General features: G+C 44.1%; 1 protein-coding gene across 4 annotated transcripts; it reads right to left on the bottom strand.

Annotated features, from left to right (window-relative positions):
• Positions 1-35,415: 35,415 nt before the first annotated feature.
• Positions 35,416-96,514, bottom strand: UBXN7 (UBX domain protein 7). 4 transcript variants are annotated; one of them, XR_007358364.2, is made up of 12 exons: positions 96,361-96,514; positions 92,693-92,840; positions 87,395-87,462; positions 83,331-83,396; positions 79,496-79,608; positions 73,183-73,329; positions 72,726-72,816; positions 70,646-70,773; positions 68,382-68,775; positions 67,463-67,542; positions 53,261-53,572; positions 45,676-45,758 (listed from the first exon to the last, which is right to left on the bottom strand). XR_007358364.2 is itself a non-coding variant. In XM_075132299.1 (11 exons), exons 1-11 carry the CDS (start codon positions 96,431-96,433, stop codon positions 35,587-35,589), a joined length of 1,317 nt encoding a protein of 438 aa, XP_074988400.1. In that variant the 5' UTR covers positions 96,434-96,514; the 3' UTR covers positions 35,416-35,586. The 4 variants fall into 4 exon arrangements, 3 of the variants coding, with proteins under 3 accessions (XP_074988400.1, XP_048719388.1, XP_048719390.1); XM_075132299.1 differs by lacking the exons at positions 45,676-45,758; positions 53,261-53,572 and adding an exon at positions 35,416-35,595; XM_048863431.2 differs by lacking the exon at positions 53,261-53,572 and having other exon boundaries at positions 37,744-45,758.
• Positions 96,515-114,412: the final 17,898 nt, after the last annotated feature.

Raw genomic sequence — 114,412 nt, 5'->3', positions numbered from 1 at the left:
TGGAAGCGGACAGATAGCCACGCTATCAGAACGGGTTATGCACTTAGGCAGGTGTGTAACCCTACTCACATGTAGTGCCACTGAAATAAATTGAAGCACTCAGATGCATACTTATATGCATAGAATCATAGAATCATAGAATATAAGGGTTGGAAGGGACCCCAGAAGGTCATCTAGTCCAACCCCCTGCTCGAAGCAGGACCAATTCCCAGTTAAATCATCCCAGCCAGGGCTTTGTCAAGCCTGACCTTAAAAACCTCTAAGGAAGGAGATTCTACCACCTCCCTAGGTAACGCATTCCAGTGTTTCACCACCCTCTTAGTGAAAAAGTTTTTCCTAATATCCAATCTAAACCTCCCCCACTGCAACTTGAGACCATTACTCCTCGTTCTGTCATCTGCTACCATTGAGAACAGTCTAGAGCCATCCTCTTTGGAACCCCCTTTCAGGTAGTTGAAAGCAGCTATCAAATCCCCCCTCATTCTTCTCTTCTGCAGGCTAAACAATCCCAGCTCCCTCAGCCTCTCCTCATAACTCATGTGTTCCAGACCCCTAATCATTTTTGTTGCCCTTCGCTGGACTCTCTCCAATTTATCCACATCCTTCTTGAAGTGTGGGGCCCAAAACTGGACACAGTACTCCAGATGAGGCCTCACCAATGTCGAATAGAGGGGAACGATCACATCCCTCGATCTGCTCGCTATGCCCCTACTTATACATCCCAAAATGCCATTGGCCTTCTTGGCAACAAGGGCACACTGCTGACTCATATCCAGCTTCTCGTCCACTGTCACCCCTAGGTCCTTTTCTGCAGAACTGCTGCCTAGCCATTCGGTCCCTAGTCTGTAGCTGTGCATTGGGTTCTTCCGTCCTAAGTGCAGGACCCTGCACTTATCCTTATTGAACCTCATCAGATTTCTTTTGGCCCAATCCTCCAATTTGTCTAGGTCCTTCTGTATCCTATCCCTCCCCTCCAGCGTATCTACCACTCCTCCCAGTTTAGTATCATCCGCAAATTTGCTGAGAGTGCAATCCACACCATCCTCCAGATCATTTATGAAGATATTGAACAAAACTGGCCCCAGGACCGACCCTTGGGGCACTCCACTTGATACCGGCTGCCAACTAGACATGGAGCCATTGATAACTACCCGTTGAGCCCGACAATCTAGCCAGCTTTCTACCCACCTTGTAGTGCATTCATCCAGCCCATACTTCCTTAACTTGTTGACAAGAATACTGTGGGAGACCGTGTCAAAAGCTTTGCTAAAGTCAAGAAACAATACATCCACTGCTTTCCCTTCATCCACAGAACCAGTAATCTCATCATAGAAGGCGATTAGATTAGTCAGGCATGACCTTCCCTTGGTGAATCCATGCTGGCTGTTCCTGATCACTTTCCTCTCATGCAAGTGCTTCAGGATTGATTCTTTGAGGACCTGCTCCATGATTTTTCCAGGGACTGAAGTGAGGCTGACTGGCCTGTAGTTCCCAGGATCCTCCTTCTTCCCTTTTTTAAAGATTGGCACTACATTAGCCTTTTTCCAGTCATCCGGGACTTCCCCGGTTCGCCACGAGTTTTCAAAGATAATGGCCAATGGCTCTGCAATCACAGCCGCCAGTTCCTTCAGCACTCTCGGATGCAACTCGTCCGGCCCCATGGACTTGTGCACGTCCAGCTTTTCTAAATAGTCCCTAACCACCTCTATCTCCACAGAGGGCTGTCCATCTCTTCCCCATTTTGTGATGCCCAGCGTAGCAGTCTGGGAGCTGACCTTGTTAGTGAAAACAGAGGCAAAAAAAGCATTGAGTACATTAGCTTTTTCCACATCCTCTGTCACTAGGTTGCCTCCCTCATTCAGTAAGGGGCCCACACATTCCTTGGCTTTCTTCTTGTTGCCAACATACCTGAAGAAACCCTTCTTGTTGCTCTTGACATCTCTGGCTAGCTGCAGCTCCAGGTGCGATTTGGCCCTCCTGATAACATTCCTACATGCCCGAGCAATATTTTTATACTCTTCCCTGGTCATATGTCCAACCTTCCACTTCTTGTAAGCTTCTTTTTTATGTTTAAGATCCGCTAAGATTTCACCATTAAGCCAAGCTGGTCGCCTGCCATATTTACTATTCTTTCGACTCATTGGGATGGTTTGTCCCTGTGACCTCAACAGGGATTCCTTGAAATAATGATAGGGTCTGATCTTGCTAACACTTAAGGAAGCACAGAAAGATTGTTCTACAGAGACAACGGATACACACACTTCTGTCAACACATCATCAAATGCAAAAATGGTGTGCAAGAGGTTCATTGCATTTAAGAATGTCCCAAGTTACTGTAATGACAAAATGTCAAGATAAGAATATTAAACTTTACAAGTATCAACTCAACATTTATCAGGTACTTGTCACTAAAGAAAAATGCATTCATCAAGTTATGTTTATTCCAGTAATGCCTGGTGATCTACTGAGAGCAGGGCCCCACTGTGCTATGTGCTATATGTACACACATGAAGAGACAGGCTCTGCCCCGAAGAGCTTACACTACAAATAGCCTACACATCCAAAGGGCAGGAGAAAGGGATATAACATCCAAAATTCTTGGGAAAGCTCTATGGACATCTTAAGGAGAAATCTATTCCTCATAAGATAATGACAATTTTTTTAAACAGAGCTGTTTCAAGTCAGTATTTCACGACATGGAAAAAACTTTCCGTCATACTTGGTAGCAAGATTCCACATATGAGTTAATAAATTATTATTAGATGTTAGAAGCATGTTAGAGAAATTAATGGCATGTATTGTAGCAGGTTATCAGCACATCAGCAGAGATTGTTAGAAGTATGTCTAGAAGTCTGTCTACTGTCTAGATCCATCCCCTTTGGAACCCCCTTTCAGGTAGTTAAAAGCAGTTATCAAATCCCCCCTCATTCTTCTCTTCTGCAGACTAAACAATCCCAGTTCACTCAGCCTCTCCTCATAAGTCATGTGTTCCAGTCCCCTAATCATTTTTGTTGCCCTCCGCTGGACTCTTTCCAATTTTTCCACATCCTTCTTGTAGTGTGGGGCCCAGAACTGGACACAGTACTCCAGTTGAGGCCTCACCAACGTCGAATAGAGGGTAACGATTATGTCCCTCAATCTGCTGGCAATGCCCCTACTTATACAGCCCAAAATGCTGTTAGCCTTCTTGGCAACAAGGGCACACTGTTGACTCATATCCAGCTTCTCGTCCCTAGGTCCTTTTCTGCAGAACTGCTGCCTAGCCATTCGGTCCCTAGTCTGTAGTCGTGCATGGGATTCTTTCATCCTAAGTGCAGAACTCTGCACTTGTCCTTGTTGAACCTCATCAGATTTCTTTTGGGCCAATCCTCCAATTTGTCTAGGTCCCTCTGGACCCTATCCCTACCCTCCATCGTTTCTATCTCTCCCCCCAGCTTAGTGTCGCCTGCGAACTTGCTGAGGGTGCAATTAATCTCTTCATCCAGATAATTTTAAATGTACTGTTTGTTAAATGTACTATTTGTAAATGTAATGTTAATGGAGACCAGACTTTTAAATCTATTGAGACACATCTTGGGTGTTTTAGGATTTTTTTTCTTGGATTGACAAGTAAATACCTTAATAGGAGAGACTTCTGGTATTCAAATGCTGCATTTGCATGTCTCAAACTAAATCTGCAGCCTGGAATGCCTGATGAGCGACATCTATTAAAAGACACCACAATTCAGAAGTAGAGATAGTGAACACTAAAAACATGCTGGAAAATACACATTTGTTGAAATTCTGCAGATTTGCATTCCAATATGTATACTCACACTTTAAATATTTGTGACGCTATCCTCAGTTATGATAGCTCATCACTGCAACTTTAGTTTCCTGACTACTATCCCAAATTATGTATAGGCCCTTCCTTCCATCAGTGTTTCCCCAACCCCTCCCCATTACCAACCCCAAGCATTTAAAAAGCATGACATTTTAAAATAAGTTTTGGATTCTTTTTGTTTGCATTCTGGTTTTTGAGCCATTGGGATTCACATTTTCCATTTTTCCTCCACAACCATGAGGACTAGAAACTTTGTTTTTCAATGAAAGCTGGGATCTTCATGTGACTCCAGGCACTGGGGCTTTGAGGAAAACATCCAGTATTGGGAGACCGGGCAACCCTGATGCTACTTAAAAAAATAAAAAAAAACCCAAACCCCCAAAACCAACCCTTTTGAAACTAGAAAAAATCTAAAATGAAACCAATAAGTAGTGTCTGTTCATGCCGCTTTGGTTTGGTTTTTTGCTGTAAATAGATATTCATGATTTTAAAAGTTCCTTTGCATGAATTTGTGATGCATTCAAATGCTGAGCAGTATTACTTTCCTGCATGTTCACTCATTGAATGTAACAACTATCTGATGGATTTTAGTTGAAATCTTTAAAACATAACTATTCTTTAAAAAAAAAAAAGGGAGATGTACACTTTGGCATAAATTAGATGAAAGGAATACAACCCCTTTATTACACTGTACTTTACATTTAAAAATATAGATGCTTATCTCACATCCTGGTGATTAAATGGAAAATATTGTGGTAATTTTAAATTAGGGACCCAACAGCTCTAGGTTTCCTACCTCTATGTTTAATTGTATTAAGGAGGATAGGTCATAGAATATCAGGGTTGGAAGGGACCTCATCTAGTCCAACCCCCTGCTTAAAGCAGGACCAATCCCCAATTTTTGCCCCAGATCCCTAAATGGCCCCCTCAAGGATGGAACTCATAGCCCTTGGTTTAGCAGTCCAATGCTCAAACCACTGAGCTATCCCTCCCCGGATAAAAATGGACTAGTGACAAACTAGATTTCCTAGCCAACTTTCAATTGGCCACTGTTGATAAGGGAGTACACCGAACAGTCTACATGGTAATCATTGTACTAACAGTTTATGAACCAATATTAGACTGTTAGCTAAGGAAACATTACTCACCCTGCGCCGTAACTGTAGTTCTGCGAGATGTGTCCCTATTTGTGCTCCACATCAGGGCCATGTGCACCTCTCAAGCCCTTGATTGGAGATTTCTAGCTAGAAGTGCCCATTCAGCCCGCGCATGTTCCCTATGCCTCCTAGTGGCAGACACTGAGGATATATAGGCATAGGCGCCGACTTCCCCGCTTTCACATGGGTGCTTGACCCCCCCTCTGCCCCTGGCCCCACCTCCACTCCATCTCTTCCATGAGGCCCCACCCCTGCCCTGCCTCTTCCCCCCACCCCGGAGCGTGCTAATGCTGCCAAACAGCTGTTTGGCAGTGGCCAGGCAGGAAATGCTGGGAGGTAGGTGGAGGACCTTGGCTGCCGGTGGTGCAGAGCACCCACTAATTTTTCCCTGTAGGTGCTCCAGCCCCGGAGCACCCACAGAGTCGGCGCCTATCTATATAGGGGTACTCTGGCAACCTGTCCTCAGTTCCTCCTCTACTCAGTCATCCCCTAAGAAACAACCGAAGCGGAGGGGAAGGAGAGAGGGGAATGGAGCACTCCTAGGGATACACATCTCAAAGAACTCCAGTTACTGCTCAGGGTGAGTAACATTTCCTTCTTCTTTGAGTTGTGTCCCTATGTGTGCCCCACTTCAGAGCAGTATCCAATGAAGGGGCAGAAGCTTCAGAACAGAATCCAGAACTGAAGACTGCACTGCAGAGCCAAGTGCTGCATCAGATCTGAGGCCATGGAGCAGGGTGGAACACTTCGAAAACACATAGATTGGAGACTAGCTATCTACATAGCTCAGGTACTGGGACATTCTTCAAAAATGCAGTAGTTATTGCTTGTGATATGGTTGAATGCGCTCTCAGACCTGGGGGTTCTGAGGACCTGCAACGTCATACCAGGTGTAGATACTACAAATTATCCATTTTGAAAGTCTTTGTGCAGAAATGGAAGCCCTCTTAGATCTGTCTGTGAAGGCTATGAAGAGTATAGGCAATCTCCTAAACTGCTTAGTCCTATCAAGGTAGAAGGCCAAGGGCCTTCTAAAGTCCAGAGTCTGGAAAGAAGATTCCCAAATTGTGAGGTTTTGGAAAAAATTCTGGTAGATGGATAGATTGGTTATGATGAAAATCCGATGTAACCTTGGTTAGGAACCTAGGATGTGGATGTAAAGAGACCTTATCACAAAAGAACATGGTAAAGGAGGAATCTCTCATAAAGGCTCCAATCTCCCTGACCCTATGGGCTGACACAATGGCGACTAGGAAGGCTGTCTTCACAGATACATGAAGTAGGGAACAGGTTCAAATGGAGGTCTTGTGAGGTGGTGGAAAATCAGGTTGAGGTCCCAAGATGGGGTGGGATGTCTAGTGTGGGGGTAAGAGATTACCCAGACCCTTAATAACTCTGGAAGACACCAGGTGAGCAAAAATGGAGAATCCTTTGACTGCAGCATATCTAATGCACTTGGTGGTGGCAGCAATAAAGTCCAGGGACAACAGGAAAAAATAGTTTGTACCTTGGGGAAGTTTTAACCTAAGCTGGTAAAAATAAGCTTAGGGGGTTTTAATGCAGGTCCCCACATCTGTACCCTAGAGTTCAGAGTGAGGAAGGAACCTTGACAGGGCCAAAGACAGGCTGAAGGGAAGCACTTGGTACTAGAAATTATCTTGGTCTATGGTTAAATGTAGATATTTCCTTTGTGATGGATGTATACTTATACGGAAATAGGTGTCTTGTAGGTCGAGGGATGAAAACCAATCACCTTCCTCTGAAGAATAAATTATAGGTGCTAAAGTCACCATCCTGAACTTCTGAGGCCTCAGAAACGTGTTCAGCTGTCTTAGATCTAAGATTGGCCTCAAACCTCTGTCCGTCTTTGGTATTGGGGAGTATTTTGAGTAGAACTCCCTGCCCCTGTAAGGGACTGCTTCTGTTGCTACTAGCCAGAGGAGATAGTCCACTTTTTGCCTTAATAGCAGTTTGTTAGAGGGTCTCCTGAAGGAGGGTGGAAGGGAGAGAATGCCCAAAACTGGATGGTATAGCCCAATATTATGACCTCCAAGACCCATTGGTCTGTAGTGATCCATTCCCAAGCCTGGTGGAGATGGACAAGGCCATCTCCAGAGTACGGGAAATGGGCTAAAGGACACAACTGTAAAATCAGAGGAGTGGGAGGATTGAGACCTTTGGCCAACCCATCAGAACGGCTGTTTTGATGTCACCTGGGTGGCTGTGGAGAATGCATGGGCAGACCTCTTCCTCTGAAACCTGCCTCTTTCTGGAGGATTCTGGGGGTCTTAGGTACCTCAAGAACTGAGCAAGGCATGAGCTCTGGGCACTCTGTGGCCTACTGAAACATTTCTTGCTTGTAGATGTGTAAAAGCCCAAAGAACGTAGGGTAGCCCTGGAGTCCTTGAGCATGTGCCAGGAGTCATTCTTGGCCTTGAGAAGAGCTTATTACCATCAAAGGCAAGGTCTTCTACAGAAATCCCAAAAGCTGGAGCCAGAACACCCTGTGCATAACTACTGCAATGGAGGTAGATCTGGCAGCAGTGTCCACAGTGTCTAGAGTGTTTCTCAAATGCAGCCACTGTGGCCACGTGCGGCCACCAGGGGCTTTTCTTGCTGCCACAGCCTCCTGGGCTGTGATTGAGGGAAGCAGTGGCCCATCTCCCAGGGCCACCAGCGGGAGTTGGGCCCTGCCCCCCTCCAGAGACACAAACATTGGAGGTGCAGGCAGCTGGTGAATTCCCTCCTCTTCCAGGGGCGGAGGGACAGGCTTCATCCAAATGGTAGCAGGCTCTGGTCCCAGGCTTATCATCCACGCCATCATCCCTGGGCCCGGCAGCCTCCCTGCCCACCTCCCCATCCAGGGCTTAATTTGTCCCCGGACTTGCTGGGGCTGAGTAAGTCTGCTGTGAAAAGTGATAGTAACAAACATACAAATAGAAAAGGAGTACTAGTGGCACCTTAGAGACGAACCAATTTATTTCAGCATAAGCTTTGCATCCGATGAAGTGAGCTGTAGCTCACGAAAGCTCATGCTCAAATAAATTGGTTAGTCTCTAAGGTGCCACAAGTACTCCTTTTCTTTTTGCGAATACAGACTAACACGGCTGCTACTCTGAAACCAAACATACAAATATCACTTTTCACAGCAGTAGACTTACTATCTAGCAAGTTTTTTTAAAAAAGCAACCAAAAAAAGCAAAAGAAACAATAACAAAAAGACAAGAACATGCAAAGCACCTTATTTGTGTTTCTATTCTGTTTAGGTCCAGTATAGAGACCACTCTACATTTTTTTTATTACTGAGTGGGGGAGGTTTAGGTTGGATATTAGGAAAAACTTTTTCACTAGGAGGGTGGTGAAACGCTGGAATGCGTTACCTAGGGAGGTGGTAGAATCTCCTTCCTTAGAAGTTTTTAAGGTCAGGCTTGACAAAGCCCTGGCTGGGATGATTTAATTGGGGATTGGTCCTGCTTTGAGCAGGGGGTTGGACTAGAAGACCTCCTGAGGTCCCTTCCAACCCTGATATTCTATGATTCTATGAGTCTAAAAAAACCCTACATCAATAAATTACAATGATTTGGACATGTATATGTGCATATTTATTTGTTTTTCCTAAAGTTAATTAAGTATTTTAGGAAAAATTGTCAGTGTGGCCACCAACAAGAGTTGGTGGCTGCACTCTGAAGTCACCAAAAAATTTGCTGTGAAAACCCCTGGTCACTTGGAGAGCTGTTCTGACCATCAGCTGACCCTTTGCAACAATACAGCGGAATTGCTCCCTGCAGTGGTGTAGCAGTTGTTCAGTAGAGGCTGTGAGCTTGTTATAATTAGTAAAGTTATAGTTGGCCACAACTGCCTGGTAGTTTGGAATGAGAAACTGAAGGATTGTGGACAAGTAAGACTTTAATTCAAAGAGATCCATTCACTTTTGGTCCTTATCATAGGGGTTAGCCCTCAAAAAGTGCTGCCTACCCCACTCATTCACAGCATCCACCACAGGGAAGCTAGGTGAGACATGGGAAAATAAGAAGTCACAGTCCTTAGTGGGTACATAATACTTCGTGTCCACCCATTTGCATGTTGGTGGAATAGTGGCCGGCATCTGCCATACTGTCTGAGTCGGATCCAGGGCGGCGTCCCTGGCAGGTAGCGCCACTCCGGAGGGTATTGCCTGTGCTGCTGATCTTTGACCTTCTCCAGAGGGACCTGCAGAGTTTCCACTACCCTTCTCATGCGGTCATGGGACTGTCTGAAATGGTTGGCAACGGAAGGAAGGGGAGGCATAAGCGGCTCATCTGGCAACGTCAACGAAATGAGAGTCTCAGGGGTGAATAGCCTTCAACTCCTCAAACATCTCCTCCTGCCTTGGCAGGGTAGAGGGAGGGAGTGAAATCCCAGTTTACCTAAGGCACAATACCTGTGGTCTATTGAATTGCTGATAGGCAGTCCAGGGTCCAGTATGGCCATTTCGGGGGCCCATAAAGGAGTAGGGTGGCATACAGGGTTGGTTCCACCATGCTTGATGAACTGCAAGGCCCTCTCTGTATAAGGATGGGTTCAAAGGGGTTGTAGGAGAACCTCAACAGCAACAGGGACTCTGATTCATCTGACACAAGAGGTCCCTCGAGTATCAGAACTCCTGTGGTACCAGAAAGGACCCTGGTACCGATACCATAGCCAAATTTGCCGTGGCTGGAGCCAAAGGTACCAATGATGATCTGTGTACTGCAGGCTTTGTAGATGTCAGAGACTGATGCTTGCTCAGCACTGCGGGTATGGCTTGTACAGGTACCCACAGCTGAGCTAAGTGCATTGGTACTGATGGTTGGGCTAAGGTGCATGATGACACCAACACTGAGTGGGATGTTCAGTGCTGATGTAGGGGCTGAGCTCGATGGTACCCTGTGCCCACTCTCCTTGCTAGTGGAGGATACAGGAGCCTCTCCTTGGAGCTTCAGGGCTTCACGGGCCTGCTGGAACCGGAGCATGAATCCTTGGCCTCCGGTACCCTTGGAGACGAGGGACCACAACAGGGACCTGGGTTTTTTTGGAACTGGCTCATTAGGTATGGAGTCTGGGCTCCTCTTTTTGGCAGTCTTCCCAGCATGCTCCAAAGGATTCTCTTTCTTAGGGGAAGTATGCCCTAAGGCTGGATCCAGGATGCCGGAGCTATACAAGCACAGACGTACAGGAGGGGGATGTCTCCTGACCTGGCTCAGAGGGTAGCTGTAGGGACCATTCCATTGCCAGCAATCTGAGCTTTATCTCCCTGTGCTTCCTAGCCCTGGACTTAAGGGCTAAACAAAAAGCAGCACTTCTGGGAGATGTGGGACTTCCCCAGGCAACTGTCACCCACTGGCAATAGCCTCCCGGCAAGAGAATCAGCATTTGAAGCCCAGTGAACCAGGCTTCTGCTAGGAAGACAAGTCTCCTGGGAAAAAAAGAGGGAAATGGTCCTCTCACCTAAAACTAACTAACTAGATATAACACTAACAACAACTCTAACTCACTTTGATAGAAAAAAGAGTGAAAGAGAGCCAAGTACACTCTAGGCAGACATGCTAGTGTTCCGTCTTGGGCCAAGGAACTGAGGGTGGTTCACCTGCACACCTCTTCATAGCCTTGAGGAGGCTGCCATGAGGAGGCACAGTGCATGTGTGTGGGCTGAACGGGCACCGCTAACTAGAACTCTCCAATCAAGGGCTCAAGCAGTACATGCACACCTGATGCACAGCACCCATAGGGACAATACTGGAAGAAGAACTACACTGATGGCCCTTGAAGTATCAGAAACAAAGCCCAGAAATTCACCTACTGGCCTGCCTAATAAGGCTGGTGGTAAAAAGGTGAGAGAGCAAGAGGATTCTCTCTGTGTCCCAGAAGTGAGTGTCTGAACCAGGACAGCCCAATGAGTTGTAGGAGAGCAGATATTTGCAGTACGGAGAAGGTTAGAGACAATGCTCCTTTCTGGTTTAAACACATGCAGCTGTGGAACAATGCCGGCCAATGGAAATGACAGCATTAACCTGTCAGAAAAGCCCTGGATTGAATGAGCTACTCCTGGGGGAATTCTGTACCACTGTGCAATGCAGAATTTTGCAGAAATTAACATTGTGTATGAAAAATTTCCTTCCCCCCCCGACCCTCACCTGAAATGGGCTACAGTGCTGCTAGCCACCACTAGGGGACATGGGACTCGGTGGAGCCCAGCTCATACATAGAAGACACTGCTTGGAGGAGGGAGAAGGAGCTAGAGCAGGGCAGGCAAACTTTTTGGCCCGAGTGGACACATCTGGGTATGGAAATTGTATGGGGAGCCATGAATGCTCACAAAACTGGGGGTTGGGGTGCGGTAGGGGGTGAGGGCTCCGGCTGGGAGTGTGAGCTCTGGGGTGGGGCCAGAAATGAGGAGTCCAGGGTGCACGAAAGGGCTCCGGGCTGGGGCAGGGGTGCGTGTGTGTGTATGTGTGTGTTTGTGAGGGCTCCAGCTGAGGGTGCAGGAGGGTGCTCCAGGCTGAGACCGAGGGATTCGGAGGGCAGGAGGGGGATCAGGGCTGGGGCAGGGGGTTGGGGCGTGAGAGGGGGTCAGGGGTGCAGGCTCCGGGTGGTGCTTACCTCAAGCAGAACCTGGAAGCAGCGGTATGTCCCCGCTCCGTCTCCTATGTGGAGGTGCAGCCAGGCGGCTCTGCGCGCTGCCCCATCCATAGACACCACCCTTGCAGCTCCCATTGACCACGGTTCCTGACCAATGGCAGCTGCAGAGCCGGCGCTTGGGGAGGGAGCATGAGGAGACCCCTGGCTGCCCCATGTGTAGGAACTGGAGGGGGGACATGCCGCTGCTTCTGGGAGCCATGCGGAGCCATGGCACATGCAGAGTGGGGGCAAGCCCCTAACCCCACTCTCCAGCTGCAGCCCCAGAGCCCGCTCCCTCGTGGGAGCTCGATGGCCAGATTAAAATGTCTGAAGGGCTGGATGTGGCCCCCTCAGGCCATAGTTTGTCCGCTCCTGAGCTAGAGGGTTTCTGGCAGCTGCTGTTCCCAGCATGCCCTGAGGGGAGAAGAGGGCAGTATTCAGAAAACTCTGTGCAAGCCTGGGACCAAGCATCAGGCTGTTTTTCCATCTGGATCCCTGGGCTCTGGGGAAAAGGGAGACGGGTGTCTGGGCTTGGGGGAGTAGGGGGAGAGACAGGGTGCGGGTATCTGGGCTGTGGGGGGCCTGCGGTTGGACTCTGGGGAGGAGAGGGTTTGGGTGTATTGGCTGGGGGAAGGCCCTACAGGTGGGCTCTGGGAGGGAGGTGTTGTGGGTGTCTCGACTCCTGGCTGGCTTCTGGGGGAGGGGGGAAGAGAACAAGAAACAAGAACTGGGTTGTCATGGGTGTTTCTTTAACTCTCTACTTCCGGGGGATTTTTTGTCTGTGTCTGTATTGTTACAGATATACTTGCTGACAGGTATTTGGAAATAAATTACCAAAATAATTGAAACTAGCATGATTATGTAGTGTTTATTTTGACAAATAAAATTAGCAGAATTTTAAAATATTGTGTGCAGAATGTTTCAATTTTTGACACAGAATGCCCCCAGGATTAATGAGCACAAGGAGATGATTTTCCTCTTCCCTCAAGGATGAGCCCTCTGGTGGCATGAGAAGGAATGCTGAGATCCAAGGACTAGAGTCAGTCAGGAGGAAAATTGGGTTTCTGAATCAAACCTGTTATTTGCCATCATGGCTGTTCTTAGAGAGACGATTGCACCCAGGGATGAATGCACCCTGGATAGTAGCTCAATCTCCAGAAAGTAGTGTCCCTGGGCCCAGTTGCCCTTTGCCCCCTCATACAGGGCTCTCTGGGATTTGAGGTACATTTCCCCCACTCTTCCCAGCACCTGAGGGAACATCAGGGGTGCCAGAGCGAAGGGAGCAGATGCTGAGGTATCACCGACACTACTCCCCCTCAGTGCTGAAGCAGACAGAGAGTGCTGCATTTCTCTGCCTTGGACAACACAGAGAGGTGACCTGAGAGAACCGAGCCTCTACTCTTTTTCCCTTCAGCCAGGCAAAGAAGGATCCCAAGCCATGCCCCTGCCCCATGCAAAACTGGGGTCCTGATCCATTCAGCACCTGCACCCACCTTCGTGCTCCTGGTCAGCTGAGGCAGGACTTTGATGCCCCTTTAGCTGGAGTTAAAAGCCTGTTCACTTGGGGCGAACAGGCTGGAGTGGAGATGCTCAGTGTCAGCGATACCTCATGTTTGATACTGGATGAGACTAGGGACTCTGCCACTTTGTGCAGGACAGAAGAGGACTTTGGCAAATAGGTCTTTGGAATAGATATGCCTCGGGGCATTGCTGACGAACACTCTGTATCGGACTCAGTCACTCAGGCCTGGAGAGTCTTCCCGTTCAGCAGGGGTTTGAAACGACTTTCTGATTTTCATGGGTTGAGAGATGAGGCAGATGGGCTACCTCTCTGACTTGTGACCTTCTGTCAGGCACCAGACACTGAATGTGGGCTCTGAAACAGGCATCATGCTGAAGCATGAAGCACAAGACCTAAAGCCAGCTTAGCTATGTCTATGAGGCCATCTGTTAGGGAGCTGACTGCAGCCAGGGAGGACACTTACAAAGAAAAGCTGGCTGAACAAGACTGACATTAGGAAACAGGACCTAATGAATGGCCTCCAAGTCACAGGGTCCCGGACAATATAGGCAATGGGCAAGCCTAGAGTTGACCATAATAGCTGAGAATTTTAAACACTGCTTGGCCTTATCTATACTAGATTCAAAGTAGTATTTAAAACAGTGTTTACTAACATGTTTCAAAACATAATCTATTTTCCCAGTCTAGATGTGACCACCAGTGGAAGCAGAGAGAATACAAAACATGCTCTAAGCACCTTCAGTTGTCAGCAGGAACTGAAGAGCAGTTTGTGCCAGGCTCCTTATTTACACCTTTGCAGGAAAGGCCCAGTGTTAGCAAGTGCTCTCAGTGGACCTTGCTTTGCTTTCTAGAAGACCCTATGGTCTGGGGGATGTGCTTATCCTGAGTGTGCAAGTCCACACGGGCAGTTCTTCACAGAGAGTCAATTGTCTTCCTCCAGGAGAAAATCTGAATTTGCCCTAACATGGAAATACCCGTTTATTCTTGGATAGCATGACTTACTCAGCTCAACTTAGTGATTGCTTAACCTTGAGAAGGCAGGTCACAGCACCAAAGAAACATTCCCTTAAGAAATTCATGGTATTGAAACAGCTGACAAAAGAGAGTAACTCAAGGAGTTTCTTTTTACAGACGGAAGAGGAAGTGTTTTTTCCACTGGAAAAGTGTTGCAACTTCATCTTGTGTCCTTGATACGTCAAACCAGCGTGAGCAGCCTGCATTGCTACACCGATGGTCTGATCAGCTGTGGCTCAAAGCAAACCACACAGTATGAAACATCAGAAATAGTTTTTCTTCTCAAGTTTGTAGCATTCTTACCCTCCCTCATTTAGGGACACAGCAAAGTATTTTTAGAACTATATGGGAGGGCAACACCTTTCTGAATAAGAGGTGAAACGTTCACGTTTCACATCAATTCCAGTTGTGAAAGCAACAATATAATCAGGTCTGGATGAAGAGCTCAATATTCAGTCACCAGTGATGAGGATCATAACGATGACCCTGTACAAATGACTCAGATCTGGCAAGATGCTTTCATTCATTTTTTCTCTCCACTATTAACATAGCTTGAGTGTTGTATAATAGCTGCTGAAAAGCTGGTGGTCACTTAATCTAGGAAATCTGCATGCCTTTTGGCAGAGGTTAATATATCACCGGCATGGGGATGGAAGTCAGAGGCCATGGCCACTTATTTGTATCAAGACACTTCAGTTTAGCTTTGTGACAGCACAACCTAAATGCTGTGCTCCACAGAGTTGAAATGATTTACACTTAGCAAGGGACATAGGTCAATAGAAAGAGTTTCTTTATAGGAGCAAGAGAAAGCCAAAAGAAAGTGTAGGTCCTCTACTTAGTGAGGAAGGAGAGGTAATAATGGATGACCCCAAGAAGACTGGTTTCAGAGTAGCAGCTGTGTTAGTCTGTATTCGCAAAAGGAGTACTTATGGCACCTTAGAGACTAACCAATTTATCTGAGCATAAGCTTTCGTGAGCTACAGCTCACTTCATCGGATGCATTCAGTGGAAAATACTGTGGCATTTAATGATTATTTTGCTTCAGTCTTCACAAAAAAGGTAGTGTGGCTAAATACTTAATACAATATTCAAAACAAGAGAGAAGGAACACAAGCCAAAACAGGGAAAGGATAGGTTAAAGAATAATTAGATGGATTCAAGTTGGTAGGGCCTGACAAAATTCACCCTAGGGTACTCAAGGAACTAGCTTAAGCAATCTTGGAACCATTAGCGATTATCTTCAAGAACTCATGGAGGATAGGTGAGGGAGTCCCAGAGGACTGGATAAGGGCAAACACAGAAGCAGCCTTTTAAAAGGGGTGGGGTGAGGGGAGGAGGGAACTGGAGACAGACAGCCTAATTTTGATAAGTGCAAAGATACTGGAATAAAGTATTAATTTGTAAGCACCTAGAGGGTAAAAGGTTACAAGGAATAACTGACATGGATTTGTCAAGAACAAATCACGTCAAACCAACCAAATTTCTTTCTTTGACCAAGTTACTACCATGGTGGCTGGGTGGAATCTGTAGACATGATATATTTTGATTTTAATAAGGTTTTTGACACAGACCCACATGACATTCCCATATGCAAATCAGGGGAAAGTGGTCTAGATTAAATCACTATAAAATGAGTGCACAACTGGTTGAAAATTTGGACTCAAAAAGAAGTTACCGATGGTTTGCTTTCAAACTGGGAGCGCGGCTCTAGTGGGATATCACAGGGGTCTGGTATGATTCAATAGTCTCATTAATGACATGGATAATGAAGTGGACAGTATGCTTACACCAAGATGACACCAAGCTGGGAGGTTTTACAAGTGTTTGAAGGACAGGATTAGAATTTAAAATGAGCTTGACACATTGGAGAACTGGTCTGAAATCAACAAAATGAAATTCAATAAAGACAGGTACGAAGTACTTCACTTAGGAAGGAAAAATCAAAATGTACAACTACAAAATGGGGAATAATTGGCTATGCAGCAGCCCTGCCTAAAAGGATCTGGGGTTATAGTGGATCACAAATTGAATACAAGTCAAAAAGTGATGCAGTTGCAAAAAAAGACATCATTCTTGGGTCTATTAACAGAAGTGTAATTGTCACTAATTGTCCTGCTCTATGTGGCACTGATGAGGCCTTAGCTAAAGTGCTATGTCCGATTCTGGGCACCTCACTTTAGGAAACACAGATAAACTGGAGAGAGTCAAGGAGAGCAACAAAAGTGATCAAAGGTTTTGAAAACCTGACCTGTGAGGAAAGGTTAAAAAAACTGGGCAGGTTCAGTCTTGAGAAAAGACGACTTAGGAGGGACTTAACAACAGTCTTCAAATGTGTTACAGGCCATTATAAAGAAGACAAGTATCAGGGGGTAGCTGTGTTAGTCTGTATCCACAAAAACAACAAGGAGTCTGGTGGCACCTTAAAGACTAACAGATTTATTTGGGCATAAGCTTTCGTGGGTAAAAACCCCACTTCTTCAGATGCATGGAGTGAAAATTACAGATGCAGGCATGAATATACTGACACATGAAGCATAGGCGCCAACGTCTCCTGGTGCCAGTGGGGGGTTGACCCCCCACCCCCGCCCCCCTTCCAACCCCTTCCCCAAAGTCCCCGCCCCAACTCTGTCCCCTCCCTGCCCCTATTGGACTCCTTCCCCAAATCCCCGCTCTGGCCCCATCTCTTCCCTGCCTCCTCCCCTGAGCACGCTGCATTCCCTCTCCTCCTCCCTCCCTCCCACAGCTTCTTACACCACAAAACAGCTGTTTTGCAGCAGCAAGCACTGGGAGGAGAAGCGGGGACGCGGCTTGCTCAGGGGAGGAGGCGGAGGCGAGCTGGGGCGGGGGGGGAACGGGGGGGGGAGCTTGGCTACCAGTGGGTGCAGAGCACCCACCAATTTTTCCCCGTGGGTGCTCCAGCCATGGAGCACCCAAGCAGTCGGCGCCTATGACATGAAGAGAAGGGAGTTACCTTATAAGTGGAGAACCAGTGTTGATAGGGCCAATTCAATCAGGGTGGATGTAATTCCCCAATAATTGATGAGGAGGTGTCAATACCAAGAGAGAGAAAATTGCTTTTGTAGTGAGCTAGCCACTCCCAGTCCCTGATTCAAGCCCAAATTAATGGTGTTAAATTTGCTAATGAATTGTAGCTCTGCAGTTTCTCTTTGAAGTCTGTTTTTGATGTTATTTGTTGTTGAAGGATGGCTACTTTTAAATCTATTGTTGAATGTCCAGGGAGATTGAAGTGTTCTCCTACTGGCTTTTGTAAGTTATCATTCATTCCTGATGTCTGATTTATGTCCATTTATTCTTTTACATAGAGAATAGTGATCAGCTGATCTTCATGTCCTTTGAAGGTAGGACAAGCAGTAATGGGCTTAATCTGCTGTAAGGGAACCTAACTACCAGACTGTGTCAGATCAATGGTCCATCTAGCCCAGTATCCTGTCTTCTGACAGTGCTCAGTGCCAGGAACTTCAGAAGACATGAGCAGAACAGGGCAACTGAGTGACCCATTCCATGTCATACAGTCCCAGCTTCTCGTAGTCAGAGGCTTAGGGACACCCAGAGCATGGGATTGTGTCCCTGACCATCTTGGCTGGTAGCCATTAAAGTTCATGGAGGATAGGTCTGTATCTAACTCTTTTTTGAACCCAGTTATAGTTTTGGCCATCACAACATCCCCTGGCACCAAGTTTTACAGGTTGACTGTGCATTGTATGAAGAAATACTTCCTTTTGTTTATTTTAAACCTGTTGCCTATTAATTTGATAGGGTGTCCTGGGGTTCTTGTGTTATGAGAAAGGGTAAATAACACTTCCTTATTCACTGCTCCACTCCATTCATGATTTTATAGACCTCTATTATATCCCTCCTCCTCCTCCCCATCATTTCTTTTCTAAGATGAACTGTCCCTGTCTTTTTAATCTCCCCTCATATGGAAGTTGTTCTAGCCCCTTAATCATTTTTGTTGCCCTTTTCTGTACCTTTTTTGTTTCTAGTTTCTTTTTTGAGACAGGGTAACCAGCTCTGCTCACCGTGGTCTAGGTGTGGGCATGCCATGGCCTGTGCTATGTGGGTCAGGCTAGATGATCATAATCATCCCTTGTGGCCTTTAGAAACCCTCTGTCCTTCTTTGGCAGGAGACAGAACTTTCCATGGGCCTGTTATAGCGAGAGCTAGTGAGAACATTGTAACTGAAATGAGAGTTTGGTAAGAAATGCAGTTTTGAACAAGAGCCAAAATGTTTTGTGGAGATGTCGTGGGTTCCACAAAGCTTTTGTCACATAGGTGTTTGGGTCGGAGATAGACACGCTATAGGATGTAAGAAATCTAGGTTCAAGTCCTGCTCTGCCCAATTTGGCGTGATCTGGGATGAAAAGTGCTGCGCTGAATCAGGCACAGCACAGCAGGGAGTTGAATCTTGGTCTTCCTCACCCCAGGCCAGCACCCTAACCACCAATCTACAGACCACATGACAGACACTCACACAAAAACAAATTTCAAAATCTCAGAAGTTGCTGTGAAATGGAACTGTCATCCTCCAGTCAGCTCTAATTATAACCGCTGCTTTTGGGTTTCACTCAACAATTCTGCTGGGACTGGCTTTCCCACACACACTAGGTTTTGATGAAGTTGCATGGTGAGTTAGAATTTAGGAAGGGAATGGATGGACAGCTAAAGGATGGGTAACATACAATGGAGTCTTTCATTACTAGGTCACCAGTTCAACTCCAGTCAGCCCTAAATCATTAAAAGAAGGTTGTTCAAAGTGAAGTGATTTAGAGGTTTGTGTCCACTTCCTGGAGGAGAGGCATCCCCTTTAAAAAAACAACAACACAGCATCATAACTGCCACTCTTGTTAACAGGCTCAGTAGAAAGATCATAAAGACAAATATGTGATCCCATGATAGCTGGTCCCGCCAGGCAGAGGGACACTGATGGGGTTGCAGGGAGAAAACTGCATAGGCAATAGCCCCGCTGGAGACACAGGTAGGATTTTGTTTTCCAGAGCTCTCAGCATGGTATCTTTCATGAAGTACTAACCATGCTTAACTTTTGATACTCGGATTTAGCTTATCGAGAACAGTGAACTTTAACCTAATTTTAGGGCTAAGGGAGTCGGGTCAGATGAACACACACAAAACAAGAACCCACCTTCGAAAACATTAGTAATTTCTAAAGAGGTCCTCACATGACTGTACTTCTTGTTTTTTTGACCTAGATAGCGGGAGGGAAAAAAAAACCCACCATAAATCAAGAGGTATTTTTGACTCAGTCAGTACTTAAGATTTTGAAAGCTAGACAAGAAATATTGCAGATTCATGCTGTTTTCCATTTCAGAGAGGTGGAGATGAACATTCCAATTTCTGAGATGGATTGTCTTTAGTAGTGTTTCCTTTAGTGTAGCTAGAAGACTGATCTATGTGGTGAAGTTATAGGACAGGTAAACTGGGTAGGCAAGGGAATGCTGATTTTAAGATAGCACTAGGAATTAAGCCTTGGAGACAGCAGAAGTTGCCTCTCTCAGGCTTCTTTGGCAAATCTCCATGGCTTCTATAGTGAAATACTAGTGCAAAACGGGGGAACCTTCCTGAACAAGCTTTTGCTTTGGTTGGGCCAGGCCTGGTGCAGATGTTATCTGTCACTTTCCCTGATTCTATGCTGACACATTGTATTACTGACACCCAGCTGAATGACACTTTAAGGAGAGCATAGCAGAGTTGTTGCCTGGCAGGTAGTCAACTCCATGACCTGTCAACACTCAAGAGAACAAAAAGCTGGTGGAAGAAGCTGTGATTTTTTTTAACACTGCCTGTAATGTACATGTCAATCAACTACAATGATGAATATATTTGTCCCTGTTTATTGAAGGGATGTAAGTAAGTGTAAGAAGAGTCTGAATGAGCTCTCCCCTGCCATCTAGTGATGAGCTTTGGAAGAGGACTTCAGGAGCTGATCTCATTTGCATGGGCACACCCACCCTGCCTATGTGGTCAGCATGAGGGGATTGCTTCCCCAATTGATTACTTTGCTTTATATTCTAGTTGAGTCTTTCCTGATTTGGAGAAGAATGTTCTGAACTTCAGCTGACCAGCTTCTTCTGATGGATGTCATCCAGCCAGCATCCAAGGCTGTCAACTGTAATTACCTATGCTGAGCCTGGATGTATGATGTGACCATTGTACTGCGAGGCTGTCAGACAGCCAGTAAGGTTCTGGGGGAGGTGCACTAAGAGTTTCACCAGATCTGAATACTAGAAGTGCCCACACCAAGCAAGGGCTTTTGCAAGATTTATTAATGGATCTTGCCTCCATTTTCTCAGGACCCTCTATCATGGGGAAGGCATACCCCAGTCCTGATGCCTAGGGGATGAGAAAGCCTTCAACAGGGAGTCTGGACTGGAACCCCCCTGGAACAGAACACTGGGTATTTGTTGTTCTGGTCTGTGGCAAATAGGTCTATGGATGGATAAACCCCTTGCAAAAGATGCCCTACAACACTAGGTCCTTAATTGACCCCTTCTGGTTGTCTGAGAACTGCCTGCTGAGATGAGCCACTAGTGAGTTCTAAATGCCTGGAAGATGCAGGGCCAGCAGCGTGATCTTGGTGATGGATGCCAAGTGCAGAGGCAAATGGCCTCCTGATAGCAGTGAGATAACCTGCCTCTTCCTTGTCTGCTTTCATAAGACATAGCTGTGGTGTTATCCAGCAGCACTTGGATTGTGGATCCCTGGAGACAAAGCAGCAATGTTTTGTATGCCAGGCAGATGGCTCTGAGCTCTAAGAAGTTTATGAGCAGTTGAGCTTCTTAAGGAGACCATAGGCCCGGAGTTTGAAGGTGATCTTGGTAGGCAGTAGTGCAGAGAAGCTCGGCCCACATGAACTGCGGCTTTACCAGTTTAATCAGCAGAGGACTTCTTGAGGGACCATGACCAACATGTGCATGTGGTGACTGCTGGCTAGATACACTCATTTCAATCTAGGCAAAGTCTGGCAAACTGCAGGACACAGGAGCATGAAGCCATATATCCCAGAAGTCTGAAGCATATGCTTACTGATATATTTGGGTGAGCTTGGAGTTGGTTGATGAGGTTCAGTTTGGAATTTCTTGGGGAAGGTAAGGTCTTGCTGACCTGGAATGCAAGACCTGCTCCTATTAACTCTGCTTTGAATCAGAATAAGGTGAATTTTTCTCTGGTGATTTTGAGGCCTGGTGAGGCAAAGAGCACTAAGGTTACTCACCTATTGGTGTGATCTTCATTAAGTCAGCCAGTTATCAGCAAGGGTACACCTGAATTCCTTGTTTCTTTAGATGAGCTACCACTACCGTCAAGCACTTGGCAAACACCGTCAGTGCTGTGGGAAGGCCGAAGGCTAGAGCCCAGAACTGGCAGCGAGATGTTTCTGCTAGGAACATAAAGTATTTCCTATGGGCTGAATGAATGGATGCCTGAAAACAGGCATCTTGAAGGTCAAGAGCCACAAAGTAGTCTTGTGGATCTAATGAGGGAATAATGGAGGCTAGAGTCACTATTTTGAACTTGAAACAATGGATTAATCTGTTGAGACACTGAAGGTCCAGAATGGGACACCAATCCACTTCCTTCTTGGAGATCAGAGGATAATGGGAATAACTCCACTGCCCCTGAACTCTAAGGGCATCTGCTCCACTTCTGCTGCATCTCAGAGCAAGTCCACTTCTGGCTTCAATCATATCTTGTAAGATGGGTCCCTGAAGAGCGCATGGGAAGGTGATTGTGGTGGAGATAGGAGTGGAATTGTATGCAATATTTTTTTGCTGACACTCTGTCAGACCCACTACCATATGGTGATCCCAGTCCAGGTTTTCCAAAAATATGCATATTTGGAGACCGGCACAGGAATGTATTTTTCTGCCAAGCAGATCCAGTCTCTTAGAGTCATTTTCCCTTGAAGTTGTTTTAAGGGGCCCTTGCTGCTTGGATCTTTCCTGAACAACCGCTACAACGAATGAGCCTGGAACCAGACGCAAATGAAAGTACTAGAAGCCATTGAGGAAAACTTTGTACGATCTGCCCTTTTAGAAGTGGTACATATAGATGCTGGAGTCTGCCACAAGTCCTTTACAGGCTCTAACAATCCCTTGTCAATGGACATAGTGAGTCTAGTAGGCATGGAAGGATGCACAGCATGTCTAGTAGCTGGGGTGACTTTCTCTTCCAGTGCTTCCAGCAGGAGGTCAAGGGCTTTGGCCACATATTTCATCAGGTCTTGGAACACCTTAAAGTTATCTATTGGACGAGATAGAGATTGACTGCCTGATCAGGAGAGGATGACAAAATTGCCACCAGGATCAATTGTTTCTCTACTTCTGCCCATTGCAGCTCTCCTCACTCTCCTTCTGTCTCTCTTTTATTTGTGATTGCATTAACTCACCTGTATTCTACCTCTTAGGGGAAGGGAATCAAACTCTAGAAGGCAGGGGGGAGGGGGCAAGAGGATGTTGGCTAGTAAGCATATGACTGCATACCCCAGGGTGACCACTGGAGCCATGACTGATCAGCATAAGGAGACGAGGGGGCCTGTTCCCTGCAAGACCCATGCCTTCTCCTGCCCAAAGAATGGCCTCTAGGCTACTCTTTCCCGTGTGCTAAGGTGCGCCTGCTCCCCTTCTACGTGAGTAAAGGAAGTCACCAGTACCAACATCTCTACCACTGTATGAGGGGTACCATGCTTTTGGTGACCAAAGTTATAGTTAGCACTACAGTAGATGATTTAAATCATCACATGGAAAGCCTCAATTTAACTCAGGAATTTTAATTGTTTTCTAAAGGCAGGTGCACTCCCATTGGTGATATCATTAAAGCATGTTGATTTACAACTAAATAGAGCCTTTACACTAGATTTGGTATATCTTTTTGCTACTTAGGAAGGTATATAGTTGTAGTGTACATTTATTTAGGCAATTACATAGTTCAATATTTTCAGATTAATTCTACATTTCTAGTATGTTAGAAAATGGTGAATATGCTGCCTATTTTCTATTGACTTTTTGCTCATGCTTTGTGTCAAGCTGCATTAGGATAATAACTACAATTTAATTAAACATACAAAATTGCATATATGATTTCTTTTTTATTAAATGATACAAGCCCTTAATATAGCACATGATCTATTGTGCGATGCTGATAAAGTTTGACCTTGAAAGGTAGATGGTTTTCCTGATTCTTTCTTTATATAGAAAAGCAGCCTTTAAACTCAAAAGTTTCTGAGAGAGGCTCCTACGTACAGCAGGCTTATATTTTATTTAAATGTTCTAAGAGATTATAAATTTAGGCCTTAACATATTTTATATTAAATTCAGATTTAAATTTTAAAGAGTTTTATTTTATAAAGAAAAAATATAATTTAAATTTAAATAAGTTCAATTTTTTTCTTCACAAAGGTCATCAATTTTTATTCACACTGGTTAGCACTGTTGCATCAGGCCCACACTCAGGCCACTTGGTGCCATATGGGCTGTAGGCACCAAAAGAGACAGCAGAGAAGTGTTAGGAGCTGAGGCAGAGTGCTGGAGGAAAAGTGGGCCGAGCTGGTACTGCAGGCAGTCTGTTCATAACTGGCACAGATGCCGAGGGCCCATCTTTGGCCATTGGCTGCAGAGCTTGAGACAAGCCTGACACGTGTGGCCTCTTGTAGCTCAGGTCTGAGGGCTTTGGAGAGGGGATCCATGTCTCTTCTCTGGAGTGATGCTCCTGCCTATTTCTTCTGGAAGAGGTTAACAAGTGGATCAAAGTTGACAACTCTGGAGCTGTGGAGTTCGGTGCGGAAACATGGCTAGCTAGGGCCCTAGTTGATACAGAATGGAGAGAGGACTGAGAGAAGTTTACTCAGCCTGTGAAGTACCTGAGGTTCTTTGAGATGTGTGTCCCTGTGGGTGCTCCACTTCAGATGTTGGATGCTGCGCTTTTGATTGGAAAATTTCAGCAGCAGTGCCTGTCCAGGTTGCCCATGCCTGGGCCCTGTCTCATGGCGCCATTGGCTCCTCATCTAGCGCACACACGACCCAATCTCCTCAGTTCCTTCTCTACCAGAGAGTCCAGAAATTGAACTCCGAAGTAGCGGGAAGGAGAGTGGGTAGTGGAGCACCCACAGGGACACACATCTCAAAGAACCTCAATTATTGCACAGGGAGTAACCTTCTCTTCTTCAAGTGCTGTCCCTATGGATGCTCCGCTTCAGGTGACTATAAATCACTGCCCCACTTTGGAGGGAAGGGGCTTTGGCATTTCATGAGTAAGTGAAGATAACGCTGCTAGACCTAGTGGTGAATCTGAGCCAGAGCTCTGGGGTATTGCATAGTGTTTTGTGAATGTATGTTCAGAGACCAGGTGGCATCTCTACATATGTCTGTAAGTGGTACATTGTTCAGAAATGCTACTGAAGTTGCTATAGACCTGGTAGAATGAATTCTGATGGCTGATGGGGGTTGTAGGTTCTTTTGTTGGTAACAGAGATGAATGCACCCTCATATCCATTTCGATAAGTCTCTGTGTTGAGATAGTCTCTACTACAGAACATTCTAAAGTCTTGCAGATCTTCTGAATGGCTTAATTCTGTTGAGGTAGAATGCTAGTGCATGTCGGATGTCCAGTGTATGTAGTATAGAGTCCCGCGTGCGCCATGCGGTTTGGGAAAGAATGCAGGGAGATGGAGTGGCTGATTTATGTGGAAGGAAGAGGCTATCTTGGGTTTAAATTCTGGATGTGGACTTAAGGCAGAGGTCCCCAAACTGTAGGGCATGCTCCCCTAGGGGGCATGGTGGGGCCCAGGCCAGCCCCTACGGGGGGTGGGGAGGCATCCCCACCCAGCTCCCAGCTCTGCTCTGGTCACAATCCCAGCTATGGTTCTATGCCAGGCCCCATCCCCAGCAACAGCTCCACACCCAGCTGCAGCTTTGTTTCCGGTCCCAGACCAACGCCCTGCCTCGGTCTCCTTACCCCTGTCCATGTTTCCCCCACCCCCATGGGAGCCATAGCCCCACTCCTGGCTCTGGAGTGTGGGGGGGGGACTCCACCCTGCAAAGTTTGGGGACCACTGTCTTAACATGACCTTGTCTTTGGGGGGAAAAATGGTACAAGGTAGGTGTGCCATGAGGGCCCCTAACTCACCCATGTGGAGGGCTGATATAATGAACACTAAGAATGTTACCTTCATTGAAAGGTGTATCAGGGAGCATGTCGCTCAGGGTTCAAATGGGGCCTGAATGAAGCACTGTAATACCAGGTTCAAGTCCAATGGCCACGTAGGTACACGTATTTTGGGGTTAACATGCTGAACGCTCGTAAGGAAGTGTTTGTTAATTGGGTGCGCGAATATTGATGCGCTGTCAATCTTATGGTGGAAGAGGGTAATAGCTGCTAGACGTACTTTGAGAGAACTAATGGATAATCTAGACTCTTAGCTCCAAGATGTAATCCAATATCAAGGGCAAAGGTGCCAAAACTGCAGGAATGTGTTTGTTTTGGCACCATAAATAGAACCTCTTCCATTTCTGGAGGTAGGTATTACGAATGGTTGACCTTTTGCTGTTCAGTAATACGTGTTTAACTTGTTCTGAACAAGCTAGCTCATCACGATGGAACTATGTAGGAGCCACGCTTTCAGGTGGAGTCTTTCCAGGGTGGGGTAGTGAACATAGCCATTGTTCTGAGCCCATACTTCTTTAACTTGCTGACAAGAATACTGTGGGAGACTGTGTCAAAAGCTTTGCTAAAGTCAAGAAACAATACATCCACTGCTTTCCCTTCATCCATAGAACCAGTAATCTCATCATAGAAGGCGATTAGATTAGTCAGGTATGACCTTCCCTTGGTGAATCCATGCTGACTGTTCCTGATCACTTTCCTCTCATGTAAGTGCTTCAGGATTGATTCTTTGAGGACCTGCTCCATGATTTTTCCGGGGACTGAGGTGAGGCTGACTGGCCTGTGTATCTTCTCTTCTGTCCCACAGTGTAGATTCCTAAGGAGTGTAACGTGGTCCGAGAATTGTTCAGGATTTGGAGAGAAAATCTGTCTTCTCTGCATAGAGTTTGGCCCTTCAAACTGGAAGTCCGTAGTTCTTGGGGCAATCTAGAGGTGTAGCCCAAAAAACAAAAACAACACAACCCACCTCAGTACCACTGTCATGGAGACTGGGTGGGCAGCTCTAACAGCTATATCCAGTGCTGTCTCTAGGACCAGTCTGGCTATTAACTGACCATCTCTAAGAATGGCCTGAATCTGTTCTTTTCGTGTTTCCAGTAATGTTCCAGAAACATACTGGGTTTCCCATAATTAATAAATTGTATTTGGCCATGACAGTTTGGTAATTTATGATTCTAAACAGTAATGATTGATTGGTTGTTTGTTTGAAAAGTGTGAATTGGGAGTACTTTGTTCCAGGTGAGCCTTGAGTGGGCCTGTTATAAAAAGCCAGTCAGCTGTGAACCAGCTAAGTGTCGAACAGCAGAGAGGCTAACAGAGAGAGTTTGCCTGGGAGTTCGTCTGGGGAGAGCCCACTGAGGCTTACATCTTGACGGCCTCTCTGAGTAGTTATTACAACTCCTGAGGAAGCTCGGAGAAGGAAGGTAATATGGATGGGGAGCTGTTGTGACCTGCACTGGATGTGCCATGTTTGTCTTTCTTCCACAGGACAGAAGCGACTTTGTCTGTACAAAGTGCAAGCTGGCCTCCATATTGGAAGAGAAGGTTCAAGGTCTGGAGAAACAAGTATCGACCCTGTGTTGCATAAGAGAAACTGAAGATTTCCTGAATAGACGTCAGGATATGCTTCTACGGGCACAATGTTCTGAAGATTCAGAGCAGGCTGCGCAGCAGGGACAGGAGGACGGTGAAGAAATTTGGCAGCATGTGACCTACAGAAGAAGAAAGGGGAGCGTCCATGTACCCGCAGCGCAGATACAGGTAAGCAACCATTTTCATGTTCTCTCCACAGGTACTAATGCGGAGAGTGGACTAGATGATACATCTGAGGGAAGGGAACAGAAGGAGACTCCGCCGAGTGGAAGGCATGAGATGCACTGTCCTAGGGATGGGGGTTCCACGACCACCGCTCCCAAGAGGAGGCGGCAGGTGGTGGTGGTCAGGGACTCTCTCCTCAGGGGGACTGAGTCATCTATCTGCTGCCCCGACTGGGAAAACCGAGAAGTCTGCTGCTTGCCAGGAGCTATATGATTCACAATGTGATGGAGAAACTGCTGAGACTCATCAAGCCCTCAAATCGCTACCCCTTCCTGCTTCTCCACGTGGGCACCAATGATACTGCCAAGAATAACCTTGAGCAGATCACTGCGGACTATGTGGCTCTGGGAAGAAGGATAAAGGAGTTTGAGGTGCAAGTGGTGTTTTCATCCATCCTCCCTGTGGAAGGAAAAGGCCTGGGTAGAGACCGTTGAATCGTGGAAGTCAATGAATGGCTACGCAGGTGGTGTCAGAGAGAAGGCTTTGGATTCTTTGACCATGGGATGGTGTTCCAAGAAGGAGGAGTGCTAGGCAGAGATGGGCTCCACCTAACGAAGAGAGGGAAGAGCATCTTCGCAAGAGGCTGGCTAACCTAGTGAGGAGGGCTTTAAACTAGGTTCACCGGGGGAAGGAGACCAAAGCCCTAAGGTAAGTGGGGATGTGGGATACCGGGAGGAAGCACGAGCAGGAGAATGCGAAAGGGAAGGGCTCCTGCCTCATACTAAGAAAGCAGGACAAACAGCAAGTTATCTCAAGTGCCTATACACAAATGCAAGAAGCCTGGGAAACAAGCAGGGAGAACTGGAAGTCCTGGCACAGTCAAGGAATTGTGATGTGATTGGAATAACAGAGACTTAGTGGGATAACTCACATGACTGGAGTACTGTCATGGATGGATATAAACTGTTCAGGAAGGACAGGCAGGGCAGAAAAGGTGGGGGAGTTGCATTGTATGTAAGAGAGCAGTTTGACTGCTCAGAGCTCCAGTATGGAACGGCAGAAAAACTTGAGTGTCTCTGGATTAAGTTTAGAAGCATGAGCAACAAGGATGATGTCGTGGTGGGAGTCTGCTATAGACCACAGGATCAGGGGGATGAGGTGGACGAGGCTTTCTTCCGGCAACTAACGGAAGTTACTAGATCACAGGCTCTGGTTCTTATGGGAGACTTCAATCACCCTGATATCTGCTGGGAGAGCAATACAGCGGTGCACAGACAATCCAGGAAGTTTTTGGAAAGTCTAAGGGACAATTTCCTGGTGCAAGTGCTGGAGGAACCAACTAGGGGCAGAGCTCTTCTTGACCTGCTGCTCACAAACTGGGAAGAATTAGTAGGGAAAGCTAAAGTGGATGGGAACCTGGGAGGCAGTGACCATGAGATGGTCGAGTTCAGGATCCTGAGACAGGGAAGAAAGGAGAGCAGCAGAATACGTACTCTGGACTTCAGAAAAGCAGACTTTGACAACCTCAGGAAACTGGTGGTCAGGATCCCCTGGGAGAATAACATGAGGGGGAAAGGAGTCCAGGAGAGCTGGCTGTATTTTAAATAATCCTTACTGAGGTTATAGGGACAAACCATCCCGATGTGTAGAAAGAATAGTAAATATGGCAGGCGACCAGCTTGGCTTAACAGTGAAATCCTTGCTGATCTTACACACAAAAAAGAAGCTTACAAGAAGTGGAAGATTGGACAAATGACCAGGGAAGAGTATAAAAATATTGCTCAGACATGCAGGAGTGAAATCAGGAAGGCCAAATCACACCTGGAGTTGCAGCTAGCAAGAGATGTTAAGAGTAACAAGAAGGGTTTTCTTCTGGTTGCTAACATACCTGAAGAAGTCAAGGAAAGTGTGGGCCCCTTACTGAATGAGGGAGGCAACCTAGTGACAGAGGATGTGGAAAAAGCTAATGAACTCAATGCTTTTTTTGCCTCTGTCTTCACGAACAAGGTCAACTCCCAGACTGCTGCACTGGGCAGCACAGCATGGGGAGGAGGTGACTAGCCCTCTGTGAAGAAAGAATTGGTTCGGGACTATTTAGACAAGCTGGACGAACACAAGTCCATAGGGCCGGATGCGCTGCATCCGAGAGTGCTATAGGAGTTGGCAGTTGTGATTGCAGAGCCATTGGCCATTATCTTTGAAAACTCATGGCGATCGGGAGAGGTCCCGGATGACTGGAAAAAGGCTAATGAAGTGCCTATCTTTAAAAAAGGGAAGGAGGATCCTGGGAACTACAGGCCAGTCAGCCTCACCTCAGTCCTCGGAAAAATCATGGAGCAGGTCCTCAAGGAATCAATTTTGAAGCACTTAGAGGAGAGGAAAGTGATCAGGAACAGTCAGCATGGATTCACCAAGGGAAAGTCATGCCTGACTAATCTAATTGCCTTCTATGACGAGATAACTGGCTCTGTGGATGAGGGGAAAGCAGTGGATGTGTTGTTCCTTGACTTTAGCAAAGCTTTTGACACGGTCTCCCACAGTATTCTTGCCAGTAAGTTAAAGAAATATGGGCTGGATGAATGGATGATAAGGTGGATAGAAAGTTGTCTAGATTGTCGGGCTCAGTGGGTTGTGATCAATGGCTCCATGTCTAGTTGGCAGCCGGTATTAAGTGGAGTGCCCTAAGGGTCGGTCCTGGGGCCGGTTTTGTTCAATATCTTCATAAATGATCTGGAGGATGGTGTGGATTGCACCCTCAGCAAGTTTGCAGATGACACTAAACTGGGAGGAGAGGTAGATACGTTGGAGGGTAGGGATAGGATACAGAGGGCCCTAGACAAATCAGAAGATTGGGCCAAAAGAAATCTGATGAGGTTCAACAAGGTCAAGCGCATAGTCCTGCACTTAGGACGGAAGAATCCCATGCACCGCTACAGACTAGGGACCGAATGGCTCGGCAGTAGTTCTGCAGAAAAGGACCTAGGGGTTACAGTAGACAAGAAGCTGGATATGAGTCAACAGTGTGCCCTTGTTGCCAAGAAGGCCAATGGCATTTTGGGATGTATAAGTAAGGGCATTGCCAGCAGATCGAGGGACGTGATCGTTCCCCTCTATTTGACATAGAGTAGAATTAGTGGGGGAAGCAAAAGTGGATGGGAATCTGGGAGGCAGTGACCATGAGTTGGTTGAGTTCAGGATCCTGACGCAGGGAAGAAAGGTAAGCAGCAGGATACGAACCCTGGACTTCAGGAAAGCAGACTTCGACTCCCTCAGGGAACGGATGGCCAGGATCCCCTGGGGGACTAACTTGAAGGGGAAAGGAGTCCAGGAGAGCTGGCTGTATTTCAAGGAATCCCTGTTGAGGTTACAGGGACAAACCATCCCGATGAGTCGAAAGAATAGTAAATATGGCAGGCGACCAGCTTGGCTTAATGGTGAAATCCTAGCGGATCTTAAACATAAAAAAGAGGCTTACAAGAAGTGGAAGATTGGACATATGACCAGGGAAGAGTATAAAAATATTGCTCGGGCATGTAGGAATGATATCAGGAGGGCCAAATCGCACCTGGAGCTGCAGCTAGCCAGAGATGTCAAGAGTAACAAGAAGGGTTTCTTCAGGTATGTTGGCAACAAGAAGAAAGCCAAGGAAAGTGTGGGTCCCTTACTGAATGAGGGAGGCAACCTAGTGACAGAGGATGTGGAAAAAGCTAATGTACTCAATGCTTTTTTTGCCTCTGTTTTCACTAACAAGGTCAGCTCCCAGACTGCTGCGCTGGGCATCGCAAAATGGGGAAGAGATGGCCAGCCCTCTGTGGAGATAGAGGTGGTTAGGGACTATTTAGAAAAGCTGGACGTGCACAAGTCCATGGGGCCGGACGAGTTGCATCCGAGAGTGCTGAAGGAATTGGCGGCTGTGATTGCAGAGCCATTGGCCATTATCTTTGAAAACTCGTGGCGAACGGGGGAAGTCCCGGATGACTGGAAAAAGGCTAATGTAGTGCCAATCTTTAAAAAAGGGAAGAAGGAGGATCCTGGGAACTACAGGCCAGTCAGCCTCACCTCAGTCCCTGGAAAAATCATGGAGCAGGTCCTCAAAGTATCAATCCTGAAGCACTTGCATGAGAGGAAAGTGATCAGGAACAGCCAGCATGGATTCACCAAGGGAAGGTCATGCCTGACTAATCTAATCGCCTTTTATGATGAGATTACTGGTTCTGTGGATGAAGGGAAAGCAGTGGATGTATTGTTTCTTGACTTTAGCAAAGCTTTTGACACGGTCTCCCACAGTATTCTTGTCAGCAAGTTAAGGAAGTATGGGCTGGAAGAATGCACTATAAGGTGGGTAGAAAGCTGGCTAGATTGTCGGGCTCAACGGGTAGTTATCAATGGCTCCATGTCTAGTTGGCAGCCGGTATTAAGTGGAGTGCCCTAAGGGTCGGTCCTGGGGCCGGTTTTGTTCAATATCTTCATAAATGATCTGGAGGATGGTGTGGATTGCACTCTCAGCAAATTTGCGGATGATACTAAACTGGGAGGAGTGGTAGATACGCTGGAGGGGAGGGATAGGATACAGAAGGACCTAGACAAATTGGAGGATTGGGCCAAAAGAAATCTGATGAAGTTCAATAAGGATAAGTGCAGGGTCCTGCACTTAGGACGGAAGAACCCAATGCACAGCTACAGACTAGGGACCGAATGGCTAGGCAGCAGTTCTGCGGAAAAGGACCTAGGGGTGACAGTGGACGAGAAGCTGGATATGAGTCAGCAGTGTGCCCTTGTTGCCAAGAAGGCCAATGGCATTTTGGGATGTATAAGTAGGGGCATAGCGAGCAGATCGAGGGATGTGATCGTTCCCCTCTATTCGACATTGGTGAGGCCTCATCTGGAGTACTGTGTCCAGTTTTGGGCCCCACACTTCAAGAAGGATGTGGATAAATTGGAGAGAGTCCAGCGAAGGGCAATAAAAATGATTAGGGGTCTGGAACACATGACTTATGAGGAGAGGCTGAGGGAGCTGGGATTGTTTAGCCTGCAGAAGAGAAGAATGAGGGGGGATTTGATAGCTGCTTTCAACTACCTGAAAGGGGGTTCCAAAGAGGATGGCTCTAGACTGTTCTCAATGGTAGCAGATGACAGAACGAGGAGTAATGGTCTCAGGTTGCAGTGGGGGAGGTTTAGATTGGATATTAGGAAAAACTTTTTCACTAAGAGGGTGGTGAAACACTGGAATGCGTTACCTAGGGAGGTGGTAGAATCTCCTTCCTTAGAGGTTTTTAAGGTCAGGCTTGACAAAGCCCTGGCTGGGATGATTTAACTGGGAATTGGTCCTGCTTCGAGCAGGGGGTTGGACTAGATGACCTTCTGGGGTCCCTTCCAACCCTTATATTCTATGAGTCTATGACATTGGTGAGGCCTCATCTGGAGTACTCTGTCCAGTTTTGGGCCCCACACTACAAGAAGGATGCGAAAAGTTGGAAAACGTCCAGCGGAGGGCAACAAAAATTATTAGGGGACTGGAATACATGACTTACGAGAAGAGTCTGAGGGAACTGGGATTGTTTAGTCTGCGGAAGAGAAGAATGAGGGGGGATTTGATAGCTGCTTTCAACTACCTGAAAGAGGGTTCCAAAGAGGATGGATCTAGACTGTTCTCCGTGGTAGCAGATGACAGAACGAGGACTAGTGGTCTCAAGTTGCAGTGGGGGAGGTTTAGGTTGGATATTAGGAAAAACTTTTTCACCAGGAGGGTGGTGAAACACTGGAATGCGTTTCCTAGGGAGGTGGTGGAATCTCCTTCCTTAGAAGTTTTTAAGGTCGGGGGGGGGGGGATGCGAGGGAGGAAGGCAGGCATGGGTGGTGGACTTACCTCAGGGGGCCCGTACCACAACTGTAGGTTGGCTTGATGGAACTGGGGAGGACCCTTGCAGTGTGAAGGTGGGCCATGATGAGGGCCAGGGAAATGATCTCTTCCTGGCCAGTGTCAGATTCTTCAGTGCCTAAGGGTGGCACTGACTGGGGTATTGGACATATGATGCGAACCTGCCACACTGATAAGGTTGATACCCATGTTGTTTTCTCTTGGTTTCAGGCGTATATAGTCCCAGAGTGCAGAAAGTCACTTGGGAGTCTGTCACTGTGTGGAGAACTTTATCTGTCTTTGCAGCAAACAGTTTCTGTCGGTTGAAGGAGAGGTCCTCCACCATGGATTGAATCTCCCTGGAAAAACCCGAAGAGTGGAGCCAAGATGCATGGTGCATGACAACCACGGTGGCTGTAGATCTCCCCCTTGTGTCTGCCACATCAAAGGATGTTTGCAGAGCTACAAGCTGACCTTCTGTCACGATAGATTTAAATTGATCTCGTCTTCTGGGATGTCGTTAATAAAGTCCATAAGCTTGGAGTTGTTGCTGTGGTTGTATTTAGCTAGTAATGCTGCATAGTTGGCCACCCAAAATCGCAGTGTTGCTGATAAGTAAACCTTGCATCCAAAAAGATCCAATTCCTTCCACTCTTTATCATGGGGAGTGGATCTGTACTGAGTTTGTCTACCACATTGGTTGATGGCCTCCACAACAAGGGAGTTTTGTGTAGGATACGAAAATAGGAAGTCCATGCCGTTGGAGGGCATTTTTTTTTTAAATCAGCCCTCTTGCAGTTGGGTGGTATTGTCGCCAGGGTTTGCCAAATGTTCTTGGCTGGTTCCATTAGTGCGTCATTGATTGGAAGCACTATTTTTGTGGCTGAGGAGGTTTGCAGGGTGTTCAATAGTTTGTATTGGGATTCTGGTACCTCCTCAAGAAGGATCTCTAGGCCTTCAACCACACATTTAAAGAGTTCTTTAAATTGCATCAAGTCATCAGCGGCAATGTTCCCTCTAATTTTTTACATCCATGTGCGGAATGAATTTTGTTATGTGCACCAATATGGAGGTGATTTGTGGTGGGGGTGGGGCAGAGGAGTTCAGAGTGTGGGAGGGGGTTCAGGGTTGGGCATAGGGTTGGGGTGTGTGGGGGGGTGAGGGCTCTGGGGTGGGGCTGGGGATGATGGGTTTGGGTTGCAGGCTGCCCGAGGGCTGGGACAGGTGAGAGGAAGATAGAGAATGAACTCCCCCCAGCCCTCTCTCACTGCAACAGTCCGGGGCTAGGGGAGAGGCACCTCTACTCACCTGCTTGGCCCTTGATAGCCTGCTGCATGGTGTAGAGGGAACTTAGGTGGTGTGGTGTCTTGTTTTAGTCTCTCCTCCCTTTGCTCAACTGTTTCCTTAGGGGACTCTGACGTTACAAGCACTGAAGGTGGTGGTGGTGGCGGCAATCTAATCCCCTCCCTCTTGGGGTAGAGTGGCCTGCTGTAATGCCTTCTCTAGGCGGCCCAGGGATCCCAATAGGGCCACTGTGTGGGGAACAGCATGGGTGAGGACATCCTTGGGTGACCACACCACAGATGTATGTCCTGTATGACCTTGATCGTAGAGGTCCAGATGGTGGTGCCAGCTGGACAGGAGAGGAGTGGTGTGAAGAAGAGAGACCCTCTTTCTGATCCTCTTCCTCCTCGCTGGAAATTGGAAGAGGTAGTGGTGATATGGGTTGTTCTGATACTGCGTGCACTGGAGAGATGTTGGTGCCGAAAAGTGATGAGTCCAGCGTTGATGATACTAATATGAAGGAACTGGCACGCTGGTTTCGGCACTGACTTCTTCGGTGCCAATAGTTGCGGCATCGCAGTGGACAATGCCAATGATTTTGTCCATAAAGTTTTTGGTGCCAATGGCATCGAGGCTGGCGGAGCCGGCAGTGGTGCTGTAGCCTGTGTTGGAGATCTCAATGCCACTGCCTTAAGCAGTGTCGACAGTGTCACGGCAGAGGAGGTAGGCTTGCCTTTGCCTCTTGAGTCAGCACCGGAGTGCTGGGGATTGGCAGAGGCCACAATGCGGGTGGTGCTGGAGGATCCCGGTGCCTCATAGGTACTCAGCCATGGTGCGATCATTACTGAGGCAGGAGACTAAGCTGGAGATTATTTTTGGTCAGTTCTCTCTGAGAAGTTGCTGCTTGTTTCCTTGTTGATTTTTAGAGGAATGAGTCTTCCTCTGGGAAGGGATCTTCCTCCAGGGATCTTTGATGATTTAGTTGGGGATTGGTCCTGCTTTGAGCACGGGGTTGGACTAGATGACCTCCTGAGGTCCCTTCTAACCCTGATATTCTATGATTCTATTTGTCCAGTGGGAGTCTGCTGGCTGGGGTCTGAAGCTGGTTGCAGAGACTTCTCCATTAAAATGAGATTGAGGCACAGATCCCTGTACCTCCTATCTCAAGCCTTTAGGTTGCTGCAGTGAGTGAATTTTTGCGGGATGTGCGACTCACCCAAGCAGTGGACGCATCGGAAGTGTCTGTCCAACACCAGCATGGAATCCTGGCACGAAAGGTATTGCTTAAAGCCCAGTGAACCAGGCATAACTGGAAAGATGTCTGTTTACTCCAGGGGTGAGCTTAACTAGTCTATGGAAAGAAAAAAAAAATTTTAAAAACTAAGGAAAATAGGGAAAAGGAGGTGAATAACTGAACTAAGCTAAAACTATTTTAATGCTAAATGAGCTAATTTTGTGACACTGCTGGGAGCTCCATCTCATGCAGAGGATGGTTGAGAAGGAACGGAGGGAGTCAGGTTGTGCATGCGCTAGATGAGGTGCCAACGATGCTGTAAGACAGGGACCATGCATACACACTGCTGCTGAAATTCTCTGATCAAAGGTGCAGGGATGCATCAACACCTGAAGTGGAGCACCCACAGGGACACCACTCGAAGAAGCTGCGTGAGCTATATCATCCTTCCCCATGTGGGATGAGTCCTTCCTTCTCTGCTCCAGACAAACTAACTTTAGGAGAAAAGGAGTACTTGTGGCACCTTAGAGACTAACCAATTTATTTGAGCATGAGCTTTCGTGAGCTACAGCTCACGAAAGCTCATGCTCAAATAAATTGGTTAGTCTCTAAGGTGCCACAAGTACTCCTTTTCTTTTTGCGAATACAGACTAACACGGCTGTTCCTCTGAAACCTAACTTTAGGAGGGCATTCCTAGCCTTCTGAGTGCACTTGGGAAAAAAGAGTGGCCAAAAGAGCAGTGGCCAGGGAGGCAGTGAAAAAGTCACACATGTGAGCACCATCGCTATGCCGACCTAATGCCCAACATAGATGCAGCTAGGTTGATGGACGAATGCTTTCGTCTACCTAGCTACTGTTGCTCAGTGAGATGGAGTTCCCATAGCGATGGGAAAAACCCCTTCTGTCACTGTACAAAGTGACTATACTACAGTGTTAAAGCAGCATAGCTACAGTGCCATCACTGTAGTGCCTGTAGCGTAGACATGCCCTTGGAATGCCCATTATTGAGTGGCAAGATCACTGGAGGGGCATGTCTTAAACCTCAGATTTAGCTTCATCCATAACAGCTTGGAGTCGCAGTATGGGGGTGGGGCAACTATCTATGAAAAAAACCAGTAAAAAATTCCCTTGGTTTAAATCAACAGGCAAATTAACAAGACTAACTAATCACTAACACTACTGCAACTGCTGAGAGGTTGTTGAGTCCATTCTGCCCTTATTCCCTCAGATGGGGGTTGCAAAGACATCTGGGGCCTTGGTGTGCTCACAATGGACACTGCTAGCCAAAAGAATCCATTCTTGGATGCATGGAGCATGTGTACTCAAAAATGGGATCCCTGTGAACAAATATGCATAGAACCTGGTATTAAAGCTACTGCACTCCGTCTTTAAAGGGCAACAGTATTATTCCTATTGCAGAAAAAAGTGACCCCTTTTAATACAGCATCTTAAACAGGGTGCCCACAGGTCTTGTACAGTAAATTAATTTAGCTTTTGATCATATACAATAAATAACCCACAGGGGCAGGAATTTAGCTATCACACCTTGAATTACTCTGCTAAATCATCTAACACTCAGAGGCAATTAGCAAAAGAAAGATTGAACACAGGGTCTAACTCCCCATATGAGCTCTGGCAATTCCACCACCTTGTAAGATCACACATGAACAAAAAATTGACTCTCAATGGGTACATCTACACAGCAATAAAAAATCCAAAGCAGAGTCTCAAAGCCAGCGTCAGCTGACTCAGGTGCATGGGGCTTGGACTGTAAGGCTAAAGAGTTGCAGTGTTGACCAGTGGTTCTCAACCGGTTTACCATTGTGGGTTGGATATGCAGCTCTGACTTTGTTATGTGGGCCACATCCACACAATATATATACTACCTGTATGGCCCTGAGGATGTCATTTGGAGCCGCAGCTGTGTGCTGACTGGCCGCAAGCAGTCCACAAGTTGAGAACCACTGGTGTAGCCAATTGGGCTCGGGCTGGAGGCCAGGTACTGAGAGCTTCCCCCTTTTGGGGTGTCAGAGCCTAGGCTCCAGCCCAAGCCTGAATGTCTACACTGCTTCTTTTAGCCCTGTTGCCCAAGCCCTGCAAGCCCGTGTCGTCTGACCTTGGCTCCAAGACTGGATGCTGCAGGTCTTTTATTGCTGCGTACATGTACCCAATGAGATAAAATTCTGTCAACTGATGAAAATGCAGGAGCTCCATACATAGCCTAGGGTCATGACCATTCCCACTAAAAAAACAAAAGATGAAGCTACTGAAAACAGTTTGTTTTATTTCCAGGATCAAATATTACAATAGGACATTTACATATATTTATAAAAAAATGCAGCAGTTGTTTATATCGATTAGAGAGGTTTCCTTGAGTTTGCTCCCTCCCAGCACAGTGAGCTGAAATCTTCCGAAGACTTCTCCTCCTCCCACTTAGTTGCATCATAATTAAAGAAAATTGCTGCTGTACAAAATGACAGGCAAAGTCACAATTTTGCACAGTTAAAAACTACGTTTATCAACTGGAGGACCCAACCCCATAAACAAACAACGTATTGTATCAGAGTGCACGATGTGCCTGGTTAGACACTACACTTCTTAGACTCAATTGAGTTTGACTCAGATTTTTGTCAATTAAAGCTGTTCTATAAGATAGCACCTCATCCCCCTCCTTCATCTACGTTTATATTGTATCCTCTTACGACTCAAAAGTTCCTATACCTTTAAACAATTATAAGATACAGGATTATTACTCTCTTCCGTACTGAAGGTGTATTGGTGGAAATAATGACAACTGACAGTGACCAAGACCAGAATTTCTATAATTATTAATGTATTTTTGCATAATGGTAGATGATAAAAGTGAGGCAATTTAAGGCATAAGACAGTGACACTAAGCGCTGCATTCTTCAATAAAAAGCCAGTATGGCCATTTTTATTGGGACTGGATAGACACTGCAAGTTATCTCACAGCTAACTATTAAGAGATTCAAATAAAATTCTCCTGTATTACCCAAGGCTGCGTCTATTAATCTCACATGCTCAAAAAGCAAACAGCAGATCATAACTGAGCTGGAATAAAATTGAGCACTTTTCTGGCATACAAGGGAAAAATCCTTGTAAAATAATTATTTTAGAATGCCTGTAGCAGTAATGTGCACAGATTTCAACAGCAGTTGTCAAAATCTGTTCTGATTAATTTGCAGAGGAACTAGTTAGAATCTGGAGATTAATGAAAATTCCAACTCAGGTAGGTGTCTGGCACATTTATATGGGTCAATACTTTACCCAGTTTTGAGTTGATTAAAAAAGAACATCCTAGCCTTTATATAACAGGGGAAGATTGCTTTTTAAAAAAATAGCATAATCAGAAATGTTAACACAGCATGACAAAGGCATGCCTATCTATACTTCATGTGACTGACGGCTGTCAGTATTTATACTTAATATAGCCAAAGCATGTCCATACACCTCCATGCCCTGGACTGCGTCACTGTGTTAACTACTAGCTTGGTAAAAGAAAGGGTGAAAAATCTAAGAAATGATGCAAACTGATTCAGCAGAGCTGCTGAATTAGGCAAGAAGAGTGGGGGGAAAAACAGTTAGTATATAGTCCACAAAGCCACTACAAGGATAACTGCTAAAGGGACGTCTCAAAGGATACATCCAGTTTCACCCCAAAAAGTCTCTGTAACAAATCCTCAGCTAACCTCAATACATGAATAGCATTAATCACTTGTCTATTTGTATTCATCTTTACACTGTTTGGCATCTGGAATAAGGATAGAAGACCAATGAGTTCTCTCACATGGTGCCTTATTTCCCTCCTAGAAAAGTGATGATTTGTAGATCAAACTTTCATGGTCTTTCAGTGCTAGTGGACCCAGCACTCCAGTTGGGAAGAGCAAACACAACAAATAGAGAAACAGACTTCTTACTCCAAAGGTTACATTCTAATAATCACTGTCACTAACTAGTCATGCACAGTACTGATTGCAAAGGTCATACACCACTCAACTGGGAATCCACTAGGCTGTACCACATAGCTACATATGCAGTTCTGTTTGAGCACTACAGATCAAACACTCAGAACAGAAAAGGTGAAAGGTAGTTATTGTTAGTTATACTCTACTGGTACCCAACTGTTGGTATATTTAATCTGTTTGGTTTGATAACAAAAATGAGTTCTCACTACAGTAGTATCAGACATACAAGGCCAATATTGCTATTGAAGGGCAATCTGGGGGTTTTTTTAAAATTTTTTTTAGAATTTCAGGATCTTTGTCAATTATACTCTTAAAACAAAGCTGTATTCTGAGCAGACTGAGGACTTAGTGCTGTCAGTTATGTAGCTCATTCAAACTTCTGTAAAATGCATAAATATTATGGGGAAGTAACAATGAGAATATGGAACATTGCAATGAGCTATTTCTTTCAGTCTATAAATCCCATTTTAACTGCAGTCTGCACAACTATGTGGGTAAGTCTACTGAAACAGAAAGACGGAGAGGGTTTTGTTAAATCTGCTAGTTTTTAAAATGTGCACCAGTGTGAGGCAAGAATGTATTTCATCAGATGGTTTCTAGCAACTGCATAAACCGTGATAGCAGAAATAGAGGTTTGTATGCATTACTGTGTCTCAGATGAAAAATGCAGAATTATATGCACTTGAGTGTATTTACAACACTAATACTAACAAATTACAGGCACCTAAATTTCTATTCAACTATCCACACTGGTTAGGAATGGATTGCACCTCCCACCCCCCAAAGTTTTTCATTCTAGTGTACTAACAGACTAGCAGATTTGGTTCTTTCTGAAAAGCTTTGATGTACCACAGCTAAGGAAATGCTGTTTAAACAACTCCTGATAACTCTGACACCCTTTGTAACACTATATTGTGTTACTATAGTTTAATAACACTTTAAAGACTGTAAAAGCCTGTAATTACAAGGCTATTAGACATAATTTCAAAAAGAGAGTACAAGCACGTTTGCTGATTTACAAGGGAGTGCAATGTGCTTCCAGAAGTAAAGCTTAGGATGTGAGTGTACAATACCAATCTTTTAGGTCCTAATTCAAAGTTCACTGAAGTCAGTGAAAAGACTCCCAGTGGCTTTTGCTCAGGCCCTCACTGTCTTCTCTGGACAGAGCATGTTGCAAGGTTGAAGCTTTCGGTCAGCTTGCTTTACTATATGCTGTGTCTGAAAACCTAGCATAGTGGTGATCGCTCGCTCCACAGGGGAGTGGAGGAGATGACTATAAGACGGCCAAGGCTCCCAGTATCCTGGGAGTCTCACATCTCAAATTCCTCCACGGTAGGGATGAGCTAGTATCATAATCCTTTAAACCGATGCTCTCTTGATCTGATGTTTATGAAGCTACTATACACGTCCTACTCCTAGTCATGATTAACTGTTATACTCGTGATTAATTTTCAAGGAATTAACGAGTCGGAGAGCAAAACAAGACAAATGGAACACGTGGGACAAACTGCTCCTTTTAAAAGAAAGGAGCTACAAATCAAAACGTAAGAGTTTGAAATACTATTAATCTGAGAGGATGGAGATGGCTATTCCCTCCCGTATCTGCCAAGGATACGGACTCCCATTCTATAAACACATCTCTACTCCCTAGTACTCTTCATGACAGATCCACAAAGTAGCACCCATTAGTAAGACCAAACTACGCAGTCATTTAGGTTAAGGGTCTTGCATGAAGCTACACAGCATGTCCACTTCCAAACATTTGTTTTGCTAGCCCTTAGATCACCACTTTTCCTTGCAACTAACATGAGACCTTTCCCCAGCCCACTCCAAAGTAATGCGCATCACAGCCTCAGTGTCATGAAACAATTTGACAAAGTTGTTGTTTACAGGGCGCCTTCTGTGTCAATACAAAAAACCTCTGACCAGGCTAGCTTACATTCCTGCCAGCCAAAGCTCTGTTCTATGTAAATCCCAGGTTAGATTCCCAGTCTCACTCCTCCAGCCTTTTAAGACTAGGTCTGTCAGAGGCAATGCATGAAGGTTCAGACTGAGGAGAGAAGATTTCTCTTAACAGGAGCCTCTCTGGCCACTTACTGACTCTTGGAAGTCCGAACTACAATGCTTTAGCCATACTGCATAGTTGATGTTTGCAGTGGGGGTCTTAAAAAGACAGATGTGCATAAGGGGGAACTTGGGACTTTGGCAGAGATGCAGAGAACTGAAAGATAAAGGACCCAACCAGAACAAGCACTAACCACTTCTTGGGAAGGGAAGAGACAAGCTACCAGGGCCTGGCACAAAGATCACGTTTTAGTCCATGACCAGTCAGCCATTCACCCCCCAATTGCCAGGACCTACTCATAGTGTTAAATGAAGTCACTGGAAATAGCCATAGTGCAGGAAGTATTTCATATCTTTGAACCTTCTGTGTATCTAAGTCAGGTAGCTAGCTTGCTTTTCTAAGAGGAAAAATTCTCAATGGGTGTGCACTGGTACAATAAGTGATCACCACCTCAGCTTCAGATACTTAAAATTAAGGACCCATGCCACTCTGAACGTCTCAAAAAAAGCCAAATCAAAAAACATTAGAAGCCAGTTTCTTTGGGGAATGGGGTTTAATCCACCAAATACCTTTCCACTATTGTTCACAGCACAAGAGAAAGTACTATGTTATGGATATATTTATTGTTGTATTTTCCTCCCTTTCAGGTTCCCTGGAGTTTTGACATCTTGTCTCTTCAGATCTCCAACCCAGTGAGCTGAGCTGCCTTTCTTCATCAGTTTCTCGCCAATGGCTACTTTCAACTTCTTAAAATCATGAAAATAAGTTTGGGAGATTAGTGATCACTGGAGGAATATGAAAATGTATAGAAATTCATTATCCAGTAGTTAAAGTACAGTTGGGGAAGGAGATGGAGTAGAAGGAAATGGCAGTGGACAACTGAAATCCCTCACCTTCCTCCTTGTCCAACAGCTAGGCTCTTTTGAAAAATGTCATTTGCTTAAAAATGAACTGGGAGCAAGCTGCAGGCTCCCAATTCAGCTTACATTATGCTAAAAATCTAGTGCTAAGCACCACTGCCAGACTGGGTAAGAGGCAGATTTTCTTTTCATACCTCCACCACTAAAAAGCATAAGTGGCTTCTTCTCAAAGTATAATTATTGCTTCCCTGCCAGACCAGACTGCTTGAGAGGTGGGTGGGCAAGCTTTTAACATAACAAAGCTGACTTAAAAGCTGGTTCAGGACTCTAAATTCAGCTTTTTAATGCAAGATGGCCAATATAAGAGAGTCTAGCTCCTTGCAACTAAGCAGGAAGAGAAAATAAAAAGGAGCTTTTATGGCTTTTGGCTGCCTTGCAGCTAAAGTCAAAATGTAATTAAGAATGGGGTTTCGGAAGAGAAGTTCCCCTCCATCCATTCAATGTAAAGTGTGTACAGAATTATTTAGGGAGATCATAGCTGAGAGTGTATGATGTCAAAAAGGACCAACTACCCAATCAGAATATTGCTTTGAACAATCAGCGTCCCCCCACCAAACAGAAATAATTTAACACAAGAGTTAGTGGAACTGCCAAGGCCCCCACTCCCATGTACATAAAGGGGCATCATGGGAGAGCCACAGAAACTTGCAGCCTTAAATCAATCAATTTAGTGCACAAGGAAAAGCCCATGGATAAATGCTAGATACTAAATCTTGGTGCTCTTAAACCTCAAATTCTTCAGATATTCACCAGTTGGGAAGGTGCAAACAGATTCATGCACACAAGTGTCAGAGTTAATCATTTCAATTAGCCCTTGGGAGCCCAGGAAAGCATTTAGAACTAAATGATACAGGCTACCACTACACCGCTCCCTATGCGGCCAAGTCTGAATTGGGTATTTTGTGGTTCAGAGGATCCTCCATTCTAGAAGCACCATTTTTCCTTCTCCCACAACCACCAGTGCCCTCCCTTTCTCTTTGATTGTTGCAGTTCTCTTTCTCGGGTCAGTATAGCGGAGGAATAGTTCCCTTTGAGAACAATGCTGATAATAACCAGTTATCACTTTAGAGTCTCAACACGTCACCTTTGATGTGACTCAACAACTAGACAGGGAATGGAGATCAGAACTGGCTTTTGTATCCTGGAACAGAACTCAAAAAGTGGTATCAATGTGAATGCTTTTAGTCAAATCATCCATTTGTAAAGCATTGTATAAATATACTTATAAATTATATATAAGAATTCACAGTTTTAAGGGCAAAGGACAGTTAGCTTGCAAAGACCCACAAGGAATAAACTGGGTAATCACCATGATTTCCCAATGTAACATCTTCTAATGCAGGAATGCAGCCTGGAGTGAAATTAAAGGCAAAGTATCTTGAAAAGTTTTATCCCACATAATATTCCTAGCCATCCACTCAGAGGGTTCTTTTCTGGCTTGGAAATAGTTATTGCCAGCATTAATTCTTTTCTTTGACACTGATGCCAGGAGATAAGATTTCCTGACAAACACAATGAAGCAAAATTGGCCGGGGGGGGCACACTAATCTTTCACCCTATAAAAACTGCCAGTTTTGTCTGATTCTCAAGTTAACCCTACCTGTATTTTTATGTCCAACGTGAAGCAGCTTGTTTTCCTCCACAAATACAGAATACGCGAACACAAACTATCAGTTACAAAAGAGCACCCTGGATCAGTACCAGTTTCTGTAAAAGGATGAGTTAGCAATGAAATGGTTGTGTCTCACTGCAGTCTTCTGTAAATCTTTGAACACGATTGTGCTCAGACTCAGGGTAAAGTATCTGAGGACAAAGGAGAGTACATGGTGCAAAAAGCCATTTGGATGCACTGTACGTTGCATTATATGTTTGGTTAACTGATTCCTTAGTCATAATGTACGTATGGCTTACACTGACAGTTTTTATAGCTTTGAACGATGTAAAGCCCGAATCATACTGACATGAGTTAGTTACCGTTGCTTTACACAACTCAAAACTTTTGTTACAGATACAATTCTATATATTTCACTGCAGTTCCAATTAGGAAGTGGGATAACAGAGAGTTCAAGTCACCCTGATGATGTGACCCAATAAATGATCATTCTAAATTAGTGGGATGTCTATCAATGACAGTTTTTTACAATTTATAATAAAAAGGAACCTCAGCACTAGAGCCTACTTATCTTATAGCCTGACTGCTTTGTGAATGCCCTATTGCCCCAAGAAAGTGAATTACCTAGGAAACAGAGAATCAAATTAGTTTTTAAATTGTACGATGGCAAAAGTTTTTGTTTGAGATTCTTACAATATCCCACCACCAATGAAGTCCTGACAACAAAGAGGCCACGTTTTGGAATAAGAGAATAGATTCCGGAGGGGTAAGTTCTAACTATGAAAACAGCAGGTTTCAGCTCCAGATCAAGCATCCAATTCCCATATCAGGCATGCTAAATATCTGCCAAATCCACTGGCAGGTCAACCCTCACTTAAACAAGATGCCACCTCGTCAGCAGGAAGAGAGAGAAAAATATGCTTGTGTAATCTACCAAGCTGCCCCAACCTGAATTGTTAAACACAGCTCACACCACATCCTTCCAGCAAATCAGTATTCTGCAGAGGACATGACAAGGGATCCTCACAAGACTGTAAGGTTAATGGAGACCTTTTGTGTAGAAAACCAAAACGAAGAAAAATTCTACTGCAAATTACAATTTCTCTGTGCAGAGAGACAACTCAGTGCCTAGCTGCATGGTATTTCTCAATAAAAATAAAATATATTAACAAAATAGATTTTTCTTTTAGGGGTAGCGGTGAGAAATATTTGTTTTTTATGGCCATCCCGAACCCCAGCATGTTGGATGCACAGACTACCCTCTTATTCTGAGAAAGGGATGTGCAGTTGTAGGAGGCATGTTCCTCCACAATTAGCGCATGATTTTTCCAAGGCCAAAGCTGGGAAAGCTCATATCTTAGCATTTTCATTTGGTCACAAAACTAGGAGAAAGGAGGAAGAGGGAGATGTGGCAAATGCCTGCCTGTCTGATTTCAGCTCGATGATCCCATGAGCCCAGCTGCATACTTAGTGCATTGGTATCACAGGCAAAGAAGAGGAGGGGAGGGAGGCTGGGAGAGCTCAGGCCTTGGTGCTAATTCCTTTCCTGCACAAAGACAGTCTCTTGAGGGCACAGGCCAGCCTCCTGCAATGTGATGTCATAGTCCAGATGAGAAAGCTTCCTTCGAGGGAAATTGGTGAGAAGTTCAAAACGTTCATTAGGGTATCCTTTTGACTGGACATGCTTCACGAGAGCCTGCAGAAAAAGGCAGAAAAGTATTGATTCACATCAGAATCAAGTACAGACAACTGTTTCTTTGAAATATTAAAGTTTGCCATCATGGACAAAAGGGCATTGAATGAGAAGTTAGGTAATAAAGGAGTTGTATTATATACACATTTCTATAGCTCCCATGACTACAATACTGGACACTATTAAACCAAATGGTCCCTAGCTAACGAATACTTTAACAGAAGAGAAATAGATATTAGAATATTAATGCAAACAAGCTGGATTTTGGACTACACATTAAGACAGTAAAATGGCACCTGCAAGAGGATCCTAAAATATCCAAAGGTGGAAGCCCCTTAGTTGTTTATTCGTAGTCACCACTAGAAAGAGTTAAAAATGATCCTCTGTGAAACAAGTGACTTTTCTAGGTTACTTGAACAGGACCATATTGAGTTCATCATATTTTACCTACAATTTAATCTTTTTCTTATTCTCAAAATATATATTTCTTTGTAAACTGCCCTCATTAGCTCCTTTGCTTCTCTCCCTAGAATGGCAATATTGGTTTTTTTTGTTTTTGTTTTTTTTTCCTCAGAGTAGCAGCCGTGTTAGTCTGTATCCGCAAAAAGAAAAGGAGGACTTGTGGCACCTTAGAGACTAACCAATTTATTTGAGCATAAGCTTTCGTGAGCTACAGCTATTCAGCCTTCAATTTTTACCAGTCTGGATATTGCTTCATTGCACACCAATGTTCACAGAATATGCTTGCACTCTCAATACTGCCCTATTCCCTAGATAGTTTGGGGGGGTGGGAGGGAGCAGAAGCATATGTTGTGTTGGCTCCACTTAAAGGATTGACTCACACTTGTCTTCCCATTTTCCATGTCTTTCCTTCTTTCACTCTTTTGGGTTCAAACAGGCAAAGAAAACAGTGTTAATGTTCTTTTATAGTAGCATTTCCTGTGGATGCCTGTTTCGAGGGCAGTGATGTACAGTAAAAGCTCAGTTTCACTCTTTGCAGGTAACATTGTTCTATGCAGGAACACAGTACTGCTTTTCATCTCTGGCTGTCAGATTTTGTTGTCTAGAAAATGTCTGTTGCCTACCAAGTGGTTTGAGGTGTATGGACAGGGTGGGCTTTAAAATGTTCAGGGAGGTGTGAGCAGCAAACTTAACTGATTGAATTTTAAATAAAAGAGCATGTAGGAGAATTTCCTTTTTCTCTCTTGTTCTTGAAAAGTGGCATTTGCTTTCCTATTATCCTTTAGCCCCTGCCCCATTTCTGTTTGCTATGTTGTTTCTTCCCTCTTGCACCCCTTTTAACTATTTCCTGTATTCTTTTCTCTCCACAGTCCACTTTTCCACACATGGTGGTTCCTTTCCCCTCCTCTCCTGACATGGGCATTCACCCACACTTCCTGACACATTGCTGTTGGACAGGTTGGATATCTCTTCTTCCTCTCACGTTTTTCCCCCCTTCCTCCTCAAAAACAAACGAACAAACAAAAACAATAAAAAGAAAAGGAGTACTTGTGGCACCTTAGAGACTAACACACTTATTTGAGCATAAGCATTCATGAGCTACAGCTCACTTCATCGGATGCATTCAGTGGAAAATACAGTGGGGAGATTTATATACATAGAGAACATGAAACAATGGGTGTTACCATATACACTGTAACGAGAGTGATCAGGTAAGGTGAGCTATTACCAGCAGCAGAGCAGGGTGGGACGGCAGGGGGGGAACCTTTTGTAGTGATGATCAAGGTGGGCCATTTCCAGCAGTTGACAAGAACGTCTGAGGAACTGGGGGGGGGGGGGGGGGGAGGGTGAGGAATAAACATGGGGAAATAGTTTTCCTTTGTGTAATGACCCATCCACTCCCAGTCTTTATTCAAGCCTAAGTTAATTGTTTCCCGTTTGCAAATTAATTCCAATTCAGCAGTCTCTCGTTGGGAGTCTGTTTTTGAATTTTTTTTGTTGAAGAATTGCCACTTTTAGGTCTGTAATCAAGTGACCAAAGAGATTGAAGTGTTCTCTGACTGGTTTTTGAATGTTATAATTCTTGACGTCTGATTTGTGTCCATTTATTCTTTTACATAGAGACTGTCCAGTTTGACCAATGTACATGGCAGAGGGGCATTGCTGGCACATGGCCCATCACTCTCACAGATCTTGAGAGACAGGCCAGTCCTTGCTTACAGACAGCCCCCCAACCTGAAGCAAATACTCACCAGCAACCACACACCACACAACAAAAACACTAACCCAGGAACCTATCCTTGCAACAAAGCCCGTTACCAACTATGTCCACATATCTATTCAGGGGACACCATCATAGGACCTAATCACATCAGCCACCCTATCAGGCTCGTTCACCTCACATCTACCAATGTGATATATGCTATCATGTGCCCCCCCCTCCCCCCCAGTTCCTCAGACGTTCTTGTCAACTGCTGGAAATAGGAAAGCAAATGCCACTTTTCAAGAACAGAAGAGAAAAAGGAAATTCTCCTACATGCTCTTTTATTTAAAATTCAATCAGTTAAGTTTGCTGCTCACACCTCCCTGAACATTTTAAAGCCCACCCTGTCCATACACCTCAAACCACTTGGTAGGCAACAGACATTTTCTAGACAACAAAATCTGACAGCCAGAGATGAAAAGCAGTACTGTGTTCCTGCATAGAACAATGTTACCTGCAAAGAGTGAAACTGAGCTTTTACTGTACATCACTGCCCTCGAAACAGGCATCCACAGGAAATGCTACTATAAAAGAACATTAACACTGTTTTCTTTGCCTGTTTGAACCCAAAAGAGTGAAAGAAGGAAAGACATGGAAAATGGGAAGACAAGTGTGAGTCAATCCTTTAAGTGGAGCCAACACAACATATGCTTCTGCTCCCTCCCACCCCCCCAAACTATCTAGGGAATAGGGCAGTATTGAGAGTGCAAGCATATTCTGTGAACATTGGTGTGCAATGAAGCAATATCCAGACTGGTAAAAATTGAAGGCTGAATAGCTGTAGCTCACGAAAGCTTATGCTCAAATAAATTGGTTAGTCTCTAAGGTGCCACAAGTCCTCCTTTTCTTTTTGTGAATAGTCTGAGTTTTCAACAAATTCAATGTTAGAGTAATGGCAACTGCCATTAATTAAAGTCTCAGTTTTAACTTCAAAATGCAATTTTTCCTCATTATAAACAATTCTTATGACTGTTTTGGACAACACTAACTGAAACCATGGAGGGTAAAAAACAATTCAGCATGGAAATAGCCATCATGAAGAACTGTCTTTGAAACTTGGCTCTGATTTGACTGAAAGCACTTGACAACTGCATAAGAATCAGCACATTTGCAGTACACATTAAGTGTGCCACTAAATAAGGCTGCCCATGTGCACAGCCAACTGTAAAGTAAAATGTATTGAGAGGGCATACTGGTTGAGTATGACATTCTTGGCAGATGTGTAGTTGTAGCCATGTCAGTCCCAGGATATTAGGGACAAGGTGGGTAAGGTAATATCTTTTATTGGACCAACTTTTGGTGGAGAGAGAGAGAGAGAGAAGCTTTTGAACTACAAAGAGCTCTGGTGAAAGTATGTCTCTCTCACCATCAGAAGTTGGTCCAATAAAAGATATTACTTCATCTTCCTTGTCTCTCTAATATCCCTAGAAGGTGGTGTGACACCATGCCCCATATTTCATAGTAATGTTATTGTGATATGAGTATGGCATAATTACAATGTATTTTATACAAGATAGGTCATGTGAGATATCACTGAAAAGGTTATGATTTACTGAATATGACTATCATACTTGCATGCAAGTATGATTTTGGTATCTGAAGTTAGGAATATTGTCTATGTATCTATTACCAATGTGTTTACACCTGGGAAATGCCCACTAGGCAAAAGACTGTCAGTCTAGATGGCTGGCTGGGAAGGGCCCATTCAACTCAAATGGACCATTAAGCAGAACAACTGGTCTAAGAAAATGCTAATCTCCCACCATGGAGCCTTCCTGAGGATGCTACAAATAGCCTCCGAGTCATGGCTGCTATGACACTACAGGGGCATGTGACCAGATCACCTGGTACTGGTCTCCTTGGAATACCAGCATTTTTCCACTGAAAGGTGTGGGAAGCAAGCTGGGAGACAAAGGGTTCCTGCCATATGCAAAAGCTGTTTGAGGCTGGGGAGTGACATCATCAGGGTTCTTCACTGACTCCTTACCCATAGGAGACTCTTGGACACAAGGAACAAGGACTGAGACGGGGTGGTGGGGGGAGCAGCGGTGCTGGACCCAGGCTAGAGGGATTTCTAGCCTGTGTGACGGGGCAAGGCCAGATGGGGCTATAGAAAAGTAGTGGGAGATAGATATATTAGCTCCAGGCTAAACGAATCCCTGGTACCAGGTTAAGTGAAATGGAAGCTGCTCCAGGTCAATTAAGATACCTGGGGCCAATTAAGAACTTTCCAGAAGGCAGGGAGAATGCTAGGTTGATTGGGACACCTGAAGCCAATCGAGGGCTGGCTGAAACTAGTTAAAAGCCTCCCAGCCAGTCGGTGGGGGTGGATGTCAGGAGCTGTGGAAGGAAGTTGTGCTGTTGGAGAGGCTGAGTAGTACACACCATATCAGGCTCAAGGAAGGAGGCCCTGAGGTAAGGGTGAAGTGGAGCTTGAGGAAGTGAGGGCTGCTGTGGGGGAAGTAGCCCAGGGAATTCTACATGTCATGTTTCTAAAAGGTCAGCTACCATAGCTGATACTATTATGGTCCCTGGGCTGGAGACCCGAGTAGAGGGTGGGCCTGGGCCCGGGCTCCCACCCCCCCCCTTTGCTCCCTGATTAATCACCGAGACTGGGAGACAACAGACACTGTGCAAGGAAGGATAACTTCTCCTCACCTCCCTTGCTGGCTTATGATGAAAATGGCTCAGTAGACTGTGACCCTTGTCTCTAGAGAAAGAAGGGTTACATGGAGGGCCACAATGAGCCTCTGAGGCTAGCGAAATCCGCCAGGAAACGTGGGACCCACGGAAGCAAGGACAGTGCTTTGTCACACCTGTGAAAGCAATACTTGGGGTTTTAAGCTGCAAGCAAGTGCAGCTTGCTCCTTAAGAGCCTGAGGTTGGCTTAAATAATTATTTTGGGTGAGAATTTGCTACTTCCTTAGTATACTAAACTTAGATTGTGTTTTTGTTTATTCGCTAGGTAATCTGCTTTGATCTATTTGCTATCCCTTATAATCACTTAAATTTTATCTTTCTGTAGTTAATAAATGTGTTTTTGTTTTATCACAAACCAGTGTGGGAGAGTTATATCTTGGGGCAGAAAACTGTTGCATATTTCCTCTCCACATTGGGGAGGGGTGTGTGTGTGTGTGAATTTCATGAGCTTATGCTGTACAGATCTCTGGACAGTGCAAGGCAGCATAATTTTGGGTTTACACTCCAAAGGGTGGTGTGCTTTTGAGCAGCTGGTCAGTTCCTTAGCTGTAGCCTCCCAATGCAGAGCTGACCTCAGCAGCCTGTAAGTACTGCACTGGGTGTGTCCCTACCTGTGTGTATGCTGGCGAAAGAGCAATCTTGGAGAGCTTGGCAACTTACCACAGCAGCAGTGTGAGAGGGAGCCCAGGCTGGTGGGTCAGGGGGCTCAGTGGTACCCTAGTTGCAGGTGGCACCCAGGGGGAACCCGCCACAGGTGTAAGTGACAATAGCCTTCAGAAGGTTCAAAGGACCTTAGCCAAGGTGGTAGAATTTGTCTTTTAACTATATATTTTATTGTAATCAGGGGAAGAGTTATCAATCACAGACTACCAGAATTCATATACACAAAGGGTAGAGTTAAGGCTGTACATGCAAAAGAAGGTTCCTTACCTGTACTGTAATTGTTGTTCTTCAAGATGTGGGTGCCGACATATATTCCATGCCATTCGGCCCAGTCACGTTCCTATGCCTATGTAAGGGTGGCACCAACCTCACCCTCATCAGATCTCTCCCACTGGAATCCAAGGCTAAAGACTCCAATGCAGAGGGGGTGGAAGGTAGGTCGTGGAATACACATCTGTACCCAAATCTCAAACAACAACAAGTTACAGAACAGGTAAGTCACGGTCATTATTTCTTCGAGTGGTTGCGAACATGTATTCCACTCAGGTGATTTACAAGCAGTAACTGAAGGAGGTGGGGCTCAGCATCTACCTAAAGAACGACCGCAGGACTCCCTTTCCAAAGTTTGCATCTGATCTAGACGCAGTTGTAATAGCTGCATTGAAGACCAGGTAGCTGCTCTGCAAATGTCCAATGTAGAAACGCTGAGGAATGCGACTGAAGCCGCTTGGGCCCTTGTCAAATGAGCTACCAGTCTTTGTGGAGGGATGGACTGAGCTACTCCATATACTGCCATAATATAAGTAGTAATCCACCTGAAGATTGTCTGCGCAGAAACCACCTGACCCTTCACCCAATCAGCGTAAGACACAAAGAGCCAAGGTGAACAATGAAATGGTTAGTCCTTTCCAAATAGAATGCCAAACAAACAATCTCACATCCAATGTATGAAGGTGCTAATCCTCTGTATTCGAGGGCTGTTTAGGAAAGACTACAGGCGAATACATAGTTTGTTAAGGTGAAACTGAAATCACTTTAGAAAAACTTTTCTTACATGTCCTTAGGGCCAACTTATTCTTGAAAAACTATGTGCAGAGGTCCTGCCATGAGAAAACCTGTCTTTTGTCAAAGAATGGACAGGGAACAGGTTGCCAAGGGCTCAGATGGATGTCCTGTGAGGGCAGCCAGCATCGAATTATGGTCTCACAATAGTGCTCTTAACAGGAAGTAGGGATCACCACCACCACCTTTAAAAAATAAAGTCTAGCCACAAGGCAGTTATCCAAAGGAAGTCAATTTTGTCTTGGTAGGTGGAACACTGAGATAGCCACTAAGTGGACCCCTGAATGAACATAAGAGACAGACCTGAGGACTTAAAATGCAACAGATAATCCAAGGAGTCATGAACGAGTGCTGGCCTTGGCCAGATTCCTCGAGCTAGAGACCACACTGAAAAACGCTTCTACTTGGCCAAATATGTACTCCTAGCAGAGAGCTTTCTACTGCACTGCTTCTGAGCATTTTTCTTCCTCCTCATCTAACCATGTGTTATGGAATGGGATGTAGGTGGTCCAGGCTAGTAGTCATAGCAGGAGTCATGGCTAGTGGGTGGAGCAGACGTCCAGGGTGGGGAGTGAAGCCAAGGGTCAGCACCAGAGTCAACTGCCAATCACCAGAGGGGCAAGCCAGAGTCAAGGTCACAAGTTAGAGGCCAGGACTGGTAACTGATTGGAGACGAGGCGTAAGGGCAGGAACTGGAGGAGACACAAGGATCAAAGCACAGAACAGGAGCACGGTGGGAACAGATGTAAAGAGAGAGGTAAGAGGCCAGGAGCGGACCAGAGCAGGAATCAGGAACAGGGTTAGGTGAAAGAGACAGGCATAAGCAGGGTCCAATGCAGCCATAACAGGAAATCACCTTATTGCTCAGACAGACTTCCTGTGCCTCCTTCAGCCTGAAATAGTGTGGTTGGACCAATTGGTGGAGCTGGGTGATCCTTCAATCAGGGTTCCTGTGGGTAATGTCTTGGCTGAGGCTATAGTCCTACTAGCTTCTCGGACCACCAGGTTTTGACAGACATTGGGTGGAGGCCAGGATGCAGCAGCGGTCTTGGTTCACGATCCAGGACATCACACATGCAGCATCCATGCCAAGAGATGCAGACTGATCAGCGTTGGATGCCAAATATTGTGTCAGAAGGTTTGGGAGGAGGTGAAAAGGTCTGGAAGGCTGAACAGAAAAAAAAAAGTCCAAGAACCAACACTCATCACACCAGTTTGGCTAAGACAGTATCAATGTGACATGATTCAACTTCAGTTTGAGGATAAACTGAGGAATTAGCAGGAACAGGGGGAAAGCATACATCATCTCCGGTCCCCAGCCTATATGAAAGGCATTGCTTAAAGAGCTCAGACCAAAACTGACTGCATTTCTTGTTGTCTTTTGTTGCAAAACAGGTCAATTGCTGAATACCACGATCTCTGAACACCTTGTTCTTCAGGGACCATTCATGATTCTGGAAGAAAACTCTGCTGAGGTGGTTGGCTAACTGATTCTGAGCATGGGGTAAGTGTGCCACTGTGGGGCTAATATCCTCCTTGATACAAAAGTGCCAAAAAGACTTCACTTCCTGGAAAAGCTGGTTGAAGTGAGTTCCCCCTGTGGAATTACTGGTAAGTACATGAACAGCTGTGCACCTGATTTCAGTCCGAAAGGCCTGGCATCCACTTTAAATGGCTCAAGGCTCCAGAATGTTGATATGAAGAGAAATTTCCTGTTTGGTCCCCAAACCCTGAACTTTTAATGACCCTAGATGTGCTCCCCAGCCCACTTTGGATGCAACAGTAACTGTAGTCCTGGTTGGAGAAGGGCAGGCAAAGGGAACACCCTGGCAAACGTTGCTCTGATTTCTCCACAACTCTAGGGAGTCTAGGATCTTTGGTAGAATCCTTACGAAGCTGTCCATCACCTGACAATTCAGGAGAGAGACTTAATTTCAACCAGGCTTGAAAAGGATGAAAATGCAATTTTGTGTGCTGAACTATGGAAGTGCATGCTGTCATATACCCTAGCAATCTCAGGCATATGCAGATTGTAGCTGAAGGGTGAGGCTGGAGGCATAGATGGATGACAAATTACCTGAAGTCTCCCAATCATCAGGAAAGCCTTCAAACTCATACAGTCTAGCATGGCCCCAGTAAACTCTATGGTTTGTGCTGGCATTAACGTTGACTTCCCTTTGTTCAAAATCAGACCTAGATCAAAGAGATGACGGGTGAACTGGACGTGCAGAGGAGTCACGTGTTGGCCTATCCTTAGCCTCAAAGGGAGCACTGAATTGATGACGATGACCTGCCAGTACAAATCTCAAACTTCCTGTGGACTGGGAAAATTGCCACATGGAAGTAGGCAGCCTGAAGATTGAGAGCAATATACCAGGTAATTGTGATCCAATGTAGGGAGGGATTATACCCAGGGTTACCATGCAGAATCTCATATTTCATTAGTTTGTTGAGACGTGGAAGATTGAGAATAGATCTCACCTCTCCCTTGGATTTGAGGCTCAGGAAATAGAATTCCTCTTGCTGATGCTGAAGGAGGAACTTCCTCTGTAGTTCCCAAAGTCCACAGAGTCTGGACTTATGAGAGATGTCCCTGAAAAGGGGTGGGGTAGGGAGGTAGGAATGGGAAATGAACATAAGTTGGATGGCATAACCTGATCCCACAGTGCGTAGGACTCAGTAGTTGTTTCCCAAGGACTGCAGAAGTGAAACAGCCTGTCCCTGAATTCAAGGGATATGGTGAGACTGTCACAACTGGAATGCCCCTCTCGATATGCAAGTCAAATAGGCTCCCTGCCTGAAACTAGCAGAGAGCAAGCTGACTGATTAAAATGGGACCCAGGGGGGTTTCTCCTCTGTGATTTACATTCCTTTCTAGGGAACTCTTGCTGCCTAGCAGGGTAGGATGACTGTTGGAAACATTGCTATGAATGATATTGCTGGTGACCTCCATAATGACGTCTCTTTGTGGCCAGGGTACAAATCTCCCAATGACTGCAAAGTAGCACAAGAGTCCTTAAATGAATGTAAAGTCTCACCAGTTTTCTTAGAAAATGAACCTCTGTTATGTTGGATGTCAGGAGCTATGCCATAAACTTGCAGCCATGAGGTATCATTACAGCTGAGGCCAAAGTCTGGACAAAGGGTCTGCTACATTCAGTGCCGACTGCAAAGAAGTCTTTCCCACCAAACAGCCTTGGGCAACGAATGCCTTCAATTCTTCCTTGGAGGATTCTGGCAACTCATCTGTAAACTTGGACATAGTGTTGCAATTTACTAAGTCATATCTTGTAATGAAGAGGTTGAATAAAAATTTCTCCCCCCATCAAATCTAACCTTTTAGACTGTCGTCTTTTGGTGTGGATTTATACCTAGTCTGCCACAGTCTTTCGTTTGTCACCGCCACAACAAGGGAATTACAGGCTGGATGTGAGGAAAAAACCCACACAAACCCTACCTGGGGGACATACCGCCTTTTATCAGTACACTTCACAATAGGCGTTAAGGATGTGGAGGTATTCCACAGAGACTTTGTAGGTTCCAAAACTGACTCTCCCTGTAAGTGAAACATTCTCCCTGGAGCTGAAGAATGAATATCCACTGACTTATGCGTTTTCTCCTTAAACTCGGTCTGAATACCCGTCAAAGCCATTTGTCTCAATAGATCATGATAGGATTTAAAATCCTCAGGCACCAGAGATAAAGAATCTGGCACTGCAGTGTCATCTGGTGACAAGAAAGAGGACACTAGCAAAACCAGTGACATCTCTGTGGCAACATGTGTCTGTAACAAGGGCTCAAGCTGAACCAACTCAGAGGGAGCCCCTCAGTCTGTGACTGCTTCACAAACAGCTCAGGCAGGGAGATTACTAGGGGACAGGCAACCCTGTCCTCGACTGAGCTATGGATCAGGACGTCACAAAGTGAGGAACCTCCCAGGGTTTCCAAGGAGGCCACTGTGGATTGGGGTATGGCATTGGTGACCATTAGGAACTAGGCCAAGAGTCTTTATAGTGCAGGAGTGGTACCCCAGGATGTCTCAACAACCTTTGAGAGCAGTAATGCAAAGGTGAAGGAGAGGGAGATGTCTCCAAACTTGATCCTACAGAACCTTCCAAGTAGGCTGAAGGTAACGGAGGAGCAATTCTAGGCGGAGCCTGTCACATCCAAAGCCAATATACAGGTATCAGTGGAACCAACAATGGCACAGGAGCTGGCACTTCAAGTAGTGATGGGGGATTGCACTCGTACTCAGTGCGTAAACAGATGTTGGTACTGAAGTTGAAGCTGGTACCGGACCTGCAGATACAGACAGCACTGCAATCGTTGTCAGTACCAAAGATAGTACGGGGCCAACGAGACTGTACTGAGAAGGAAGCAGACAAATTCTGCCCCTGGGTTATGATGTGGTGTGGACAACAGTGCAGACAATAAATGATATGTCTGCAATCAGTCTGGGTGATCCTGAAGCTACCGAAACAGGAAGCCACCATAGTTGTCTGTTCCTGAGTAAAGGGAGAGTCAGGAACAGAAAGGCACAGCAAGTCCACTGCTGCCTGATAAGTCGCCAGCGTGGAAAGAGACTGTGCTGACACTACTGTCCTCGGTAATAGACTCAACAGACAACCCACAGAAGGTACTGGAGTCAATGGTATGGCGTCTAACTAGTCACACGCTGGTACCGGAGAGTAGGTAGTTGACTCTAATCTATCTTGTGTATGGGAAGACTCAGTGCCAGTGTCCACTCCTCTTAGAAGGGAAGGACAACGCTCTGAGCTCTGGAATGGCCCCAGTCCATTTTGTGAGTTCTTTTTCTCAGAGATCTAGAAGAATGCTCTCTCTTCCTCCCGGGTGGAGGATCCAAATCCAGCTATGGAACCCCAGTATGTACCGGCTCAGGTGCTCTCTGGAGGGTCTGATGATCTGCCGAGGTCCCTGGTGTCAAACTGGGCCTCATGGGCTGCTCCGAGTGCAAGTCTCTAGCCACTTGTGTTTTCTTTTTAAAAGATCTGCAGATGGAGCACATTTCCTTAATGTGCCCTTCCCCATGGAACAATAAACACGGAGCGTGGGGATCACTGGTAAGGACAGCCATTCCACATGATTGATAATGCTTAAAAATCCAGTGAAGGCATCACACAAGGCTACATTTCTACTAAACTACCTCCTACAGTACTACTAAAATTAACCATTTACTCAAAAAGTACAGAAAACATTGCAATAGAGAAACATGAAGGGAGATACCACACCGAATGCTCCATCTCAAGCAGCAAGTGGTGAGAAAGAACTGAGTGGGGTCAGGGCAGCACCGCTCTTATATTACAATGGGAAGGGCTAGGGGCTTAAGGGTGTAAGTGCTGTCCTGATGCATGCTGCTAAGCAAAGTTTTTCAACTTTGGTGCACTGGGAATGTGCACACCTGAGGGGAATGTATGCCTCCAATCACTGGAAGAACATTAACTTTGATATTTTCTAACTTTTGAGTATTTAACAAATCAACTGTAACTGTTTCGTTTCATTGGATGAAGTGAGCTATAGCTCACAAAAGCTTATGCTCAAATAAATTTGTTAGTCTCTAAGGTGCCACAAGTCCTCCTTTTCGTTTTGCGGATACAGACTAACATGGGTGATACTCTAAAACCTGTTTTTGCTATGGAATTATAAGACTTCTTAAGAATTCAAGTAAAATATAAAGGCAAATTTGAAAAGATTCCACACAAATGATTGCTGGCTAAGACAAGGCATAAATGAGGGTTGAAGTGCATGAAGTAAAACTGGTTCCCAAACATAAGATGAATAGCGTTGTCAATGCTCTTTGGGTGTGATTTTTAACACAGTGATATTCAAATCCCAGGTCTATAGAACAATCTGACAATGATACCAAAATATCCTGTAGGTTTGGTATATTTTCTTTAAAAATGTGCCTGAACTAGGGTGAGACCAAAAACTTTCACTTGGAAAATAAAGCAAAATTTCAACTCAAGAGTAAGGTGAATGTCTAATATATCGCATTTGGACCAAGCCATGTCCTCATTTTCTTCAGCTAAATAGTAGTAGGCATCCTTCAGTCTCGAGAGACCATAGATACGCACCCCTGAGAGAGAAAGAATTTACTCAACTGTTTTTTATGGCAGCCGTGACCATGGCTGAAGAGACCCACTCAAGAGAGAATCTCCGATGCGTCTGACACATTTAAACGTGGTGTTTCAATCCTTTGGGCTCTGCTTTCTGTGAGCTCTTTTCTCCTCTGCTAAGCTGAACTGCTTTCTCTCATAACTCTGGAGACCTTTGTTAAGCTCATTTAAAAAGGCTGCGGTCCCGAGTGTGATCTTCCCAGTTATCCACATCCATGTCCATTTCTTTGACGTCTCGCTTGTACACATCCTTGAAACGCAGTTTTGGGTGTCCTTTGGGTCTTTTTCCAGATGCCAGTTTGCCGTAGAGGATATCCTTTGGGATAAGCCCATCATTCATTTGGCACATATACCTAAGCCAGCAAAGGTGTCGCTGTTTGAGGAGTGTTTGCATGCTGGGTATACTGGCCCACTTGAGCACTTCAATGTTGGTGACTCCGTCCCTCCAGGAAATTCCAAAAATTTGACAAAGGCAACACATATGAAAGCTGTTAAGCCTCTTTTCCTGATGAGAGTATAAGGTCCATGCCTTGCTTCCCGAACTAAAAAAGTGTGTCGGTTAAATGATACATGATAAATAGCAATCTTACCCTAGTTCTTCCCAGAGTTGAGCAAATGCTCTCTGAAGTTTTGTACTTTTACAAAAGGACATCAGAGAATTCCAGAAAGGGCTTTTATGTCTACTCAGTTTGCAGGGTCACTGCTGGTCATACCCCACATCATGAGCAAGCCTGGTTGCTAGTAGTATAATGGTACTTGGGAGAGTTATGCTATTGCTACCACATGACCACCTTCCTACTATAGTAAACAGTTCTGAGGAACAGTGCAGAAACGCACCAGGAACTGTGTTGACAAAAAAATTCCCATGTTAGGGGGATCCCACTATGAGGAAAGTTCTATTATCTATGTACAGAGGGGAGCTGTGGAAATATGTAGTCAAAATTAGAGAAAAGGACCCAAGAATCAGGAGTTTTGTATTCTATTCCTGTCTATCACAAAGGGCAAGTCACTTCTCTTCGTTTCGCTCACCATAAAATAAAGAACACCTAAAACACTGGAGTCAGATGAGACAATGTTTGTAAAGTGCTTTAAGTTGCTAATGAAAAGGTATTTAATTAGAAAGGTTATCATGAAAGAAGCAAGCAGCATTAGGACCAGGGAAGACACTGGGGAGCCTGTATAGGGACTGGATGTGGCAGTGAGAACAAAGGACCAGCAGTGTCTGAATGTGGTACTCTTGGGGGGGATTCTGCACTACTGTGCATGCGCAAAATTTATGTTCCCTGCAGATTTCTTTGCTTCCCCACAGAAAAATGACTTTTGAGAGGGAAGCAAAGGGAAGTGTGAAAGTAGAATGAATTATATTGAAATTATAATTCACTAAAGAAATGCTACTTGAGGGGTTTGTTGAAATATAGTTGTCAGGAAGAGAGATGTTAAGGAGTGTGAGACAATGGGTCCTCAAACTAATTAAACTTAGAGCTCCTACCGAGCTAGGAGATTGGTAAATGTTAGTATGCAAATAAGATATGTATGTATATTTGTCAGTTTCCGCTTTCGTCTCTTATGTTAAATTGGCTTTGGCTTAGCTGTATAAATAAGTTATCTTGAGCCTCAGAGAGGGGCTCACATCTGGGTGCATTAGCAAAGCGCTTGGCTAATAAACAGAGTGGTCTGACAAATTATGTGAGTCCTGAATCTGACTTTGAAAATTTGGAGGTTCCACCGAGATGGCAACCGTCTTCTCTGGGGCTGTGTGACTCCTGACTGTTCTTAGGACGGCCGTGGCAAGCCGGCACCTGGGCATTTGGCCCGAGCGGTCCTCCGCCAGAACGGAAGGGTGCATGACCACAGTGAAGTCTACGCCATCGAACCTGTTGGTTCCCACTCTGTTCTGGTAGGGATCCTGGGATCTGACATCAGGAATCTGGTCAGGTAATTATTTCTGTGTTTTGTCCGGACTGAGGACTGTCTTGTCTCTGTGTCTATCCGTCCTCCCTGTGGTGTGTTTGAGTCTGGGTGCCGTCTCCGTCCGGGGATCGGCTGATCAAAGGGTTCCTGTCCCCATGGTCTGAGTGAGTGAAATCTGCACAATCGCAGCCGCACCGCACCTTGGGTAAAATCCTTGGTGTGAAAGCAAGGGCGATTGAGGCAGTAGCCTGTGGGCTCCTTTTGTGTGTTGCACCGGGCATCGCTCTGACAAACCCGACTTTCCTTCTTGTGTGATTGGTGTGTAAAGTCCTCCTGAATGGGTAACCAGACGTCTAAGTCGAGACAGTTCCCTAAAAGAATGCCGGTTCAGTTTATGTATTTTAGGAAGAGTCCGGACTCCTGTAAATTTCTGGAGAAATGGTCTAGGCTAAGGGGGTCAGATAGAGTGGCTACTACCACCACTACGCTTCTGTCCCCAGAAGCCTTTACAGCTATTCTGAGGGAAAATGGGCCCTTTTCCCACAGAAATAGTCTATAAGGGACTGCTGCAGGCAGAGAGAGAATCTGATCAAAATTGTTTGACTATTGGGTAATGTAATCAAAATCACTAAAGGATGTAAGGGGTTTCTATTGGAACTTAACTTGGCTGCTCCTGGTTGTGTCTAGTTGTACAAGATGGAAGTGTAATCGGGGTACAGTTGTGTAAAAGAGTAATCACAGTGCAAGGGATGTTAGGCAAAAGAGAATTTTGTGTGTGTGTATAGTGCTAAAATCTGAAGCTGTGTCTCAGCTATTACCTGAGAATAAACTTGTAGCTTGGTACAGCAGAGAAACTATTGCAAACATGGTCTGTTGCACAAGAGGGGAAACTGAGGTACACCACCTCATGAATTTCATAAATGATCAGTGAGTGGGGTAATTCACTAGTCTGACTATAGAACAGCCTAACTATAGAACAAAATAAGTACAGCCTGGAGGTAATTCTGTTTTTCTTTTAGCAAAGAAATTTGTAAAAGAAAGTGGTATTATTATTAAGCAATAATCTGTCCCCACCAAGGGGGTGGAAATTGTTTCTTTTGTTTTTAGACTCTACGAGCAAGCTGGCGCCAGCGGAAGAATAACTCAGAATACCATGGATCTATGTTTTGTGTTGTTTCTCTGTGGTGTTTGTCTTGTTGCTAGCATTGTTGTATTTTAATGAACAGAAAACCTCATGACATGGGTGGGGGATGGCTTCAAAAGGCTGACCTCGGGGACGGGGAAGATGTGTATGGGAATGCAAAAGGCTAACTTAGGAGAATCCCAAAATTCAGTGGCCACTGTTAGGATCTTGGGACAAAGACCGAGTAGACGTCTTAAAAGACAAACTCGGCCAACTTAAAACTAAATTGGCAAAAGGAGAGGTTGATTGTTTCATGCAGTGGTGGGAAGAGGCAAATCACAGGTGGACAGAATCAAAACTTGCCTCTCTCAAAGATTCTGGCTTCTATCCCACCAGATGCAACTCATTTTACTGTTGTTGATTTCTGTCCTGGTTCACCCTGACTCCCAGTTCCTGTTTGCCTTTTCTTACACGGGGCAACAGTACACATGGACCACACTGCCCCAGGGGTATACTGAAAGCCCGTCATATTTTTCCCAAGCATTAGCCCGAGACCTTGCTGACCTTGTTTTCCCATCCAGGTCCATACTAGTCCAATATGTAGCTGATCTACTCCTCTGTTCCCCTTCGTTGTCTGCCTCTGAAACTGACTCTTTAGTGCTCCTTACTGCCCTAGCAAATAAGGGTCACAAAGTTTTCTCACTCTAAACTACAACTTTATCAAGCTTCTGTCACATACCTTGGCTTTCTCCTCTCCCAGGGTTCCTGTGCGTCCAAGCTATCCTTAGCTTTCCCCGACCCTGCTCCCCACGCCAGGTCCAGAAGTTTTTAGGCATGGCTGGATTTTGTAGACAATGGATTCCCCAATATGCCTCCCATGAAAAACCTCTCCAGGAACTCACTCGATTCTCTGTGCCTGACCGCATGCCGTGGCCCCCTGAGGCCAATTCTGCCTTTGTTTCTCTCAAACAGGGTTTGGCTTCTGCCCCTGCCTTAGGGCTTCCTGACTATTCTAAGCCTTTTACCCTTTTCTGCCACTAACAATCTGGGTGTGCACTTGGAGTTCTCACTCAGATGCACGGAGAAAAGAACCACCCAGTGGCTTATTTCTCTGCCACTTTAGACCCTGTTGCCCAAGGCTTACCCCCCTGCCTGCGTGCTGTGGCTGCTGCAGCGTGCCTAGTTGAAATGTCTGATTCCCTTGTTCTCCGCTCTCCTCTTACCCTCTTGGTCCCTCACTGACCTCACCCTGCTCCAAGACTCTGTCCCAGAAACCGAGAGAGAATCCTGGGTTGCCCAGGGTTGCTCTCTACATCCCAATTCCTTTTGGCACTCGCCTACTGGCACCTTTGTAGCCCTCCTTTCACTCTACCCATCTCTGGCCGCCCTGCTACACGGTGTTTCGTATGTCATAAAGGAGGGGATGGTCTCTGCTGTAACAAAGACAGGATGGTGGGCCCCCCCATTTTAGCTCTTTTGCAGCCCGCCACTGTGCAGCCTGTACCATTTGCCAAAGCCATAATATTGGTAAACCTGTAAAAGTGGCCATGGGGTTCCGGGGCCTGCCTCAAGCACCATTCTTGAACAAATACCTAAGTGTCAACAATATGAATTTATATTGGTTATGGTATGTTTATTCTCCGGTTGGATTGAAGCCTTTCCTTGTTGCAAGGCTGACTCACTGTCTGTTGCCAAATGTTTGTTAAATCATATTATGCCTGCCAAGGGAATTCCTGCTACTCTGTCCAGTGATCAGGGTACACATTTTACTGGACAATTTGTTCAACATCTGGACTGTATATTGCATATCAAACACCTGTTGCACTGTCCCTACCACCCACAGAGTGCAGGTGCAGTTGAAAGACAAAATGGTGTACTTAAGAATAAACTTGCTAAAATTTGTTACTCTACAGGATTAAGCTGGCCAGTAGCCCTTACGGACATGAGATCCACTCCATCCCAAAGGCATAAATTAAGTCCCTTTGAAATTGTTATGGGACACCCTATGCGAGCTATGACTACCATTACTCCCGTTCCAGATTTGAACTTGACTCACAGTGCGCTTCTTCAGTATTGCAAGGGACTAATGCAAGCTGTAAGTCACTTCCATTCACAGGTTCGAGTCGCCTGGCCCACAGAACCCGCCTCCGATGCTTGCCACAACCTCGAGCCAGGTGATTGGGTCTACGTACGGCACCATCATCGAAAGCACGCCTTGGAGCCCCGGTGGAAGGGTCCTCATCAGGTACTGCTTACTACACAGACGGCTGTTAAACCATCTGGCATTGCAGTGTGGATACATGCTTCACAGTGTAAGAAGGCACCATCCCCAGAGAAACAACCACCACCTCAGGACAACGCAGAGTCAATTTTGACTCCAGAAGACGACGTAGAAGAACACTCTACAATACCTTACAATCTACGCTCTCGTAAGGGTTGCCAGAAGCAGACGACGAACAAAAAAAAAAACCCAAAAAAAAAGCAGTAGCGAGCCTAGTGCCTACTGCCTGGTGGGCATAAAACCGTGACTGCGGTTCCCTCAGTTGAGGTTGTCAGAACCAGAAGAGCCTTGCCTCCAACATGCGCCTCTGCCTGTTCCTCAGCTGCTGGTATCTTACAGCCTGGGGAGACCACAATGACAATTCTTTTATCCAGCAGCAGGTATGGATAGCTCAGACCCTTAATATTTCTAATTGCTGGGTCTGCAGCCACATCCCAGTCCACTCTCAAACTGGTGTTCCTGTCCTGGCTATCCCACTCAAGTCCCCAGACCTCACTGGAGGGCCTTGTCCGTTTAACAAAATATGGAACAGCAATGACACTTGGGAAGCGGTGGGAATAAATGCATCTAAATGGATAAGTGTGGTGGAGGGAAAAGGTCACTGGTGTTGGGTGTGTAATGGGACAGGGCTGGATCTGGGGAAAAGCCGTTGCCTTCAGCATATTGTGGCCAATGGTGTATGGGATTATTCAAACAAAACTAAAAAGTGGCGGGCCAGGTATGGAGATATGAATTTTTTTCTCAACCTGGGATCAAACAGAGAAATCACTCATGTTCCCCCTACAGTAACCTTAGTGAAAACAATACAATCTTTCAATGTCATGCAAATCACACCATTCCTCGTAAGGAGAATTACCCTGTACCCTTTGGGGGATACTACTCCTCCTTTGCAAACACCTATATGACAAACGGGTGCAACCCACCCTTCCTGGCCTTAATAGGCCATCACTGGGTGTGTGGGACCAGATCTTATACCGTACTACCAGCTAATTGGTCAGGAATCTGTTATCCCGCCCGACTCTTCCCACAATTCCAAGTGCTGGGAACCTTCCCTCAAGAACGCCTCCGCAATTTCAGGCGAAAAAGAAAGGACTTAACAGATGCCCAATGGTATGTAAAACAACATAAGCCCCTTAACCTGGGAAGAGGCCATTGGCGGTTCCTTAATACCATTAGGGGGAGTAATACATCATGCAAAAAGGCTCCTAAGGTTACAAGCAGTAGTTGAAATAATGGTAAATGAAACCGGAGAAAGTTTAAGAGCCCTGGCCAAAGAAACAGGGCCAGTCCGATACATGGCCCTCCAAAACCGTCAGGCATTGGACATAGTGCTGGCGGCAAAAGGAGGGACTTGTGCTCTCATTGGAGAAGACTGCTGTGTGTATATACCAGACAACACCAATGAGGTAATAGATCGTGCTAGCCACTTAGAACAAATCGCATATCTTCCATAAAGAACTTGGCTCTTCGTGGGGAAGTGGCTAAGTAACCTTTTCAATTCCTCTGGCATAGGAAACTGGTTGTTTCAGGGAACCCTAACTCTCCTGTTTGCAAAAAGAAAAGGAGTACTTGTGGCACCTTAGAGACTAACCAATTTATTTGAGCATGAGCTTTCGTGAGCTACAGCTCACTTCATCGGATGCATACCGTGGAAACTGCAGCAGACTTTATATATACACAGAGAATATGTAAGGTGCCACAAGTACTCCTTTTCTTTTTGCGAATACAGACTAACACGGCTGTTACTCTGAAACCTGTCTCCTGTTTGGAATCCAAATAATTTTTGTATGTTTTCAGTTACTTTCCTGTTGTATCCAAAATTGTGTCAGGCATGCTACACAGATAGCTGCCCCAAACCAGAGTGCTAATTTGATGATTTTAAATATCACTGATGAACAAAGAGATAAAGAACGATTGATATGTGGAACCCAGTCATTGTTGGTCATTGCGTAGCTTGACCAAAAGGAGGGATTGTGAAAGTAGAATGAATTATATTGAAATTATAATTCATTAAAGAAATGCTACTTGAGGGGTTTGTTGAAATATAGTTGTCAGGAAGAGAAATATTAAGGAGTGTGAGACAATGGGTCCTCAAACTAATCAACTTAGAGCTCCTACTGAGCTAGGAGATTGGTAAACGTGAGTATGCAAATAAGATATGTATGTATATTTGTCAGTTTCTGCTTTCTTTTGTCTCTTATGTTAAATTGGCTTTGGCTTAGCTGTATAAATAAGTTATCTTGAGCCTCAGAGAGGGGCTCACATCTGGGTGCATTAGCAAAGCGCTTTGCTAATAAACAGAGTGGTCTGACAAATTATGTGAGTCCTGAATCTGACTTTGACAGAAGCCACAAGAGTGATCCTGTGACCCTCCCCAGGAGTATGTTTCAAGAGGCCTAGGGCAGGTGGCAGAGAGGTAAATCACTGTGGGGCAAGAGGCGGGACTGTGGAAGACCCGGCTAGTGGCTTTTACCCTGCGCCGGGCTCAACTGCTAGTCCTGGCTGGGCTGCGGACAATGGGACTTCCTCTTCTCTTGCATAGCATCTGGGGCCAGGTCAGACCCACCCCCAGATTTATCCCACAGCTGAAGGAAGCTCTGCAAACTCCTTCCCCCCCCCTCTTGCTTCCTACACCCATCGCCCCTCAGCTGCAGGAATCCCTGTACAGGGAGCTGCTCCCCCAACCCCCGTGCATCCAGTTGCCCTCATATGCAGACCCTCCCACCAAACCTCACCCCCCCACCCAGAAACACTCCCCCAATGAGCCCATTCCCCTGCATCTGGACCACCTAGACAAGCCAGCCATACCTATATCCCCACCCCACCAAGCCCTAGCCAGCTGCATCTGGACCCCCCACTGAGCTCTACCTCCACACACACACCCCCAGACCCCCACCGAGCCCCAACCACCTTCACCTGGACATCCCTGCAGAGTCCCATTACTGTTGCACCCAGAAACCCCCCGCCCCCCCAAACAAGCCCTTGTGCATCCAGATCCCCCTGTACCCAGATCCCCCTCTGAACTGCCCGCACTCAGATTGCCCCCACACAGAACCCTCTCAACCCACACCTGGATCCCCCCACATTAGGCCTCTCCGTACTTGGATCCTGCCTTGCTGAGCCTGCCTTCCCAAACCTGGTGAACCTGAAGCAGTGGTGCAGGACCCTAGCGTGTTTCTGGGGCAGGCCCAGTCTTTATGCTGTGTCAGGGTTGGGTGCAGCCTCACTGCTGAGTCAGTGACCCGGGGGAGGCTGCACAGTGATCTCCCACCTCTGTGCAGCCAGTGCCCTGTGCTTCCCAATTCCATGCTGGAGCCTCCCCATTTATTTGACAAATAAAATTTGCAGAATTTTAAAATATTGTGTGCATAATATTTTTGGCAAAGAATTTTTAATTTTCTGGAGCAGAATGCCCTCAGGAGTAATGTGGGAAAGATAGTTATATAGCAAGAAAGAAGCCTCATAGCCTGACAGCACAAGCCCCTCCATATGTATACCAACCACTTTCATATTTGGTTAAGTCTAATTTCAAAGTGACATCAGAAAAAAGTATTTTCTAGTTTCAGCTCTCTTCCATTCAAACAAGGATCTCCAATTAGCTTCACTTACCAGAAGTTTAGCTTGTTCGGGCAGTGAAATTTGTTCCCTCTTTCCATCTGGATACCTTAGCATCAGCTGTGCCTTTGGTCCTAGTGTAAAGTAAATTGCTACAGGTTAACAACAGGGCATCTGAATTGAGCTCTTTTGCACTTCACTCTAAGGGAGAAGAGGATTAGTGAGTGGAAATTAACACACAAAAGTCTTAAAGGTGAGCTGCAAAGCTTGGTCCATGAAGATGAACTTCTGTTACATGTATTTTTTAATCAAAATCCCTGTTTTCATTATTTTTTTTTAAGTTAAAACCAGTGACTGATACTGCTCCTCCCCCCCCCCCCATCTCCACAGGGAAACCACAGCAAAGGGAATTTAAGGTGCAGCCCTCTGCTGACTTCATAGCCATTTGCATGCCAAACTGATGCCATTCCCCTCTCTTCAGTGCACTCTCTACTTGAACATTGCTGCACTGTCTTGTGGAAAACTGCTGTAGTCCTACTGCCTACCAGCAGAGAAAGCCAGGGTGTGGGTGTGGGGGTGTAGAAATTTTGAGGTCCATCTACACTAGGAAAACGTGCACCGATACAGCCACACCAGCGCAGATATGCTGCATAAGTGCAAAATGGACTTACATTTGTGCAGTGTACCTCACTACGCACATCTACATTACACAAATGCCAATTTCTCTAATATAGATGGGCCCTCAGACCAATAGAAACTCAGAATACAGTTCAGTGATTAACAGGTTCTTGACGTTTGTGACGTCATTTCATGCTGCTGAAAGTAGAGGGACGTATCCAAACGGCAAACTTTAAGGATAAAGACCAAAAAGGTGTTCTTAAAATTAGGATTTAAGCATGCTTGATAATATAAAAAGGCTGTTGCAAAGCTTTTTAAAAAAAATTTAAGTTACATTTAAAGGGGAAAAGCTCACCATTCAGATCCAATCCCTCCACTGCACTTTCAGGCTTGTCAGCTGATTCCTCCAGTATCCCAGCATCAATACAGGACACTACTCGATGGTTTGATGTTGTTCCAGGATCAGTCCTTGTGGGAGGCTCAGGTGGAGGCCTCCGGCTCTCCTCTTTCCTACACCCCAAGTCCTTGTGTGGAGACTTCCTAGACTTGGCAGGATTCTCGGACTCATCATCATCATCGGAGCCACAAACAGAAATAAATTCCTCACTTCCAGAGAAAAGCTCAGATTCAGACTCCTCATCTGATCGGCTGTCCTGTTTGACCTGGGAGGAATCAAAATGTGTCTCCTGCAGGGAGGCCCTGATGGCAGCTTCCATCTGGCTATCCTCACTAGCATCAATGAGGCTCTCCTGTTTGATGTAGCCATAACACAGAAACGAAAAAAAAAACCCAAAAAACAACAAATAAGCAAAATATTTTAACAGGAATTAGAGGACTTTAACAAAGGGTTCTCAGGTGACATCTGATAGGTGTGTAATGATTAAATGGTGTGGCAGCCAGCTGTTCTACTATTTTAAAGCCTGCATTTCTCCTTTTTGAGGAATACGTAAATTCTCCACAATTGACATCTCCCCCTCCCCCACTCCACTATATTCTCTGAAGCAATGCTGATCATGGAGTAATGTCTATTCCAATCATTCCCAAACCTTCATAATATGGTGGATCACCTGCACTCTTCCAACTGTCCAGTCTTGATTTCCATATTGCAGCTACAGTATTTGTCTGCATGGAAAAGTACTAAAAGGTCTATAATAAAGAGGCAAGTTGTAATAAGCTCCCTTTAATGTGGTGGTCCCAAACTTTTCATGTAACACCCTCCCTTATCTCTGCTGCCTCCCACCTCCCAGGAGGGACAGTCGGGAGCCATGGCCAGGGCTCCTGGGAGAGGGGAAGGTGCGGAGGTAAGGGGGCTGAGGATGGGGCCAGAGCTGCAGCTGGGCCAGCAGTCAGTGGCGGGTGGCCTGGGGAGGGTCTGCAGTTGGGCACAGGGGGCAGAGAGGGTGGGTAGTGCCCCCTCCCACGAACATTCCTCTGAACCCCCTTAAGGGGCTGTGCCCCAGCGTGGGGATCACTCTTTTAATGTGATCTGTGCAGCTGCTGGATGAACCTCTCCTTCTCTCAGGGCACAGGAGTTGACAGTTCTAATCCCAAGTTTTCTTTAGTTGCCAACCTAGTCTTTCCAGATCACTCAGTAGTTTGGTTCTATCCTCTGCTTGCAACCCCTTCAATATGTTTTTTGCAAATTTCATCACGGCTTAGTTTATACTGAAGAATCACTCAAAAGACACAAACAAAACTACTGCACAAGTTACAGCAAGGTGCTTGGGTTTTAGTTTAGTTGCTCACAAAAAACTCTGGAAACTGTAAGAATCCAGGTCTGGGGTACAATTAGCAGGAAAAACAATTGTGTAAAGAGTGACAGAAGCGTCATCATTTTGAAAGAGGCAATTCTATTGAGATTAAGTAATCTAAACAGGAAATTATGCATTCTACACTTTTCATGGATTAACTCCAGTACTGAAATTTGTATTAGCTTACTGAAAGTCATTCTGCACGACATTAAAATCACAATGAGTATTTTTAAAAAGTTTCCTTTTAGGATTATTGTATTCTAGAAAACTGTACAAGTGAACCAGGTGGTGGGAGAACAAGCACTAGTGCCAAGTACCTGTACTTTCCTCTCACCTTTATTTTCAGTCCGTCCTTCCAAGACACCAATCCTACCACTTAGTCTTATTTTATTTAGAGGTGTGGGGTTGTGAGGTTATGGATACCACAGATGGTTGAAAACCCAACTACAGAGAAGAACAAACATTTTCCCCACCCCCATACTATCTATCAAATAAACAACATTTAAATTATAGTGCACCCTTTCTAATATTTAGACCTCAGAATTCACATCCACCAAACCTCTCATTTCTACCTAGCAATTTTAACAACAAAAGTGCCGTAGTGAAAGCTCACATTACTATGGCTATTACATTTGTAACAAATACTATAGATTATGTAGCATCGAATAAAACAAAACTACTGATCAAAAAGGAGAGAAAGTACTTTCTCTGATGCATTATCTGCATGTTTTGTGTTTTTACTCACTTGCTAGTTCACACAAGTCTATTTGTATTTCCCATGCAGAGGGGTGAGAGGTTCTACTGGACCAGACACAATGTGCTGAGTTTTCCTCTTTCCCTCCCCCTACCCACAAGGCCCTATACTTACAGAGCGGGAACATTTTTGGGGAGGGCTGGTAGAATGTCCATCCAGTTGCCCATGCTCACCCAGGAAACCAGTCACTTGGTCCAAGAAAGAAGTTACATCCAGTTGGTGCCACTCCACTAATTTCTGGCCTATGAAAAACATAGGAACATTGGACTGCATTTCACTGAGGGGGACCCTCAAGAGATTTTTGCTTAGCCACAAGGAGCATAAAACAAATTTATCTTAAAGCACATAATGCTTATTAGTTTTTATAAAGATCCAATTTTGGTCTGCAAAACTGATGAGGTGGTGAGGAGGCAAGGGTGGATTTATGGAGGACCCTACATTATTTTTATACTAAAGGTCAGCAGTTTCCTTTTCTCCAAAGCTTTCACACCTTCTAAAGAGCCTCATTCTTGGCCCTACCAAGCTAGAGGTATGAGCCGGTCTCCATTTAAAGTGCTGATCACAACAGAAGTAATGGCTTCTTTCCTGTATGCAAGAATGTATGCATACCACACATAATGAATGGAATGTTAAAATTCAAGTTTTGAGAAAATAAATTCACAGCTAAGATTTCTTCAGTGTGCATAACTCAATCTTTTGCCTAGATGGATCTGACATCCCAATCTGCGAGCTCTCTTTCCATAAATGTAACTCACTACAATATACATTTATTTGTTTTCTACCTTAAAAAAAAAATGGGGAAGATTACAAGGCTGGAGAAGCAAACAAAACTAAGGCCTAATTCTATACAACAGAAGGTTAAATGGAAAAATCCTAATACAACTGCAAGGTCTTTCTTAAGCTTGCAATGAAAACGCCAGTGAAGGGAAGGGAGTAGATATCAGAACCTGGTTTTCCTATAGCCACATACTAAGTGGCTAGTTCTAAACAGAATAGCAAGGTTTGGAATTCTCAAAGGGCTGCGGCCCACCGGGAATAAAGACTCCTAAGTAAACTGCAATTCAGTCCCTTTGGAAGGAGCACTAGAGAGAAGTTACTCTTATAACCTTAGTTATATGTATAACCTTCGTACATAAAAGTCAAGAGCATTATCTGAGCCTGAGTTTCGGTAATGCAGATTCTTTTATTGTTATCAAGCGGTAAGAAATCTCAGGTCAGCATTCATTACAGAAACCAATAATTCAGTATGAAGAAATTGAGGACCAGTAATGGTTTGGAGGGAAGGGAAGAGAATCAGAAAATTCCTTGGGGACCTTAAAAAGCCAAAAAAAACCCAGTAGATTAATTTTGTCTAGCATTCCAAAAAAAAAAGGGTCAAAGCCAAAAGCAAACAAACAAAATATTGTACTGATATTTGAAAATTAAGATGTGACTAAAATAATAATTTCTGAGCCTCCTGGTAGTGACTAACATGCTACTATGACATTAACTTTTGATTTGCAGTGTTGTTGTAGCAGTGTTGGTCCGAGGATATTAGAAAGACAAGGTGGGTGAGAGTATTTTTTATTGGACCAACTTCTGTTGGTGAAATTGGCAAGCTTTTGAGCAATACAGAGCTCTTCTTCAGGTCAGTTTGAAGACTAAGACCCTAAAAGTAAGTAACTGACTTCAGATTTGCATCACTCAAGCAGAGAGAAATGAAAATAGTAAACAAGGAGCACCACTAATGAGTGAACAGATTTTTAAAATTATTTCACTTTTAACAGCCTAAGGTGTTTTTAATACCACAAGTAAAGAAATATTTGTTTATAACATGGTTTAAATTAGCCCTTTAAAGGGCACTTCAAAGCCAGTTCATGATTTGGCCATGAAGTGTTATCAATTTTGTTTTCCAAATGGATAGATAAAGTTAGCAACCTAAACTGAAATCAAGTGTCACTACGCAAAATTTGTGCAGAACTTGAATTATTATTCCTTTAGTTCTTTTGTTAGATTTTTAGTCCACATAATCTTTAACGGCTTCAATACCTCTCAGAGAATGCTGCTGTTTGTGTACAGACCTTTAGAATGTTACAATGTAATTTACATGTTTTAACCCATATTAACTAGCACTGCCAAAAACAAGCAGAACTAAATATTCCAGATTACAATCAGCAGTCTGTCTGAAGATCATATATATTGTCCTTTCTCTTACCTGTCCTCGGGTCCAGAATGGAGACATAAGGGAAATCTGCCAGTTTATAAAACTGTATGTATCTCTGTCCTTCCTCACTGTCATGGTATACCTACAGACCACCACATTTGAAAAAAGTTAATGCCTCAAAACTGAACAAAACGTGTCTTTATTTTACCATATACTCTACAGTTTGTAAGTACACAATTCCCATTAACTCTTCCAAACATTAGTATGTGGATTTTATTAGCGTAGAAAGGTCATAGACCCAAAAAGGCTAGTTTTGAACACATGGCTTTTAAAACTGTTTTAATATACACTCATTTCGGTAATCTGAGATTAAATCCACAGTTCCATCTTTCTTGGCAGTTCTTAGAGAGCACTGGGTTTTGTTTTGTTTATAAATTACAAGAGGCTTGATTTTGTTGTCTCACTCCCATCAACTCCTATCTTCAACGTATCTCTATTAGCCTCTCACCTGCCAAAAAATGAAATGCTCCCGGATAATGTTCTTCACAGCCTCGTTGCTCCAGACGTCACGGTTAAGACACTGGCATGCAAAGTCCTGCACATTCTGGATGTTAATCATGAGCCATTTATTCTGCATCTGACCACACTCTTTGGCCTTCAAGCAGACAGAAATAATACATTATTTAAAAACAAAAGGCTAGACAGAAACAATGTCAGCAACGATGGGTTGATTTGTGCACCAGGTTTCACCAAAACCCCTTTACAGTAGAAAGGATGATCAGGACTAGCAAAAGTCATCCTCAAAACACCTGACAAACAAAAGGCAGGGCTAGAAGACCTGCTTAACTGCAGTTCAAGTTGGCTAAATGTATTAAAAAAAAATAAAATAAAAAAATCACACTTTGGTTAACTGAGATCAACAAGCCAAGCCCAGAAGGATAGGGAAAGGAAGCAACTTGAGAAGCAAAAGACTGAAAATGGAAAAAAATCTGAATTAACCATTTGTTCAGAGAAAACAGAGTGAAGTGAGTCACATCTGATAGCATAGGAAAGACCTGGTTACTCAAAAGGAAAGCCTGTAGACCCTTTTTCTGTGTAAATAGGCTAAAGCTACTGACTGGGGACTTGTATTTATACAACAGCCCCCTTTTTCCACTCTTCATTTTTTCTAGATTTTATGTTGTTAAACTTAATTTTGGTGTGACTGCCAAAACAGGAGTCATTTTCTGATGCTCATTCAGACTGCAAGTGGAGGGAGGGTGAGGGGGGAAAAGAGATGGGAGGGTTTGAAGTCGCAGGAAGAGATCTTACTGGTTTGAGTCACAAAGCTGGCATTGTCTGATTGGTTGGTTGCAAGTTAATGGTAGGAGTTTGATCAAGAATGTAATTCTGATCGCTGAATTGTCAAACCTGTTGAAAAAAAGAGGGCTTTATCAAAAGCAGGAATGCTCATATCTCCAGGATAGATTGGAAATAGTGATGAACTTTCCTTAAAAAAAAAAAAAAAAAGATTTACTTACATGAGTTTGCACTAACTGCATTACTCACAAGGGGGGAAAAAGGCAAATTCAAAGGTTTAGGGTATTTCACCAGATTTTACTGTTTTCTTCAGAACCTAAGCTTTAACTTTTAGAATGAAGTTTCTTGTCTTGTCTACCCACTCATGTCAATGAATTGTAAATTTAAAACCTCAGTATTACCATTCCAATGCTAATACCTCATTTAATTGGTAATTCAGTTAGGGCCTGTATATGTTAAGGAAAGCTGGTTCAAGTTTACTTACTATACACAGGACCTCACATTAAACACCTAGGTAATAAGATTTCTGCCTGGCCAGATGACAGACCAATTGTGGCCTGATTTTCCATTCACTTTAAAGGACATCATACAGAAATTAGGTGCACGTAGGATATGCCAGTACTCTTGCATATTCACATAATGAGCACTTCAGTACTTATCTTTAAAGTGCTTCTCATTCATTAGTTAATCCTCACAACACTCCTTGGGCACCTATTTAACAGAAGGCGAATCTAAGTAAGTGGCCTGATTTTTCAATATGCTCACCGGCTCCAAAGGAGACAAACCTTTTATTTAAGAACCGAAATACAGATTTGGATGTCTAATTTTTGGAATTATGACTTGCCCAAGGCTCAGGGGAAAATCCATATCAGAATGTATATTTAGACCCAAGAGTCCTGGTCCCAGTCCTGTGCTCTGACACCCAACGCTGCTGGATTACAGGGACAATGACTAAGAGGTCTATTCTGTCTGCAGTTTCTCTCCTACTCATTACATATAGCTAAATTACTATTAAAAAAAAGACTCAAAGGTGTTTTTCTAATTTTCTAATTCTAATTTTTCTACTTTTGTGTGTATTTGCCAGCGTTTTGTGTAATCAATTTCACTCCCCTCCCACCCAAATATAGTCACTTTCCCCTTTAAAGTTTGTGAACAAGAAAAACCCATACTATGTATTTACAAAAACAAGTCTACAGAGATTGATTGGGAGGGCGGGGGGTTGGAGGGGCAGGGGAGAGAAAAGGGAGGGAGAGGGGGAGTTCTTCAGGGCAGGTGTAATGCCAGAATTACTTTAAACTCATTTTTTAAACTGATCAGATTTTATACTGTGTCCTTTCAAGTAGTAAGACTCTTGCAATTACCTTTATTTATAATAAAAATTGAGTTTACAGCATTAGACAAGCACTGGACTCCCAGAAATGACTTGCAGTACCTGAATTTTCTACAAAACTTGAACCTAGTTCAATAGCAGTCACTATTTACTTTAATAATGTGATGAATATTTCTGAATGACTCCTTTTTTATTACTGAACTAACTGGAACTAGTATCAAGTTTATTTATTTATTGGAACCCTATTGTGCCAAGTGCTATACAAATACAGACTGTCTGTTTCAAAGAGTTTGCAGTTTAGACACAAAAGGGAAAGGAAAGAGGCACAGACTTGTCCAAGGTCACAACAGGTCAGTGGTAGAGCCAGAAATAGAATCCCCAGTCCCCTGATCCCTGCCTGGTGCCCCATCTACTGAACCATACTGCCTCTCCAATGTATGATAGAATGTGACCAAGAAGAAAAGTTGCACATTTAAAAAGACAGCATCTTCTCAGAGTTCTCTTGTTTGTATGTGGTAGAGTGAAACAGGAGGAGTCTGAACTGGTTGATCCAAACAGCTGGTCATATTTGGTGTTCCATTTATACCAAGCAGCCCTATAGCTCTGTATTTGTTGTTATTAGAAACAGAAATTCATAAGTATTTTACTAATTAAGTTACACAAATAGAAATTCACTGACTCATGGGATTGAACAAGATTAAAGGACAGCCTAATCTGGCCATCAGAACCTTTATTATATGTGAGGATAAACAAACCCAAACTTTACTTAGAGCAAGACTGATAGTTTGAAGACATCTTTTTAACCTGAAAAACTAACAGTATTTGATATGGACACAAAGACAACATTGAGCTCTACAACATAATTTTTATTAGGCTTTTCAAAGAAGCGACACACTTTTAAGGTTCAAATAAACGTTTTACTCATTAAAAGTTCAGAACCAGATGCCACATGGCTAGTTGCTTACACACATCTAAGAATGCACTGAATCCTGACCACCAGATTCCTAGCTATGCCAGCTTCATGTGTATCATGAGCAGATACTGCTAATTACACCTACAATGCTTGTGGGCGTAGAAACATACAAAAGGCCTGTGACATACAAAAGCGTTCTTTTGGGAGTAGGATGAAACCAAGTGTTCACTTATGATCCTCTCAAGAGCTATTCAGCAAGAACTCAACGCTCCTTTTAACCATGACTAAACCTTCCTCTTATTAGTCCCAACCCCTTGATCTGTCCCTGAATCGCCTCCCAATTCCCATCTTCACACTCTACGTGCATATTTCCCTCGCCTTCAAGTACTCTACAGTAACTCCTATCATGAAGTGCCTCATTTCACCTCTCCTCTATTTCATTACCCTAATTGGATCCATGTACAACGACAATATTTAGTGTCGCAGTGGTTTAGTGCATGGGCTCAACTCCATTTTAATTGTTTGGTCCATGCAGAAGTCTACATTAAGGAAAAAGATTAGTTGCAAGGCTGAATATGGCAGAGTCAGGAAATGCCAATGAGAATGTTTGAATAATCTCAATTCTGCCTCCTTGTGCATAAGGCATGCAATTACAGACTATTACTTGCTCACATACTATTTCTCAAACACAACACACACTTTCTACAGTTTCAGAGACACTTCAGTGCTTAAACATGCAATCTTAATGCTTTCAACACAGGCTTATGGTGTGTGTGGAATTTCCTAGTTATTTAAAAAGAAAGGTGGGGGTGGTTTCAAGCTGTTTAAGACTAACATATTGTTGTTAGTAGTATGTTCTGAGCCATGGACCTCTTGAGATCTGCAAGAATGAATCCCCCGTCCTGTTTACTGAGGAGCCCTTTTCCACAAACATGAGGAGTTGCAGAGAGCCCTCACCTGCAAACCTTTAGGTGTTCGTGTACAGCAACTCCCGCTATTACTTTAAAAGGTCTGCAACAATGGTTCTCAACCTTTCTAGACTACTGTACCCCTTTTCAGGGATCTGATTTGTCTTGCATACCTCAAGTTTCATCTCACTTAAAAACAACTTCCTTATAAAAGCAGATAAAAATACAAAAAAGTGTCACAGCACACTATTACTGAAAAATTGTTTCCAATCTCATTTTTATATAATTATAAAATAAACCTATTGGAATATTATACTTACATTTCAGTGTATAGTATACAGAGCAGTATAAACAAGTCATTGTATGAAATTTTAGTTTGCACTGACTTCACTAGTGCTTTTTATGTAGGCTGTAGTAAAACTAAGCAAAAATCTAGATGAGTTGATGTACCCCCTGGAAGACCTCTGCGTACCCCCAGAGGTATGCATACCACTGGTTGAGCACCATTGGTCTACAGGACTAAATCAGGTCTCTTACACAATCCTTGCCTCAACCTATGTACACCCTCACAATACAGCCAAGTAAACCACATGCAGATAGTATGTGCATAAACGCAATAAACTCTACGTAAAGTGCACTGATCACATGAAAAATGGGTCATAACTTGATCAAAGACACATCAATACTCACTGGAACATTCAAAGGCATTTTTTCCTCAACAAAAGCTACTTTCAATGCCAAAATTGAATTTTCTATCCATAACAGTTTAAACCAGAGGTGGGGGAATGGCTGGTGCAAAAAGTTGCAATTTTTTAAATTGTATTTTTTTTTAATAGTTGGAAAAGCTTTTTTCCCTCCCTCTCTCTACATGTATTTAAAAAATGAGAACTGGTCATGACAGAAAACCTCAAAAAACATTAAGAAGTGCGTAAGTTAACTTAAGTTGCAGATGAAAACTGGAAAATTTCAGCCCAAAGAGATGAGCTACAAAAATCTGAATGACTGAAAATAAGGGATTGAATAGAACTGCTCACACAACCTTCACTAGAGTGGACACTGCCACTCCTGCTATCTTTTGTGTAAATGTCACAATAAGCTATGGCCCCGCCCCAGAGGAATTTAGCATCTAAATATTTATTTAGATAAGATAATACCAAGATCTGAGGGCGTAAGCAGTACGAAACATTTGTTCTTAGATATTTCTGGAGGCAAAAACTTTAGCTTATGACCATTAGAACTGTCACATTAGATTTACTCGATTTCATAAATGTATCATGTAGTCAGGTACATGGAGGGGGGTTAGCTAGAAGTGAGTTTTGAGGAAGGTCTAGAAAACTGTGTGGTTATCAGGTATACAAAAGGAAGGAGGCTGTCCCAGGCTTAGGAGTAACATAAAAGAGCGAAGATGACAAAGAACATGGAAGCGAGGATAGTGGTTAACTGATGGACAGGAGAGTGATTTGGGGATGGGGGAAAAAATAAGTTCCTCTAGGAGCCCTAGTCATGGATCAGCTGTACAAACAGAACAAAAAAGATGGTGCCTGCCCCAATAAGCTTACCATCTAGTCTTTGCCACATTACAATTGAGTTGTTGGGACACCAGGGTGAGATGCCAGATGCAGTCACACTTGTAAAACTGAACAAAGAGGCAGAGGTCACAAGTGAGTGGAGGTGTAGACTTGGAAGCAGTTAGATACCTGTCCTTGTGCTACCTCATCCCCTCTCAAGGGTTCAGTGCATTCAGAAAGAAGAGAAGAGCACAGAGGAACACTGGTGATGAAATATTGATCTGTGAGACAGGAGAACCAGGCAATTACAATGCTCTGGAATTCCTCAGAGAGGGAAGAGCGAGGACAATATTGATTATGATGATACTTGATCTGTGGAATACTATTTCCGTCACCACCATGCTTCTGCGCAGAAAGATCATGATTCTGCACAGACATCTGGTACCCAGAGCACCTATAAAGAAAACCTTTAGCCACAGCATCTTTCCTGAATTTAAACAACTAGGATTCTTCCATCCTGGTCAGCTTCACTCATGCACTGAAATCTTTCACCAGTGGCATCTGCGCAACTTCACATTTAAAAAAAAAGAAAAAGAAAAGAGTGTGGGCCAGGGAAGAGAACAGTGGATAACAAGCCCACCCTTTTCAGAAATCAGTTACTACTTGCTAAGATCAGTCCTATATAACTCATAAAATTACTACCACATGCAAGTGCTAGCTGCCAATATTTAGAAGCAGACTATTTTCTTGTAATTTATTGTATGATCATGTTATAAATCAATTTGGATATGCATGCTGATGTAGGGCTTACAAGCTATGCCCAATTAATACATAGGTAGTCTTACTGAAAGACAGAAACCTACCGTTTCAAAGCTGCCTTTGTGCATCAGATCGATGGGAGGCCTGAAGAGGTCTGCAAGGGTAGTGAGTTTCTTATCTATTGCACCTCCATTCCGCAGCTCCTGCTCCTGTCGAACTATACAGCCCCGGGAGGAACAGGATTTGAATTAGACAAAATATTCAAAACAGTACGTTACAGTGCCTTCACCCCCATTCCCTGGATACAAATTCACCTGGTTGAAATAATTTTAAAAGGTTACAAAGTCCACAGGCCAAGTTTTTTTTTAAGACAGGATCCTAAAGTGAGGATTCTAAATACATAACAAGGCAACTAAGTGCTCTGATTTTCTGAAGTGCTGAACACTTAACTCTCATTGATTTAAATATATTTTGATTTGTAAAATGTACACATTAGTAGGATCTGCTTGTGAAAAATCATGCAACTTATTCTGGTTCCCAGATATGGATTTACTAGTCTAACTTTAGGCTCCTGTTTTTCAAATATTGACCTACATCCAAAAATATTTCTGGTTTGATCTTTCACCGGTTCCCTCACCTTCACAAACATCAAAGGACCCCTTTGACAGAATCAGATATTTCTTCACATAAATAGAATATTCTTTGAAACTCACATTTATCGTAGAGCCAAGCTCTACGATACAACCGCATTTGCTCCAACTACTCAGACAGAGACAAACACCTACGAGATCTCTATCAAGCGTTCTTACAACTACAATACCCACCGGCTGAAGTGAAGAAACAGATTGACAGAGCCAGAAGGGTACCCAGAAGTTACCTACTACAGGACAGGCCCAACAAAGAAAATAACAGAACGACACTAGCCGTCACCTTCAGCCCCCAACTAAAACCTCTCCAATGCATCATCAAGGATCTACAACCTATCCTGAAGGACGACTCATCACTCTCACAGATCTTGGGAGACAGGCCAGTCCTTGCTTACAGACAGCCCCCCAGCCTGAAGCAAATACTCACCAGCAACCACTCACCACACAACAGAACAACTAACCCAGGAACCTATCCTTGCAACAAAGCCCTTTGCCAACTGTGTCCACATATCTATTCAGAGGACACCATCATAGGGCCTAATCACATCAGCCACCCTATCAGAAGCTCGTTCACCTGCACATCTACCAATGTGATATATGCCATCATGTGCCAGTAATGCCCTTCTGCCATGTACATTGGCCAAACTGGACAGTCTCTACGTAAAAGAATAAATGGACACAAATCAGATGGCAAGAATTAAAACATTCAAAAACCAGTCGGAGAACACTTCAATCTCTCTGGTCACTCGACTACAGACCTAAAAGTGGCAATTCTTCAACAAAAAAACTTCAAAAACAGACTCCAACAAGAGACTGCTGAATTGGAATTAATCTGCAAACAGGATACAATTAACTTAGGCTTGAATAAAGACTGGGAGTGGATGGGTCAATTACACAAAGTAAAACTATTTCCCCATGTTTATTCCTCCCCTGCCCCTGCTGTTCCTCAGATGTTCTTGTCAACTGCTGGAAATGGCCCACCTTGATTATCACTACAAAAGGTTCCCCCCCCCACCTCCACCTTCAGGTAAGGTGAGCTATTACCAGCAGGATCACTCATTACAGTGTGTATGGTAACACCCATTGTTTCATGTTCTCTGTGTATATAAATCTCCCCACTGTATTTTCCACTGAATGCATCCGATGAAGTGAGCTGTAGCTCATGAAAGCTTATGCTCAAATAAATTTGTGTTAGTCTCTAAGGTGCCACAAGTCCTCCTTTTTTTTTTTTTTGCGGATACAGACTAACACGGCTGCTACTCTGAAACTTGACATTTAACATTAAATCCTTTCACTGATAGACTTAGTTACTGCAACCTCTTATAGGTCAGAGGTTCTCAAATTCTTTCTATAGTCTACACCACACTTTGAAAAACAGTGTCCTCTGGATACCACTTCTCCCATTCATGACCATGGAGGCCACCTTGCATGCCCATCTGTGATCACATGAAATCTTTGGGGGAATTACAGCAATTGCTTACCTAAAAAAGCAAATTCACAAAGTATTTTATGCAGTTTAGCAGCTGGAAATGGGGAGCCAGGACCATGTGATCAGCCAACTCTCCACTAGACACAAGCAAGTGGACAGTGGACCAGAGTACAGAAGCCTCCTGTACCTGTAAATATCACTATTTTGCCGCCTCTGGAAACATGTCTGCAAACATTAAAGGCCAGATTAGTGTCAGACTTTAACTATTACGTTTCCAGCTTTCATTTAGGTGAAAAAAGCTTTTGGTGTATTTATGTATTTTTATTGAATTTTATTAAGTTAGAGGAGAGAGAATGTGTAACTGGATCATATATCCTTCTTCAAGAGCTACTGCTGACATGGTGGAATGCTTCCAGATTCAAAGACATTTAGTATAGGGATATGAAAGAATTAAACATTGCCTGCAATATTAATCACTTTTAGTAACACACATCATAGTAACAGACAAAAGGTTGTGTTCCATCTAACTGACCCATGTTGGTGATCATGGAGCTGTAGTGTCCACTTTTTATGCACCAGCATGGGCCATTCCACTTTGGATTATTGTAAGGATGTGTCAAAAAACATTTTGGAACATCTTCCTTTGTGGAAACAGAGTAATTAGAGTAATGGAACCCTAAATTCCACTGTGTTGTTTAATCTACCACTTCCCAGTACATTACTAAACTTTAACATAGACTCCTCAGTTTGTATATCTTTTGTTCAAATAATATGAAGCACACTGTCTGAGACTATGTGTTGGAGTCAAAAAATGTGGTTATGCAGTAGGGTATAGGTTATTAACAGAGAAGCCAATGACACTACCTTTAAATACATTATTATTAAAGAGTCTGACTGGGACCCTTTGAAAAATGCCAGTAGAAGATTGTCAGCTTTTTGTTCAGTGTTCGTACAGTGCCTTGCACAAAGGGGTCCTGGTCCATGACTAGGGCTCTTAGGCACTACAGTAATGCAAATGATTAACAACAATAAAAGTTATTAAGGCTGCATTTGTCACAGCTGCCAAAGGAGTCATTTTTTGAAATTTTATGATTTAGAAGAGTCTATTACTTTTGTCATTTGGAGATTTTGCACGTGGGTGGGTGGATGTAATGGTAAATGGCTAAACAAATTCATGGAGAACTTCGTGTGCTGCCAAGTAAAACCCAGGACTAATCTGAAGACTAATAAGAGTGCGGGCAGAGCAACAGTGGCCACACAAAAGACCAGATTAGTAAATGAGAGCTTTAATTCCCCTAGGATTCTTGAGTTCTTTCCCCACCGTTCCATCCCCCACCACCAAAGGAAAAAAATGCTTTTGAAGAATTAGATTGGGTTATCAAAGTCCATTCTGGTATGGCAAGTACTTTACTCATATGTCCAGTACTGCCACAGAGCACACACAGATTTTTTTGTTTTATAAGATTGGAGGTATGTATCAGGGTCACAACAAGGTCCACTAGTATCTGCCAAGATTCATATTTCCATGACTTGGAATCTTCATCATAATCACCCCACAACTATTTAAGATTGCATGATTATAAAAGCAGTCCTCACTGTGACACTAGTATCCGTGGGGAGACAGCTGTAGTTAATAAATAGACATACCTTTAATTATAAAAGTAGTAATGGCACCACTACAATTAAAGATTAATAAAGTAGTTTTAGAATAGAATATTGCCTACTTCACTGGAAATTCCAATCTCATTTAAAATTAAAAATTGTTTGATGACTGCAGCCAATGATCATGGCCAATAGCAGATAACTCTGTTCATTCCACACCACAAACTAGAAACCCTACCATAATGAACTACAGATACTTACTGGTTTCTGTTTGAAAATCCCGAAAACCATCAAATATTGAACGGGCAGGTCTGCGTCGTTTAGGAGCTTTAAAAAATAAAAAAAGATCTCTCATATGTAATTTCAAAGCTAGATTGTCAAAGAATTACTTTTGAATGATGGCTTACCACAAATTTGTGATGCAAAAGACTGAAGACCCAAAGCATTAATAAGGAGGAAGGTCACTGGGGCAGGGTAGGGGGTAACCAGAACAACAGACACAAGTATCACCATATTTTACTTTAGGATATCCCCCACAAGAGCAAGTCTTTCCTCAAAGCAAATCCAGGTTGCTGATGAAAGCAAGTAAAATGCTGGGCCTCCCATTTCTGATATGCTTGTACATACCCATGCTGATTGCTTTTCTGCCATGCTGCCCAATGTAGTATTTAATGAAATAATTCTTACCACACTGAACCCAAAACATAAAATAGGGACCCTCTTTAGAAAATAACTATGTGTCCTGTAGGAGTAATAATGGAAATCCCTCTAGGAAGGCAGCTACTCCCAGGGTTCTCCAATTTAGTTCTGTCAGGCCTCTCACCCACATCATCTTCTTGGCTGTTGGGTGGGGTGGGCAATACCTGGATTCAAAAGGAGGAATCTTGCTATTACCCTATCCCCAAGCAAACCCCTCTCAAGGAGCTCTATGCAGTTGCCTCTGGGCACAAAAGGAGGGGCAGAGATACTGGTCCAATTCTCTGTCTGGGCAATTCACTCACACGGACCTCTGTAATACCAGGATAAAGGGCTGGGCTGAAGTCACCTGGCATTACTATCTATAGCTGCTGCTCCAAAGTACTCCTGATGGGGCCATAAGACAAGACACCATAGAGCGATTTATTTCAAATTTTTGTCTGCCTAGGAATGGTCATTTTTAACAATTAAGACAGTATTTTCCAAGTAATTCAGTTACAGGAGATGTTCAAACACTCAAAGTAAATGGAAAGAGGCCACCATACAAATTAAACTTAAAGCCTGTTTTTAAAAAATCCATTTGCAGGGAGACTGGTTGAACTAATGGGCATTGCCTACTCCTGAGGGAATTCTGCACCAAAAAGTTAAAATTCTGCATAATTCTGCATATTTTATTTGTCAATAAACAAACATATATACATGAAGGTTCCAGCATGGCAGTGGGGAGCACAGGCCACTGGCAGCATGGAGGTGCGAGATCACCCTGCAGCCCTCCCCCACCCCAGGACAAGAACTCGGCAGTGAGGCTGCACCTGACTCTGACACAGCATGAAGGCCAGGCCTGTCCCAGAACGGTGTACCAAGACAGTAAGCAAGAGGGACAGAGTCTCGCACACCCAGCTCTAGCCCCCAAACTAGGTGTGGGGCAAGCAGGCTCAGCCCAGCAGGATCCAAGAATGGAGATGCTTAGTGTGGGGGGATCCAGATGTTCGGTGAGAGGGTTCTGTGTGGGGCAATTTGAATGCTCAGGAGCTCATTGAGGGGGTTCCAGGTGTGGGGGAAGAGGTCCTGGTGAAGGTAACTGGGGCACAGGGGGGTCTGGATGTGGGGGGGATGGAGGCTGGGGGGGGCAGGTGCTCGGGGTGGGGGGCTTGATGAGGTGGAGGTCCAGGCGCAGCTGGCTGGGGCTCAGTGGAGTGGAGGTCTAGGTGCGAGGGCTTCTTGGGGTGGGGTCCAGGTGTAAGGGAGGTGGGGCTCAAGTGCAGGGGGCCTCAGTGAGGGATGGTCTGAGTGCAGGGGGAGGTCTTGGTGAGGGTCCAGAGGGCTCTGGATGAAAGGGGGAAAGGCATGGTGGGGTGGGGAGTCAGGTATGGAGGGTGGTCTGGGTGCAGGAGTGGGGACTGGATGCAGGGGGGGAAGGGCTTGGTGGAGGTCTGGATGCACAAGGGGTTGGGCAGAGGGGGGACGAGCAGTTCCTCATACAGTGACCCCTCCCCCTGTGGGCTGAGGAGCAATGGGGACAGGAAGCGGGGAGGCCTGGGGAAGTGCAGAGCTCCTTAGAGCCTGGGAGGTTTCTGGGGGTGGGTCTGATCTGGACCAGGCCACTCTGGGTAAGGAAAGAGAAGGTCCCATTGTCCTCCCCCGCCCCCCCAGCCAGGACTAGCAGCTAAGACCGGCGCAGGGTAGGAGCCACTGGCTGGGATGTCTCCTCCACAGTGATTTACCTCTCTGCCGGCTGCTCCGGGCGCCCGAAACGATGTGCCCGCACCGCTGGGGAGGGGTGCATGACCGCTCTTGTGGCTTCCCTTTGCTTCCCCGTCATTTTCTGCGGGGAAGCAAAGAAATCTGCGGGGGACATGAATTCTGCACACACGCAGTAGCGCACAATTCCCCCAGGAGTAATTTCCATCTCTAATAACTATGAAAAAAGGTATCATATTTTTGACCCCAAGTGATCTGCTTTGTACATCATAATCACAAATTTTCAGACTTGGGTGCTTCAATGTGAACTTCGGAGTTAAATACTAAGCACCCATAAATCTCACACAAATCAACAGGTGCTACAAGTGCTCAGCATTTGTGAAAATCAGCTGTCTGTAGTTAGGTATTTATGTGTGGCTTTAGGAACCTGAGATTAGGCACGCAAGTCTGAAAACATTGTCCTATATTTGTGTGTTTCTTTGGGATGTAATTTAATAGTTGGCTATGGATTGCGGTTATCTTCTGTTTCAGACAATTATTTAAGTATCCCATTCTCAAGAGAGTTCCATGCAAAAAACAACCAGACAACATTCAAATTCAAATATCCTTATACCTAGACGGAGTTCTGTAGGGCAAAGACTGTCCTTTCTTACATATCTGTACAGTGCCTAGCACAATGGGACCCTGAACCTTTATTGGGGTTCCCAGGGATCATCATAAATATCCATCTCTTCGCAGAAGATCAATATTTTAACAAATAGGAAAATGATCTTCTCATTAGCCCGTCACTTTAAAAAGGGAAAAAAGACAACACTTCAAAAGCAAAAGATGATAAAGCAATCTTATACTTAAAGCAAACAGTAAATAAAAACTACAAGGTGCATTTCAAAACTTCAGTTTATTCTCCAAAGGAGAAAATGAGATTAAACTACCAATAGCAGTAACAAATGGGAAAAGCTACTATTACCATCTAAAACGAATTCACACGGTATCCTTACTTTGCACTGTGCCAAGTGTACAATTACTCGAGCCTTGGTGCATTACACCGTAATGCCCATTGCATATTGCCTGTAGAACGCCCAGGAACCACCCCCTTTCTCAGAAACCTTCTACTTTCTAAGCCTCCCCAAAAATATTTCTTCAGCAGATAGGTAGGTTCAGATCACTCAAGAAATTCAATACAAAGCAGAACTAAAATAATCAAATATTTTTCTTTAACATTTCATTAATAGTTTGTCTTTACCCTTCATATACTTCTGACTTCATTTCTAATCCTCCTAACTCCTTTGTAGCTCTAGTCCTCTTGAATCTTCAGCAGTTCTTCTTCCCTTCATCACTAATCACTCTACCCTTCAATCCCATCACTTTGAGCATCTCTAATATGGGAGAAGTATCTTCCAGTCCTGTTCCTGGACCACTGTACTCAGCCAGTAAACGGGAGTATTTTAGCGTAACTTATGAGGCAGCACCCACTATAAATGGCACATAAAGCAAACTTCACTCCCAGTGGTGCATGATTTATTACCTATGTCTCCTTTGAGAAACCGTACTTCCAACTGCATAGAGGTATTTCAAAATGTGCAATCACATCCTATGGCTATAGAGTTATTGTAGAGAAGAGCAGCAAGAAGCAGTGACGGGATTACATTTCTCAGGCTTGGTCTACACTCCAGACTTATCCACACTCTCTGAGAAATGCATTTATACTGACTGAACTCCTGGTATAGACAGCGCTGCGCTGACTGGGGGCGGGGGGAGAGCTTCTCGCATCAACATAGCCACTGCCTCTTGAGCAGGTGGAGTACCTAGAGTGGTGCAGCTGCACCACTGTAGGCATGTGTAGACCAATCCCTCAGTCAGTTATGATTTTTCTTTTGTCACTCACCCAGGTTGGAAGCCACATAAACAAAAACACAAACAAATCTTACCTCCAAACAAGGGCTCTGGCTCTACCAAAATTTCCTGCTTTTGTGGAATTGGTGCTCGTACTTCATCCCTACCAGAGGGGAAAAAAAATAACTTCATGTTTACCGAGGGATGTGCTGGGCACTGTATAACCAAACACTACCAGTTCCTGCCCCAAGAATCTTGCAGCTTAAATGACAGACAATAATACAGATGCATACCACCATGGTGAAGTAAGGATGTTATACACGTTTTTAATGATGTTATTTCAGGTGGCTCAAAGGCTCCACAGAGGAAGTGGATGTTTAAAAGACCTGAATTGAGAGAGGTTCTTTGACACATAAGAGGTTCCATGCATACAGGGTGTCACAGACTAGAGTCTACAACCCTACATAATGCAGAGAGAAATGCTTTATTTGTTTTACCAATTTCTTCACAGTCTTTTAGGCACTGTGTTTGAAGTTTAGGAGATGGACTGGCTGGCTCTTGAATGGAACCAAGGTATCAAATTTATTCCAATAAAAGCACTTCTAGGTTTTAACTTATGGTGGTATAAAAAGAAAAGGAGGACTTGTGGCACCTTAGAGACTAACAAATTTATTTGAGCATAAGCTTTCGTGAGCTACAAGCATCCGATGAAGTGAGCTGTAGCTCACAAAAGCTTATGCTCAAATAAATTTGTTAGTCTCTAAGGTGCCACAAGTCCTCCTTTTCTTTTTGTGAATACAGACTAACACGGCGGCTACTCTGAAAAGTGGTAAAAAAGTCACTGATTCACACAGACACAAGGCCTCCACACTAATGAATACAGACTTTTAGCTTCAGTACCTGTCAAAGGCAACTGGCAAAAAGGAATGGAATTTAGCATCAGCTAGGACTGTTGGAATCACTCCAGCTGTTTTAACCTCAAGTACACCCTTTTCTGGCACTTTCATCTTTATACTTAACCTGAATTTAGACAGAAAGTTTAATAAGATTGTTTCTAGGGTCAAAGTTCTCCATCCATAGAGCAGCTAGAGCAAAAGGTGCAGCACTGCCAGCTTCCCTACAATGCCCAAATGCAACGCACTCATGCCTTTCAGTGACCAACTCTGCATATGAGCGGGTAATATGCTCTTCATAATTATTCATACCCTGGCCTTTCATGAACTTTCAGGAGCTGGAGGCGCAAGTGGTGTTCTCGTCCATCCTCCCCGTGGAAGGAAAAGGCCTGGGTAGGGACCGTCGAATCGTGGAAGTCAACGAATGGCTACGCAGGTGGTGTCGGAGAGAAGGCTTTGGATTCTTTGACCATGGGATGGTGTTCCATGAAGGAGGAGTGCTGGGCAGAGATGGGCTCCATCTTACGAAGAGAGGGAAGAGCATCTTTTCCAGCAGGCTGGCTAACATAGTGAGGAGGGCTTTAAACTAGGTTCACCGGGGGAAGGAGACCAAAGCCCTGAGGTAAGTGGGAAAGCGGGATACCGGGAGGAAGCACAGGCAGGAATGTCTGTGAGGGGAGGGCTCCTGCCTCATACTGGGAATGAGGGGCGATCAACAGGTTATCTCAAGTGCTTATATACAAATGCACAAAGCCTTGGAAACAAGCAGGGGGAACTGGAGGTCCTGGTGATGTCAAGGAACTATGACGTGATCGGAATAACAGAGACTTGGTGGGATAACTCACATGACTGGAGTACTGTCATGAATGGTTATAAACTGTTCAGGAAGGACAGGCAGGGCAGAAAAGGTGGGGGAGTAGCACTGTATGTAAGGGAGCAGTATGACTGCTCAGAGCTCCGGTACGAAACTGCAGAAAAACCTGAGTGTCTCTGGATTAAGTTTAGAAGTGTGAGCAACAGGAGTGATGTAGTGGTGGGAGTCTGCTATAGACCACCGGACCAGGGGGATGAGGTAGATGAGGCTTTCTTCCGGCAGCTCACGGAAGCTACTAGATCGCATGCCCTGATTCTCATGGGTGACTTTAATTTTCCTGATATCTGCTGGGAGAGCAATACAGCGGTGCATAGACAATCCAGGAAGTTTTTGGAAAGCGTAGGGGACAATTTCCTGGCGCAAGTGCTAGAGGAGCCAACTGGGGGGGGCGCTTTTCTTGACCTGCTGCTCACAAACCGGGAAGAATTAGTGGGGAAGCAAAAGTGGATGGGAATCTGGGAGGCAGTGACCATGAGTTGGTTGAGTTCAGGATCCTGACGCAGGGAAGAAAGGTAAGCAGCAGGATACGAACCCTAGACTTCAGGAAAGCAGACTTCGACTCCCTCAGGGAACGGATGGCCAGGATCCCCTGGGGGACTAACTTGAAGGGGAAAGGAGTCCAGGAGAGCTGGCTGTATTTCAAGGAATCCCTGTTGAGGTTACAGGGACAAACCATCCCGATGAGTCGAAAGAATAGTAAATATGGCAGGCGACCAGCTTGGCTTAATGGTGAAATCCTAGCGGATCTTAAACATAAAAAAGAGGCTTACAAGTAGTGGAAGATTGGACATATGACCAGGGAAGAGTATAAAAATATTGCTCGGGCATGTAGGAATGATATCAGGAGAGCCAAATTGCACCTGGAGCTGCAGCTAGCCAGAGATGTCAAGAGTAACAAGAAGGGTTTCTTCAGGTATGTTGGCAACAAGAAGAAAGACAAGGAAAGTGTGGGCCCCTTACTGAATCAGGGAGGCAACCTAGTGACAGAGGATGTGGAAAAAGCTAATGTACTCAATGCTTTTTTTGCCTCTGTTTTCACTAACAAGGTCAGCTCCCAGACTGCTGCGCTGGGCATCGCAAAATGGGGAAGAGATGGCCAGCCCTCTGTGGAGATAGAGGTGGTTAGGGACTATTTAGAAAAGCTGGACGTGCACAAGTCCATGGGGCTGGACGAGTTGCATCCGAGAGTGCTGAAGGAATTGGCGGCTGTGATTGCAGAGCCATTGGCCATTATCTTTGAAAACTCGTGGCGAACGGGGGAAGTCCCGGATGACTGGAAAAAGGCTAATGTAGTGCCAATCTTTAAAAAAGGGAAGAAGGACGATCCTGGGAACTACAGGCCAGTCAGCCTCACCTCAGTCCCTGGAAAAATCATGGAGCAGGTCCTCAAAGAATCAATCCTGAAGCACTTGCATGAGAGGAAAGTGATCAGGAACAGTCAGCATGGATTCACCAAGGGAAGGTCATGCCTGACTAATCTAATCGCCTTTTATGATGAGATTACTGGTTCTGTGGATGAAGGGAAAGCAGTGGATGTATTGCTTCTTGACTTTAGCAAAGCTTTTGACACGGTCTCCCACAGTATTCTTGTCAGCAAGTTAAGGAAGTATGGGCTGGAAGAATGCACTATAAGGTGGGTAGAAAGCTGGCTAGATTGTCGGGCTCAACGGGTAGTTATCAATGGCTCCATGTCTAGTTGGCAGCCGGTATCAAGTGGAGTGCCCCAAGGGTCGGTCCTGGGGCCGGTTTTGTTCAATATCTTCATAAATGATCTGGAGGATGGTGTGGATTGCACTCTCAGCAAATTTGCGGATGATACTAAACTGGGAGGAGTGGTAGATACGCTGGAGGGCAGGGATAGGATACAGAAAGATCTAGACAAATTGGAGGATTGGGCCAAAAGAAATCTGATGAGGTTCAATAAGGATAAGTGCAGGGTCCTGCACTTAAGACAGAAGAACCCAATGCACAGCTACAGACTAGGGACCGAATGGCTAGGCAGCAGTTCTGCGGAAAAGGACCTAGGGGTGACAGTGGACGAGAAGCTGGATATGAGTCAGCAGTGTGCTCTTGTTGCCAAGAAGGCCAATGGCATTTTGGGATGTATAAGTAGGGGCATAGCGAGCAGATCGAGGGACGTGATCGTTCCCCTCTATTCGACATTGGTGAGGCCTCATCTGGAGTAGTGTGTCCAGTTTTGGGCCCCACACTACAAGAAGGATGTGGATAAACTGGAGAGAGTCCAGCGAAGGGCAACAAAAATGATTAGGGGTCTGGAACACATGAGTTATGAGGAGAGGCTGAGGGAGCTGGGATTGTTTAGCCTGCAGAAGAGAAGAATGAGGGGGGATTTGATAGCTGCTTTCAACTACCTGAAAGGGGGTTCCAAAGAGGATGGCTCTAGACTGTTCTCAATGGTAGCAGATGACAGAACGAGGAGTAATGGTCTCAAGTTGCAGTGGGGGAGGTTTAGATTGGATATTAGGAAAAACTTTTTCACTAAGAGGGTGGTGAAACACTGGAATGCGTTACCTAGGGAGGTGGTAGAATCTCCTTCCTTAGAGGTTTTTAAGGTCAGGCTTGACAAAGCCCTGGCTGGGACGATTTAACTGGGATTTGGTCCTGCTTCGAGCAGGGGGTTGGACTAGATGACCTTCTGGGGTCCCTTCCAACCCTTATATTCTATGAACAACATGGACACCAATTAATGGCAAAAAGAAAAGGAGTACCTGTGGCACCTTAGAGACTAACCAATTTATTTGAGCATGAGCTTTCCGATGAAGTGAGCTGTAGCTCATGAAAGCTCACGCTCAAATAATTTGGTTAGTCTCTAAGGTGCCACAGGTATTCCTTTTCTTTTTGCGAATATAGACTAACATGGCTGTTACTCTAAAACCTGCAATTAATGGCAAACGTTGCTGTGGATTTTATGGTAGGACACAAGCCCCCTAGGAACCAGACAGAAACCACTAACTCATTTCTTGAAGAGCAAAAACCTAATTACTTTTTAGCCATGACTAATCCAATTTAGACCAAGTTTAAACCAGTGACTTGGAGGTGAAAGTAACTGTCATTACTACCACTTACACATCCACTGTGCAAGACCCAGCTTCTATGTCCCCTGACAGCAGCATTTAGCTAGCATGGCTTGTAACCAATATTCCTGATAGGTATGCAAATGTTATCCAAAACTTACAGGTGAGGAAATTGAGTCCTGGTACAATTTTCAGGACAGGGGACTATCTCTTTGTTATATGTTTGTATAGCACCAACAAGGTGCTAGCCTCTAGGTACTATTTTAACACCAGCAGTGAGAACAGGTAATTTTCCCAAGTCAAAACGAGAAACAAACCCCAGGTCTCTTAAAACCCAGTCCTGTGTTTTAACCACAAGACAATTCTTACTACCAGATAAAAGTTTTACTAGAACAGCCTTACCAGAGGAGTGGAGAAATGGACAAGATCATTAAAGAACTACATAGTAACAGTGAAGTGACAGCAGGTTATGAGAGAAATGAACAATGCAACAGCAAAATGCCTTGATGCCATAACTTTCCCACCTTTCTATCCTACCACCATTCAACACAGGTTATTCATTCACATGGATACATTCACACAGGCACATACTCAGTATGTGGTCGTACAGTTGATACTGCTGCTGAACTGGTGCTGGGCTCCTCTGCTATGCCTCCACCATCCAGAAACATAGTGACAGCCATCTCTAGATTATTGTTGCATGCTTCAAGCATATGTTTCCCCACACTTTCACTGGCACCTATAATACCAAAGACAAAAAAAGTCTCAGAAAATAGTATCAAGACCCTGATCAAAGAGGTGCTGGGAATAGCTGACAGGCAAGATTGCTCTTCCAAAGAATTGGTAATTAGTAAGAATGCACAACTTATGTGGCTGTCACTTGCTTTGCATTTATAGTTTAGAAACCACCAGAAGAAACACTAATATACATATCTTGCCTGGGGAGGGGAAAAAAGAGATGGAAACGTGGCTCTCCTTCAATCCTATCCCCTTCCTTAAAAAAGTAAAGTTTAGCAATAGCCATTTAATCTTTTTTGTTTTTTTAACAGGTCTCAGATCTTTGCCCAACACAAAATTCAAAACATGAAGAAGGTGCAAGGATCCAGAAAGACGTTGGGTTATACACAAAATTAACTACCAACTTCTCAAACCCTATAGATAGCTCAATATTAAATCAGCAATGAGTATACTGCAGGGTGGATTTGATTTAAATTACTAGTCAGGAAGATCCGATTTAATCATGGATTTCTACATAAAGTGCATTCTTGTTGGTTGTTATAACCTTAATACATATTCTTCACAACTCAGAGATAGAATCAAGGTTTCGTTTTTAGAAGGTACACACTATACATTTTTAAAGTGATTTCGCAAATTTTTCAGATTAGTTTTACAGCTATATCAGAAAATGAATGATTTTGTAAATGAAATACCCAAACAAAGGTAATTGAAGCAGATATTTATGAAGTCACTGGGAGGTGAACTATCTCCAGTTCAACAGGTTAATCATGAATATTTGGAGGATTTTCTTGCCATGCTGTATTACGAGGAGAACATCACCAGACAGAAAATTGTTTTATTTAACTAAAGCAACAATGTTAAGTATTCTGGATTTTTTTCTTCAACAGCAAACATCGTATTTTAACAAAACAAGCATATAAATTTTTGAATTTAGTTAAACATTCAAGTTTTTAAAAATCATTGTTGTTTTTGTTAAAATCAAATTTTAACTATTTTAGTTAAATACTACTACGTCAGCCAGGTCAACATGAGAAACTTAAAATACTGGCTTCTACAGCTATCTCACTCGTCTTCTCCTTCATTTTCCTGTTTGTTTATAATCTGGAAAAGAAAAACAAGCTTTCCTGCTTTTTCAGGTCCCAAACGATTTCTCAATTTGTAATGAATTAGTCCAAAGAAGCTACTGCTGTTAAAAGTGAGATTATCACTTCAACAGCCTCTGAATCCAAGAGCTTAAGTGACTTCCACCAGTTCACTGGTGTGACTTTCTTTAAAACATCAATCAGTAAATGTATAATCCTTGAATGGTTCACCCTTGGCTGTGACATGGGCATCCAGCAATCATTCCTCCATAATGCCAACTATAATAAACTTCAGCACTAACTCCTCTTCTTCAGCAGTTAAAGTCTGACCCTGGTACTGTCACTGCATATTTCTTTCTTAAGATCTCACTCCGTTCCTTCCAAATGTCAACAGTGTCAGCAACAAAAACAGCCATTTCCCTGCATTTTGTTCAAGGCTACAGAAATAGGCTTCACGGTACTCAGCATGTTTTCAACATTTCTCTTAAGCCCAATGTTGAGAACTTTGGCTGTGACAGTGCCATCTATTTTCTTATGATTTTGTTCACAGTCATCAGATTAGGCCAATTCTTGATATAGTGCTCAAAACAGTCCACTACTGAGTTCTATCGCACGTCTTGTGGGAGAGTTAACTTAGTTACTCCCACTTTTTTCAGAGAAGCTGCTGCAAAGTGGTGTTACGGAAGCATTTTGCAATTTCAACAACATTAGCCTTTATTTCTGGAACACGGAAGTCTTTGGCTCGGAGGTGCATCAAATGAGCACTGCAACTGTATATTATTAGGTTGGGACTCTTCACCCTCTGCTAAATAATTTCTTCTCATCTTGGATACATTTGCAGCATTGTCTGTGACCAAGCTACATACCAGACATTTGAATTGTTTTCCACAATTTGTTATAGCTTTTACTGCTACTTCTTGGAAGTATTCTGCTCTGTGTGCGTTTCCTGATGTATCAATTGTTTTTGTAAGGAAGACATTCCCTTCTTGCTGTCACACAAGCACATACAACAGGATCATTGTGGACATTGTTCCACCCATCAAGACTCAGGTTAACAATTTTACCCTCTAGACCTTTTGCACACTGTTCAATTTCTCTTTCATACACTTTATCCAGCAATTGGGTGGACTGTATCCTGGTCTTAATGACTAAACCATGTTAATGAAGTGTGGGTTCTCAATCATATGGAATGGAGAGTTTGTTGCATAAACAAACCGGGCAATTTTTTCATCAATTACCTCTTTTTATAATCTGCTGGTTCTCATCACAAACTTATCTATGGCTGTTTCTGGATGATGGAGATTTTCTTTTCGCTACAGGTGACATACTGTGGCTATGTGACATACATAATGTGACTGAAACGCCATCATTGACAAAAAGAAAAGGAGTACTTGTGGCACCTTAGAGACTAACGAATTTATTTGAGCATGAGCTTTCGTGAGCTACAGCTCAGCTCACGAAAGCTCATGCTCAAATAAATTCGTTAGTCTCTAAGGTGCCACAAGTACTCCTTTTCTTTTTGCGAATACAGACTAACACGGCTGTTCCTCTGAAACCTGTCATCATTGACAAGTAACTCTGAAACTATAGAAAATGACAACCATATTTTCCTATCTTTTAAAACCCTTCCCTTCTCTATTGTGGTTTGAAGGCACACAAAGAGAGGAAACTATAATGAAACAGACTATGCACAAGTTGTAGCAAGTGCTCAAGATAAACCAAACAAAGAATTTTCATAGGGAGCAATCCAGTGCCGTTTGTAAGAACAGGGGGGAAATATATATGGAAAAAAGGATCATTTCAGTGTATTAGATTACTTCCACAGATCATGTTACACCAGAATCTGCCCACTAATTACTCAAGCAAACAGAACTTCAGTTGCACTGGGGGAAGCAGGAGGAGGAAGACTGCTGCATCTTGTGGTCTCTGTTGAGTACAAGGAGCACTTGTCTTGGCGACGGAGGGAAAAGGAAAAGAGCATCTGACAGCATTGGAGTTTCACCCTTACAGCAGACAGGGATTCCGTGCCAGGCCCCCCAGCAGCCTGTCCCCCCACGCATGTCCCTCCGCTCGCCCACCCGGCTCCGGGTCTCTGTGCCGCAGACACAGGCCGGGCAGCGGCCCACCTGCCAGGTGGGGTGCCTGAGCGCCCTTCCCTGGGCCCAGGACTTTGCCGGGAGAGCAGGGCCGGGGCCACCCCTCGAAGGGCACAGAGAAACGGGCCAGCCCCTGATCTGGCCCACCTTAGGGAGGAGGGGGAACCCGACATCCCCTCAGCCGGGAGCCTCCTTGCCGGCGCCCCCCGGCCGGAAGCCGCCGCTGGCCCAGGCCGGCTCCGCCCGGAGCTGGCCCAGAGCAGCGGGACCCAGCTCCCCGGTGTTGCCCCCCGATACGGGGGCTACAGGACGTGCACAGCCCCCCGCCTTCCGTGTGTCTCACCCGTGATAGCGGTGAACTGCTGGATTAACCCTTTGAGCGCCGAGGAGGCCGCAGAGCCCCCGTGCGCCGCCATCTTGCCGCCGCCGCCGCCGAACAACAACACCAGCCACCTGCCCGGTTGCTGTGCACAGGCGCAGAGCCGCCCAAACTCCTTTCCCTTCGCTCGCCCCCAGGGAGGCGCTTTCAATTTCAATATCAAGCTTTATTGGTGGCCGCGGCTGCTCAGCCCACTTCCCCGCCCCTCCCGGGGCGGGGCGCTACTGTCCCTTTCCCTCAACAGTGGGAGGTGCCCAGGGCCAAAGTCGGGGTTCTAGATCTGCTCCCTCCAGCAAGGCCAAACACTGACAGCCCCTGGTGCGGCCATGTCCTTCCTTGGGCCAGGCACTAAAAACTCAAGAGTCAGGCTCTTGCTCTCATAAGATTAGATAGAAAATCAGGAGGGTGTTTTAAAGAAACAACGGGTTTCAGAGTAACAGCCATGTTAGTCTCTAAGGTGCCACAAGTACTCCTTTTCTTTTAAAGAAACAACGTGATTCTTTAAATGTGGCAGTGGGGCTGAGCCTTGTCCCATTCTTCATGCTACCAGGCAGGCTAGAAAATGCCTTTTTTTATTATTACATACAGTTTCTCCTATTCACATGACTCCAAGAGCTGGGGCTTTATGAAAAGAACCATATATCATGCAACGCACTATAGATTAATGAGAAGTGATGGCACTGTCTCCGTAGGCTGGCCATCTACACCAAAGCTACCCTCGGGGGATCCATCACCACCATGCTGTAAGGAGGTGGCTCACACCACACCCATGCTGAGTCTGCTGCTAGGAATCATAGAATATCAGGGTTGGAAGGGACCTCAGGAGGTCATCTAGTCCAACCCCCTGCTCAAAGCAGGACCAATCCCCAATTAAATCATCCCAGGCAGGGTTTTGTCAAGCCTGACCTTAAAAATTTCTAAGGAAGGCAGCAGTTGGGTTCCACCCACCCCCTGGCTGCAGTGACGGTGACAGGAATCTGGTGGCAGAAGTCCAGTGCCAGTGAGCGTTCTGTAAACACAACAGGCAGACGAATGGGGTAATTAAAACTTCTCAGATGCTTCCTGTAGATGTCACAGAGACTGCACTGTAATTAAATTTTAGCTTCGTTGTAACGGAAAAAATACCAAAGAAACACACAACGGTAGCATTTTTTAACTTTAAAGAAAGGAACTACACAAAAATAAAGAAGCTAGTTAAACAGAAATTAAAAGGAACAGTCACAAGAATGAAATGCCTGCAAGTTGCATGGAACAGACTTAAATGCCACAATGGAGGTTCAAACTAAACATATACCCCTAATAAAATAATAATAATAATTATTAATAATAATAAAAAACAACAAAAATAGGACCAAAAATTGCCACCCTGGCTAATCAGCAGACTAAAAAAGGTGGTTCAAGGCAAACAGGCATCCTTTAAAAACTGGATGTCAAATCCTGCTGAGGAAAATAGAAAGGAGCATAAACTTTGGCAAGTGTATAAGTGTAATTAAGCAGGTCAAAAAAGAATGTGAAGAGCAAATAGCAAAAGACACAAACAGCAAAAAATAAAATAATAATATTCAAGTACATCAGAAGTGGGAAGCCTACCAAACAACCTAGGTCCACTATGATCAAGGTACTCAAGGAGGACAAGACTGTTGCAGAGAAGCTAAATGAATTCTTTGCATTAGTCTTCACTGCAGAGGATATAAGGGAGATTCCCACACCTAAGCGATTAGAATCATAGAATCTTAGACTTTAAGGTCAGACAGGACCATTACAATCGTCTAGTCTAACCTCCTGCACAATGCAAGCCACAGAATCTCACCCATCCACTCCGGTAACAAACCCCTACCCCTATGCCTGAGCTACTGAAGTCCTCAAATCGTGGTTTAAAGACTTCAAGGTGCAGAGAATTCTCCAGCAAGTGACCTGTGCCCCACACTGCAGAGGAAGGCGAAAAACCCCAGGGCCTCTGCCAATCTGCCCTTTCCTGACCCCAAATATGGCAATCAGCTAAACCCTGAGCGTATGGGCAAGATTCACCAGCCAGATACCCAGGAAAGAATTTTCTGTAGTAACTCAGATCCCACCCCATTTAACATCCCATCACAGGCCATTGGGCCTATTTACCATGAACAGTTAAAGATCAATTAATTACCAAAATCATATTATCCCATCATACCATCTCCTCCATAAACTTATTGAGTTTAATCTTAAAGCCAGATAGGTCTTTTGCCCCCACTGCTTCCCTTGGAAGGCTATTCCAAAACTTCACTCCTCTGATGGTTAGAAACCTTTGTCTAATTTCAAGTCTAAACTTCCCAATGACCAGTTTATATCCATTTGTTCTTGTGTCCACATTGATACTGAGCTTAAATAATTCCTCTCCCTCTCTGGTATTTATCCCTCTGATATATTTATAGAGAGCAATCATATCTCCCCTCAGCCTTCTTTTGTTTAGGCTAAACAAGCCAAGCTCTTTGACTCTCCTTTCATAAGACAGGTTTTCCATTCCTTTGGATCATCCTAGTAGCCCTTCTCTGTACCTGTTCCACTTTGAATTCATCCTTCTTAAACACAGGAGATCAAACTGCACACAATATTCCAGATGAGGTCTCACCAGTACCTTGTATAACAGTACTAAAACCTCCTTATCTCTACTGGAAATACCTCGCCTGATGCATCCCAAGACCGCATTAGCTTTTTTCACGGCCATATCACATTGGCGGCTCATACTCATCCTGTGATCAACCAATATTCCGAGGTCCTTCTCCTCCTTTGTTACTTCCAAGTGATGCACCCCCAGCTTATAACGAAAATTCTTATTAATCCCTAAATGCATGACCTTGCACTTTTCACTATTAAATTTCATCCTAGTACTATTACTCCAGTTTACAAGGTCCAGATCTTCCTGTATGATATCCCGATCCTTCTCTGTATTGGCAATACCTCCCAGCTTCGTGTCATCACAAACTTTATTAGCACATTCCCACTTTTTGTGCCAAGGTCAGTAATAAAAAGATTAAATAAGATTTCTCCCAAAACCAATCCCTGAGGAATTCCACTAGTAACCTCCTTCCAGCCTGACAGTTCACCTTTCAGTATGACCCATTGTAGTCTCCCCTTTAACCAGTTCCTTATTCACTTTTCAGTTTTCATATTGATCCCTATCTTTTCCAATTTAGCTAATAATTCCCCATGTGGAACCATATCAAATGCCTTATTGAAATTGAGGTAAATTAGATCCACTGTGTTTCCTTTGTTTAAAAAATCTGTTATCTTCTCAAAGAATGGTTTCAGAGGAACAGCCGTGTTAGTCTGTATTCGCAAAAAGAAAAGGAGTACTTGTGGCACCTTAGAGACTAACCAATAGCCCGACTTGATTATGTAAAGAGTTGTCACTTTGGATGGGCTAGCACCAGCAGGAGAGTGAATTTGTGTGGGGGGGTGGAGGGTGAGAAAACCTGGATTTGTGCTGGAAATGGCCCACCTGTTGATCATTTTAGATAAGCTATTACCAGCAGGACAGTGGGGTGGGAGGAGGTATTGTTTCATATTCTCTGTGTGTATATAAAGTCTGCTGCAGTTTCCACGGTAAACATCTGATGAAGTGAGCTGTAGCTCACGAAAGCTCATGCTCAAATAAATTGGTTAGTCTCTAAGGTGCCACAAGTACTCCTTTTCTTCTCAAAGAAGGGGATCAGGTTGGTTTGGCATGATCTACCTTTTGTAAAACCATGTTGTATTTTGTCCCAATTACCATTGACCTCAATGTCCTTAAATTTTTCCAAGACCTTGCATACTTCAGATGTCAAACTAACAGGCCTGTAGTTACCCAGATCACTTTTTTTCCCCTTTCTTAAAAATTGGAACTATGTTAGCAAGTCTCCAGGCATATGGTACAACCCCTGAGTTTACAAATACATTAAAAATTCTTGCTAATGGGCTTGCAATTTCATGTGCCAGTTCCTTTAATATTCTTAGATGAAGATTATCTGGGCCCCCCAATTTAGTCCCATTAAGATGTTAGAGTTTGGCTTCTACCTCAGATGTGGTAATATCTACCTCCATATCCTCATTCCCATTTGTCATCCTACCATTATCCCTAAGCTCCTCATTAGCCTCATTAAAGACTGAGGCAAAGTATTTGTTTAGATATTGGGCCATGCCTAGATTATCCTTGACCTCCACTCCATCCTCAGTGTTTAGCGGTCCCACTTCTTCTTTCTTTGTTTTCTTCTTATTTATATGGCTACAGAACCTTTTACTATTGGTTTTAATTCCCTTTGCAAGGTCCAACTCTACTTAACTTTTAGCCTTTCACACTTCATCCCTACATGTTCTGACTTCAATAAGGTAGCTTTCCTTGCTGATCCTTCCCATCGTCCACTCCCTGTATGCTTTCTGCTTTTTCTTAATCACCTCTCTGAGATGCTTGCTCATCCAGCTTGGTCTACTCCTGCCTATGAATTTTTTCCCCCTTTCTTGGGATGCAGGCTTCTGATAAAAAGAAAAGGAGTACTTGTGGCACCTTAGAGACTAACCAATTTATTTGAGCATGAGCTTTCGTGAGCTACAGCTCACTTCATCGGATGCATACCGTGGAAACTGCAGCAGACTTTATATACACACAGAGATCATGAAACAATACCTCCTCCCACCCCACTGTCCTGCTGGTAATAGCTTATCTAAAGTGATCATCAAGTTGGGCCATTTCCAGCACAAATCCAGGTTTTCTCACCCTCCACCCCCCCCCCCACACAAACTCACTCTCCTGCTGGTAATAGCCCATCCAAAGTGACAACTCTCTACACAATGTGCATGATAATCAAGGTGGGCCATTTCCTGCACAAATCCAGGTTCTCTCATCCCCTCACCCCCCTCCAAAAAACACACACACACAAACTCACTCTCCTGCTGGTAATAGCTCATGCAAGTGACCACTCTCCCTACAATGTGCATGGTAATCAAGGTGGGCCATGTCCAGCACAAATCCAGGCTCTCTCACCACCCCCCCTTTTTTTTTTCCGGGGACACACACACACACACACACACAAACTCACTCTCCTGCTGGCAATAGCTCATCCAAACTGACCACTCTCCAAGTTTAAATCCAAGTTTAACCAGAACGTCGGGGGGGGGGGGCCGGTAGGAAAAAACAAGGGGAAATAGGCTACCTTGCATAATGACTTAGCCACTCCCAGTCTCTATTTAAGCCTAAATTAATAGTATCCAATTTGCAAATGAATTCCAATTCAGCAGTTTCTCGCTGGAGTCTGGATTTGAAGTTTTTTTGTTTTAAGATAGCGACCTTCATGTCTGTGATTGCGTGACCAGAGAGATTGAAGTGTTCTCAGACTATTTCCCCTTGTTTTTTCCTACCCCCCCCCCCCAGACGTTCTGGTTAAACTTGGATTTAAACTTGGAGAGTGGTCAGTTTGGATGAGCTATTGCCAGCAGGAGAGTGAGTTTGTGTGTGTGTGTGTGTCCCCGGAAAAAAAAAAGGGGGGGGGGTGAGAAAGCCTGGATTTGTGCTGGACATGGCCCACCTTGATTACCATGCACATTGTAGGGAGAGTAGTCACTTGGATGAGCTATTACCAGCAGGAGAGTGAGTTTGTGTGTGTATGGGGGTGGGGGGGTGAGAAAACCTGGATTTGTGCTGGAAATGGCCCACCTTGATTATCATGCACATTGTAGGGAGAGTGGTCACTTTGGATGAGCTATTACCAGCAGGAGAGTGAGTTTGTGTGTGTGTGTGTTTTTTGGAGGGGGGTGAGGGGATGAGAGAACCTGGATTTGTGCAGGAAATGGCCCACCTTGATTATCATGCACATTGTGTAGAGAGTTGTCACTTTGGATGGGCTATTACCAGCAGGAGAGTGAGTTTGTGTGTGGGGGGGTGGAGGGTGAGAAAACCTGGATTTGTGCTGGAAATGGCCCAACTTGATGATCACTTTAGATAAGCTATTACCAGCAGGACAGTGGGGTGAGAGGAGGTATTGTTTCATGATCTCTGTGTGTATATAAAGTCTGCTGCAGTTTCCACGGTATGCATCCGATGAAGTGAGCTGTAGCTCACGAAAGCTCATGCTCAAATAAATTGGTTAGTCTCTAAGGTGCCACAAGTACTCCTTTTCTTTTTGCGAATACAGACTAACACGGCTGTTACTCTGAAACAAGGCTTCTGATAGTGTCTGCAACTTTGACTTGAAGTGATTCCAGGCCTCCTCCACCTTTAGATCCACAAGTTCTTCAGTCCAATCCACTTCCCTAACTAATTGCCTTCATTTTTTAAAGGTAGCCCTTTTGAAATAAAAAACCCTAGTCACAGATCTATTTTTGTTTATCCTTCCATTTAGTTTGAATTGAATTAGCTCATGATCGCTCGAACCAAGGTTGTCCCCTAAAACCATTTCTTCTAGGAGGTCCTCACTACTCACCAAAACCAAATCTAAAATCAAATCCCCTCTTGTTGGTTCAGCAACTACGCGGTGAAGGAATCCAGGAAAATCTGAGCCCTATTATTGTTTCTAGCACTTGTCCTCCAGTCTATATCTAGGAAGTTAAAGTCTCCCATGATCACACAATTCTCATTAGTATTTACTTCATTAAAAGCATTAAAGAGGGCTCTATCCATATCCAAATCGGATCCTGGTGGTCTATAACACACCCCAAGCACTACCCCAGGGAAGGCTCTAGTCGCTTTCTTTTCCAATGTGATTTTTGCCCGGACAGACTCTGTCTTACCCATTCCATCACTTCTTATTTCTTTACAGTCTACCTCATCCTTGATGTACAATGCTACTCCATCACCTTTGCCTTTATTTCTGTCTTTCCTAAACAGCACATACCTTTCAATACCTGTACTCCAGTCATGACTAATATTCTACCATGTTTGTGTTATCCCTATAATATTTGGTTGCACTTCCTGCACCAGTAGCTCTAGTTCCTCCATTTTGTTACTTAGACTCCTCGCATTAGTGTACAAACATCTTACTTTTTGCTGTTTGGCTTTGCTCACATTCTTTACCCGATTAGGCACAAACATTCTACCACCAGTATCACCTATTAGACTGGTATCTACACTACCCTTCCTCTTTATGTCCATTCTCCTACCCACGGCTGTATCCTTTCTAACTTCGTTTTCTTCCCTCTCAATGTTAAAATCTGGCATGGAGATTACCTGGACATCTCCCAACCATCTCCCACAGATTCCTAGTTTAAAGCTCTCCTAATCAGTTGTGCCAGCCTCCATCCTAGAAGTCTATTTCCCTCCCTATTCAGGTGAAGTCCATCCCAAGAGAACTCCATGAATGCTTCCCAGTGGCTATACACCCCAAAGGCCTCCTTATAGCACCAATGCCTGAGCCATCTGTTGATCCTCATAATCTTGTCACACCCTTGTTGCCCTTCTCCAGGAACAGGCAGAATCCCACTGAAGATCACCTGAGTCTCAATTTCCTTAAGCGTCTTCCCCAGCCTGGCATAGTCTCCCTTGATACGTTCCAGCAAGAATCTAGCTGTATCATTTGTTCCCACATGAAGGACAATCAGTGAATTCTTTCCCGCTCCTGTTAGGATCCTCTTCAGCCTCAGGTCCACATCCCGTATCTTAGCACCCGGCAGACAGCACACCCTTCTATTCTCTGGATCAGCTCTGGTTACAGGCCTGTCTATTCTTCTCAGTAAGGAGTCCCCAGTCATGTAGACCTGCCTTTTCCTGGTGATGGTGCGATTCTCTGGTCTATTCCCTGTTCCCTCTGGCTGCAAGACCTCTCAATTCCTATTGTCCTTTGCAAGCCTCTGCAACCCATCCTGTATCCTCCTGGGGCTCATATTTGGTGTTATGTCTATTGACTCTTCCCCTCTTCCTATAGAACTAGCTGCTCTTCTCTTCTTCCTTGCTGTCTCACCTTCAGAGACCACCTGCTGTGCCCCTTCTTCATTTTCCAACTCCGCAAACCTGTTCCTGAGCTCTATTTCTCCTTTACTAGCCTGTCTTTTCCTCTGCTTGGTTCTCTTAGTCACATGCTTCAACTGTCCACTTTCCTCACCCAGCAGTCTCCCCTCAGAGTTCTTTGGTCCTGCTTCCATCTGCAAGTCTGAGCTTTTCCCCTCAGCCTCCTTCTGTCTTTGCTCCATCATCTGCTCAAACCCCCTTCTAAACTGAACCAGAGTTTCCACCTGCATCTCCAATCCTCGGATCTTTTCTTCCAACAGCTCTATCAGGTGGCACTTCATACAGACAAAACTCTTTTCAGGTACCCCCTCGAGGATCAGGTACATCAGCTCCACATCCAGTCATCTTCATTCTTTTTAGGTGGCAAATTTGAGGAACTGTCCTAGATTGAGGTGTCAATAGAGGTAACAAATTGAGAAAAAGCAGGACCACATGGTATTCACTCAAGAGTTCTGAAGGAACTCAAATATGAAATTGCAGAACTACTAACTGTTGTATGTAACCTATTGCTTAAATCAGCCTCTGTACCATAGGACTCAAGAATAGCTAACATTACGCTGATTTTTAAAAAAGGCTCCAGAGGCAATCCTTGCAGTGACAGGCCAGTAAGCCTTACTTCAGTACCAGGCAAACTGGTTTAAGTTATAGTAAAGAACAGAATTACCAGACACATAGATTAACATAATATTATAGAAACGGATGGAAGGGACCTCAAGATCTTATCTAGTCCATGTCCCTGTGATGAGGAAGGACCAAGTTTACCTCGACCATCCCTGACAGGAGTTTGTCTAACTTGTTCTTAAAAACTTCAAAGGATGGGGATTCCACAATTTTCCTAGCTATTATGGGGAAGAGTCAACACAGTTTTTGTAAAGGAAAATCATACCTCACCAATATATTAGAATTCTTTGAGGGGGTCAACAAGCATGTGGACAAGGGTGATCCGGTTGATATAGTGTACTTGGACTTTCAGAAAGCCTTTGACGTGATCCCACACCAAAGGCTCTTAAGCAAAGTAAGCAGTCATGGGATAAGAGGGAAGGTCCTCTCATGACTCAGTAATTGGTTAAAAGATAGGAAACAAAAAGATGAGAATTAAATGGTCAGTTTACACAGTGAACAGGTAAATAGTGGGGTTTCCCAAGGATTTGTAGTGGGATCTGTGCTGTTCAACATATTCAAAAATTATCAGGAAAAGAGGATAAGCACTGAGGTGGCCAAGTTTGCAGATGATACCAAAATATTCAAGATTGTAAAGTCCAAAGCTGACTGTGACGAGTTACAAAGGGATCTCACAAAATGGGGTGAGTAAGGAAGAAAATGGCAGAGGAAATTAAATGTTGATAAATGCAAAGTAACGCACATTGAAAACAGTCACAATATACAAGCAAAATGATGGTATCAAAATTAGCTGTTAACACTCAAGAAAAAGATCTTGGAGTCATCATGGATAGCTCTGACAACATCCACTCAAAATGTGCAGCAGCAGTCAAAAAAAGCTAACAATATTAAGAACCATTAGGAAACAGATAAAATATAATGCCACTATATAAATGCATGGTACACCCACAGTTCTGCTTGCCCCATCTCAATATATATATATATATATAGAGAGAGAGAGAATTGGAAAAAGTACAGAGGGCAACAAAATGATTAGGGATCTGGAACAGCTTTCATAGGAGGAGAGGTTTAAAAGGCCAGGACTGTTCAGCTTAGAAACTAAATGATTAAGGGGGGATATGATAGAGGTCTATAAAATCATGAATGGGTTGGAGAAAGTGAATAAGGGAGCGTTATGTATCCCTTCACATAACACAAGAACCCCAGGATACCCTATGAAATTAATAGGTAGCAGTTTAAAACAAACATAAGGAAGTACTTCTTCACACAATGCACAGTCAACCTGTGGAACTCATTGCCAGGGGATGTTCTAGATTTGATTTTGACAAATAGGGAAGAACTGGTTGAGAATTTGAAAGTGGAAGGCAACTTGGGTGAAAGTGATCATGAAATGGTAGAGTTCATGATTCTAAGGAATGGTAGGAGGGAGAACAGCACAATAAAGACAATGGATTTCAAGAAGGCAGACTTTAGCTCAGGGAGTTGGTAGGTAAAATCCCCTGGGAAGCAAGTCTAAGGGGAAAAACAATTGAACACAGTTGGCAGTTTTTCAAAGAGACGTTATTAAGGGCACAAGAGCAAACTATCCCACTGAATAGGAAAGATAGGAAGTATGGCAAGAGACCACCCTGGCTTAACCAGGAGATCTTCAATAATCTAAAAGTCAAAAAAGAGTCCTACAAAAAGTGGAAACCTCGTTCAAATTACAAAGGATGAATATAAACAAATAACACAAATATGTAGGGACGAAATTAGAAAAGCTAAGGCACAAAACGAGATCAAACTAGAGACATAAAAGGAAACAATAAAACTTTATACAAATACATTAGAAGCAAAAGGAAGACCAAGGACAGAGTAGGCCCATTACTTAATGAGGGGGGACAGACAATAACAGAAAATGTGGAAATGGCAGAGGTGCTTAATGACTTCTTTGTTTCAGTTTTCATCAAGAAGGTTGGTGGCGATTGGACGTTTAACCTAGTGAATGCCAGTGAAAATGAGGTAGGATCAGAGTCTAAAATAGGGAAAGAACGGGTCAAAAATTACTTAGACAAGTTAGATGTCTTCAAATCACCAGGGCCTGATGAAATGCATCCTAGAATACTCAAGGAGCTAACTGAGTCATTAGCACTAATCTTTGAAAAGTCGTGGAAGATGGGAAGACTGGAAAATGGCAAATATAGTGCCCATCTATAAAAAGGGAAATAAGGACAACCCGAGGAATTACAGATCAGTCAGCTTAACTTCTGTACCCAGAAAGATAATGGAGCAAATAATTAAGCAATCAATTTGCAAACACCTAGAAGATGGGAGAAGAGAGGAGCTCCTGGTATCCAAGAAGGTGGTTCCTATGGTCAAGAACAAATCGCGTCAAACCAACCTGATAACTTTCATTGACAGGGTAACAAGCCTTGTGGATAGGGGGGAAGCAGTAGATGTGGTATATCTTGACATTAGTAAGGCTTTTGATACAGTCTCACATGACCTTCTCATAAACAAACTAGGGAAATGCAACCTAGATGGAGCTACTATAAGATGGGTGCAGAACTGGTTGGAAAATCATTCCCAGAGAGTAGTTATCAGTGGTTCAGAGTCATGCTAGAAGGGCATACCGAGGGGGGTCCCACAGGGATCGGTTCTGGGTCCGGTTCAGTTCAATATTTTCATAAATGATTTAGATAATGGCATAGAGAGTACACCCATAAAGTTTGCGGATGATACCAAGCTGTGAGGGGTTGCAAGTGCTTTGGAGGATATGATTAAAATTCAAAATGATCTGAAAAAACTGGAGAAATGGTCTGAAGTAAATAGGATGAAATTCAATAAGGACAAATGCAAAGTACTCCACTTAGGAAGGAACAATCAGTTGCATACATACAAAATGGGAAATGACTGCCTAGGAAGGAGTACTGCGGAAAGGGAAATGGGGATCATAGTGGATCACAAGCTAAATATGAGTCAACAGTGTAACGCTGTTGCAAAAAAAGCAAACATCGTTCTGGGATGTACTAGCAGGAGTATTGTAAGCAAGACACAAGATGTAATTCTACTGCACACTGATTAGGCCTCAACTGGAGTATTGTATCCAGGTCTGGGTGTCACATTTCAGGAAAGATGTAGACAAATTGGAGAAAGTCCAGAGAAGAGCAATTAAAATGATTAAAGGTCTAGAAAATATGACCTATAAGGGAAGATTGAAAAAATTGGGTTTGTTTAGTCTGGAGAAGAGAAGACTGAGAGGGGACATAACAGTTTTCAAGTACATAAAAGGTTGTTACAAGGAGGAGGGAGAAAAATTGTTCTTCTTAACAAGAAACAATGGCCTTAAATTGCAGCAAGCGCAGTTTAGGTTGGACATTAGGAAAAACTTCCTAAGTGTCAGAGTGGTTAAGCACTGGAATAAATTGCCTAGGGACATTGTGGAATCGCCATCATTGGGGATTTTTAAGAGCAGGTTAGACAAACACCTGTGAAGGAGTGTCTAGATAATACTTAGTCTTGCCTCGAGTGCAGGGGACTGGACTAGATGACCTCTCGAGGTCCCTTCCAGTTCTATGATTCTGTGTTGTGAAGGCATAAAGTATAACTGGGTTCAAAAAAGAGTTAGATAAGTTCATGGAGGATAGGTCCATCAATGGCTATTAGCCAAGATGGTCAGGGTGCAACCCCATGCTCTGAGTGTCCCTAAACCTTTGATTGACAGAAGCTGGAACTGGATGACAATGGATGGATCACTTGATAGCTGCTGTGTTCTGTTCATTCCCTCTGAAGCATCTGACGCCAACCATAACACTTAGTCCTGCCTTGAGTGCAGGGGACTGGATTAGATGACCTCTTGAGGTCCCTCCCAATTCTATGATTCTATGATTGTTGGAAGACAGCAGACGGCTTAATGGACCATTGGTCTGACCCAGTATGACAATTCTTATGTTGGTTACTCTCAGACCAGTTCACACCTTAGAGCGGCTGTTCAAGGCTGCCTGTAGACTCAGGCACACATCATTGCATATGGGATGTTCAGCTCATGGTTTGAAGTGTTTTTTTAAATATTTTTTTAAACAACCATGAAATCTAAACCCATTATTAAGTTAAGCGCTGGAATAAATTGCCTAGAGACGTTGTGGAATCTCCATCAGTGGAGATTTTTAATAGCAGGTTAGACAAACACCTGTCAGGAATGGTCTAGATATACTTTGTCCTGCCATGAGTGCAGGGGACTGGACTAGATGACCTCCTGAGGTCCCTTCCAGTCCTATGAGTCTATGTTTTTTTTTAATTAAACTTGAGATTCATCACAGGACTCCAGGAACTAGGGCTTTAGGCAGGTACCTAGAGCGCTATGCTTCAGTGCAGACCTTGGAGGCCGCACATTGAAGCTAAAGGCCTCAAGCACTATCAATGGTGAGACTTGGGCTCTGGGGGCAGTGCTCAGAACTTCCATACTTCAGCAGGCCTACACATTATAGTCAGGGCTACAAAGCACAAGCACTATGAATGCAGTGGGTGCTATAGGTGGCATAGGTGCTGAGAGGTATTGAATTGGGAAGTGCTGGAGGAGCAGCAGTGGTGCAAATGTTGTGGGTGAGGCAGAACGTAGTAGTGTAATACCTGTGTGTGGGCCATGTGATGTCATGAGTAGTGTGGGTGCTTTGGTGGCAGCTCATGCTATGAACAGCTTGACTGAAGGTTTTGTAGTTCTAAAAGTGACACTGGACTAGACTAGAGAAACAATAGTGAAATATGTCCTATCCGTAGAAGGCAGTTCCCTTTGTCATGTAGCTTACCTTAACAACAGGAGTTTTAAAACTTTTTAGTGAGAACTACATCTCACTAGAGCAACTGTCTCATGGGTAACTTCACCTTCCATGTACACTCCTATAAGAGCCCTGTGCCAACTACTGTAATTGTTTACCTTGAGTAGTAACAATTGGAAAGTATTTTTTGTGTTTTTAGTTGTCTTTTAATTCAATTTGGCAGCAGGCCACCAGGAGAGTTAGAACTGAATGGCCAGCTTGCTCACAGACAGCCTTGAGAACAAATGTTTTAACATTAATGGAGATTTTTTTTTTTTTATACAGAACCAACTCCAGATTATCCCTGAGATGGAAAGATCTTCAAATTAAGTAATCTGTGCATGGACCAATTTTAGAAATACACATTTTTAAAATAAATTGAAATAGTTTTGTGTTGTTATTTAGTTTTATTTTCATTTGAACACTAATTTAGAGTCACACTCAGATTAACCGTTTGGCCCATAAGGCATTCACGGTAAAGGACATTCAAGATAGCGGAATTTTGAATACTATTATTTAAGGATGACTTCTGAAGTGTATTTAATCAATGAATGCACGTGCTATGGCAATAGATACTACAATTTAAAAAAAAAAGTTTGGAGGGTCTTTTTCTACCATCTTTGATTTATAAGACAGGAAAAAAGCATTCTTGAAAATAGAATACACTTTTGCACTTCTATCATCCAATAATTCAGCACCAGCTGAGCAGATTTAACCAATTTCCCCTAAACATATGTAGTTTGGGAAGCATGAAAAATGGCAGCCCTACAGAAGAAATTAAATTAAAAGCAGAGGAGGTGGAAGGGGAATTTATTATAAAACCAGACTCACACTGATTTTGGGGGGGGGGTACATTAAATCTAAAGGCGGAGCCAATCCGGAATTTTAAAGATGGTTCTTACTTTTATAGACACAAAGGCCAAGGTAAAATAGGCAAAGAACCCTGGCTCCATATACCCCTGAACTTTGAAGTACTTGAAATCAGATCCAGGTCCAATTTTTGCCATTTGGATAGGATTGTTTTTAACATCGCTATAACTGTAGGTTTTCTTATTTGTTATTAACCTCAATGGGAAAAGCACTTCTGAAAAATCAGGCCATTTATTTAGTTGTCTACATACAGATTGAGGAGCCTAACTGTAGGCATTCTTAAAAATCTTGCTCCTTTTCCCTAAATAATGCATCAGGTGAAACAAAGCATCAATGTTGTATCTGTTGAAAGTATGTAAAGAAAATGAGCCAGTAGCCACTGGTTCAGGAAGTCACAATAATCTCTGTAGGACATAATCTGATAGTTGGTAGGACAAGAGCCTCACCAGCAAAATTTCTCCAATACACGGTTTAATCCAGCAAGCTAATGTGACTGCCATCCAAGTTTTTAAAAAGCAAGCACCCCAAAAGTCATGAAACTGACTTGAAAATAACTTTTTGTGCTTTTAGGAGTCACATTTTCAAGCCTTCCTTTACAACCATAAGGGTTAGAAGATTTTTTTTTTTTAAATTAATGAAAAGTAAGCTGAGATTCTCACAATCACATGAGTGAAAGGCTCTTCACAGGAGTGAAAGATCAGTTTTACAAAAACAATTTGAATGGGAAGTGGAAGGGAAGAGTTTGAGAGTCAAGGGGTAGATTTTTGGTTATTTTTTATATAGAAGCTGAAACCCCAGGAGCAGATGAGATCTCATGATCTTAAAGCAGTTAGCCAAGGAAAAATCTCCCTTTGAACTGTGCATACTTCTCAGCTTCATCAAGGCACTGACATCACTCTGAAACAGTTACACAGACTTGAACCTCCAGATGAGGCACAAACAAAATGGGTCCTTCTCCTTCTGTTGCCACTGCCACCCTTTGGCTTAAGGAAAAGCAAACTGACCAACGAACCAGGCAACCATGAGTTTTAGATTCACTTCTCCTAACTGGTGTTAGTGCTGCACATTCCACAATCATTAACATTGAGTAAGGTCTCATATCTGTAACATTAGGAGGTAAGAGGATACAGAGTCACTGCTGGCAGAAAGCTGTAGAACTATTCTCTCTAATATGGCAGCCCAAATCTCAGCTGTATTGCCTCTCAAAGAATCTGCCAAAGCTAGGTGCTTAGGTATGTTATCTGCAAAATGGGGCCATTCCTGTATATATAACCACTGTTTTAGCATGTTATGTGGCAGGTCCAGAGAGGATAACAGCCTTCTGACTTTAATAAGTAATGTAATTACTTTTTTAGCTCAAGCAGTAGAGGTATGCTACCGCACTGAACTGTCCTAGGTTTTAACTCTGCTGATAATCCAAAGCAGTTGAGGAGGACAGGGGGGCTGCTAAACTTGTACACAATATATTTTTTTCATTTTTAAACTAGGAAATCACAGAAGAATATTAAAAGATCGTTGAGGTTACCAACAAAGCACTCTAAAGTTAGGAAGTGTCAAAATTAAAGTTGCATTTGTAACTTTAATCCTCTCCCATTGTACGTATGCATTTGAGAGTCTTTAATTATATGACAGTACCCCTGAGAAAAATAGGGCCAATGACCCATAGTGTGCCAAAGGCTACGTGTACCCTATGGACCTTACTCTATGGTACAGCTGTGCCACTGTAAGGTCTCCTGTGTGGCTGCTTTATGTCGGCAGGAGAGAGCTCTCCTGCTGGCATAATTAAATCACCTCCAATGAGCAGTGGTATCTATGTCGGCGGGAGAGCATCTGCCGCTGCAAGAGTACTGTCTACACCAGCACTTTTGTCAATGAAACTTATGTCAGTCAGGGGTGTGTTTTTTTTCCACCCCCCTCACTGACAAATGTTTTGCCAACAAAAATGCTAGTGTAGACATAACCGAATTGATCTACCCACAACAGCCAAAAATCCCTCCTTGCCTCAAAGCAGCACTGATAACTCAGACTATGGCTATGTCTAGATTACAGAGGCTGTTCGCATAGCCCCTTAGCCTAGATGCAGCATACACCGACAGAAGTAGCATTTTGGCCGATATAGGAACACCACTTCCCCTGAATGTTAGCTATGCTGACAGAAGCCCTCTTCTGTTGGCATAGCTGTGTCTTACACTGGTGGTTTTGTCAGCATAGCTGTGTCACTAGGGGGTATGGTTTTTTTGTATCCCTGATCAATATAGCCATGCTGGTGTAAATTTTTAATGTAGACTAGGCCTATTTCATCTGCAAAGCTAAAAAGCACCAACGGGGAGACAATGCTGTAACCAAAAGAGAACAAAGGAACAATAAAGTTGCAGAAATGCCATCAAAACTGGATAAAAAATTTGCTGAGGCAATAGAGAGCTAGACAGGAAACTTCTTTTCTGAACAAAGTCAGAAGGAACTGAAACAAAAACACTGCAGAAGGTATTAGGGAAGGAAGGAGGAGGATCCTGGGAACTACAGGCCAGTCAGCCTCACCTCAGTCCCCGGAAAGATCATGGAGCAGGTCCTCAAGGAATCAATCCTGAAGCACTTACATGAGAGGAAAGTGATCAGGAACAGTCAGCATGGATTCACCAAGGAAGGTCATGCCTGACTAATCTAATCGCCTTCTATGATGAGATTACTGGTTCTGTGGATGAAGGGAAAGCAGTGGATGTATTGTTTCTTGACTTTAGCAAAGCTTTTGACACGGTCTCCCACAGTATTCTTGTCAGCAAGTTAAAGAAGTATGGGCTGGATGAATGCACTATAAGGTGGGTAGAAAGTTGGCTAGATTGTCGGGCTCAACGGGTAGTGATCAATGGCTCCATGTCTAGCTGGCAGCCGGTATCAAGTGGAGTGCCCCAAGGGTCGATCCTGGAGCTTGTTTTGTTCAATATCTTCATAAATGATCTGGGGGAGGTTTAGGTTGGATATTAGGAAAAACTTTTTCACTCGGAGGGTGGTGAAACACTGGAATGCATTACCTAGGGAGGTGGTAGAATCTCCTTCCTTAGAAGTTTTTAAGGTCAGGCTTGACAAAGCCCTGGCTGGGATGATTTAATTGGGGTTTGGTCCTGCTTTGAGCAGAGGGTTGGACTAGATGACCTCCTGAGGTCCCTTCCAACCTTGATATTCTATGGTTCTATGATTAAGGCATAGGCAGTTGGCCTTCAAATGGGGCTGAACTACCAGTGCCTCAAAGAGAAAAAAAATCTTCTGAAAGCTAGAGGAATCACAGCTTGTGCATGCTAGGGATAGCAGGAATCTAGTCAACGTTTTGTTTTTAGAGAAACATTTTAATGTAGGAAAGGGTTAACAGCTTTGGGAAAAGATAAGATTAGTAATACAGTAAATACATATTAAATAAGTATAAAAATTGAAAAGAAAAATTAAGGGCTGGACTGGGATAGAATATAAATTAGGTTTCAGAGTAGCAGCCATGTTAGTCTGTATTCGCAAAAAGAAAAGGAGTAGCTCAAATAAATTGGTTAGTCTGTAAGGTGCCACTAGTACTCCTTTTCTTTTTGCGAATATAAATTAGGATATCTTATAAAGAAAAATACAGTAAGTGAAGGCTTCTGCACAAGGGTTGAGAAAGCAATAACCTGGGCAAAGTGGAGAATGGTTTTGTTTTGGGTCTGGTGTTTTTTTGATTTTAAATGTATCATCTCACCTATTGTCTTTGTTAGACTGAAAAGCTCTTCTGGGAAAGTACCATTTATGCATATAATGCTCATAC

This window comes from Caretta caretta, chromosome 9, assembly GCF_965140235.1.
Source record: "Caretta caretta isolate rCarCar2 chromosome 9, rCarCar1.hap1, whole genome shotgun sequence".
Classification (NCBI taxonomy): domain Eukaryota; kingdom Metazoa; phylum Chordata; order Testudines; family Cheloniidae; genus Caretta; species Caretta caretta.
Note: the sequence above shows the minus strand (reverse complement) of the source record. Positions and strands in the feature narration are given on the sequence as shown.

What these genes read in the sequence shown, in the direction of transcription:
- UBXN7 (XM_048863431.2), bottom strand. Translation starts at nt 96,433, where the DNA reads ATGGCGGCGCACGGGGGCTCTGCGGCCTCCTCGGCGCTCAAAGGGTTA. An exon ending in CATTCTGGACCCGAGGACAG is followed by an intron (nt 70,774 to 72,725) that starts GTAAGAGAAAGG and finishes TGTTTTTCATAG; the next exon opens with GCCAGAAATTAGTGGAGTGG. An exon ending in GGAGGGATTGGATCTGAATG is followed by an intron (nt 67,543 to 68,381) that starts GTGAGCTTTTCC and finishes ACTTTACACTAG; the next exon opens with GACCAAAGGCACAGCTGATG.